This window comes from Coregonus clupeaformis, chromosome 21 (assembly GCF_020615455.1).
Source record: "Coregonus clupeaformis isolate EN_2021a chromosome 21, ASM2061545v1, whole genome shotgun sequence".
NCBI classification, from domain to species: Eukaryota; Metazoa; Chordata; class Actinopteri; order Salmoniformes; family Salmonidae; genus Coregonus; species Coregonus clupeaformis.
The window spans coordinates 41,423,331-41,567,509 of record NC_059212.1 but is presented as its reverse complement, the minus strand read 5'-3'; the positions used below and the strand labels follow the sequence as shown (position 1 = coordinate 41,567,509).

General features: G+C 44.7%; 3 protein-coding genes across 8 annotated transcripts; 2 read left to right on the top strand and 1 right to left on the bottom strand.

The window, feature by feature from the left end:
- The first annotated feature begins 10,115 nt into the window (after window positions 1-10,115).
- Window positions 10,116-12,801, top strand: LOC123481565 (basic proline-rich protein-like). Its single transcript, XM_045206042.1, is given in 5 exon segments — window positions 10,116-10,216; window positions 10,456-10,594; window positions 11,208-11,777; window positions 11,780-12,022; window positions 12,025-12,801. Coding segments are annotated over 5 exon segments (1,830 nt in total).
- Window positions 12,802-34,843: 22,042 nt separating this feature from the next.
- Window positions 34,844-37,025, top strand: LOC121534501 (CUB and zona pellucida-like domain-containing protein 1). Its single transcript, XM_041841089.2, has 6 exons — window positions 34,844-35,002; window positions 35,392-35,789; window positions 35,956-36,055; window positions 36,311-36,521; window positions 36,706-36,791; window positions 36,981-37,025. Exons 1-6 carry the CDS (start codon window positions 34,844-34,846, stop codon window positions 37,023-37,025), a joined length of 999 nt encoding a protein of 332 aa, XP_041697023.2.
- Window positions 37,026-62,304: 25,279 nt separating this feature from the next.
- LOC121535649 (capping protein, Arp2/3 and myosin-I linker protein 3) lies at window positions 62,305-110,070 on the bottom strand. Of its 6 annotated transcripts, none has more exons than XM_041842889.2 (40): window positions 109,666-110,070; window positions 108,000-108,094; window positions 94,562-94,612; window positions 94,333-94,392; window positions 93,965-94,086; window positions 92,332-92,426; window positions 91,948-92,018; window positions 91,297-91,370; window positions 89,170-89,245; window positions 88,932-89,020; window positions 88,630-88,724; window positions 88,117-88,203; window positions 86,963-87,072; window positions 86,794-86,871; window positions 86,118-86,194; window positions 84,450-84,554; window positions 83,960-84,029; window positions 83,182-83,263; window positions 82,982-83,078; window positions 82,843-82,897; window positions 73,935-74,107; window positions 73,604-73,672; window positions 73,156-73,249; window positions 72,871-72,969; window positions 72,657-72,776; window positions 72,446-72,559; window positions 72,044-72,219; window positions 71,847-71,934; window positions 71,562-71,675; window positions 71,412-71,478; window positions 68,315-68,502; window positions 67,529-67,608; window positions 67,287-67,427; window positions 66,874-67,054; window positions 66,247-66,649; window positions 65,958-66,085; window positions 65,716-65,857; window positions 65,489-65,557; window positions 65,015-65,131; window positions 62,305-64,269 (listed from the first exon to the last, which is right to left on the bottom strand). In XM_041842889.2, exons 1-40 carry the CDS (start codon window positions 109,721-109,723, stop codon window positions 64,229-64,231), a joined length of 4,251 nt encoding a protein of 1,416 aa, XP_041698823.2. In that variant the 5' UTR covers window positions 109,724-110,070; the 3' UTR covers window positions 62,305-64,228. The 6 variants fall into 6 exon arrangements, with proteins under 6 accessions (XP_041698823.2, XP_041698824.2, XP_041698825.2 ...); XM_041842890.2 differs by having other exon boundaries at window positions 66,874-67,051; XM_041842891.2 differs by having other exon boundaries at window positions 67,308-67,427.
- Window positions 110,071-144,179: the final 34,109 nt, after the last annotated feature.

Here is a 144,179-nt window from a genome sequence, read left to right as displayed (position 1 = left end):
AGGAGGTTGTTGGCCAAGATCTCACGATACATGGCCCCATCCATCCTCCCCTCAATACGGTGCAGTCGTCCTGTCCCCTTTGCAGAAAAGCATCCCCAAAGAATGATGTTTCCACCTCCATGCTTCACGGTTGGGATGGTGTTCTTGGGGTTGTACTCATCTTTCTTCTTCCTCCAAACACGGCGAGTGGAGTTTAGACCAAAAAGCTCTATTTTTGTCTCATCAGACCACATTACCTTCTCCTATTCCTCCTCTGGATCATCCAGATGGTCATTGGCAAACTTCAGACGGGCCTGGACATGCGCTGGCTTGAGCAGGGGGACCTTGCGTGCGCTGCAGGATTTTAATCCGTGACGGCGTAGTGTGTTACTAATGGTTTTCTTTGAGACTGTGGTCCCAGCTCTCTTCAGGTCATTGACCAGGTCCTGCCGTGTAGTTCTGGGCTGATCCCTCACCTTCCTCATGATCATTGATGACCCACGAGGTGAGATCTTGCATGGAGCCCCAGACCGAGGGTGATTGACCGTCATCTTGAACTTCTTCCATTTTCTAATAATTGCGCCAACAGTTGTTGCCTTCTCACCAAGCTGCTTGCCTATTGTCCTGTAGCCCATCCCAGCCTTGTGCAGGTCTACAATTTTATCCCTGATGTCCTTACACAGCTCTCTGGTCTTGGCCATTGTGGAGAGGTTGGAGTCTGTTTGATTGAGTGTGTGGACAGGTGTCTTTTATACAGGTAACGAGTTCAAACAGGTGCAGTTAATACAGGTAATGAGTGGAGAACAGGAGGGCTTCTTAAAGAAAAACTAACAGGTCTGTGAGAGCCGGAATTCTTACTGGTTGGTAGGTGATCAAATACTTATGTCATGCAATAAAATGCAAATTAATTACTTAAAAATCATACAATGTTATTTTCTGGATTTTTGTTTTAGATTCCGTCTCTCACAGTTTAAGTGTACCTATGATAAAAATTACAGACCTCTACATGCTTTGTAAGTAGGAAAACCTGCAACATCGGCAGTGTATCAAATACTTGTTCTCCCCACTGTATGTGAAAATGTTGTTCATTGACTACAGCGCAGCGTTCAACACCATTGTCCCCTGCAAGCTCGTCACCAAGCTTAAGACCCTGGGACTGAACACCTCCCTCTGCAACTGGATCCTGGACTTCCTGACGGTCCAACCCGATATGGTGAGGGTAGGCAACATCACCTCCGCCACTCTGACCCTCAACATGGGAGCCCCACAGGTGTATGTGCTTAGACCCCTACTGCATTCCCTGTTCACCCACGACTGAATGGCCACGCATTACTCCAACACCATCATCAAGTTAGCTGACGACACAACGGTGGGAGGACTGCTCACCAGTGACGATGAGACAGCCTACAGGAAGGACGTCATTGACCTAGCAGTGTGGTGCCGGGACAACAACCTCTCCCTCAACGTTAGTAAGACCAGTACATCACTGGGGCCGAGCTCCCTGCCATCCAGGACCTTTATATCCAGGCGCTGTGAAAGGAAGGCCCGGAAAATAGTTGAAGACTGCAGCCACCCAAGCCATAGACTGTTCTCTCTGCTTCCGCACGGCAAGTGGTACCGGTGCATCAAGACTGATGCCAACAGGCTCCTGAACAGCTTCTATCCCCAAGCCATAAGACTTCTAAATAACTAACAAATGGCAACACGGACTGAGTTGACCCTTGGATTTTATATTTGCACTTTCTCCATGCACACTCACAGGACTCTACACAATCACGCACAATGACACACCTACATACACTACATAACCAAAAGTATGTGGACACATGCTCGTCGAACATCTCATTTCAAAATCATGGGCATTAATATGGAGTTGGTCCCCCCTTTGCTGCTATAACAGCCTCCACTCTTCTGGGAAGGCTTTCAACTAGATGTTGGAACATTGCTGCGGGGACTTGCTTCCATTCAGCCACAAATGCATTAGTGAGGTCGGGCACTGATGTCGGCATTCCAATTCATCCCAAAGGTGTTCAATGGGGTTGAGGTCAGGGCTCTGTGCAGGCCAGTCAAGTTCTTCCACACCGATCTCGACAAACCATTTCTGTATGGACCTTGCACAGTGGCATTGTCATGCTGAAACGGGAAAGGGCCTTCCCCAAACTGTTGCCACAAAGTTGGAAGCACAGAATAATCTAGAATGTAATTGTAAGCTGTAGCCCGAACCATCAAAAGCAGCCCCGGACCATTATTCCTCCTCCACCAAACTTTACAGTTTGCACTATGCATTGGGGCAGGTAGCGTTTTCCTGGCATCCCCAAATCCAGATTTGTCCGTCAGACTGCCAGATGGTGAAGCGTGATTCATCACTCCAGAGAACGCGTTTCCACTGATCCAGAGTCCAATGGTGTTGAGCTTTACACCACTCTAGCCGACGCATGGCATTGCATGATGATCTTAAGGTTGTGTGCGGATGCTCGGCCATTTTTTCATGAAGCTCCTGACAAACAGTTATTGTGCTGACGTTGCTTCCAGAGGCAGTTTGGAACTCGGTAGTAAGTGTTGCAACCGAGCACAGACGATTATTACGCACTACAAGCTTCAGCGGTCCCATTCTGTGAGCTTGTGTGGCCTACCACTTCACGGCTGAGCTGTTGTTGCTCCTAGACGTTCCCACTTCACAATAACAGCACTTACACTTACACTCTAGCAGGGCAGAAATTTGACGAATGACTTGTGCCACGTTGAAAGTCACTGAGCTCTTCAGTAAGGCCATTGTACTGCCAATGTTTGTCTATGGAGATTGCATGGCTGTGTGCCAGATTTTATACACCTGTCAGCAACGAATCCACTAATTTGAAGGGGGGTCTACATATTTTTGTATATATAGTGTACAGAACATGCACACACATTTATACTGACTACACACACCAGTGGCGGTCAGTGTCGTTTAAGATGAGGGAGGACAATTTTTTTTTCATGAGCATGGCCTTATTTCTATTACAGCATATTGGATGACTCTTTCCAATATACTTTCCCTATACCCATCATGAGGTTGCTTCAACCTACCCTATGAATGAAAGTTTACAACGTAGGTGCACACAGGTCGAGAGACACATTTGAGGCGACAGACAGTGACACATGGACAGACAGTGACATTCAATACTGCCTTGCACACTCTTGCCTGCATCTAGCTGATATAGGGTGTAATCATTAGTCCAACAGTTGCAAACGAGAGTTTCTATTGGACAAATTCAGGTATGTTTATCCCCGTTTTGTTCCGTTTGCTTCCGTTTAAAAAACGTTTTTCAAAAGAATTGGCGGAATGAATACACCCCTGATCACGCGTAAACACAGTTCACTTTCATAGCAGCCACGTTGTATTCCTTCTATGTGCTTTCCTCCTCTCACCTTGTCCCTTCGCTTGTGGACTTCAATGCACAACACATCAGCTATATGTGACCAGGCGAAAAAAACATTCCAAGCCAAACCGCTACACACAGCCTACATCGTTGTCACCATATTAGCTAAAGTAACGTCATAGTCAGCATAGCTAATAGAACTAACGCGTTAGTAAACACGCTACAACAACTGGCCAGTCACAGTCAAATCCGCCAGTCGCGTGGCATTCAAATTATTATATGGTATAATGGCGCCGGAGGGGATGGCTGCCGTTTTAATGGTTCCTAACCAACTGTTCTATTTTGTAAGTTTTTTCGTATTGTAACTTATTTTGTACATAATGTCGCTGCTACCGTCTCTTATGACCGAAAAAAGCTTCAGGACATCAGAACAGCGGTTACTCACCTCGAACTGGACAGAGATTTTTTCTTTAATGAGTCCGACGCGAAGGATATAGTGCTTTCCTGAGACCAGGCCCAAATCCCCGTCATTCGTGTAAAGAAAAGATGGAAATACAGGGGGCGGAGGTCGGGGTGCCTTGTGAGAATTAATCGGCGAGTGGGTAAACCACCTCTACCATCCATTTAATTGGCCAATGTGCAATCACTGGAAAATAAACTGGATGATCTATGATTGAGACTATCATACCATCGGGACATTAAAAACGGTAATATCTTATGTTTCACCGAGTCGTGGCTGAACGACGACACGATTAATATAGAGCTGGCTGTGTTTTTCGTGCATCGGCAGGACAGAGCAGCTACGTCTGGTAAGACGACGGGGGGTCTATTTGTCAATAACAGCTTGTGCAAGATGTCTAATATTAAAGAAGTCTCGAGTTATTGCTCGCCTGAGATAGAGTACCTCATGATAAGCTGTAGACCACACTATCTACGAAGAGAGTTTTCATCTAAATTATTCGTAGCCGTCTATTTACCACCACAAACCGATGCTGGCACTAAGACCGCACTCAACAAGCTGTATAAGGTCATAAGCAAACAAGAAAATGCTCATCCAGAAGCGGAGCTCCTAGTGGCCGGGGACTTTAATGCAGGCAAACTTACATCCGTTTTGCCTAATTTCTACCAGCATGTCACATGTGCAACCAGAGGACAAAAAACGCTCAATACGGATGTGGTCAGATGACGCGGATGCTACGCTACAGGACAGTTTTGCTAGAACAGACTGGAATATGTTCCAGGATTCATCCAATGGCATTGAGGAGTATACAACCTCAGTCACCGGCTTCATCAATAAGTGCATCAACGACGTCGTCCCCACAGTGACTGTACGTACATATCCCAACCAGAAGCCATGGATTACAGGCAACATCCGCACCGAGCTAAAGGCTAGAGCTACTGCTTTCAAAGAGCGGGACACTAATCCGGACGCTTATAAGAAATCCCGCTATGCCCTTAGGCAGGCAGAGAGACAGTCAGAACCGTGCGCACAGGCTATATCTTGGTAATCTGTATCTAGCAATGCCTCTTAAATTCACCAAAAGTATATTCAAGTATGTGTTAGGCTATCAATGAGTATGGCTAAGCTATTCTTCATAGTGCCAGTGAATCGAAGTTGAACATCGTCAAATGCATCAGTTTAATTAGGCCTAAATGTGCAATAAAAAGTATTGGCTATAGCTTATTTAATGAAACCCTGGCTAGCTGTTGATGTCCTAGGTCAAGGCTCTCCAACCCTGTTCCTGGAGAGCTACCTTCCTGTAGGTTTTCGCTCCAACCCCAGTTGTAGCTAACCTGATTCAGTTAATCAACCAGCGAATTATTGAATCAGTTCCGATAGATTAGGGTTTGAGTGAAAACCTACAGGATGATAGCGCTCCACGAACAGGGTTGGAGAGCCCTCTCCGAGGCAATAGATCGCAAAGCAGTATCCCCGCTAAACTTTTTGGAAATGGCAAGTTCACTTTCTCATCTATAAACAAAATCAAGTGCAAACACGGTTCAGCAGCCCAATACCCCACAATGACAAAGCAGTTTCGTTTTTTACATTTTTGCAAATGTATTAAAAATAAAAAACAGAAACCTTATCTACATACAGTACCAGTTAAAAGTTTGGACACACCTACTCATTCAAGGGTTTTTCTTTATTTTTACTATTTTCTACATCATAGAATAATAGTGAAGACATCAGAACTATGAAATAACACATATGGAATCATGTAGTAACCAAAAAAGTGTTAAACAAATCGAAATATATTTTAGATTCTTCAAATAACCACCCTTTGTAGTACATCTGTGTTTTTAAGAATTATTGGTGAGATAGAAACAGTTATTCTGGCAAAGGTCTGATGCCTTTGTTATTTTCCTCAGACCGATAATTTCCCAGCATGTCCTGAGTGGAAGGATATGACACTGATTTAGAAATGTTCATGCTGGTTATCACGTTTCAGGAGAAGACCCAGATGCACACAGTGTTGAAGTAACAAAAGTTAATTACAAAAACAGGGGGCAGGCAAACAACAGGTCAAGGGCAGGCAGAGGTCAGTAATCCAGGGTGGTGTGACAAGGTACAGAACGGCAGGCAGGCTCAGGGCAGGCAGAATGGTCAAAATCGGGAAAACAGGAACTTGAGAAAGAAAGAAGCAAGGGGAAAAACGCTGGTAGGCTTGACGAAAACAAAACGAACTGGCAACAGACAAACAGAGAACACTGGTATAAATACACTGGGGATAAATGGGGAAGATGGGCAACACCTGGAGGGGGGTGGAGACAATCACAAAGACAGGTGAAACAGATCAGGTTGTGACAGTTGCCCCCCCTAGGGGCGCCACCTGGCATCCTGCCTGGGTGCATACCTGGTTAACCAGGGTGCCGGTGTTGAAACTCAGCGATGAGGCCTGGGTCCAGGATGTCCCCAGCACCGTTCCTCCGGGCCATAACCCTCCCCTTCAACCAGGTACTGGAATCCCCTGCCCCGAGGTCGAACCTTCAGAAGACGCCTCGCCATGCACGCCGGTTGGCCGTCGATGAGACTGGGGAGAGGGGTAGGCCTGGAAACAGGAGACAAAGGGCTGTGAGACCAGGGACGGTGAGGAACAGGCAGAGGTTGGAGGAGACCAGCCAGAGCTTGCCGAGGAGTTTTGTTCTGTGCATAGATCGTGCAGGTGGCGACGAACGCAGAGATGTCAGGAACCATGGTAGGCCACCAAAAGCGTTGTCGCACAAAGGCCAGGGTCCGACGGGAGCCCGGATGGCAGGCAAGCCTGGAGGAAGTGGGCCCACTCCAGGACCAAGGAGAGGACAGCGTCAGGAACAAACATCTGGTTATCTGGGCCCCCCCGGGGTTCGGCTGGGAACACTGTGCCTCCCGGACCTGCTTCTCTATTCCCCAACTGAGTGCCATCGCCAAGCATGAGGTGGGAAGGATGGGCTCGGATTCTGGGGGTGTAGCCGTGGGGCTATAGCGGCGTGACAGCGCATCTGGCTTGACATTCTTGGATCCCGGTTGGTATGAGAGGGAGAAGTTGAACCGGGTGAAAAACAGGGCCCACCTAGCTTGCCTGGAATTGAGACGCTTGGCGGTGCGGAGATATTCCAAGTTCTTGTGGTCTGTCCACACAATGAACGGATGTTCCGCCCCCTCCAGCCAGTGCCTTCACCTCCCAACGCCTTCTTCACCGCGAGAAGCTCACATTTTCCCACATCATAATTCCTCTCCGTGGTGTTGAGGCGATGGGAGAAGAAGGCGCAGGGATGTAACTTGAGGTCCAGGGCCGAACGCTGGGATAGGACCGCCCTCCACTCCAACATCCGAAGCATCGGCCTCCACCACAAACTGGCGGGATGGGTCAGGATGAACCAAGATGGGAGCAGTGGTGAAATGGTGTTTGAGGTCCCGGAACGCCCGGTCAGCAGCTGGGGACCATGTGAACTGAACCTTGGAAGAGGTGAGTGCAGACACGGGGAAGCCAGCGTGCTGTAACCCAGGATAAAGCGGCGATAAAAGTTGGCGAATCCAAGGAAACGTTGCAGCTGCACTCTGGACGTAGGCTGGGGCCAATCCACCACCGCTATCACCTTCCCGGGATCCATCTGTACACTCCCTGCTGCAATGATGTAGCCCAGGAAGGGGATGGCGAAGCGATGGAATTTGCATTTCTCCGCTTTCACAAAAACCTGGTTCTCCAGGAGGCGTTGTAGGACCTGTCGGACATGGAGCACGTGTTCTTGGGCGGAGCGGGAGAAGACGAGGATGTCGTCGAGGTACACGAAGATGAACCGGTTCAACATGTCGCAGAGAACATCATTAACAAGGGTCTGGAACACAGCTGGAGCATTGGTAAGGCCAAATGGCATGACCAGATACTCATGGTGACCACTGGCCGTGTTGAAGGCAGTCTTCCACTCGTCCCCCTCCCGTATCCGTACCAGGTGGTAGGCGTTCCGTAGGTCCAGCTTGGAAAACTCGTTGCCCCCCTGGAGCGGCTCGAAGGCCGAGGAGTTGAGTGGTAGCGGGTAGCGGTTCTTCACCATGATGTCGTTGAGGCCCTGGTAGTCGATGCACGGGCGCAGGGCTTTGCTGTGGGTGGTATTGTGAGTGAACCGGCCTATAGAGCACCTGTCCAGCGCTCTAACGTCCATGGGAATGGAGAGGGGATGAGTGGGGATACCCAGCTCGGAGGCCAGGGTATTGTCCATAAAGCTCTCATCGGCCCCAGAGACGATGAGTACAAACTTTAAGCATCAGTTGTCAGAGCAGCTTACCGATCACTGCACCTGTACACAGCCCATCTGTAACCAGCCCACCCAACTACCTCATCCCCATATTGTTATTTATTTTGCTCATTTGCACCCCAGTATCTCTATTTGCACATCATCTTCTGCACATCTATCCCTCCAGTATTAATACTAAATTGTAATTATTTTGCACTATGGCCTATTTATTGCCTTACCTCCATAACTTACTACATTTGCACACACTGTATATAGATTTTCTATTGCGTTATTGACTGTATGTTTTGTTTATCCCATGTGTAACTATGTGGTGTTGTTTTTACCGCACTGCTTTGCTTTATCTTGGCCAGGTCGCAGTTGTAAATGAGAACTTGTTCTCAACAGGCCTACCTGGTTAAATAAAGGTGAAATAAAAATATATAAAAAAGTACCCGGAGAGATTTCGACTGGTTCCCCCACAGCAAGATGGCATGAAAAGGGGTGCGAGTAAGGGGAGAGGAAATGTTATCTGTATGGCCCACCAAAGTACTCGCTCCTACCGGTGAGCCTGGTCTTCTAGTGGACAGGTGGATACAAAATGACCAGTAGTTCCGCAATACAGGCAACTCTTCGTGTGAAGCCTGTATTGCAGTTCGGTTGGAGACAGCCTAGCTTTGCCTAGTTGCATCGGCTCGAGAAGAGGTGGATCGGCAGACTTCGGAGACTCTCGGGGGAATTTGAGTAGCCTCGGGTCTCCGTCGGCTCCGTTGCCGAGAGAACTTCCGGGATGCCTCGGAGGTGAGGTGGAATCGGACTTCATCTCCTTCCTACGTTCCCGTAGTCGCCCATCGATCCGAATGGTCAAGGCGATGAGCGAGTCGAGATCCGTGGGAAGTTCCCGGGATGCAAGCTCGTCCTTTACTTCCTCCGATACTCCGTGCAGGAACGTGTCAAACAGTGCTTCCGGGTTCCAGACACACTCCACTGCCAACATGCGGAAATCCACTGCATAGTCTGCCACACAGCAGGACTCTTGCCGAAGCTGCAGTAACTTCCGGGCAGCCTCTCTCCCGGACAATGGAGCATCGAAAACCTTTGTTACCTCCTGCATGAACTCCTCCAGACTGAAGCATATGGCAGACTGTTGTTCCCACACTGCCGTAGCCCAGGCGAGAGCCCTCCCGGACATCAGCGTGATGAGGTACGTCATGGCCAGTTCGTACTTTTACATTTCAGGAGAAGACCCAGATGCAGACAGTGTCGAAGTAACAAAAGTTTATTACAAACACAGGGGGCAGGCAAACAACAGGTCAAGGGCAGGCAGAGGTCAGTAATCCAGGTCCGAGCCCAAACGGTACAGAACGGCAGGCAGTCTCAGGGTCAGGGCAGGCAGAGGTCAATAATCCAGGGTGGTGTTTCTAAATAAAATGTCAACTCCCCCATCCAGGACATGCTGCTAAGGTGAAAACCGACAAGGTGAAAAATCTGCCGATGTGCCCTTGAGCAAGGCACTTAAACCTAATTTGCTCCAGGGGCGGCATATTACTATGGCTGACCCTGTAAGACAGCACATTTCACTGCACCTAAATGGTGTATGTGACAAAAAAATGTATATTTTGTTTTTGCTATGCAAATCAAAATATATTCTGAAAGAAGCCATAATGCAATTGATTTAATTCTGCCACGTTTCATTGTCACATTACATTTACTTTTCTGTTCCCCAGGTGGACTTTCGCTACAAGAACACCCTTGATGGTTGTGAGTACTACGATACCTATAGCTGTTACTCAGGGAACTGCGGGTATTCAACCAGAAATTTGAGAGTCCCAATTGACAGCAGCACCAATGGGAGGAGTTGGAGGAACACCTGGTGTGAACAGGAAACTGTCATGACCAGAAATGTCCCCAGTGATAGACCTTTTCAATTGAGGTTAGTTAGTCATTCATTTGCGAGTTTGTAGTATTAAAGATTAAACAAATTTGGCAATGTCCCTTTTAATGATGTTATGTGTTTGTCAATGTAACAGTCAGGACAGCTGCTGTTGGATAAGCACAGTAAACAGCATGGGAAGTTGGAGACTACTGACACAGGTGGATCTGGGAACAAGATCTGATACGGGTGGACCCAACAGATCTCCAGTCACAGGCGTTCTTCCTTTCATACGGTAACTAACAACATTCTTACTCCAAATACCTCTTCGATGACTTCAGAAACCACTAACCTCATCTAATCAGGTTGCTCCATGATTGTTATACTTCTGAATAATGCAGAATTATTTAGAAAATATACATTATTTTAGTTCATTTGCTTAGGTTACTTTCCTAACTCACTTGGATGTTTTGTTAGTTTAGATTCTACCTAATTCATATGCTGTATATGTGACTGTTTTCAATGTTATTGTAGTGTTCCCCAGAACTGTCAGAGGTCCTACAACCTCATGGCCTTTGACCCTGATGGTGACCGTGTCAGATGCAGATATGGAGTGGCCAGAGACACTGAGTGTGATATGTGTACCCAGCCCTCAGGCTTCTCCATGGATGAGGTTAGTGTTTGCAACGTCTTGGGCTGTGCTGACCTGTCAATGTGAGACCAACCACAACTAATTTGCATTGAATCTATTTGTGAAGTATTATGTCTTAAAAATAAAATAAAATAAATTGGTCATTTAGCAGACGCTCTTATCCAGAGCGACTTACAGGAGCAATTAGGGTTAAGTGCCTTGCTCAAGGGCACATCGACAGGTTTTTCACCTAGTCGGCTCAGGGATTAGAACCAGCGACCTTTCGGTTACTGGCACAACGCTCTTAACCACTAAGCTACCTGCCGCCCCAATGTCATTGCCGACCCGGCCAATGTCTTAAGGGTCAACCATCTGAAACATTTATGTTATAACTTCTTCGGTCTATAGGGCTCTTGCACTTTACAATACGGCAACACCTCAATGGCTGGTGTCTATGGGTTTGAGCTAGTTGTGGAGGACTTCCCCAACCAACACATCACCCTGTCTTACACTGATGGCTCTAGGTCCTCCAGGGCTCCGTTCTATGCAGGAAGACATCGACGTGCTATCATCTACCAGCCAACCAACACCACCACCCAGCCCACCACCACCACCACTACTACAATCCGGCCCACCACCACCACTACAACCCGGCCAACAACCACCACGCCCACCACCACCACCACCACCACCACTACAACCCGGCCCACCACCACCACTACAACCCGGCCAACCACCACCACCATCACCACCACCCGGCCAACAACCACCACCACCACAACCACCACCACCACCCGGCCCACCACTACCACCCCCTGGCCAACCACCACCCGGCCCACCACCACTCCCACCACCACCACAACCACCACTCCCACTGCCATCACCCCCTGGACAACCAACACCCGGCCCACCACCACCCCCTGGCCAACCACCACCCGGACCACCACCACCACCACCACCACCACCACCACTCGCACCACCACCACCCCCTGGCCAACCACCACCCGGCCCACCACCACCACCACTACCACCACTCCAACAACCACCACCCGGCCCACCACCACCACCACCACTCCCACTACCACCACCCCCTGGCCAACCACCACCCGGCCCACCACCACCACCACCACTCCAACAACCACCACCCGGCCCACCACCACCACCACTACCACCACCCCCTGGACAACCACCACCCGGCCCACCACCACCACCACCCCCCCTGGCCAACCACCACCCGGCCCACCACCACCACCACTCCCACCACCACCCCCTGGCCAACCACCACCCGGCCCACCACCACCACCACCACCACTCGCACCACCACCACCCCCTGGCCAACCACCACCCGGCCCACCACCACCACCACCACTACCACTCCAACAACCACCACCCGGCCCACCACCACCACCACCACCACCACTCCCACTACCACCACCCCCTGGCCAACCACCACCCGGCCCACCACCACCCGGCCACCACCACCACCACCACCACCACCACCACCCCCTGGCCAACCACCACTCGGCCCACCACCACCACCACCACCACACCAACAACCACCACCCGGCCCACCACCACCACCACCACCACCACCACTCCCACTACCACCACCCCCTGGCCAACCACCACCCGGCCTACCACCACCACCACCACCACTCCAACAACCACCACCCGGCCCACCACCACCACCACCACCACTCCCACTACCACCACCCCCTGGCCAACCACCACCCGGCCCACCACCACCACCACCACCACCACCACCACTCCCACTACCACCACCCCCTGGCCAACCAACACCCGGCCCACCACCACCACCACCACCACCACCACTCCAACAACCACCACCCGGCCCACCACCACCACCACTCCCACTACCACCACCCCCTGGCCAACCACCACCTGGCCCACCACCACCCCCTGGCCAACCACCACCCGGCCCACCACTACCACCACCACTCCCACTACCACCACCCCCTGGCCAACCACCACCCGGCCCACCACCACCACCACTCCCACCACCCCCTGGCCAACCACCACCCGGCCCACCACCACTCCCACCACCATCACCCCCTGGCCAACCACCACCCGGCCCACTACCACCACCACCACCACCCGGCCCACCACCACCACTCCCTGGCCAACCACCACCAGGCCCAACACCACTCCCACTACCAACACCCCCTGGCCAACCACCACCCGGCCCACCACCACCACTCCCACTACCACCACCCCCACCCCCTGGCTAACCACTACCACCCGCCAGCCCACAACAGCCAGACCATGGAGTCCCACCTCCCCCCCAGGAAGCCTGTATTCCTCCACTGCTCCCCTCAGCAAACTCCCTCTACAATTCTCATTTCTGGGTAAGAAAGTGACTCCTCTTCCGGTGGTTGAGAATGCATTGGATGGATGAAGGGAGGGAGGAAGAGAGGGATGGATGGAAATATTTATTTTACAACAAGCATGACATTAACTTATTATTATTATTTGAAAAGATTCAGGGGGTAGATCAGCTTTAATATTGCAGATACAGTAGATTGTGGATTCTATCAATATAATTGTCTGCATCATTTCCAATCCCCCATATATTTTTGGGTAAATATATATACACTACCAGTCAAAGGTTTGGACACAGCTACTCATTCATTTCTTTATTTTTACAAAAAAAAATACTTTGTAGAATAATAATGAAGACAAACTATGAAATAACACATATGGAATCATGTGGTAACCAAAAAAGTGTTAAACAAATCAAAATATATTTTATATTTGAGATTCTTCAAATAGCCACCCTTTGCCTTGATGACAACTTTGCAAACTCTTGGCATTCTCTCAACCAGCTTCACCTGGAATGCTTTTCCAACAGTCTTGAAGGAGTTCCCACATATGCTGAGCACTCGTTGGCTGCTTTTCCTTCCCTCTGCGGTCCGACTCATCCAAAACCATCTCAATTGGGTTGAGGTCGGGGGATTGTGGAGGCCAGGTCATCTGATGCAGCACTCCATCACTCTCCTTCTTGGTAAAATAGCTCTTACACAGTCTGGAGGTGTGTTGGGTCATTGTCCTGTTGAAAAACAAATGATAGTCCCACTAAGCCCAAACCAGATGGGATGGCGGATCGCTGCAGAATGCTGTGGTAGCCATGCTGGTTAAGTGTGCTTTGAATCCTAAATAAATCACAGACAGTGTCACCAGAAAGCACCCCCACACCATAACACCTCCTCCTCCATGCTTTACGGTGGGAAATACACATGCGGAGATCATCGGTTCACCCACACCGCATCTCACAAAGACACGGCGGAAAACCAAAAATCTCCACCGGTCTAATGTCCATTGCTCGTGTTTCTTGGCCTAAGCAAGTCTCTTCTTATCATTGGTGTCCTTTAGTAGTGTTTTTTTTGCAGCAATTTGACCATGAAGGCCTGATTCATACAGTCTCCTCTGAACAGTTGATGTTGAGATGTGTCTGTTACTTGAACTCTGTGAAGCATTTATTTGGGCTGCAATTTCTGAGGCTGGTAACTCTAATGAACTTATCCTCTGCAGCAGAGGTAACTCTGGGTCTTCCATTCCTGTGGCGGTCCTCATGAGAGCCAGTTTCATCTTAGCGCTTGATGGTTTTGCGACTGCACTTGAAGAAACTTGAAAAGTTTTTGAAATTTTCGGTACTGACTGACCTTCATGTCTTGGACTGTCGTTTCTCTTTGCTTATTTGAGCTGTTCTTGCCATAATATGGACTTGGTCTTTCACAAAATAGGGCTATCTTCTGTATACCTCCCCTACCTTGTCACAACACAACTGATTGGCTCAAACGCATTAAGAAGGAATGGAATTCCACAAATTAACTTTTAAGAAGGTACACCTGTTAATTGAAATGCATTCCAGGTGACTACCTCATGAAGCTGGTTGAGAGCATGCCAAGAGTGTGCAAAGCTGTCATCAAGGCAAAGGGTGGCTATTTGAAGAATCTCAAATATAACATATTTTGATTTGGTTACTATATGATTCCATATGTGTTATTTCATAGTTTTGATGTCTTCACTATTATTCTACAATATAGACAATAGTAAAAATAAAGAAAAACCCTGGAATGAGTAGGTATGTCCAAACTTTTGATTGGTACTGTGTGTATATATATATTTTTAAATATATTTTCTTTTATTATTTTCCCCTAACCCTAACACCCCTCCCCTAATTGGAATAAATTACTTCCAGTTTATGCATACTAAATGATGTACATTTTACGGAAACAGTATATTTTACAAAATTATCTTTTGTTTGTTTTTAGTCCCATCCTTCAACTATCCTCAACCCCTCCCATCTATCTCTGAAGACCATCCACTTTTGATTTCTATTTGCCATATATTTTTCAGCTGTGTTGTTTCACAAACGTTCTGAACCTATATACATTTTATGGACAGTATTTTACATGACATTTACTTGTGTACGTTTGTATTCTTTTCCAATTTAGTGGACTCTCCTGCACCCTCTTGCAATGAGGGAATGTACTTGCCCATGTTTCTGCAGCCGACACCACGCAATGGAGAGCATCTTAATGCCGAGGTCAACAAGGAGCTGGAGATCAGGGTCAAGGCACAGGCTACACACTCAACGTAAGGGACAATATCCATGAAGTATGTAATACAATATTACATCCATGATTGTATTTCTACGGTGTATGTGTAGCACGTGGGAATGTGTGAAACGTACTCCTCAGCTCGTCACTTGTGTCGCCGAATTGTAAACTTTTCAGTGACACTGACTGGTGAGACTCTTCAGGAGTCACGTGTGCTAGCAAGGAAGAGGTCCTGGGTCTGAGCCTCATTGTGAGCTGAATCATGAGGAGGTGGTACTCGCTAAGCAAGCAGCTTTATGTCATTTACACATGCTGCAAAAGAGTGCATGCTATAAGTAAACTGTACCAATATAGCACTTTGTAACTATTTCAGTAATTTAAATATTCTGCAATCAAGTATACTACATGACCAAAGGTATGTGGACACATGCTCGTCGAACATCTCATTCCAAAATCATGGGCATTAATATGGAGTTGGTCCCCCCCTTTGCTGCTATAAAAGCCTCCACTCTTCTGGGGAGGCTTTCCACTAGGTGTTGGAACATTGCTGTGTAGACTTGCTTCTATTCAGCCACAAGATTATTAGTGAGGTCGGGCACTGATGTTGGGCGTTTAGGCATGGCTCGCAGTCGGCGTTCCAATTCATCCCAAAGGTGTTCGATGGGCTTGAGGTCAGGGCTCAGTGCAGGCCAGTCAAGTTCTTCCACACCGATCTCGACAAACCATTTCTGTATGGACCTCGCTTTGTGCACGGAGGCATTGTCATGCTGAAACAGGAAAGGGCCTTCCCCAAACTGTTGCCACAAAGTTGGGAGCACAGAATCATCTAGAATATAATTGTATGCTGCAGTGTTAAGATTTCCCTTCATTGGAACTAAGGGGCCTAGCCCGAACCATGAAAAACAGCCCCAGACCATTATTCCTCCTCCACCAAACTTTACAGTTGGCACTATGCATTGGGGCAGGTAGCGTTCTCCTGTCATCCGCCAAAACCATATTTGTCTGTCAGACTGCCAGATGGTGAAGCATGATTCATCCCTTCAGAGAAGGCGTTTCCACTGCTCCAGAGTCCAACGGCGGCAGGCTTTACACCACTCTAGCCAACGCTTGGCATTGCGCATGGTGATCTTAGGCTTGTGTGCGGCTGCTCGGCCATGGAAACCCATTTCATGAAGCTTCTGACGAACAGTTATTGTGCTGACGTTGCTTCCAGAGGCAGTTTGGAAATCGGTAGTGAGTGTTGCAAACGAGGACAGACAATTTTTACGTGCTACGCACTTCAGCACTCGGCAGTCCCATTCTGTGAGCTTGTGTGGCCTACCACTTTGCGGCTGAGCCATTGTTGCTCCTAGACATTTCCACTTCACAATAACAGCACTTACAGTTGACCGGGGCAGCTCTAGAAGGGCAGAAATGTTGACATACTGACTTGTTGGAAAGGTTGCTTCGTATGACGGTGCCACGTTGAAAGTCACTGAGCTCTTCAGTAAGGCCATTCTACTGCCAATGTTTTTCTATGGAGATTGCATTGCCGTGTGCTCGATTTTATACACCTGTCAGTATCGGGTGTGGCTGAAATAGCCGAATCCACTAATTTGAAGGGGTGTCCACATACTTTTGTATATATAGTGTATCTGGCCTAAGGCAGCCTACTGTATTGTTTACTGTATAAGATCACCAAAAATCCTACCTTCCTACTGATATCTCTGATTTGGATTTGTGCGATTGTCTGTTTTGCGCCCTTGCTAGGATTACTGATGTCATCATCAGTGGACCTCAGAACATCACCAATCACATGACCACCCAAGGGGAGTTTGTCATTCGGTGGACACCCATTCAGGAAGATCTGGGAGAGCATTTCCCCATTTGCTTCATTGCTGAAGGAGCAGACGGGTGGGTCTCATGGCATCTAATCATGTTTCATGTTGTAGCATCATAACCAGAACTGCTCTGGTGCTTTGAAACTTTCTTCTAATTTCTGCTACTTTCCGGTACTTTCCTCTGGAGCTTAATCTCTGTTTTTGAATCAAATTTTATCTCCCAATCCACCTGACTGAAAGATGTTATTATTAGATGTAGATGTTTAACAACACAGGTAGTACAATGTGCTGTTGTTTACCCTGATCTTAAATCTATTGGTAAGCCGGAAAGGTCCGGTACCAGCAAAATAAATAGTGGGGATACGCCATACCGGAAAACATAAATCTATCACAATTAGTTCAAAACATAAATTCCAAGAACTGTAGGCTACAGGGGTGGATTGGCCATCTGGTGATTGTAGCAAATGTTTTAGTTGGGTGGGCTTGTCGAAATTAACACACCAAAAATATTTGCATATAAAAATGTAACAATAAAAAAGGTGACATGGCCGGCGGCCAAGAGTTTTTTCCCCCCGAGATTTCTCTGTTATACTAATCTATAATGAGCCATTGGCTGATCAGTGGGTAATGGCCGGATGGTTTTCTGCAAGTTATTACCGGCATCAGCATAGAGACCTGCTCTGACTCTGTCATCAGTCAGACAGCCAAGATCATAACCTGGTCTCAGACTAGACGTAACATAGTAAAAGTAAATCCGGGACACTCAAATTTGTATAATATGTTATGTTTGGTATGGTTATATAAGACAGAAGGTTACTTAAGGCAAAAACGAAAGTAGGGTGGTTGGTCGGGGTGGATGGGTAGGCGTATAACGCAAACGTCTAGCACCCCAAAGGTTTCTTGTTCGAATCTCATCACAGGCATTTTGGTAATTAGCAACTTTGCAACTACCTACAACTTTTTAGCTACTTTGAAACTACTTAGCATGTTCGCCAACCCTTCCCCTTTAACCTAAATCCTAGCCTTAACTCTAACCTTAACCCCTAACCCTTAGCCTAGCTAACGTTAGCCACCTAGCTAACATTAGCCTTAACCACCTAGCTAACGTTAGCCACAACAAATTGTTATTCATAACATATCATACGTTTTGCGAATTCGTAACATATGGTACGAATTGCAATTCATAAAATATCATACAAATGTAATTAAGTGATAATGCCAGAGAAACCGGTCTTTGGAGGATATATTGGCACGGGTGTTGTTAGGCCCGAGACGAAGTTGAGGGCTTGTAAACTATGCCAATATATCCTCCAAACACCGGATTCTCAGGCATTATCACTTTTATACAACAGGTTACCAACATATTCAAATAATATCAAAAGAATGTTTGACATGAGTTTATTCATACTAATTCATCCTTCCACGAGATATAGTCTTGATATGCTGATTCGTGATATCGACTGGTTGAGAAAAGCTGCCAGCCTGTCTGTCTCGTCCCGACTCCCGACACGATCATTGCCATAGGACAGCTGGAGATTGAATTCCAATATTGAAACAATGTTGCAAATGTTGGCGAGACAGCAAGGTTATTACAAATCTCTGCTGTTGAAAACCAAATGCTAGTCTAAAAGAAATGGGAGATAATGTCTAGATGCTTTTTACAGGGTAGATCTAGTATACAGTTGAAGTCGGAAGTTTACATACACTTAGGTTGGAGTCATTAAAACTCGTTTTTCAACCACTCCACAAATTTCTTGTTAACAAACTATAGTTTTGGCAAGTCAGTTTCGTTCATCTACTTTGTGCATGACACAAGTCATTTTTCCAACAATTGTTTACAGACAGATTATTTCACTTATAATTCACTGTATCACAATTCCAGTGGGTCAGAAGTTTACATACACTAAGTTGACTGTGTCTTTTAAACAGCTTGGAAAATTTCAGAAAATGATGTGATGGCTTTCGAAGCTTCTGATCAGCTAATTGACATCATTTGAGTCAATTGGAGGTGTACCTGTGGATGTATTTCAAGGCCTACCTTCAAACTCATTGCCTCTTTGCTTGACATCATGGGAAAATCAAAAGAAATCAGCCAAGACCTCAGAAAATAAATTGTAGACCTCCACAAGTCTGGTTCATCCTTGGGAGCAATTTCCAAACGCCTGAAGGTACCACGTTCATCTGTACAAACAATAGTACGCAAGTATAAACACCATGGGACCACGCAGCCGTCATACCGCTCAGGAAGGAGACGCGTTCTGTCTCCTAGAGATTAACGTTCTTTGGTGAGAAAAGTGCAAATCAATCCCAGAACAACAGCAAAGGACCTTGTGAAGATGCTGGAGGAAACAGGTACAAAAGTGTCTATATCCACAGTAAAACGAGTCCTATATCGACATAACCTGAAAGGCCGCTCAGCAAGGAAGAAGCCACTGCTCCAAAACCGCCATAAAACAGCCAGACTACGGTGTGCAACTGCACATGGGGACAAAGATCGTACTTTTTGGAGAAATGTCCTCTGGTCTGATGAAACAGAAATAGAACTGTTTGGCCATTATGCCCATCGTAATGTTTGGAGGAAAAAGGGGGTAGCTTGCAAGCCGAAGAACACCCTCCCAACCGTGAAGCACGGGGGTGGCAGCAACATGCAGTGGTGGTGCTTTGCTGCAGGAGGGACTGGTGCACTTCACAAAATAGATGGCATCATGAGGAAGGAAAATGATGTGGATATATTGAAGCAACATCTCAAGACATCAGTCAGGAAGTTAAAGCTTGGTCGCAAATGGTCTTCCAAATGGACAATGACCCCAAGCATACTTCCAAAGTTGTGGCAAAATGGCTTAAGGACAACAAAGTCAAGGAATTGGAGTGGCCATCACAAATTCCTGACCTCAATCCTATAGAAAATTAGTGGGCAGAACTGAAAAAGCGTGTGCGAGCAAGGAGGCCTACAAACCTGACTCAGTTACACCAGCTCTGTCAGGAGGAATGGATAAAGTAATCCTTCTACTCCCCCCTTACCCCAACCCAAACCCCAACCCCCCAAAAAACAAAAAAACATTGTAAAGTGGTGATCCCACTGGCTATAAGGTGAATGCACCTATTTGTAAGTCGCTCTGGATAAGAGCGTCTGCTAAATGACGTAAATGTAAATGTAAATGAGGAATGGGCCAAAATTCACCCAACTTATTGTGGGAAGCTTGTGGAAGGCTACCCGACACGTTTGACCCAAGTTAAACAATTTAAAGGCAATGCTCCCAAATACTAATTGAGTGTATGTAAACTTCTGTCCCACTGGGAATGTGATGAAATAAATAAAAGCTGAAATAAATCATTCTCTCTACTATTATTCTGACATTTCACATTCTTAAAATAAAGTGGTGATCCTAACTGACCCAAGACAGGGAATTTTTACTGGAATTAAATGTCAGGAATTGTGAAAAACAGAGTTTAAATGTATTTGGCTAAGGTGTATGTAAACTTCTGACTTCAACTGTATATATTGCCTGGCTGAGCTGATGAGACAGTGGATTGCGCAGTCAGATGGAAAAGAGTAAATAAGCATTTCAATGTCATAGATTTTGCCGGTAATAACTTGTGGAAAAAACACTGGCTGGAAAGCAGTTTTAACCAATTGGCATCCAGGATTAGACCAACCCATTGTATAATTTGTACATCCACAAATGCATACATACCATACGAAATGTAACTCATCATACTAACTGGAGTGTCCCGGATGTATGTTTACTATGTTACGTCTACCCCTGAGTCCAGGTAGAAGATCATGGATCTTAAAAATAATTTTCACCTCACTCAAACGTCTTATTATTTGAGGCGGCTAAAACCATGATTTGGTATAACAGTAAAGTGCATTATCCTCATGATTCCTGTAATGACTGTGTCTGCCCTGCCCCGGTGCCTGTGCCATCGATGGGGCCTGCTGCTGTGATGAGCGAGCCAGTATCCTCTCCACCCATGCGCTCGAGAGAAATGCGTTCTGATCATATAACATTTCAAAATGCAATTGCGGGTAAAACACAGCATTGCAAGTGTCAAAGTCGCGTCAATTCAAATCTGGTATTAGGAACAAAAGAGGTCAACACGACTTCTAAGGTATACTAGTTATTTTAATTAATGCAAAAACCTTCAATGGTAAATATGATGTTTCGTATATACGGGCTCTCTGAGATGTCTCGCAGGACACTCCAGAGAACTAAAACATTGTTCCAGAAAACAATACCCAAATACTCTGACAGAGGAAGTTTCCCACTTCTCTGCTGGCCAATTAGAGTAAAGACTTGAGCGTGGTTTAAAGTATCTCAGCCAATCCGTTGATTCAGGGGTTGTTCTCATCTCTTCGGCGCCATTTGTTACACACTTCAGCCAGGCACAAGATTATCATAACAACCTATCATAGTGAGAAGAGCCAGCTCCCTTAGACATCATTCCTAGTCAAAGGAAGACTCATAGATCACAATGAACTATTATAGTCTTGCATTTGAAGACACAATCCTTATCTTCTCTTCACATCAATCACAGCCTTGCCAGGTGTCACAGCCTACATTAGCCCAGTCAAGACTGCATTCTTTCTAAGTTAGTCATCCCATCAGTTTAGGAGAATAATAAATCCCCAATAGTCCCCCTTTTCACACCTCATAAGGTGTGATTCAAAAAATAAGAAAACACAGATTGTCATTCATTAGAATACAATACAAACAAACAATCACACTTTTATTAATAGGCCAAAATGATACTAAAAAATTCAAACCCTCAGTCCATCTACACCCCACTTGCCTATTGTTACCAGTCACCAAGGAACTTCAAACCATCACATAAGAAAAGACAAACATTCACATGGTTAACTTGATTAATAAAGCATAAAACACAGGATTAATAGAACACAAAACATAAGACTATTAAAACATAAAACACAAACAGAGAAGTATATTTTGGCCCCCTTTAGACACCCTCTAGTGTCACTCCACCAAGCCTGGTAGGTCATATCCTCCATTCCTAGGTTGGTGTGACACTCTGGCTCTAGGACTTTTGTTGTGAGCTAGAGTGTATGTTGTTTTGTTGGGGATTTGGGTGTTTTTCTATGTTGGTAGTTCTGTTGGGTGTATTTCTATGTTTGCAGGTCTGTGGGTTGTTTTTCCAGGTGGTTGTATGTTGTCGTCAATGACTCCCAATCGGAGGTAACGAGTGTCAGCTGTCGGCTCGTTATCTCTGATTGGGAGCCATATATATTCTGTGTGTTTTCTCCTTTGTTTTTGTGGGTTATTGTTCCAGTGTTCCATGTTTCTGTCAGTGTTACAGAGGACTTCACTATCGTCATTTGTTGTTTTTCGTGGTTGCTTTATTTAATAAAGTCATCATGTTCACTCCACGCGCTGCGTATTGGTCCGCTTCTTCAGACGATCGTGACAGAATAACCCACCAAAAAAGGACCAAGCAACGCGTCCAGGAGCAAAGGGTCTGGACATGGGAGGAACTGTTGGACGGTAAAGAAATCCTGGACGTGGGAAGAAATCCTGGACGGCATGGATCGCCGTCCATGGAGCGAAACAGAGGAGAGGCGACGGAGAGAGGAGCAACGGCGTCGGCAGAGCCAACGTCGGAAGGACGAGAGGCAACCCCAAGAAATTTTTTTGGGGGGGGCACATGGCTTGGGCGACGGAGCAGCAGGAGGCTGCCACAAGGCAGAGTCAGAGGGCTGCCAGGTTAAGGGGGGCTGACGGAGGCAGAAAAGGGACGGATTCAGTGGGCTACCAGGTCAAGGGGGCTACTGGGTAAAGCAGGGAAGGAAGGTGTTGAGGCACGGCGTGAGGTACTGGGGTGTGTAACCAGTTCGGTCCGGCCCGTTCCTAGTCCCGAGGTGCAGCCAGTAGTGTGTGTTCCCGTACGGTACGGCCTGTTCCGGTCCCTCGCACTCAAGTGTAAGGTGCGCGTCGCCAGCCCGGTTCGGCCTGTTCCTGCCATACGCACCAAGTATGCGGTGCGCGTCGCCAGCTCAGCCCGGCCTGTTCCTACTCCACGCACCAGGGATACGGTGCGCTTCGCCAGCCCAGCCCGGCCTGTTCCTACTCCACGCACCAGGGATACGGTGCGCTTCGCCAGCCCAGCCCGGCCTGTTCCTACTCCACGCACCAGGGATACGGTGCGCTCGCCAGCCCGGCCCGGCCTGTTCCGGCCACTCGCACCAGGGATACGGTGCGCGTCGCCAGCCCCGCCCGGCCTGTTCCTGCTCTCCGCACTAGGCGTGAGGTGAGTCCCCAGGGTCCAGCATGCCCTGTTCCGGCTCCCCGCACTAGGCGTTATGGGAGTCCCCAGGGTCCAGCATGCCCTGTTCCGACTCCCCGCACTAGCCCTGAGATGCGTGTCCTCAGCCCGGTACCTCCAGTTCCGGCACTACGCGCCAGGCCTAAGGTGCGCCTCAGACGGCCAGAGTCTGCCGTCTGCCCAACGGCGCCTGAACTGTCCGTCTGCCCAACGCCGTCTGAACTGCCCGTCTGCCCAACGCCGTCTGAACTGCCCGTCTGCCCAACGGCGCCTGAACTGCCCGTCTGCCCAACGCCGTCTGAACTGCCCGTCTGCCCAACGCCGTCTGAACTGCCCGTCTGCCCAACGGGCGCCTGAACTGCCCGTCTGCCCAACGCCGTCTGAACTGCCCGTCTGCCCAACGCCGTCTGAACTGCCCGTCTGCCCAACGCCGTCCTGAACTGCCCGTCTGTACTGAGCCTGCAAAGCCGCCCCGTCTGCCATGAGCCTTCAGAGCCGTCCGCCAGACCGGAGCCGCTAGAGCTCTCCGCCAGACAGGATCAGCCAGAGCCTTCCGCCAGACAGGATCAGCCAGAGCCTTCCGCCAGACAGGATCAGCCAGAGCCTTCCGCCAGACAGGATCAGCCAGAGCCTTCCGCCAGACAGGATCAGCCAGAGCCTTCCGCCAGACAGGATCAGCCAGTGCCTTCCGCCAGACAGGAGCAGCCAGAGCCTTCCGTCAGACCGGATCAGCCAGAGCCTTCCGCCAGACAGGAGCAGCCAGAGTCTTCCGCCAGACGGGATCAGCCAGAGCCTTCCGCCAGCCATGAGTGGCCAGATCCGTCAGCCAGCCATGAGCAGCCAGATCCGTCAGCCAGCCATGAGCAGCCAGATCCGTCAGCCAGCCATGAGCCGTCCAGCCAGGGTCCGCCAGAGCCGTCCAGCCAGGATCCGCCAGAGCCAGCCAGCCAGGATCCGCCATTTAGCCTGGTACTGCCCCTTAGTCCGGTACTGCCCCTTAGTCCGGTACTGCCCCGTAGCCTGGTGCTGTCCCTTATCCTGGTGCTGTCCCTTATCCTGGTGCTGCCCCTTAGTCCGGTGCTGCCCCTTAGCCTGGTACTGCCCCTTAGTCCGGTACTGCTCCTTAGTCCGGTACTGCCCATTAGTCCGGTGCTGCCCCTTAGTCCGGGCCGCCCCTTAACCCAGTGGGGTTTAGTTGGGGGGGGGTAATGTGGAGGAGGCTAGGGAAGCTGGTGACTAAGGTGGGGTGGGGACCACGACCAGGGGCAGAACCGCCACCGTGGACAGACGCCCACCCAGACCCTCCCCTAGACTGTGGGCTGGTGCGCCCGGAGTTCGCACCTTTAGGGGGGGGTACTGTGACACTCTGGCTCTAGGACTTTTGTTGTGAGCTAGAGTGTATGTTGTTTTGTTGGGGATTTGGGTGTTTTTCTATGTTGGTAGTTCTGTTGGGTGTATTTCTATGTTTGCAGGTCTGTGGGTTGTTTTTCCAGGTGGTTGTATGTTGTCGTCAATGACTCCCAATCGGAGGTAACGAGTGTCAGCTGTCGGCTCGTTATCTCTGATTGGGAGCCATATATATTCTGTGTGTTTTCTCCTTTGTTTTTGTGGGTTATTGTTCCAGTGTTCCATGTTTCTGTCAGTGTTACAGAGGACTTCACTATCGTCATTTGTTGTTTTTCGTGGTTGCTTTATTTAATAAAGTCATCATGTTCACTCCACGCGCTGCGTATTGGTCCGCTTCTTCAGACGATCGTGACAGTTGGAGTCCAGGATTGGGCCTTATCTCACCATCTGTGGGAAATCACCTTCTCCATCTCCTTACTCACCAAACCTCAGACACAGGAAATAAGACAACATCCACAAAGAACAAGTATACCCATAGAGGCTATAACTTCACCCAGAATAGTTACAACAATAGTTTTCCATTTATCAAATATGTTATCAAACCAACCGTTTATGGAGCTATCAATATCAGATCTCTCAGCCAGTTTGTTCGTCAGTGTAGTTACTCCCATGAAGCTCTTTTGTCACTGACCCGTCCGGTGCTATATTGTTTGAGGATGAAAATACAGCACATAGATCCAAACAGAACACAAACTCCGCCCCTCTCAGCCAAAAGCATATCTAAAGCTATTCTATTCTGCCTTGTCATTAAGATAGTTGCCGCTGTCTGCTCATCTAATACCTTTATTGCATAACAAGTGAGGTTTATAAATCTTTGCTGGTTATAGTAAATATAATTTATCCAATCTACGTTTTTATTAATTGTTGACCACCAAAAAATACTTGATTCAAACTCAACTGCGATCTGATTCCTAGCTTTGAATTGTTCTGGAACCTCTCGAGGTACTCCTATCCCATCACAGGATCCTTTCATCAAAGGATCCCGGGAGGAGGTCCTACTTTCTACGTGACAACTCACCAGTCTCTGACACGTTTGATTGTTTACATATGTAGGTGAGTTCACAATCAGTTATCACCACACAACCATCAGATGTCAGCACGGGCCTGGTTTTAGTTCCTACAATCCTCTGGCTGCAACAAAGAGGAGAGATTAGTCATGTTTTCTTTCAGTTGTGATATTCTCTGTGTAGGAGCAGAGCTAAGATGCCCTACTCTGTATCCTATCTTACTAGTCCTAGAATAACAATTAGAATCCCCTGAGACTTCAAACGTAGGCAACCTAGGTCGGAATGACTTTGTTATCGGGGGATACTGATAGTTCAAGTTACTACAAGACTCTTTCACCACATTCCCAGGTGGGTTGTATGGAGGATAAACCTGTTTTTGCGTACTTCAGACATTCAGACAGTACCTACCCTTCTATGGGTCGCACTGCCATTTCTGGTAATTCCCTACCCTCACAACACTACACCTGTCCCCAAACTGTGTATGGAGATCTACATATCCCCCACGCTCTCGATATGAGCAACTACATAGTCCCAGGATGTACACGGCGACACACATACAGTGATGTCCTCCCCTAAAGTCCCTAATCTTCCCCTTTCCCTACGTCTAGCTGTCTCCTATGCCTTCATAGACTGTGCTCAGGTATTATTCTATCAACTTGTTTTAGGTTAACTACTACTTTTGGCTGATCAGAAGGGTTTGAGTGTGTTAGGAATATGGCCCCCACAATCAGACAGCTACCTACCGTCAGGAAACCTGTGAATCCCCACCCTTGCCCTGAGAACATGTCAGACGCCAACCCATTACTTCACCTTCTACCAAACTCACACAGGGATGATCAGACAGGGTAAGGGAATCTTCGTTAAGGAGCCAACCCCCGAGCCCTAATGGTGATCGGATCTTTCTCCTAACTCTGTGTTTGTTCATCAGGTGTAACTGGGTTTACCTTTTTGCAGTGTGTGACATGCACCCAGATGGATCTAATAGGACTTGATAGGGCCCTTCCCAACAGGCCTGCTTCCAGTTTTTATTCTTTTAGGGACTGGATCCACACCCAGTCTCCTGGTGTGATAGAGTGGGTCACCTTCTCCTTTAGTTCACCTGTGGGGCACAAAACCTCTGACATACGGGTGTGGTTAATAAACTATCTTCACACATACATGTTGAGCTCTCAATTTCTATTGTTGTTTTTTATTTTTATTTAATCCTATCATTATTATTTAATCCTATCACTCCCCCTTTTTTGACACATTATTTGCCCATGTGTCAATATTACCACCTTTCTAAACCCTTCCTTATGCAATTTATCATCCAATTGCCATGCCTTTCATTTTTTTTTTAAATTATCTTTTGCTTCTTTATTACTCCTCCCACTTCCTTTGTCTTTTATGGCAGCTAAATTCAACTTTCATCCAGTTCAGAATCAATTAGTAATCCAATCAATCAATCTCTTATCTTGTAAAAACACTTATGTTTAGTTCAAACTCTGTTCTACCCAGGCTCTCCCGGGCTTGACCTGAAGACTAATTGTTGGACATGACAAGTCTATTTCTTAGGTCACCTAAGTCTTCTGTCTAGCAACAAAGAATAAAAATATCTATGTTCATGATTAACCCAGTTATATCTAATAGCCCACCAAAAAACCTCATCATCTTTAAATCACTACCAATGTCATATCCCTCGTTACTCTCTACCATTTGGATAACATCCCTGATGTATGTATGCCTCCTTAGAGTTCCAAATTACTTTACCATGGGCTACCATTGCCTTCCCATAGCTAAGATCACTTAATTTACCCGTATGCAGTACATAATGGAGTACGCAAACTTTACAGCACTTTATCATTAACAAAAAGCTGATCATTTGTTTTTTTGTTTTAACGGTTTTGGCGCTTCAAATATAGCAGTTTTCCTGGATGAATTTAACATTCGCCCCTCCTGTGTTATAGTGTGTCCTAGGTAAATGACCTCGCTCTACCAAAGTTGAAGTTTCTTTTTGCTCACTTTGTGTCCCTGTTCTGCCAGGAAGGTTAACAATTGGATTGTATCCCTCTTACATCCCTCCTGAGTGGGATTAGCCAATAGAATATCATCTACATAAACTAACATTTGCTTCCTTCCCTAGGTTCAAACTTTCCCAAATTTTTAGTTATAGCCTGGGCTAAGATTGTAAGACTTTCTGAAACTAACTGTAAGTCCATGACCATCCTCCAGTCGGCGCTAGGTGCCTCCTTTCTAACAGGAAATATTGGAGAGTTTCATTGTACCTCATCTCCAGGAATTATCACCCCTCCCTTAAGTAAATGCTCAAATGTAGGTGTTATCCCTTTTATTGCTTCTGGTTTCATAGTATATCATTTTTGGTATGGTCTATTATTGAATCGAGGAATCACTTTTACTGGAGCTACCCCCTTTATTAGTCCTACATCTGTTGTCCTTGTGAACATAATTTGAACGGAATTGCTTCTAACTCAGCCTCCTGTTCCTGAGTTAAGAAAATCTCTTCCTGTCATCCGTTAAAACTTATCTCCAGATGGACACTGGGCTGGGTTTTTGCTTTCCAATTTAACTTTCTTCTATATCTCCCAGTGGAGTGGCCATACTGATCCCCATTTGGTGTATTCTGCCAGTCAGTAATGTTTTTCCCCTGTTTTATCCAATTAACTAGTGATAATCATTCCTCTGAATGTTCTTTCACTAGGGCAACATGGGGGCTCCACCTTTCTCTGTACAGCCTCTGGCTCTGTGAACCCATTTTAACCCAATTCGAAAAAAAACAACAATCACAAATAGCCAGGCCTCACTCAATTTGATAGCTCACTTTTATGACCTAAATTCTGCCTAACTGAGATGAGCTAATCTCTTTCTCCTAGTTATAATCTAAAGATGGTAGTACACACAAAACATGATAGATATTCCCAGTCTTAACCCATTAATAATTGTTTGTATCATTCTAATTCCTCCTAACTAATCCATTAAACCACTCAAAATTCCTCGAGTATACAATGATTATTTAATTGATTACCCTAACTCTGCTACATGTGATCTCATCTCAAATGATCCATTTATCAATTATTTATTCAACCCCCTAGAAAAACCTGTCTTCCCTTCTCTTGTTCCTGTCCTCCCTGTAAATGTCATATTTGAGTTTTTAGCCAATACAATCACGGTTACATCAAATGTTCCCTCATTTAATGGTATTTTCTTCCTAATATAACTTCCCTAAATGAGATTAAATCCCCTGTCTTCCTCTACTATCCTTATATCATTACTGGATCAATGATAATAACCGTAACAACTATCAACAACAATTGTAATAACTATTTCACATTAAATTGTGTCTTTTTTTCTGATTATGCTACAATTGTAGCCTATTCTATCGCCCCAGTCCAAAATATAAGTTTATGTAACAAATTCATAACCCACCACAGGCTGGCGCCATTCCCCAGCACAACAGCCAATGCATACTTTCATCCTAACCAAAATAAATTATCGTTTTATAATCGTCCAATTATTTTGTATTTTTCCGCTAACCCATTTCAGTTCGCTATTCAATTTATTTAACTGTTCTCTCTGATTAGGCCCTAATTAATAAAACAAATACTTGCTATCGTTGGTAACATATTTTCATAGACTTTTCTAGAATACTTCTATTTAAGCTATCTAATTCAACCTTTCATATTTCTCATTCCACATAGTAATTTAGGTATATAGCCCCACTGCGAAAGCTTTGTCTACTGTCCCTACCTGTGTTCGAACCAGGGACATCGCCAGTCACTCCACACCATCTGCGATGCTCTCAAAGTAACCACTCCCAGTTCATTCATAGAGCAAGTGACGTCACCAAATGAAAATCGCAGTAGCTTTCACCTCAGCAAAAAACTCTCTCTCCTTTTGATTCCCTATTGTATAAGTTAGTTTTTCTATTTAACCCCTAAACACGCTCGCTACAAATAGTCCATTCAACATTACCAAACCAAATACTCATCGTACCCATTCAATCAACACATCAGCCGTGGAATTTACACTCATAAATGCAGATTGTTACTCCATGCCTTGAAATGATAAATAGATTTCCACCAAAAGTACATTTTAATGATCTCATCTTACCCTCTGACACAAAATGAAGTTCCCTCACTGTACTACGTTAGCTCTACCATGATAATTAGTTCAATTTAACCCTCTATTTGTTTTGTACTATATTATACATTACGTCTAAAACAACATTACTTATGGTCAGTTTATTCCGCCATCATATTATCCAACAACGCCACAATCTTAAACTCATATGGGGCGGCTGGCAGTTTAGTGACCAATAGCGCCGCGCCAACAACCGAGAGGTCGCCGGTTACAATCCCCGAGCCGAACAGGCGAAAATTCTGCCGATGTGCCCTCAAGCAAGGCACTCAACCCCAATTGTTCCCATAAATCGCTCTAGACAAGAGCGTCTGCCAAATTACCAAAAACGCACATGTAAATATTCTCTACTTTCTCACCCAACGCACGTCTACGCTCGGTGAGCAAGTTTAGAACACTCTCTCGTCAGATACCCACATGCGTTCCCAGCCATCTCCCAGTGTTTTCATGGCTCCAAAAGCCACACTTTCGCTCTCTCCAGCCCCTCCCCTCGCAACTCTACCTTTTTGAGGAGCTGTGAGGAGCTGCTTCTCGTCCCAGCGCGCATCCAATATTCCGCCGTTACTCAAAGTACTCCAGTCCATTTATTTAAATCAAATAATTCCCACCTAATTAGTTAAAGTTGGTGCACGTTTATAAACCGAATTATTTCGGTCTAATTGTTTAACCAGTATTTTGCACGGTCAAACATCAAACGTTAAATCAAATAATAAACCAAATAGCCCAAACCAAGCACCTAAAACCAGTATTATTCTACGTCAAACATCAAACCTCAAATCAAATACTAAACCGAATTGTTTCGACACAACTATTCAAAAGCAGTATTATGCTATTTCAAACACCAAACGTTATGTTTCAAATGTATCAGTTCAAACGTTTTAGTTCAGTCACACAATTCATCACTTTAGCTTTATGTTCCCAATTGTTTTTAACGGGTTATATAGTTTAAGCAACCACAAATCCAACAGTTATTCCCAAATTATACCGTTTGGACAGCCACAGACGTCTTATGATTCCCAATTTGTTTTCTATCAAGATATACAGGTTTATCATTCACACTTTCATGCATACGACAACACTCGCACTGTTTAACTTTCTATAGTACCTCCTATGGGTGTCTTTTGTTAACGTTTGCACAATTTAAACCTTATTTCCTATTTGTAATTCTCATTATTTACTGTTTTAAAATATTCTTTGTATTCACAGCCAAAAATGGTACACAGTGAAGCGTAGTATACAGTTATCACACAGCAAAAATAGTACACAGTTATCGCCCTCACTCACAATACACAGTCATAATCCTATCATACAGTCAAATATGTCACACAGTCATCAATGACACCCATGTCACACAGTCATAAATGACACCCATGTTCCACACACAATCTATTTGGGCACACAGCCTCTTCTACTATCTTTATAAAATACTCCGCTGAACCTAGCCATATCCTCGAAGTTATGGACCTTGCCAGTCGCTAGTATTTATCTAAAATTTCCCGAACCTTAGCCGTATCCTCGTAGTTACGGACCTTGCCGGTGTAATTCTTCGAACCTAGTCGTACTGTCGTAGTTACGAACCTTGCTGATAGCAATTACTTAAACCAATTATTCCCTATATCTTCCGAACCTTAGCCGTATGTCGCAATTACGGACCTTGCCGGTAGATGTCAGCATTGTCTCCTGAACCTAGCCGTCTCTTAGCGGACCTTGCCGGTAGAATCAACACTCTCTGGTACCATGGTTTTTTTAAACATCACATTTAGCAAAGGTTTGCATGTCACAATATTGTGCTTGTCTACTCATAATAGTTTCATAATTTAGTTCACTTACATCAGACAGGTGTTTCACAAAATTAATTTGGATAAAGCCAATGTGCAGATCTTTGGTTATTTAACAACAGGTATTCTGCTTACCTTTTTAGAAGCCCGGGCAGTTTGTGAAACACACGGTTCGATTAAAGAGTTGACCAAATGGGCCGGACATTTACCCAGCGAAGTCCCTTCTACCAGATCACGTCGGGGTCACCAATTGTCAAAGTCGCGTCAATTCAAATCTGGTATTAGGAACAAAAGAGGTCAACACGACTTCTAAGGTATACTAGTTATTTTAATTAATGCAAAAACCTTCAATGGTAAATATGATGTTTCGTATATATACGGGCTCTCTGAGATGTCTCGCAGGACACTCCAGAGAACTAAAACATTGTTCCAGAAAACAATACCCAAATACTCTGACAGAGGAAGTTTCCCACTTCTCTGCTGGCCAATTAGAGTAAAGACTTGAGCGTGGTTTAAAGTATCTCAGCCAATCCGTTGATTCAGGGGTTGTTCTCATCTCTTCGGCGCCATTTGTTACACACTTCAGCCAGGCACAAGATTATCATAACAACCTATCATAGTGAGAAGAGCCAGCTCCCTTAGACATCATTCCTAGTCAAAGGAAGACTCATAGATCACAATGAACTATTATAGTCTTGCATTTGAAGACACAATCCTTATCTTCTCTTCACATCAATCACAGCCTTGCCAGGTGTCACAGCCTACATTAGCCCAGTCAAGACTGCATTCTTTCTAAGTTAGTCATCCCATCAGTTTAGGAGAATAATAAATCCCCAATACAAGCTTTGTCCGCTTGTCCCTGCTGAAGAGAGGAGGCTCTCATCTTGCTGTAGTTATTTAAAAAATAATCTAAACTCTCAATATTCAACTCAATAGCAACTTGTTTTACAACCAATATATTTGATATGGCTTTGCGATATGGGGCGACGCGCATGCGAAATAAGCACCGGCATTGTGAGGGCATAGGCCTATAGGTCTCATGGTAGTAGCCTATAACTGTAAAGATTTTTTAGGACATTCAATGTACTGTTGTATGAATACATGGCTACTAGCAGTGGGTATTATATTTAACGTTAGCTATCTAGTTAATGTATTTTGAGTTTCCACTTCCTCAGGTGTTGAACCCCAAATTAATTTGCCTATGATATTAGCAACAAGATCTCATAGTTTCCCTGCGAAATTCGATGTATTATGGATGAACGTCTATTTTTGACGCATTAATTCCGAGTGGTTAAGGAGAAGGCTTAAAACAAAATAATTTTTTAAAAATGACGTGCTAGGTATCATCAGTATTCTCATGGCTTGCTAGAGCATTGTGAACTGCCGTCACGTAGAGGTCTAAACAGCGCACTCCAACTCTGAGCCTCATGAGTTCGCGTCCAGTGCTGGGTGATAGTTTTTCTGTGTGAGTGCCGAGGAAGGCCTATATTGATGTTCTCAGGACCTTTTCAAACGTCCGAAATCGGCGTCTATTTCTAGTGACCAGCCTGCATATTAGTTAGTGCACATAAAGATGTATGTAATTCATCTATATTAAAAAAAAATTACAATAATCTATAGTCAAATAGTCAACCCAAAATTAATGACAATCACTGGATTAGGTTGCACATCAAAATATATTGAATCATACATTCCTGCTCGGACAACTTGAATGTTCTTGAATACCTCAGTAGTCTATTTATCATACCTCTTAATAAAAAATTTGTTTCAGCCTGCCCCTGGTAGGCTATTACACCATTTATCATTACCGCATGTCAGTCCCATAAAAACAAAATGTTTCCCTGTGACAGACGGCTATATCGGTCTTCTAATGCATGACTAGTAAAGGCCCAGGTGCACTACTTTGTGAGAAAGGCTTGTTGTCAGTCATATATATTTTTTTATTCTGATTTATCAGGGTGTGCTGCAGCATCCTCAGCACCCCTACTTCCTACAGCTATGCTAACGTGCCATTTCTTTCAGTGAAATGTCGGTAATTATAAGCAGAAAAATATCTAAATGAGGCTTAAAAAAATTGAATAATCGCACCCCGTCTTTCCGCCGTCCCTGAGTAACGTGCGCAGGTAGCCTATGTGAGCCTTTTGAAGTAGCCTAATTGTTTGACAATCAGATGAAAACATCATGACTGGTTGTGTTTATGCCACATTAAGGCTAATACATTGTACAAATTAAACAACACATCTTTACTATTAGGCCCATAGAGATCCTATTAAATTAATACGGATTCTATAGGCCTATGTAATTTTATGATTAGGCCCATCAAAAAATATATATAAAAAAGCGTGTGCAAACATAGGAGGTCCCTGTACCAGCATGAAATTTCATCTACTTTCACCCCTGCTTAAATCATTTCAGATCTAGCATCTATCAATCTGAGATGAGATGTGTCCTGGTGGAGGTCGGACGCACAAATGGTTGGTATAGATTATTCTATGATCATGAATGATATGTTGCTGTGTGAATGTGCACGTTGATAATGTATAAACCTGTGAATATAAATACCTACTAGTTTTGATATTTATCGAAATAATATCAGTAAAAATGCAACTGATATTGATATCAACTTTCCAGATAGTGCCCATCAGTTTTCAACAGTGGTGTAAAGTACTTAAGTATACAGTACTGCTTGAGTCGTTTTTTGTGGGTATCTGTACTTTACTATTTATATATTTTTACAACTTTTAGTTTTACTTCACTACATTCCTAAAGAAAATAATGTACTTTTTACTCCATATATTTTCCCTGACACACAAAAGTACTCGTTACATTTAGAACGCTTAGCACGAATTCACACACTTATCAAGAGAACATCCCTGGTCATCCCTACTGCCTCTAATCTGGCAGGCTCACTAACCACAAACACTTAGTTTGTAAATTATGTCTGAGTGTTGGAGTGTGCACCTGGCTATCCGTAAATAAAAAAACAAGAACATTGGGCCATCTGGTTTGCTTAATATAAGGAATTTGAAATTATTAATACTTTTACTTTTGATAATTAAGTATACTTTTACTCAAGTGGTATTTTACTGGGTGACTTTCACTTTTACTTGAGTCATTTTCTATTAAGGTATCTTTACTTTTACTCAAGTATGACAGTTGGGTACTTTTTCCACCATTGGTTTTTAATCACATTGTTTTCAATAAGACTGATATGTTTTACAATAACAAGATATCTCCACATTCACCTGTGACAGTCAAAGCCAAAGTGGTTTGCCAAGAGACTACGATGACAGTGGAAGTGGAGAAGTCCTCTATCCCGGGAGTAAATGAGGGCCATCTCCGCCTCAGTGATCCCAGTAACTCTGCCTGCGACCTGCAACGCCTCTCCAACAGCACCCACATCATCGGAGTCATCCCCCTCAATGCCTGTGGGACTCAGTTAGAGGTGAGACCTCTGAAATGTCAAATATTATAGTGTGATGATATGTGGATATCTCTTTGGGTGTGAGACCCATTCACTCCTGGGTGTTTGTCTATGTTATTCATATTGTACCTGGTCTGAGGGCATATTCACCCCAAGGGATGAATTAGGCTGACTGATTTAGAATGGGTTGCATCAGAGAAAGGGTTAAGTTGTAGGGTTTTGGTGAGTGGTGGCTTATGCTCCCCTGTGAGAAACATCAAAAGAAACACCAACATGCTTGCTCATAACCCCAAGAGTTACACAGCAATATAGGAACGACCTACATTTTGGTGTTTTTAAGAGTTCAGTGCTGGCAGTGCCCACAAATGTAGCTGTCTAGATGATTTCCCTCTCCATTTCTCTCAATCCAGGAGGATGACGACAACCTCCTCTTCAAGAACGAAATCACCACCTTTGACAACCCCAATGACATCATCACCAGGCACCACCAGGTGGAGATCCAGTTCTACTGCCAGTATGCCAAACGTGGCAACGTGAGCCTGGGCTTCAGCGCACACAGGGAGAGCATCACGGTCCTGGAGAAAGGTTTCGGCACGTTCACCTACCAGTTTGAGTTCTACCAGACGAGCGAGTTCACCAGTATTGTGGATCCCCGTAACTACCCGTTAGACGTTGTGGTGAAGCAGATGATCTACATGGACATCGAGGCCACAACCACTGTGAACACTGAGCTCTTCGTGGAGTCCTGCAGAGCAGCGCCGTACGACAACCCCAACTACCACCACACCTACCCCATCATAGAAAACGGGTGAGACTCAGAACACAAAGGCATCCATCCATCCATCAACGTCATAATGGCACTTGTAACAGTAATGTTAGAGTATTATTGAAAACGAGATACGCCTTTTAACAGATTTTTCTGACTGAAAGAGACATGACTATTAATGCTGTAATATCATGTTCTATTTTACCAGGTGCAATGTGGATGAGACTGTTCAAATCTTCTCACCCCGTCACGAGATACATTTTCGGTTCGGAATGGAAGCTTTCAAATTCATCGGACTGCACGACCAGGTAAATAGGAACAGTTTGCTGGATCATTCAAGGTTCATATTTACATTTGACATTTTATTCATTTAGCAGACACTTATCCGGAGCTGAAAGTAAGCATTTCGTTGGACAATGTACAGTATACCATGCATATCCCGTACATACGACTAATACAACTTGAAACTTACAGGAGCATTTAGGGTTAGGTGCCTTGCTCAAGGGCACATCGGCAGGGTGACATCATCTCAGTTCAGTGATTTTTGATCTCTCTGGCTGTAGGTGTACATCAGCTGTTCAGTGATTGTGTGTGAGGCTGGGAACCCCAACACCCGGTGCGCCCAGGGGTGCATGAACTCCACCTCACCCCAGTCTGCTGATCACCACCACCGCAAGAGAGATGCCCCCATGCAATCGACCAGGCACCACATCTCCCAGGGTCCTTTGCGCCTGATAAAGACGTCCGAGAGCTCAGGTAACACTAACCCTGAGGGTAACTAGCTCAGGACAAGCAAAAAATTAAATGTTGTACTTTGAGTTGTTGAAGTTACAACAGTTCTTATCCATGATTAATAAAGGACCTCTGCAGTCAAGTCCTCAAGATACATCTCTGGATGGGAAGGTGTTTTGGTGTGTTTTGGTGAAAAAAGTGTTGACTTGTTTTCTTGTCTTTTCAGTGACCAACATGAACATGGTATTCATGGCTGGATGTTTCCTAGCATCCATTGCCATGGTGTGCGGAGTGATCCTCTACAAGGGCAAAGCAACTGGGGGCTGCAGGTAGCTTAGTGGGTAAGAGCGTTGTGCCAGTAACCGAAAGGTCGCTGGTTCTAATCCCCGAGCCGACTAGGCGAAAAATCTGTCGATGTGCCCTTAAGCAAGGCACTTAACCCTAATTGCTCCTGTAAGTCGCTCTGGATAAGAGCGTCTGCTAAATGACTAAAATGTAAATGTAAAAAATGTCAAATATCAGCCCCTGCCAACATTTGAAACGTAGTCAGATGGCAGCTATCCTTTCACATATAGCCTGAAGGATGGCGGGAAACATATCATTTGACACAGAGAAATGTCACCCTCTTGGGAGCAATAAGACATATCCATAAACATACTTAACGGTAACTCCAAGTAACATGTTTTAAGGGTTAAATGCTTGTGTTTTATTAGACTTCTCATCTATATTGGGATTGGCAAAATAATCTGGGGATCTTTCTATACTGGTCAGGGGCTGTTGGTAAATTGTAAGTCAAGACCAGTGATTCATTTTTTTATTACATTACATTTACATTTTAGTTGTGTTACATCAAAATGGGACCCTGGTTGAATCTACTGAAATAAATGCCTTACCACTTTTTGTTTATATTATGTACAGTGCCTTCAGAAAACATTCACACCCCTTGACCTTTTCCACATTTTGTTGTGTTACAGCCTGAATTTAAAATGGATTAAATAGAGATTTTTTTTTTGTCACCGGCCTTCACACAATACCCCATAATGTCAAAGGGGAATAATGCTTTACAATTTTGAATACAAAATGAAATGCTTAAATGTCTTGAGTCAATAACTATTCAACTCCTTTGTTACGGCAAGCCTAAAAAAGTTCAGGAGTAAAAAGTTGCATGGACTCACTCTGTGTGCAATAATAGTGTTTAACATGGGATTTTTGAATGACTACCTCATCTCTTTACACAACACATACAATTATCTGTAAGGTCCCTCAAGTCGAGCAGTGAATTTCATACACAGATTCAACCACAAAGACCAGGGAGGTTTTCCAATGCCTCGTAAAGAAGGGCACCTATTGGTAGATGGGTAAAAAATAAAAAAGCTGACATTGAATATCTCTTTGAGCATGATGAAGTTATTAATTACACTTTCGATGGTGTATCGATACACCCAGTCACTACAAAGTTACAGTTGTCCTTCCTAACTCAGTTACTGGAGAGGAAGGAAACCGCTCAGGGATTTCAGCATGAGGGCAATGATGACTTTAAAACAGTTACAGATTTTAATGGCTGTGATAGGAGAAAAATTAGGATGGATCAACAACATTGTAGTTACTCCACAATACTAACCTAATTGACAGAGTGAAAAGAAAGAAGCTTGTACAGAATAAAAATATTCCAAAACATGCATCATGTTTGCAACAAGGCACTATAGTAATACTGCAAAACATTTGGCAAGGCAATGAACTTTTTGTCCTGAATAGAAAGTATTATGTTTGGGGCAAATCCAATACAACACATTAAGGAGTACCACTCCCCATATTTCCAAGCATAGTGGTGGCTGCATCATGTTATGGGTATGTTTGTAATCAGTGGTGTAAAGATACTTTAAAGTACTTCTTAACCCTCCCGTTGTCCTAGGGTCAAAATGACCCGCCACTGTGTTGAACCAACTTTATTTAATTTTTATATTTTTTGGATCATTTGTGAGAAGGAGGCAGTGATACTTTCTTTAAAGTCTCACTGCCTCCTTCTCACAAATGATCCCCAAAATATAAAAATTAAATAAAGTTGGTTCAACACAGTGGCGGGTCATTTTGACCCTAGGACAACGGGAGGGTTAAGTATATTTTGGACAACTTTTACTTTTACTCCACTACAATAATGTACTTTCTACTCTTTACATTTCCCAGACACCCAAAAGTACTCGTTACATTTTGAATGCTTAGCAGGACAGGTAATTTTTCCAATTAATGCACTTATCAAGAGAAAATCACTGGTCATCCCTACTGCATCTGATCTGGCAGACTCACTAAACACACAGTCTTTGTTTGTAAATGATGTCTGGGTGTTGGAGTGTGCCCCCTGGCTAACTGCAAATTTAAAAAACAAGAAAATTATGCCATCTGGATTGCTTAATATACGGAATTTTAAATGATTTATACTTTTACTTTTGATAATTACAGTGAGGGGAAAAAAGTATTTGATCCCCTTGAAGTGCCATGCTCTACCAATTGAGCTACAGAGGACCACCATGTGCCACGGAATCGGCACATCGAAAATGTATTCCCAACTATTTTGCAACCTGTAGGGGGCAGCTGTCATTTTTCTGGTCATTAAATGGAACTGGTATACTTTTTCATTTCATTTAGCTTCTCCCCCTTCCACTTTCCTCCTCCATTTTTGCGGTAATGCTGCAATCAGTTAGATGTAACTTTAGATAGATCAGACATTTCCATAGATTTTTGTTAGCCGCATATGTGATATAACTCCACCAGTCCTATTTTTGATATAATTAACAAAGATTATACCATTTTTAAACAATTAGTATATTTGAGTTTAACCATAATATTTGTTGTTATATTTGTTCTGTCCTTTCTGGTGGATTAAACTGAAATTGCAACCAGGTTTCTATGGCTTTAATTTTTAAATAACGATATTTTGGAGATTATTTCATTTTCAATTAACTGAAAGTGAGATGTTGTAATCTGTAGTGGAATATTTTTTGCTCATATAATTTAAAAAAAACTAGTCGTTCGGTGTAGGCAGGGCCATAAGTAAATAGGTAAACTGGGATATGACTAAAGAATTAATCAGGGTGATTTTTCCACAAATAAACAGGTATTTACCTTTCGATGGTAGCAAGATCTTATATATTTTTACTAACTTCTATTAAAATTTATTGTAGTGAGATCATTTATTTATTTTGGGATATGAATACCGAATATGTCCACTTTTTTTGCAATCCAATATGTAATATGGTGCACTTATCATAGTTCGGTTGTAATCCAGAGAGGTTAGAAAAATTATCTAGATCCTCTATGAGGCTGTGCAAGGATCCAAATTGCAGATTTAAAAGAAAACATGAGTCATCAGCGTACAATGAAACCTTCATTTTTAACGCCTCGATCACACCAGAAGTACATTAATGTCCAATTGAACGCTGCGTTTGCCTTGCAGCATTGCGGTGCAGAGGCAGTTGCAGTGCGGTCTGTGTGGTGCATACGTTGGATTTATCGAACGTATGTATCAAACTGTATGCGTAGACGGCTTGACAGAAATGGTAACAGAAAGTGAATATTGAACTTTTATTGCACACATATCCAGATGATGCTGCATACCATTTTGTGCAATGACACTGTAGATGTGATCGAGGCATTATCCCTGGATTTCTAGCCCCTTGATATTATTTAGATCTGATTTTAACTAAGGTCGATGTCTGCGCCCCCGTGTAAATGAAATTAGCATAATAAAATAATCTCATTAAATCTGTCAGTTTAAGCTAGACGTATGTTTTTTTGCATTGGATGTGTCTCAATCCCCCGCATTCCGCATCTGCAGTGAAAGGTGACAGAGCTAGAACGGTGTTTGTCAGACCATGAGACGTCCCAAAAATCTCACAAAATCGTCTGTAGCGTCTGAACGGTTTGGCCTAAACACTAATATGAACCCTCTGTGGAAAGGTGAGGCTCTGACGAACACGTACATGTCGGTTGTTTTGCCCACACGCCTCACAAGACTCGTCTGAAGGTCCCCCGGTACCAGTTGAAACATTTATGGAAGTATATAAACCGTATATGTGACATTTTTGAAAAACATGAATCAGGTTTTCATCAAGGATCTCTCTGTACTTTGCTCCGTTCATCTTTCCCTTGATCCAGACTAGTCTCCCAGTCCCTGCCGCTGAATACCATCCCCACAGCATGATGCTGCCACCACCATGCTTCACCGTAGGGATGGTGCCAGGTTTCCTCCAGACGTGACGCTTGGCATTCAGGTCAAAGAGTTTAATCTTGTTTCTCATGGTCTGAGAGTCTTTAGGTGCCTTTTGGCAAACTCCAAGTGGGCTGTCATGTGCCTTTTACTGAGGAGTGGCTTCCGTCTGGCCACTCTTCCATAAAGGCCTGATTGATGGACTGCTGCAGAGATGGTTGTCCTTCTAGAAGGTTCTCCCATCTCCACAGAGCAACTCTGGAGCTCTGTCAGAGTGACCATCGGGTTCTTGGTCACCTCCCTGACCAAGGCCCTTCTCCCCCGATTGCTCAGTTTGACCGGGCAGCCAGCTCTAGGAAGAGTCTTGGCTGTTCCACATTTCTTCCATTTAAGAATGATGGAGGCAATTGTGTTCTTGTGGACCTTCAATGCTGCAGACATTTTTTGGTACCCTTCCCCAGATCTGTGCCTCGACGCAATCCTGTCTCGGAGCTCTACGGACAATTCCTTCGACCTCATGGCTTGGATTTTGCTCTGAGATGCATTGTCAACTGTGGGACCTTCTATAGACAGGTGTGTGCCTTTCCAAATCATTTCAAAATCAATTGAATCTACCACAGGTGGACTCCAATCAAGTTGTAGAAACATCTCAAGGATGATCAATGGAAACAGGATGCACCTGAGCTCAAATTCGAGTCTTATAGCAAAGGGTCTAAATACTTTTGTAAATAAGGTATTTCTGTTTGCAAGAAATGTCAAAAAAACAGTTTTCACTTTGTCATTATGGGGTATTGTGTTTAGATTGATGAGGAATTTTGTTCATTTAATCAATTTTGGGAAAAGTCAAGGAGTCTGAATGCTTTAAAAATGCACTGTGTCTATAGTTTTACTAAAGTATGACAATTGGGTACTTTTTCCACCACTGGCTGTGTATTATGTCTACATTTCTTACTTAAATCAGAATATGCTAATCAGAACACTCTCTTATCCCAATAAGTGCATCCACACATGAAACTTACATGTGAGCCGGATGTGGCTCTTCTGTCTACATTGGGTCCTCTGTATTTTTTTGCTATTCAGATTAACTTAAATTAATTGATGTGCTTTCAGTGGCCTGAGTGCATCCACACTGGGCAGAAATAGGTTCACAATGGGGCCCTGGCCACCTCGTAAATGGATTTGTGTCCATATAACCTATTATAATGACTGTGTTCAAATATTGTTTTTTGCACAAGTTATTCAGGAAAAGTTAGGCCTGCTTAGAGGTCGCACAATCAGGACAATGTAAAGGGTCACAGGCAGAACAGGGACAGCAGGTTAGACCTACTGAGGCTAGGTCTCTGTTAGAGGACAAAAGAGGCAAGCATAGCAATACATAGGCTAATGCATTACTCATTTAAAGTTTTCATACAATGTGATAATCAATCAGTGCACAATAAATAAATAAGTGAATAAATAGATTAATGACAGGTAATGGGTTATTAGGGTTTTCCCTGTCCCCTGCATCTTTTTTACCAACACAATTTCTTTCTTTGATTATTTTGTCTATAGATCATAACTTTATCTCTTATTGTTAGTAATGACTGTTTCTATTTTGCAGGCCACACCGCATACATCTCACTGTGAGAGAGGACATCAAACAAATTATTTTGTCCTTTCCACGACTGTCAAACCATTATTCCAGGATGAGGGGGGGGATGTGGACCGAGAGTACCTCAGTCCAGATCTGAATCTGCTCCACATTTACAGGCTCTACAAAGAGAAGAACCCCATGGTGAAGGCAAAATACCGGGACATTTTCACTCTGCAGAATATCATATTTGGCCAGACAAGGACAGACACTTGCTCTAAATGAGATGGATTCTACAAACTGTCATCAGTAGCCACAGAAGAGGAGAGGACGAAGATGTTGGCAGAGAGTGAGCTGCACCACAGGAAAGCTGAGAAAGCATACTCACAACTCCAAAACGACACAGTTGGCCAAAGCCACAAGTGACTGCCATGTTATATATGTAGATTAGCAGGGCGTGACCTAACCTAACTCACTCCAACATCTACTACCAAAGGCAGCTATCAAACTACAAGTTTGCATTCATGAGTTAGGCACAGAGGAGCCTGCAACTACACTACCGTTCAAAAGTTTGTGGTCACTTAGAAATGTCCTTGTTTTCAAAAGAAAAGCAATTTTTTTGTCCATTAAAATAACATCAAATTAGTCAGAAATACAGTGCAGACATTGTTAATGTTGTAAATGGCTATTGCAGCTAGAAATGGCTGACTTTTAATGGAATATCTACATAGGTGTAAAGAGGCCCATTATCAGCAACCATCAGTCCTGTGTTCCAATGGCACGTTGTGTTTGCTAATCCAAGTTTATGATTTTAAAAGGCTAATTGATCATTAGAAAACCCTTTTGCAATTATTTTAGCACAGCTGAAAACTGTTGTGCTGATTAAAGAAGCAATAAAACTGGCCTTCTTGAGACTAGTTGAGTATCTGGAGCATCAGCAATTGTGGGTTCGATTACAGGCTCAATCTTCTGAAACTCGTCGGTCTATTCTTGTTCTGAGAAATGAAGGCTATTCCATGCGAGAAATTGCCAAGAAACTGAAGATCTCGTACAATGCTGTGTACTACTCCCTACACAGAACAGCGGAAACTGTCTCTAACCAGAATAGAAAGAGGAGTGGGAGGCCCCGGTGCAAACCTGAGCAAGAGGACAAATACATTGCAAAGTAAAAGCCATATCTCAGACTGGCCAATAAAAATAAAATATTTTTGGGCAATCTGAGATATGGCTTTTTCTTTGCAACTCTGCCTAGAAGGTCAGCATCCCAGAGTCGCCTCTTCACTGTTGACATTGAGACTGGTATTTTGCGGGTACTATTTAATGAAGCTGCCAGTTGAGGACCTGTGAGGCGTCTGTTTCTCAAACTAGACACTCTAATGTATTTGTCTTCTTGCTCAGTTGTGCACCGGGGCCTCCCACTCCTCTTTCTATTCTGGTTAGAGCCAGTTTGCGCTGTTCTGTGAAGGGAGTAGTACACAGCGTTGTACGAGATCTTCAGTTTCTTGGCAATTTCTCGCATGGAATAGCCTTCATTTCTCAGAACAAGAGTAGACTGACGAGTTTCAGAAGAAAGTTATTTGTTTCTGGCCCTTTTGAGCCTGTAATCGAACCCACAATTGTTGATGCTCCAGATACTCAACTAGTCTCAAGAAGGCCAGTTTTATTGCTTCTTTAATCAGCACAACAGTTTTCAGCTGTGCTAACATAATTGCAAAAGGGTTTTCTAATGATCAATTAGCCTTTTAAAATGATAAACTTGGATTAGCAAACACAACGTGGCATTGGAACACAGGACTGATGGTTGCTGATAATGGACCTCTGTACGCCTATATAGATATTCCATTAAGAATCAGCCGTTTCCAGCTACAATAGCCATTTACAACATTAACAATGTCTACACTGTATTTCTGATAAATTTGATGTTATTTTAATGGACAAAAAATTAGATTTTCTTTCGAAAACAAGGACATTTCTAAATGACCCCAAACGTTTGAACGGTAGTGTATGTCTGATCATTGTTACTTTCTGGGAATCTTTCTATATTGGTCAGGGGCTGTGAAACATTCAATGTATTTGTTATAATTGTGTTACATTAAAAATAATTGTTTATATGATTTAATGAATTACTGTAAGATGGCCATTTCAATAAATACATGTGTATTAATTTGTAGCCATGTTTTTTTACACATGAAAACAAAATGTAAATGTTAAAATATACAAATGTTTGTATATTTAAACTAGCTAATGCCTCATCTTTACTGATGAATGTGATTGGCCAAGCTCCTGAATGTGTAATACTGTCCTCTGCTCTTCACTCTGTCCAGCTCAGGAGTTTAACAGAAGCTTTTGACGTCAGAGCACAAGCACTTTCTGGTATCTAAGGCCAAATTGTGTGTGTGTGTGTGTGTGTGTGTGTGTGTGTGTGTAAGGAACTCAGTCCGGCTTTCAACTTTCTTTTGAATAGAATGCACAAGGTGTAATTTCGAAATTAGGTAGTGCATCATCAGTTTTCCTCTTGTCATGTCAGTCATTGCATACCTTCGAGAGCTATTTATAACTTGTCAGAAATGTCCAGATCAGTGGCGGCTCCTGAAAAAATTCTCAGGAGGGGCAATTTTTCTGATGATTTAGGTGACCTACACACATTTAAAAAAAGATATGTCCAGCAACAACATGAAGACAGGGGCAGCATATAAGTCAATACCAGAAGCATTTATTGACTGATCTCAAAAGTGTTGGCTTACCAGGGTTGGTGGAGCCCTCAGTTTCATCTTTGCCTCGCAAAGCTAACTCAAACACTCCGCAAAAACTTCACACACTGGATTAGCCGGCTGAGGATGTGGCGGTTCTTGCTAATGTCGTAGTAAATATATTTGTTATAGTGAATATGGAATATGATATGTTGAGTAAAATGTTGTGCTAAGATCTATTTAGGTCAGGAGCTGGTTATAAGTTATGTTCCTATCCAATAACAATGGACAAAAGGGTCCTATCTTGTCAGCCTTGTCAGCAGGTGGCCAAGGACAACACCCACGCCATAGGCCTCTCAGTTCTTCCAACTCACGAGTTCTTGCTCTGAGGACACACACACACACACACACACACATCATCACTGTTAAACACACACACACACACACATCATCACTGTTAAACACACACACACACACACACACACAAAAATCCCCTCTCTTAGGCTGAACATTTGAAGACAGAGAACCCGACTCAGAGCCAATGCAACAGTGACAGTAGCCTGGAGGGGACCTCGCCCAACTCATCAGGACCAATCAGAAGATCAGAACTACTAGATTGAACCTACTTCATTTATTGCATAAAATGTCTGCACACAATGTTTGGGGCTCTCTTCAGATAATAATAATAATAATAATAATAATATGCCATTTAGCAGACGCTTTTATCCAAAGCGACTTACAGTCATGCGTGCATACATTTTTGTGTATGGGTGGTCCCGGGATCGAACCCACTACCTTGGCGTTACAAGCACCATGCTCTACCAGCTGAGCTACAGAAAGTGGATACTCATGGATGCGCATTGCAATTGTAAAATGTCAACACAATTGGAGACACCACGTCATTTTTGGAGACATGTTATTGACAGTAAACTATTGTAGATGCGACTGCTAACTAAATAAAACATTTTAGCTGGCTAGCTAATCATCTTAGCTAAATGTGGGGCAAACAATTCAGTTATTTACCGTTAATTTGAGGGATTGGGGTGAAAGAAATCGAGTTACATAGTGATACTTTACGATATACTGTATTGACAATATCGCAATATTTTAGCGCTAGTTGGCTGTACCTGCACCAAAACACCATTATTGTTCCTTCATAGCTTGTTCTCAATCTTTTCACATTGGGAGCCAATTTGTTTTCAGCACTTTTATTTCCATGACTGATCAAAACTCGTTCTCATGGCTTTCTGATCCCTCTGCAACAGACATATGGTGCGCAATAAAATCACAGTATCGAATCGCAATCACGTATAGAATCATGAGACTCGCAATGCTGATGCATATATCTTATCGTGAGGTTCCTGGCAATTCCCAGCCCAAGTTCATTTGCCACAACAAATCTCTTCGCTAGCAAACGCAATGTGTCTCCAGCAATGTTTACTTTTTTGACGTTCTATGGCATCTCCACTTTCCAAGCATATATGACCACATGTAATATTTTGGTAAGTGATGCAAATAGTGAACTATGTAGGGCCAGGATGTAAAATATATGTAGCTGCAGCAATTTCTCTTATCTGATATGGTAAGTAATGGGGCTTGATTTATAGCTCCTAAGAGTTTGACGAACGGGTCCGTGAACGCGATTGCAGATATCTTTACCTCTGAATAAACTGCCTTATATTATACAATTATCCACCTTGTCCAAAAGTCTCTACTTTTTCTCCGTTCTCCAGTAAACTTGTTTTATCAACAATAGTAAGGTTCAATGACACAGAAAGCAGTTCAATGTCGGGGTACAGTCGCTCTCTTACCAGGATCGCGGTCCGCTCTGACCAGGGTGAAGGTGGCTGGCTCCACCTCTCTGCCAGCAGCGTTTTCATTATTTAGTCCGTTCGTAGCGGTATGTACCACGATCAACAAGATCAGTCCAAAACCGAAGATCAGTCCAAAGCAGAATGTTTGCAGAATGTTTGTAAACTAAGTCTACAAATTAAAAACATAAAATAACGCCACACTGCAGGTCGCAACATAGACGCTGATAGCCGCCATTGTCTTAGTTACGTTTCAACGTTACGTCACGTATGACGAAAGCGCGTAAGTGCATGCACACACGACACCCATAGAGAATGTATTGAAAGCTTTGAAATGTGAAAAAATAGATTTTACATGACAGGCTATGAGAGACTTCTGGGCGATTTTCAACCTGACTGAAATCGCCCAAAAAACGGGCGGGGCCATTTGAAGCACGACTTTAGCCTGATTTGACATTTAGTGGCTGGCAGATCAGACGTGAACACTGATAACTGCTGTTGCCGTGATATAATTTTTTATAAATGTATAAAAAAAAATTATATATATATATATATATTTTTTTTAAATAATTGATTAGAAAAAAAATCCCTTCCTTTTCCCGTTTGGCAGTGCGTCGCCCATATCGCCCTATTGAACAAGCCGTCCCTGGTCCAGATCAATTAGCCCATGTCAGCTAACGTTTTTTAGCTAGGTTTTTTAGCCCATAGACTTTGTAGTGAAGTTCGAGTCACTCATATATCACATGAATACACATCAGACATGGCAAAGTGTATAGAATTGCAAGAAAATGAGCTTTAAACCTGCAAAATGTTCTCTCTGCCAACATGAGGGTTGTGAACAGTTTGTGTCATGAACAGTGCTTGTGCCCATAGAAATAGATGTGGGGCTCGTGATGTTCCCCAATGCTGGAAGGGGGGCCTGAGTGAAAAAATGTGGGAACCCCTGATGTAGAGATACCGGATCCAGCCAAATAGGTTCCAGAACGAAACAGTCCAAAACGTAGAGGTGCCGGATCCTGTTCCGGCAGGATCTGGCTCAAATTAAGCACTGTAGTCAAACAAGCACATGACATAAAGCACAGGCCAACAAGAGCATGAAATGGTTTGAGGAATCCAAGGTCCAGTCAAAAGTTAAAAGTTAAAAGTTAAAAGGTCTTTATTTGTTATGTATAGAGCACAGAAAACACGTTTCAGCATAGAGCCTTGATCAGTGTGTAAGTTATTATGGAAAATAATAAAACGACTGTGCTTAGGTGTGATCTCAAAGGTGAGGTTATCCCAGGTCACCACTGGGGGTACCTAATGGATGAAAATCACATCAATGGAGAAAACAATCAAAGATGATCGTTGTACAGAATAACTTACAATTCTGAACATATTTGAACAATATTCTCAACATTGAGAAATAAAAGATTGCATATAAACAAAATCCACATGGATTACAATGACACTGAATAACAATGGGCTTGTACATCAGTCATTGGCCGACAGACATCAATAAAAAATAAAATAATGATCATAGCCACCCACAGCACCCCTGTTCTGGGGGCAATTTCTTGAAATGTGGCCAGGCTGTTGACAGTTATAACATCTCCATGGTTCCCCTCTTCCTCCTCCACCTCTTCCTCCTCCGAGGACCCTTCCTCCTCTTGCTCTTCCAGCCCCCTTCCTCTTCCTCTGTCTCCCGAGTTCCCTCTGTTCCCTCCCTCATAAAACATCAGCTGGGCACTTGCCAGTTTCTTATCATGGTTGTAAACTGGGTCCACCATTGTGCCCCGCTATGAGAGGGAAGACCCTTCACGATGTCCATCATTTCCCCCATTTCCCAATTCCGCTGAACTAGGAGTTCCCTCGAGGAGGAATTTACCTTAGAATCACAGCGCAGTGAGCCTCTGCCGGCAGTTTACCCTCGGAGCCGCATGAGCCGCAGGTCAACGATACATCAGTCCCATCTGGGGTGCCAAATTGTGGTGGATATATAAAATAAGGATCTGTTGGAGTCCAAGTCAAACCAAGATTCTTTATTTCTGAGCTCAGAAAGAATAACACAGTTACACAGCGCAGTGTAGACAGTCTGAATTCCAAAGCATTTGGTCAGAAGCACATATCTTTATAGTTTCCTGTTCTTGGGAGGGACTTTATCTATACAAGGATGCAGGTGCAAGCTGGTTTGCAACACAGGATGATACTCCCAAGAACAGGAGATGATAATAGGACAGTTTCACATGGTTTCACAAGGTTATTCACATACTCAGTTATGTGGACACATAAAATAACAATTTCCCATTACAGTCTTCACCTCGATTAGCATCGAACTGTTTTTTTATACACATAATCTGAATCTTTGAAGTGGGCACTGCAAACCCTGAATCCGGGGGCAACAAGTGGGCTTTGGCCATTCATAGCCACAAGCCATTGTCGCAACACTGATTGTCGCTTGAGTGGTAGGGCATGTTAGTGGACTGCTTCTGTTCTGTAAAATTCATTACTACAGCCTGGGGCTATACAGTAAGACCCCCCCTTTACACTTCTTTTGAGCTGGTTCTGTTGAAGACATTTTGAGCTAGCTGCTACCTAGAGAAGCTGTCAGCGAGATGTGACCACACATTGTCACTGCTAGCTGTCAGTTAGAAGTGACCATGCAGATGACGTCACCGACGTGACGGTTTCAAGATGGCCACACCCCATTGGTCAGTGAGAAAGTTTACAACGTTTTTATTTACATATGCATGTTTTTGCAATTTTAGGAGTAGGGACATGGTTGGTGATCGTATTAGGTTATTAAAAGGACCCTTACTTCATAAATCGTTTCAGTTCCACTTTAAAATTGGAACCACTAGTGTGCTGACAAAGGATGCTAGCTAGCTAGCTTACCAGCTACCTAGCTAGAGCCAGTACCTGAGTTCAAAGGTTAGATAACTAGCTACTTAGCGTGCTAATTCAAAAAAGCTAGCTAAACAAATTGCATGGAAATTCTGTCATGTCGATGTTAGTTAGCTAGCTGGCAGCTAACGTTTGCTAACTAGCTAGAGAAGATAACTAGCCAGCAAACGTGATCTACTTAGCTAGCTAACTACGTCATGCCAAAGATTATCTCGTGCTAAATCATCTAGCAGAATTTCTGTATTCAAAGACGTATTAGGTTTTACCTAATGCTAGCTAATCTTTCCTAGCTAGGTAGGACAGAGGTGCTTCCAAAAGTTAGTTAGCTTGTTAGCTACTTAAGCCGAAACCACAGAGATACGCTGTCAACGGCATAAAAAATTGTGTGCGAGAGTAGACAGCGTCAATTCACATACACCACAGATAGAACAATGAGGCAGATATTTCACTGGATGTATAAATGTAAAGCATCCGGTTGGCGTTTCCACTCACTACAAAAGATGGTAGTGAGAGGAAGCCCACTGGCGGGCAGTGGGAGAAGATGGAACAAGATGGATTTTGGCCCACATTCTGCAAATGTTCTCATCAATTAAACATTTGATGTCAATACAGTTTTCTGTTTCAAAACCAGAATCTGTTATGAACAGAGTGGACTAAGTTTTGTAGACTTTACCCATTGCAAAAGTTTTTTTTAATCGCGCTGTTTAGGAGTGCAAAGGCCAATTCCCAGAGTAGGCGTTCCCTAGCAGAATTATGCAGATGTATACTAGAACGCGCCAATAGGATATCGCTAGTTCGTACTTGGGCCTGCCCACCTCCTTACTTGTTCTACCCACTATACTAATTTGTTCCCATTGGAAACGATAAGCTGTGGTCTATCTTGGTTTAGTTATAAAAATCTTTGCATACACTGTGTAGCATATGCCAACTTAATTGTCCTGAGAATCCATAATAAACAGTTGTATTTGTTATGTTTGCTATGTAACCCTGAATTATTGTTGCGTGTCCCTTGACTCACCGTACCTGCCTCTGTTATGTTGGCTCTCTAAGGTGAGGAGAGTTGTAGCTAATACTCCCTTGCAGTTTATAAAGAATTTAGCTAGTCTCGTTCTTTATACATAAGAGAATTCTCTCTTGAACAGAGTCCTTCGAGTTTCCCAGCCGGAGCCTGCCTAGGCTATATGCCTGTGCTCGAAATCAACAAAGGTAGGCATAAAGTTATTGTTTTCAAATATTTATTATCAGCAATGGCAGCTAAACTTATCAACACCAAATAGACACTAACTATACATGTCACAATTACAGACGTGACAATGCACAAACAGTCTGTTAATCGGCTCACTTCACCAGCATTGCATTGCCTAGATGCCAGAAAAATAGCCTTGCTTGCTTTCTAATTTGAAGCACATGATGCATTGACGGTGTTGAAGCTCGCGGCCCGTCTGTTCTCTCATTCACTACCATGCATTCAAATTCCAGTGTGTTCACGTGCGTAAACACTTTCAGAGAACGTACCCGCTCTCCTCTGTCAACATTTTTATATTGTGAATGTTTCTTTCTTTCTCTTCTGTCTGGCCATTGCGTACTCACCTCCATCCTGATTCTTCATGACGCACTGTCACATGATGTCAGTGTCAACATACATTTCTGGGCACGTTCCAGGTCGTCTTTATTTCAAGCACGTTTCACAGATGGGCAGATCTCACAAAGTCCCTTACTAAACCAGCGAACGACACCAATAACATGGCTTGAGATCTTCAGATGAGGCCTTAATTCCTGGAATAAATAGCTAAATCGACCAATGCATCATCAGGGTTTCCAACGTGGGGCAAGACACATCATGGGAGTTGCCCATTGTTCTGAAAACCAACCATTTCTGGCTCTCACAGACCTGTAACATCTTCCTTAAGAGGCTCCTCTGTCCTCCACTCATTACCTGTATTAATGGCACCTGTTTGAACTTGTTATCCGTATAAAAGACACCTGTCCACAACCTCAAACAGTCACACTCCAAACTCCACTATGGCCAAGACCAAAGAGCTGTCAAAGGACACCAGAAACAAAATTGTAGACCTGCACCAGGCTGGGAAGACTGAATCTGCAATAGGTAAGCAGCTTGGTTTGAAGAAATCAACTGTGGGAGCAATTATTAGGAAATGGAAGACATACAAGACCACTGATAATCTCCCTCGATCTGGGGCTCCACGCAAGATCTCACCCCGTGGGGTCAAAATGATCACAAGAACGGTGAGCAAAAATCCCAGAACCACACGGGGGGACCTAGTGAATGACCTGCAGAGAGCTGGGACCAAAGTAACAAAGCCTACCATCAGTAACACACTACGCCGCCAGGGACTCAAATCCTGCAGTGCCAGATGTGTCCCCCTGCTTAAGCCAGTACATGTCCAGGCCCATCTGAAGTTTGCTAGAGTGCATTTGGATGATCCAGAAGAGGATTGGGAGAATGTCATATGGTCAGATGAAACCAAAATATAACTTTTTGGTAAAAACTCAACTCGTCGTGTTTGGAGGACAAAGAATGCTGAGTTGCATCCAAAGAACACCATACCTACTATGAAGCATGTGGGTGGAAACATCATGCTTTGGGGCTGTTTTTCTGCAAAGGGACCAGGACGACTGATCCGTGTAAAGGAAAGAATGAATGGGGCCATGTATCGTGAGATTTTGAGTGAAAACCTCCTTCCATCAGCAAGGGCATTGAAGATGAAACGTGGCTGGGTCTTTCAGCATGACAATGATCCCAAACACACCGCCCGGGCAACGAAGGAGTGGCTTTGTAAGAAGCATTTCAAGGTCCTGGAGTGGCCTAGCCAGTCTCCAGATCTCAACCCCATAGAAAATCTTTGGAGGGGAGTTGAAAGTCCGTGTTGCCCAGCGACAGCCCCAAAACATCACTGCTCTAGAGGAGATCTGCATGGAGGAATGGGCCAAAATACCAGCAACAGTGTGTGAAAACCTTGTGAAGACTTACAGAAAACGTTTGACCTGTGTCATTGCCAACAAAGGGTATATAACAAAGTATTGAGAAACTTTTGTTATTGACCAAATACTTATTTTCCACCATAATTTGCAAATAAATTCATTAAAAATCCTACAATGTGATTTTCTGGGAAAAAAATTCTCATTTTGTCTGTCATAGTTGACGTGTACCTATGATGAAAATTACAGGCCTCTCTCATCTTTTTAAGTGGGAGAACTTGCGCAATTGGTGGCTGACTAAATACTTTTTTTCCCCACTGTATGGTGCCCAAACACCATACTCCTTTGTGATCTTTCTCCTAACCTCCCCCCTTGCAACATTACCTAACCCATGTGCTTCCTGAATCATCAGACCTAATAGGTCTAGAGGCACTACTATCAACCCCTCATGGTTTCTCCAAAGACCCATTGCATCTTTGACGGCACCTTGGTCTAGCCATAACTGTTTGTCAATCGTAGAAGCAGCTTCCTGCATCAAAATCACATCCTTAAGCGTAATTTTGTCTTCCAAGTCCACTCCATGAGTGACCAGAAAAACCTTGCCCAATTTGTCCGCTCCTGTGATGGCTTTTGCAGCTTCATCAGCAGCTTTGTTCCCTTGTGTGACTTTTGACTCATCTGTTTTATGAGCTGCACACTTAGCTATCGCTATCTCTTTAGGCTTCATCATAGCATGCATCAGTTTCATTATTTGCGCATGATGTTGTATCGGAGAACCATCCGTTTTCTTAAACCCTCGACCTTTCCACACTGCTCCAAACAAATGACATACACTATGTGCATATGCAGAATCAGTATATATCGTCACTCGCTTTCCTTCTGCTAACAAACCCGCTTCTGTTAGCCCCACAAGTTCAGCAAGTTGTGCGGACGCAGGCTGTGGTATTACTTCAGCCTTTTCAACAACAAATCCAGTTCCTTGGGCTTTAACTACTGCATAGCCAGCACACAATGTATCTCCCACACGATAACAAGACCCATCAGTCCAATACTCCAGGTCTGCCTCACATAATGGAAGGGCTTGCAAATCTGATCTAAGCCTCGAGTATTTCTCTGCTTCTTGAACACAATCATGTGGCTCACCATCCTCTGAAGTTGGCAAATTCTCGGCTGGATTCACCGTATCACACCTCACTAGGGTGACATCTTCTTGCTCTAAGAGCCTATGATAGTCTCTGAGCCTAGGCATAGTCAATGTATATTTTCCATAGTTCAGAAGATTTCTGAGACTATGATGGGTAAGAATTGTTACTGGGTAACCCATCGTAACAGATGATGCTTTGTCAGACATTAAATATACTCCCACCATTGCTCTGTAGCACAGTGGTAGCCCTAGTTCTACTTCTGAATAGGCAGTAGAGTAGTAGGAAATAGGTTGAGGATTCGTCCCTGTACCTGTCGGCTGACAAAGAACTGCACAAGCATATTTACCTCCAGTAGAAGTAGACACAAATAGCAAGAAATTCTTAGAGTAGTCTGGTAGTGTGAGTGCTGGTGCCTCTTGCAACCTCTGTTTGATCGTTTCAAATGCCACAAAGCCTTCCTGTGTCCAGGAAAGATTGCTATGGAGTTGACCATTCCCAGTATCCTTAACCATAGCTCTCAAAGGTCCCGTCAAACTAGCATAGACCTCAACCCAGGCTGAAGAATAACCAGCAATACCAAGAAATGTCATCATCTCTCTGACAGTTCTAGGCTTCGGAGCCTTACGAATAGCTTCCAATTGACTGTCAGAAATGCTTCTGTGTCCATGCATTATTTTCTGACCCAAATAAACGACCTTCTCCTGGCAATATTGCAACTTTTTCTGTGAAACCTTATGCCCCTTTTCTGCCAATACCTGTAGCAATTTAATTGAGTCTTTATGACATGTTTCCTTATTCTGTGAACAGATAATTATTTCATCCACATACTGAGTGACAGTGCTTTGCAATATCTGATCTATCCCTACTAAATCGTCCTTCAGTACTTTATTGAAAATGTGAGGGCTATGCTTGAACCCCTGTGGGAATCGACTGTACTCATAGAACTGTCCATTATATGTGAACCCAAATAAACCCTGACTTTCTACACTAAGTGGAACACAAAAAAATGCACCACATAAGTCTAATACCGTGAAATGTGTCGCATCAGGAGGGATTTGGGCTAACAAGGTATGCGGGTCTGGCACTTCTGCTGGAAAATCAGTCAATACCTCATTCACCGCTCTCAAATCATGAACCACACGATAAGTCTCATCAGGTTTCTTCACAAGCAACAAAGGCGTGTTACTCTGAGGATTTTTTTATTGTCTTCAAAACACCTGCTTTCGAAAGTCCTTCAATTTGTGGTTCGATCCCTTGGATTGCTTCATCTTTCAATGGATACTGATTCTTCCAAGGAGGTCTGGCTCCTAGTCGAAGTTCAACTTTCACCGGTTGGGCTGAAGTCCAATATCGGTACTGTGTTGAGACCACAAACCTTCTGGAACTTCTTGCAACATCTCCTCTTTCATAGGGTCTGAATCCATCTTCACACTGCAAATAGATTCATGTGTCATCCGTACAGCTTGTGGCTGTCCTTGTCCTTGAGCCGAAATCATGATTTTGAGAAATCGCTGATCTTCACTCCTCCAAATCGCCAAATTCTCTTTCATCGGTACAAAAACAGCTTTCTCTGCTTCTGTCATCATTTCTCCTATATGCTTCTGCTCATAGTCTTCAGAAACCAACAAGGTCACATGTGGCACACTCTTCTCAATCTCAAATTCTTTATCCAGATAATCATCTGTGTTTATCTTCATAGCTGCTCCTTGTGGTCCTAAAATTATGCAACATGAGTTGAGTTGAACTTTCTTTGGTTGATGACTCAACCATTCCTCTGAGTTCGATTGGGCGGCATTCTTGAAATACTTGAGCATACAATGAAATGGATATTCAGGAAGCCTCGCATCTGGCATGTTTGCCACAATAAATTTCTCCCATATCTTAACCGGCTTCAAAAAATCTGCACTGAGATTTCCAATCCAAAATACTGAAGAAGAGTCAATCTCTGTCGTCATCAACAATTGGTAAACCTTTTCTTTTGGCACTTCTACCAGACAGCCATCTGGCGTACATTTTATTGTACAATTCAAATCTACACAATGCATCTCTTCCCAACAATGCAATAGGTGTATGTTCCGATACCAGTATGGGTATTGTAGTTTTCTGATTTTTATAGCAGAGCTCAATTGGTTCCGTAAGAGGAATCAGCTGTTTCACTCCCTCAAATCCAATTGTCCGAATCAGTTGATTGGACATAGGGAGATGTGTAACATCTTCAGGCCGAACACAAGTGAAAGCAGCTCCGCTATCCGCCATCACTTCCAATGGTCGGTTGTTTACTTTCACCTCAATTGTTGGATCTTTTTCCGGTCCTGATGCTACCAGCTGACACCCCCCTTTCGGATCTTTTGGGCACCTCTAGAATCCTGGCTCCGGGCCCCTATAAGGGTTCACCGGTCCTCCAAATGATCTTGACTGGCCCCTGTATCTTCCTCTGAAATTTCCTCTGGTGTTTCCTCCTGGCCGTACACTCACGGGCAAAGTGACCAACCTGTCCACAATTATAACACACTTCTGAAGATTGCTGGAAGTATGGATTAAATCTTCCTCCTCTTCCTCTTCCTAAGCCTTCTCGTCCTCTTCCTCTCCAATTCTGTGTCTGTCTGGAAACTGGCTGTGGATATGAAACAACTGGTCCCACTAGTGGTGGCTGGGACAATTGCGGTTGGACCTGGTTCGGTTGAAGCTGTGGCAGTGATTGTTGATTTGATGAACACTGATTCTGCATAACCAAAGCCTGTTTCTTCTCCGTCTTCTTATTCTCCACCAGTTGTATTTGATTTAGTTTTCTGAGATTTTCTTGGTCCTGTTCTTTCTGGTTGTGTTCCTTTTTCCTGTATAGATCCACTTGATGGGCTATATGATCTGTATAGACACCTTTTGCCATGCTTCCAAGTCCAACCACCTCTGCCAGTTTGCTCCTTACTGGTGAGGGCAGCCCCATCTGCAGTTTAGCTCGCAAAATTGACTGCTCTATTTGACTCACATCTGGATCATTTCCGGTAATATTTCTCCACACTTGATGAGCTCTTGACACATAGGCTCTCAGATTTTCTTGTTGTCCTAGTGAGTCAATCAGAATGTTGTCAGGATGCACATTTGTTGGAAACTTATCTTTCAGTGCTCTCCACAGCCTATTTCTACTTGCAGCTAACAACTCAGGATCATTCACCGCAGTCCCCATATATCGATTAAGTCCAGCTCTCTGAAAAATTTCTTCCATACCTGGAATCCCAAGGAGATTAGCCAAAAGTCTCTTAATGTCTCCTATGGCAGACTGTGTTCCCACCGTAATTTCTTCCAACTTTGAAATCCAAGGATATGCTCCATCTTGAAGAGTAGGCAGCTTCTCAAGTATATCTGACATATCGGTATTCTGCAAAGGCTTATACTCCAGGTTCTGTCCTCGAATTATCACTGGCATCATCTTCTTACTTGTGCTCCCTTTTCTTGGCCGCAATGTATACCTCCTCTCCAATTTTTGGGATTCTTTTTTCAGCAGTTTTTCCTTCTGTATCTTCAACTTCTTGAGTTGTTCTTCCAATTCTCTTACTTCTTTTAAATTATTCGCCTTATCCAAGCATGATATGCATCGATCCATATCTCTTTCTATTTCTTCTGTGCTAGTCATTGTAGGATAAAATCCTCTTGAACAAGAAGCACCTTTAATCTCCAAATTTTCATCGCTGTCTCCATCTTCACTTTCATCAGAGGTCCAATCTCTTGTATCCTTCTTCTTCCAACTTCCATCACCCCTTCTTTCCGCTCTAGCCAACCTCCGTCTGATCACAGGGTCATATCCACTCATGATCTCTTCTGAATCACTCTGATCATCATCATCATCATCATCATCTTCAAATTCCATCCTCCTGAACCTCACTCTACCCTTAGTTTCCAGACATGTCGTTTCTTCTTACTTTTGGAGTTTGGATTCATCTTTATGGTCGTTTCTGCTTGTCCTCTCTCTATTATTCGTTCATCTTCATCTCTGATGCAATAATCACCCTCCTGAATGATCACTGGAAGCTGAGGATAGACGTCCTTAAACTCTACTTCTTCCTCGTAAGGTGGGGGTCTTTTTGCTGAATCCTTATGTGAGAAAGGTGTATTGACTTCACCATTAGTTTTTCTGTTACCTTCGCCTCTTTTGCCATTTTCTCTATACCTCTGTCTCTTTTATCTTTTGTATCTTTTATCAGTTTTTGTCCCTCATTTTCAAACAACTTAAGAACACCCAGCTTTCTTTGTCTCTTTTCTTTACGCTGTTCCCCTTTTTTCCCCTTCTTTTGATCTGCCTTATATGTGGACACAAGCACTTGCATTATTTTAATTACGTCTGGGTTAAGAGTCCCTTCCACTGGCCATGGTTGTTCAATGTCAGGCCAACGTTTATGCCATTTTCCAGATAACCTTGCAATACCATTAACTAAAGGATTACTATTTTGTACTACATCAACAGGAGTAATTACTTTCATAGTTTTGATGTCCTTTTCCCGCATTGTAACAACTCTTTTATATTCCTTTATTGTGAATTATTATTATTTTTTATTATTATTTTAAACTAATTAATTTGTAAACCAAAAAATACTTTAAGCTATGTTGCTTATCTTTCCCTCCTATTTTTATAATTTTTATAAATTTATTTATTTAATTTTATTATTATTTTATTTATGTATTTATTTATTTATTCCAAAAAATTATTGATTAGTGGCAATCTTACCACATCCGATAAATAAAAATAAAGGAAACTAGTCAACTTCAGAGCAATCAAAAAAGAAAGACCTGTAATCCAGCAACACTACAGCACCCACAAACCAATTGCTTAATAAGCACCCAATCACCTTAATTTTACAGAATAATCTCAGTGCTGGATTTCTAACACAACTCTAATCAAAACAACCCATGCACAAAAAAACTTCAATGTGCAATTCTCAATTACATCAATTGATCAGTCTGTTGCAAAGTCCCTGCTAAATGTTCACAACATGAAATATTTTAGGCATACACAAACAGATACAGTGGGGAAAAAAAGTATTTAGTCAGCCACCAACTGTGCAAGTTCTCCCACTTAAAAAGATGAGAGAGGCCTGTAATTTTCATCATAGGTACACGTCAACTATGACAGACAAAATGAGGAAAAAAAATCCAGAAAATCACATTGTAGGATTTTTAATGAATTTATTTGCAAATTATGGTGGAAAATAAGTATTTGGTCAATAACAAAAGTTTCTCAATACTTTGTTATATACCCTTTGTTGGCAATGACACAGGTCAAACGTTTTCTGTAAGTCTTCACAAGGTTTTCACACACTGTTGCTGGTATTTTGGCCCATTCCTCCATGCAGATCTTCTCTAGAGCAGTGATGTTTTGGGGCTGTCGCTGGGCAACACGGACTTTCAACTCCCTCCAAAGATTTTCTATGGGGTTGAGATCTGGAGACTGGCTAGGCCACTCCAGGACCTTGAAATGCTTCTTACGAAGCCACTCCTTCATTGCCCGGGCGGTGTGTTTGGGATCATTGTCATGCTGAAAGACCCAGCCACGTTTCATCTTCAATGCCCTTGCTGATGGAAGGAGGTTTTCACTCAAAATCTCACGATACATGGCCCCATTCATTCTTTCCTTTACACGGATCAGTCGTCCTGGTCCCTTTGCAGAAAAACAGCCCCAAAGCATGATGTTTCCACCCACATGCTTCATAGTAGGTATGGTGTTCTTTGGATGCAACTCAGCATTCTTTGTCCTCCAAACACGACGAGTTGAGTTTTTACCAAAAAGTTCTATTTTGGTTTCATCTGACCATATGACATTCTCCCAATCCTCTTCTGGATCATCCAAATGCACTCTAGCAAACTTCAGATGGGCCTGGACATGTACTGGCTTAAGCAGGGGGACACGTCTGGCACTGCAGGATTTGAGTCCCTGGCGGCGTAGTGTGTTACTGATGGTAGGCTTTGTTACTTTGGTCCCAGCTCTCTGCAGGTCATTCACTAGGTCCCCCCGTGTGGTTCTGGGATTTTTGCTCACCGTTCTTGTGATCATTTTGATCCCACGGGGTGAGATCTTGCGTGGAGCCCCAGATCGAGGGATTATCAGTGGTCTTGTATGTCTTCCATTTCCTAATAATTGCTCTTCAAACCAAGCTGCTTACCTATTGCAGATTCAGTCTTCCCAGCCTGGTGCAGGTCTACAATTTTGTTTCTGGTGTCCTTTGACAGCTCTTTGGTCTTGGCCATAGTGGAGTTTGGAGTGTGACTGTTTGAGGTTGTGGACAGGTGTCTTTTATACTGATAACAAGTTCAAACAGGTGCCATTAATACAGGTAACGAGTGGAGGACAGAGGAGCCTCTTAAAGAAGAAGTTACAGGTCTGTGAGAGCCAGAAATCTTGCTTGTTTGTAGGTGACCAAATACTTATTTTCCACCATAATTTGCAAATAAATTCATTAGAAATCCTACAATGTGATTTTCTGGATTTTTTTTCCTCAATTTGTCTGTCATAGTTGACGTGTACCTATGATGAAAACTACAGGCCTCTCTCATCTTTTTAAGTGGGAGAACTTGCACAATTGGTGGCTGACTAAATACTTTTTTTCCACACTGTAAATGCCCTTCATCTATAATATCCTGTAAGGGAAAGTAAGTTTGTGGATAGAACAGTACTGGCCTTAATTGGACTGGATCTGGGACAGCACATGCTATCGCGTGACGCACTAGTCAGCACCTCCTCTCTCTCTGTCTCCTCCTTCTCATCTCTCACACCACAGGAGAACAAAAGAAACAGACAACAATTTAGTATTTTATGTACTCACTGGGTTATTTCAACCATACAATACAGATATTAAACTATTGGAATAATCATCATATATGTTTTTCTTAGTCAAGCAACAGCCGCTTAACAGACAGAATACTTTATTTGTGTATACTCAAATCTCCCCCTTTCTTTTTTCAGCTATAAGTTTGCGTGTCACAGCAGCTCAGTGCAGGCAGGGGAGTGGCATATTCGCTCTGTTTAACTGCAAAATCCTAGAACTCCACACGTGTGTCTTCAGAGTGAGATGAGTGCTCCCGCAAGCAATTTTTCTCTAAGTCAAACAGCAGACAGACCAGCTGTCTCTCCGTTCTTTCCAACAAACCACATTTACCTCACAGACAACAGTAACACTGAACAAAACGCACAAACCAACACAAAACATAGAACACAAATCCTACTTCGAAGTTTCTTAACGTAACTGTAGTCTATTATCGCTCTCTTCTTTCTTCACTTATTTTACTCTAATCTGTAGAGTTATACTTATTTTCTTATCCATTACAAATCCTCTCTATACAATCATAACGTCCTCCCGGGGGCTCATAGATTTTAACAAATGTGAAAACGTTCTCTCAAATGGAGACTCATAAGATTTTAACCGTAATTAACAGATTTCCTTACAAAAAAACTAAAACCCCTGTTCTCAACCAAAACATATATATGTATATATATCTAACATAAAATCTTATCATAGCATGAGTCGAGCATATAACTCTCTGCACAATCCACACAGCTCAAACACAGCAGAGACATCTTTATTTGCACACACACACACTCTCTTTCTCTCACACACACCTGAAAACTATTCAATCAACAAGAATGCATCCATTCATACAATTCCAAAAGCATGCTTCCGTCGCTCCTATTCCTTGATTTTCCTTCCTAAATTTGTGCTACCTTGAGTTGCAGATATTCAATGAGAGGCTACTTCAGACATATACCTCGTCAACTATATACCGAGAGGTAACATACAATTGAATGTGTATTCTACAAACTCACAGTCCCTTGGAACTGACCCGAAAATCCACCTAGTGACTTCACAGGATTTGTGGCCCATCTAATGATCGCCTCATTTGAGGGCTTCCGTAGATCAGCGACGTCCTAATTAGTATACCTTTTTCCTTAGTTCCTTGTCTTATTCCTTTATTTGATTCCTTTTCCCTTTAATTTTATTCAAGCCAAATTTCCCTGGGCCCAGTGTTATCAATTCCTTTTTTTCCTTTGATCCTGTATTATATACACACTCCCCCCTGTTTGCTTTGTTTCCAACGCAAACAAATGTAGAAATTTAGAACGGAATCTCATCACACAGCAATAACAGCACAACTCACACAGGTTGTTCACGGTGCATCCCCCCAACGCACACACAGCTACACGAACTGACCAGCGCCCAAAATTGTGAGAAAGCTCACCCTTATCTGCCGGACTCTGGAGCGAGAGTCAGCTCGGAGCCCATGATGTAACGTTGAAACAGACGCAACACGTCCCAATTTCTGTGGTGGCCGAACAACGATGCTGCAATGCTGTGTTAAGAAATCTGCTGACACTGTACTTGATTATAACTTTTATTATATCAAAGATTTTAGCATCAATTTACAGACTTCTGCAGAATCTGGAGAGCAACAAACCCAATCTCAAATATGATCGCTCTCCCCGTCCCTTTGTTCAAACATGGTATATATCCTATGTAACATAAGATGGCGTGTTTTGAATAGACCAATCCCTGGCCTCCACATATCCCAATGTCCACTGTTTTAGGGGGCCCCTATAGTAATACTTTCCAGATGTTTCAGCAAAGCAAAGTAGAGTTCATTTAACCAACAATATGAAAACCTCAGCCAAAGCTATAAATGTTCAGACACTACAAAACCCTTTATAAACCCTTTACAAATGAAACCTTATTGTAAAGTGTTACCGATTAATGAATATAGTCTTTTTACAGAGCCAATTTAATCCTTGCCTAATTCATTGATTAATTTCTTCTTGGCCTGTCTTTCAGTTGAAGGCTACCTCAAGCAAATGGACACTACCAATTCTATTAAAAATACTTTTCACAGACACTCCTCATGTATAGTTTGTGTGGCTAACACTTCAGCTCCACTATAAGCGTCCCGTGCATCATGTCAATGTGACATTCTACCTTCAACACGGAGAGCAGAGGGGAAGAGCATCTTTATTCTATTTTCCCCTACTGTACTGTACCATATTTATAGATTATGCGTAAGTACAATAGCTTTGGTTCAATTTTTAACAAGTACTATCAAATTGTTGCTAGTGGTTATACTAAATGATCCTCTAAATTACACATGCTGCTTTTCTTTACATTGTGAACATAGTCAATGTGGCTAGCTAGCTACAGTTTCTGCTAGCTAGTCGCTTATTGACTTCATAGATCTTAGTAAAATAACCAGCGGTGTCTAGTGGAGGCCATTTGTAACTTTATTTCTCATTATTTCAATTCACAAGATAGAATGAACATAAGCATCAGCCGTCAAATTGAACCTCTGCGATTCTTGAGCTTGGATGCGAGTGCAACACGGCCTGCATAGCAGCTTTCATTGATTTCAAAGGAAGCATCCCCTCAACGACTTATGTCTGACGGCAACGCCGGACGCCCAATGGCTGTAGTGTAGAAGGGCAGTTAGGCTGTGTTTACACAGGCAGCCCAATTCTGTTATTTTGACCAATCACATCAGCTCTGAAAAAGATCAGAATTGGACTACTTGTCTAAACTCAGCCTTACTAATTTGTCTCATCCAAGTAATGGCTTCATCTCTAAACTCAAAGTATTTGGCTCCCTCTACCTGGCACTACATAGTACTGCTCCAAAACCCATGGATGCAATTTTCATAGTGGGCCAAATCCTAATCTCACACCAAAAAAATAAAAGAGTTCCTGATGCAGAAGTCAGGTTAGGGTGGTTTTGTTTGTCCCCAAGAGAGTGCATCATCAGTTTGGTTCCTTTGGTAAAAATCAATTTTTATTGATCGTTTAATTATATGGATTTTTTGAAAATATACTTATTTCAGTCCTGTAAAATGTAATTAAAACAGATTAAAACAAACTGCCATCATGTTCCATTGATAAACTACTAGATTACTGTAATATGATAAACAATACACGTCATCGTCTCAATCTTCACTTATCATATGCCATAGGAAAAACATCCTTACAACATCATATTCATCATAACCTTATTGTAAATAAAAACATGAAGTTACCTGTTACCATGTAATGACTTAGTAATAACAATGGTTAGTGTAGTTTGTTCACTTATTGAATATTTACATAATACTGGTTTAGAATAAATACCAACTCATTCTTACAGTAGCAGTGTCACAAATTGTCAATGACAGAAAGACCAGGGAGAATGAGAAATATGATCAAAGATGTTTGTACAACAAGAAGTGCAAGAAATAACAGGGCATGAGAATACCAGAGCGCCCTCAGACACCAGTGTGTGTGTTTCCTCTGTAAAGGAATGAAAGCAAGTGCAACTGAGTATGAAAGGAAAAAAGCAGAGCATACATGCATGTTCAGCCAATATGAGAGAAATGACTACTGTATATGAGGATAACGACAGTTGGGTCTATGGTGACCAAGTTCCTAACTTCCCTTCTCTATCTATCTCTCTTCACTCTCCTCATCTCCCGACAGTTGTCCTGAACATTGTCTTTGCCTCCTGTCGGTTGTTGTCATGACGTCTCACCGGTGCCGGGATCTGGACTTTCAGGACCTAGACAGAGTTGAATGTCAGGGTCCTTGTTTGGCCTCATTTAATCTGCCATTAAAGGGATAATTCAACATTTTGGCAAATAAGCGTTTTTTTTTCTACTTAGCTGCTCCTGTAGACTTCCAATCATTGCGCTAACGTTAGTTAGCAATGGCTCCAGAAATGACCTTTAACTTTCTTCATCTGACTCTGGGTAAGTAGAAAAAAGGGCTCAATTGCCAAAATGTCAACATTTTAGTCATTTAGCAAACGTTCTTATCCAGAGCGATTTACAGGAGCTATTAGGGTTAAGTGCCTTGCTCAAGGGGCACAGACAGATTTTTCTCCTAGTCAGTTCGGAGATTTGAACCAGCGACCTTTCGGTTACTTGCCGAACACTCTTAACCGCTAGGTTATCTGCAGCCAACTATCCCTTTAAGAATTAGAAAGAGCACCTCTCACCCATCTCCCCAAACACTCATCCTGTCTGGAATTTTCCAGCTAGATTTTAATGGCCCAGTGTCAAGGACACAGTCAACAAGATGTTAATGGCCCAGTGTTTTCTGACCATGTGACACAGTGGGTTAGGGTAAGACTGTCATGACTGTCAACATGCCAATGTCAGGTCAATTCTCAGGTCAACCACTGACTCATGAAAAGAAGGCTTTGAACAGGCTCGCACACACACGCAAAACAAACTACAGTATGAACATTCAGACATGCACATACAGTATGGCACAGAGCATGGTCCAGAGATACAGATACATACACCCAGTCCTGGGGTCCAGAGATCTGTTTCTGTTCTGGGGGAGTCTGGGTTTTTTCACAGGGGATTCGCGATCTGAGATCCCCCTCTCCAGATCGTTGGGACTGTCCCGTTCCATGCCTGAAGGAAAATGATATGAGACACACACACAGGGCCACACAGATGGTGACTGGGTCACAAAGGGGCAGGTTGCAGGAATGTAGCAGTCATGATAAACATCCTAAGAGATCTACTGGAATGTCCATGGCAGAGGGATGGACCGAGTATATAATAGAGACTATGAGACAGCATTCAATGACTGAAATAGCAAGAAAATAAATGCATTAAATCAGAAATCTGAATTGAAAAGATATCGTAAAACAAGCACATGCATGCAGACATCTATAGAGACAAACCTGTATGTACAGACGTACAGCACACATTCACACATGCAGTGAACCCGCTCACACACACACACACACACACTCACACACATACCTGTGTCACATGAGTTTGCTTTCCTGTTGCGATGTGCCTTCAGTGGATAACCATTTGTTCCTCCCTCATCTGATTGAATTTTCAAAATGTCAACCTTAGCCATCGCCATCATCAACAACATTTTCATAGCCATGAATGATTTGTTGGTCAGGAAAGGAACCAATTATCATTACAATTAATAATAATTTCTTAAAACCATCTTCAATGATATTTCATCACAGTGATACCTTGACAACCAGCAGGATAGGAAGATTCAAACACCGGCTTGGTAGACGCAGGTGGCACAGGAGGCGGGGTTTTCTCATTGGCTCTTTCCTCAGGTGGAGTGACAGCAGGCGGTGTCTTTGGAGAAGTATTATTTTTACCAGGCTGTGGAGAGAGATTGCATACAGTTAGAGACTGAGACACAGATACAGACTACCGTACACAAACAACGATACAAGAAATTAGAGGACACACGCACACCCACCTTTTCAGGAATGGGAGGACGCTGTCCTTCTGCCCCTCTGTCTTTCTGCACATCCTGACGTCTCCTTCCAGTCTTCTCCTCTTCTACCCCGTCTCCATCTATCCATCCTACATCATCTGTTGATTTCTCTTAAAAGGAAGAAAGTGTGAAACAGAAGTTCAATTGTAATTTTGGGTGTGCTCCAGCTCATGCTTTTTATTAGACAATTGTAATTTTGTAACAACTCTACGTCCATGGCACATGCAGCACCCAGAGCTATGAAAGCGTCTAGATATTTATGTTGCAGTACCGGAGCTCCCCTGCAGATGTCTCTGTCTCATGCTGGCCAGACTGGGTTTGCTGCTCTGAGAAAGGGGTTCTGGTTTCTGTCCACAGGGGGCGCCCTCCTGCCTGTCCAACGAGACTGTCCCCGTTGTCCCTCTGTCCACCTCCTCCTGTGTGTCTGTCTGAGCGCTGGGCATCGACAGGTCCTGACTGACTAGATCTGTCTGTCTGTCAGGCAGTCTGTCAGGCAGTCTGTCAGTCAGAGAAGTGGAGGACATTGCATGTCCATTGGCACGGGTCTCTGTCTGGGTGTCTGATGCAATCGGTCTGTCAGTGTCTCTGTCCACTGGTCTGGTCTCAAAGCTACTGTCTGAGTCCTTGTCTTCTGCTCCGATACAACTGTACACCATGCTGACCAGGTCTGAAGGCTGGAAGGTGGGAGAGAGAAGGAGAGAGAGAGAGAAAATTGTAAGGCTTACACTGTGTCGTATGCAATAGATTACATAGAAAGTAAAAGCATACATGCTGTACTATGACATCTTATGATAATGAGTGGGATAGACCAGGAGATGACTAGTCAGGTCAAGTAGTCATGTAAAACTCTTGGCCCTATTCATGAGCTAGGGACAGACCTACAGTGGTACGTTCCTACCTGTCTCTGTGTGAGACAGTGGGGGCTGGGGCTGGCCCCCCTCATCCCAGGCAGTGGTACGCTCTGGATGGGCCTGAGGGACGGCATCATCCTCCCATTGGCCCCCACCTCAATGATGGCCTCCACCTTCCCAGGATCCTTAGGGTGCTGAATCATAGAGTACACATTCTCTGAGCCACTACTGAGAGAGAGAGAGAGAGAGAGAGAGAGAGAGAGAGAGAGAGAGAGAGAGAGAGAGAGAGAGAGAGAGAGAGAGAGAGAGAGAGAAAGTCAGTTACAATTATGTCAGCAAGTTTGAGAGTCTTATTATAAAAATTATCAGTTTAAAAAAAAATAGTTGTTGGTAACAATTAATGAACCATTTATAACAAGGACCTGTAACCATATTTGAATCAATAAAATGTGTGCATGACTTTTCATGACTCCCTCCGTACTCCGTTTCCTGATTGGAGATGGTGGAGTTGCGATTTTTGCGGAACCCGGAGAAGATTGACAGCACACTGCGTCTCTTCTTCCTCCTCAGGGACTGAGCTTGATGAAGTGATGACAGCTGACTGGTGGGGAGAGATAAAGATATGGGATCGGGTCAGTGAGAGCGCCAGCGAGAGCGCTAGTGTGTGTGTGTGTGTGTGTGTGTATCGTGAGGAAATCCTACCTGTCAATCAGGACTCTCTTGGTGTAGAAATCAGGCAGTCCATCCTCCAGCAGGTTGACTCCTCCGTTCTCTGAACAGTGCTGAGAGGACAGAGATAACAGGCTTACAATACAACCAAACACACACACACACACACACACACACACGACAGCCACCAACACAATGTTTCGGTCTCACTGAAACTACTGCAGTGCTGACACAGCCAATTATCATTTACAATGACTGGCTGTAGGACTATTCCTTATATAGAGGACTACTTTTGACTAGGGCCCATAAGCCTCTGGGTCAAAAGAAGTGCAATATTTAGAAAAAAGGGTGCCATTTGGGATGCAGCTGAGGAATCTGACAGCCTGCCAATAGAGAGATCTTCTATTCAGAGCTCAACATGATTCCTCATTACCAGCTCACTAACTTGGTTTGTACCGATTTAGAAATGCTTCTAACTACTAAACAAAACAAAGACAAACGTTGCCTCAGTGCATTGCAGATTGGAGAATGTCATAAACAATGCAACAGATTCACAGTCATAAAGGAACTTATTTTTGGAATGCCACTGTCATGAAAAAAAACAGGATGACAAATTTGAGAATAAAAGGAAAGTGGATTTTAACTGTGAGGTAAATAGACAATAATGTAAACCCTGTTTGACTCAGATGCTAGGTCCAGCATTCACCCCTCGCCCATACCCCCTAGGCACTTGTGAAGATATGAGAAGGTTGGACAGGTATTGCATAAACGATATGGTGGAAAGTCCTAGAGGTTGCTATGAGCCAAAAAGGGACTCACTGTGTCCAGAGGGACTTGTCCTCGGCTGTGCCTTCGAGGGGGCCGCGGCCTGGCGTTCGTCACGTGGCGCAGTGGTGCACCATGGGTAGGCAGTGTGGATAGACACTCCCATGATGCTGAGCGGGACAGGGGGGCAGAATGAGACAGGGCTGAGGGAGGAGGGGAGGAGGTGGGATCATCACCCAGACCTGAGAGAGGGAAAGAGAGTTGGGTCAAATCAAATTGTATTTGTCTCATGCGCCGAATACAACAGGTGTAGACTTAACCGTGAAATGCTTACGTACAAGCCTTTTCCCAACAATGCATAGTTAAAAAGTACGAAAAATGTACGAAATAAAAAAGGAAATAGTAACACAATAAAATAACAATAGCGAGGCTATATACAAGGAGTACCAGTACCGAGTCAATGTGCAGGGGTACGAGGTAGTTGAGGTAATATTTTCATGTATGTAGGGGAAAAAGTGACTAGGCAATCAGGATAGATAATAAACAGAGTATCAGCAGCGTATGTGAAGGGTGTGAAAGTGTGTGTGTCAATATACATGTATGTGTGTTTTGTGTGTGTGAGCGTATGTAATGTGAGTAAATAGTCGGGGTAGCGACTGTTCAGCAGTATTGTGACTTGGGGGTAGAAGCTGTTCAGGAGCCTTTTTGTCCCAGACTTGGTGCTCCGGTACCGCTTGCAATGCACTAGCAGAGAGAACAGTCTAAGACTTGGGTGGCTGGAGTCTTTGACAATTTTTAGGGCCTTCCTCTGACACCACCTGGTATAGAGGTCCTGGGTGGCACGCACTATTCTCTGTAGCACCTTGTAGTCAGATAACAAGCAGTTGCTATACCAAGCGGTGATGCAGCCAGTCAAGATGCTTTCAATGGTAGACCCGTACAATCCTTTCAGCCTCCTGAGGGGGACGAGGCGTTTACATGCCCTCTTCACAACTGTGTTGGTTCGTTTGGACCATGATAGGTCCTTAGTGATGTGGACACCGAGGAACTTGAAGCGCTCGACCCGCTCCACTACAGTCCCGTTGATGTGAATGGTGGGCATGCTCGGCCCTTCCGTTTTCTGTAGTCTACGATCAGTTCCTTTCTCTTGCTGACGTTGAGGGAGAGGCTGCCAGGTCTCTGACCTCTTCCCTATAGGCTGTCTCATCGTTGTCGGTGATCAAGCTTACCACCGTTTTATCGTCGCCAAACTTAATGATGGTGTTGGAGTTGTGTGCGGCCACGCAGTTGTGGGTGAACAGGGAGTACAGAAGGGGACTAAGCACGCACCCCTGAGGGGCCCCCATGTTGAGGGCCAGCGTGTGTTGTTGTCTACCCTCACCACCTGGGGGTGGCCCGTTAGGAAGTCCAGGATCCAGTTGCAGAGGGAGGTGTTCAGTCCCAGGATCCTTAGCTTAGTGATGAGCTTGGAGGGCACTATGGTGTTGAATGCTGAGCTGTAGTCAATGAACAGCATTCTCACGTAGGTGTTACTTTTGTCCAGGTGGGAAAGGGCAGTGTGGAGTGCAATATAGATTTCGTCATCTGTGGATCTGTTGGGGCGGTATGCGAATTGGAGTGGGTCCAGTGTGTCTGGGATGATGGTGTTGATGGGAGCCATGACCAGCCTTTTAAAGCATTTCATGGCTACAGATGTGAGTGCCACGAGGCTGTTGTCATTTAGACAGGTTACCTTGGCATTCTTGGGCACAGGGACTATGGTGGTCTGCTTGAAACCTGTAGGTATTACAGACTGGATCAGGGAGAGGTTGAAAATGTCAGTGAAGACACATGCCAGCTGGTCAGCGCACGCTCTGAGTAGGCATCCTGGTAATCCGTCTGGCCCCGCGGCTTTGTTAATGTTAACCTGTTTAAAGGTCTTACTGACATCGGCTATGGAGTGCGTGATCACAGTCGTCCGGAACGGCTGGTGCTCCCATGCAAGATTCGGTGTTGCTTGCCTCGAAGCGAGCATAGAATTGCATTTAGCTCATCTGGTAGGCTTGCGTCACTCGGCAGCCTGCGGCTGGGTTTCCCTTTGTAATTTGTGATAGTTTGCAAGTGAAGTAGGATTCTATCGTAGTCCTGTTTTGACGCTTTTCTTGTTTGATGGTTCGTCGGATGGCGTATAAGGATTTATTATAAGCGTACGAATGAGTGTCCGCTCCTTCAAAGCGGCAGCTCCAGCCTTTAGTTCAGTGCGGATGTTGCCTGTAATCCATGGCTTCTGGTTGAGATATGTACGTATGGTCACTGAGGGGACGACGTCATCGATGCACTTACTAATGAAGCCGGTGACTGATGTGGTAAACTCCTCAATACCATCGGATGAATCCCGGAACATATTCCAGTCTGTGCTAGCGAAACAGTCCTGTAGCTTAGCATCCGTGTCGTCGGACCACTTCCATATTGAGCGAGTCACTGGTACTTCCTGTTTGAGTTTTTGCTTGTAAGCAGGAATCAGAAGGATAGAGTTATGGTCATATTTGCCAAATGGAGGGCGAGGGAGAGCTTTGTATGTATCTCTGTGTGTGGAGTAAAAGTGATTTTTTGCCTCTAGTTGCACAAGTGACATTCAGGTAGAAATTAGGTGCAACGGATTTCAGATTTCCTGCATTAAAATCACCGACCACTAGGAGCGCCGCCTCTGGGCATTTTCTTGTTTGCTTATGGCCCTATACAGCTGGTTCAGTGCGGTCTTAGTGGCAGCATCAGTTTGTGATGGTAAATAGACCGTTACAAAAAATATAGATAAACTCTCTTGATAAATAGTATGGTCTACAGCTTATCATGAGGTATTCTAACTCGGGTGAGCAGAACCTCAAGACTTCCTTAATATTAGAGATTAGAGACAAACCACCACCCTTGAGTTTGCCCGACGCTGCCGTTCTGTCCTGCCAATGTATAGAAAAAACTGCTAGATTTATATTTTCCATGTCCTTGTTCAGATACGTCTCGGAGAAACATAGTATATTACAGTTCTTCAGATCATGTTGATAGGATAGTCTCGAATGGAGCTCGTCCAGTTTATTCTCTGGTGATTGCACGTTCACCAATAGAACAGAGGGTAGAAGCGGTTTATCCATTGATTTAGTTAATCAGGTGAGCTTACTCAGTCTGGTGGACACTGGCCGAATCCTTCGGGTTCTGGCGCTGCGCTTCTTGATGGCAATAGTGTCCTAGTAAGACACAGAAAGGAAAGGCAACGTGATAGAGCAATGGAAAAATGCACTCATACACGTACAACCACCCACACACTTACGATGTTCATGCCCAGACCTTCCTCATCAGGGAAGTCCAGTGAGTCTGTGATTCTGATGGTGTGTCTGCCTGTTCCTCCATCATCCCAACGCTTCACCTGGGACACCTGACGAAGCTGAGAAAACAAAGCCATCTACTTGTTAAGACTACATGAACTGGTGTGAGAAAAAGAGTAGACAAAACTGAGACTGCACTAAGTCACTGTTATAGATACATTTGCATAATTCTCAGCCAGATAAAGACTCTCAGAGACACAGATGGAGAGAGATAGTGTGTGTGTTAGTACCAGGGTTTTGTGAGTGGTGTAGAGCTCCTGAAGGATCTGATCCACTATGGAGTTGGTCAGATAGGAGACCACAGACAGCTTCACCTCCCTGAGAGAGAGAGAGAGAGAGAGAGAGAGAATATTCTTCCTTCAAATTCCTTCTTCTTTAGTCTAGACACTTTTCATCCCCTCTTGCTTTTTTTCCCTCCCACACTTACTCCAGGGCTCTGTTGATGTCCTGTGCTGCTCTTTCCATCAGGGCGGTGCGGATGGTGGAGCGAGGGATGGAGACGCGTTCTGAGATGGAGGAGAGCGGAGGGTTGAGTCTCTCTGCTGCAGAGGAGGACATGGGACACAGCTCCTGACACAGAGACACCATGGAGTCCACTATCACCTGGGAATAAAAGGAAGTCAGTCAATATAGCAATCAATGTGTTAGTCCCTCATTCAATAAGTCCTGTCTCTGATAAGAATCACAGTACCCGTATTTCCTTATCAGCAACCTTGACCAGATTTCCTGGAAGAGAATGCATCTATCCATCTACAGTATCTGTTTCTGAATTAATTCATCATAGTCCAACTCCAACCATGCAGGGGGAGAGGAGTGTTGAGTAGTCTACCTGTAGTTCCTTATCAGCAGCCTTGGTCAGCTCTCCTGCCAGAAAGTCCAATTTCTGTCTGACAGGCCCGTCCACTGAGAGAACATGAACCAGTTCACACAGAGACGGGTATAGCTGAGAAGGAGAGAGAGGAGCTTAGAATATATAAACACACACACACAGTATAGCTGAGAGAGAGTGGTTTATAATACACACTAACACACATACTTACCGCACGGGAGTTTCTGGCCTCCTTCAGGACCTGTCTGGCAGCCTGCAGCTCCTTTCCTTCCTCTAAGCCTCGGAGAACACACACCTGCTGGTGCACACGCACACACAGCCGCTCCATCACCTGACACACACACATACACACTTCCATCAGTCTGTGGAGTTTTGCCTCAAAGATTGTCTTCTCGTAAAGATCACAGTGCACACAGTATTTGTACCTGTTCAGCAGTGCTGGTCACCAGGCCCTGGTGTAGACGCAGAGCCTGTTTCTGAGAGAACCTCTGGGTCTGGTTGTTCCTCAGCAGAGCACGCTGGATCTGACAGACAGAGGGAGATGAAAGACGAAGTGTGAAAGAGAGAAGAAATGGTTTTACAAAGTAAAATGAACAGAGGAGAAATAAGAACATATGAGAGATGGATATGAGACATAAGCTGTTGACAACAGTCATGATGTCATGGTGTGATTAGGTCATGGGGTGATATCACACCCCCAGGTGACCAACCTTGGTCAGTGCTTGGTCAATCTTCTCAGGTGCGCTTCGGTATGCCTGTGTGACATCACTGAGGGGGATGGGCATGTACTGCAGGGTGAAGTTACTGTAAAGAGAGAGTGAGAAAGGGATAAAAGAAGAATCATTAAAAATCCATACCTTTGATATGAATAATTACAGCTACCTTGCCTTTAACTAGTACAGAATGGAAAAGCTTGAGGCAGTAGTGGATATCGCTCTAATATATTGGCCTCTTTATGTGAATCCTTGTCACTAGAACTCACACAGGCAGCCCTGCCGCACAAACAGATCAGAGTGCTGATGAAATGCTGTGCAATGACAAACACTTGACTGCAAGGCAAGCTCAAAGATACATCTGTCTTTGGAATTTTATGACAGTCTCTCGTGTTCAAGTTTGTTTGAGTGAGTGGAAGAGAGGGTCTGTGTGTCTGTGTCTTACTGTTCCAGGGCCCGAGCCACATCTTGGAATCCTGTAGCCGTTGTGTTATTGCGATCCCACGTCACACTCCTTAGTAGGATCAAATGGGGACAGAATTAGATCAATAATTGACTTAAGAACTACGTCTACAGCTCACATACACGACACCCGTCAAATTACAAATTCAGAATTGCAAAACATGAATAACCTTAGAAGTGCTAATACGTGTGTTCACTACAGATAGTACTGCACAGCCATAACACAAACCGTCTCATTACATTATCACTGCATTACCTACAGCATAGCAACTGTATAATGAGCTCCCCTATCTCCCTCCCTCCCCCTCTCTTACCTGAGTGTAGCATTGATTTGCAGGGCTTTGCTGAGCATCTTAGCTCCCGCATCCTCCAGGCTGTTCCCGCTCAGGTCCACCTTGCGCAGGCAAGCATTGCTTCCCAGAGCATTCACCAGCACTGTGCCCCGAGAGCGCAGGCGCGAGTCAGCCAGAGAGAGGGACTGCAGGGCCTGAGAAAAGAGGGATGGATAGAGGGATGGAGAAAAGGAGAGAGGGAGAGCGAGAAGGGGCAAGAGAGGTTAAGGGCCTAGGCTCTCAAAGTGAAGGATATGTGTATGTACAATAACAGTCAAAAGTTTGGAGACACCTACTCATTCAAGGATTTTTCTTTCTTTTTACTATTTTTTACATTATATATATATATATATATAATAGTGAAGAAAGGTGTGCCTTCTTAAAAGTTAATTTGTGGAATTTCTTTCCTTAATGCATTTGATCCAATCAGTTGTGTTGTGACAAGGTAGGGGGGGTACACAGAAGATAGCCCTATTTGGTAAAAGACCAAGTCCATATTATGGCAAGAACAGCTCAAATAAGCAAAGAGAAACGACAGTCCATCATTACTTTAAGACATGAAGGTCAGTCAATACGGAAAATATCAAGAACTTTTAAAGTTTCTTCAAGTGCAGTCGCAAAAACCATCAAGCACTATGATGAAACTGGCTCTCATGAGGATTGCCACAGGAATGGAAGACCCAGAGTTACCTCTGCTGCAGAGGATAAGTTCTTTAGAGAGTTACCAGCCTCAGAAATGGCAGCCCAAATAAATGCTTCACAGAGTTCAAGTAACTGACACATCTCAACATCAACTGTTTAGAGGAGACTGTGTGAATCAGGCCTTCATGGTCAAATTGCTGCAAAGAAACCACTACTAAAAGGACACCAATAAGAAGAAGAGGCTTGCTTGGGCCAAGAAACACGAGCAATGGACATTAGACCGGTAGAAATGTGTCCTTTGGTCTGGAGTCCAAATTGGAGATTTTTGTTTCCAACCGCTGTGTCTTTGTGAGATGTGGTGTGGGTGAACGGATGATCTCCGCATGTGTATTTCCCACCGTAAAGCATGGAGGTGGAAGTGTTATGGTGTGGGGGTGCTTTGCTGGTGACACTGTCTGTGATTTATTTAGAATTCAAGGCACACTTAACCAGCATGGCTACCATACGATACGCCATCCCTTCTGGTTTGGGCTTAGTGGGACAATCATTTTTTTTTCAACAGGACAATGACCCAACACACCTCCAGGCTGTGTAAGGGCTATTTTACCAAGAAGGAGAGTGAGGGAGTGCTGCATCAGATGACCTGGCCTCCACAATCCCCCAACCTCAACCCAATTGAGATGGTTTGGGATGAGTCGGCCCGAAGTGAAGGAAAAGCAGCCAACAAGTGCTCAGCATATGTGGGAACTCCTTCAAGACTGTTGGAAAAGCATTCCAGGTGAGGCTGGTTGAGAGAATGCCAAGCGTGTGCAAAGCTGTTATCAAGGCAAAGGGTGGCTATTTGAAGAATCTCAAAGAAAAAAATATTTTGGATTTGGTTACTACATGATTCCATGTGTTATTTCATCGTTTTTATGTCTTCACTACTGTTCCACAATGTAGAAAATAGTAAAAATAAAGAAAAACCCTTGAATGGGTAGGTGTGTCCAAACTTTTGACTGGTACTGTATGTATGTGTGAGTGCGTGAGGCGCGGGTTGACTCAAAACCCGCAGTCACCACGGTTATATCTGCAGGGCGGTCGGGTTTAGGGTCATGAAATAGTGTGTATGAATGGAGGTGGCGGGTTGAATAAAGAGAAAACAACCGCTAAAAAAATCCATGAATGTATAATTCTTGTGCAATAACGTGCATTCGGAAAGTATTCAGACCCCTTTACTTTTTCCACATTTTGTTACGTTACAGCCTTATTCTAAAAATCATTAAATTGATTTCCTCAATCTACACACAATACCACATAATGACAGAGAAAACAGGTGTTTAGACATTTCTGCAAATGTTTTAAAAATAAAAAACCAAAATACCTTAAGTATTCAGACCCTTTGCTATGAGACTCGAAATTGAGCGCAGGTGCATCCTGTTTCCATTGATCATCCAAAAAATGTCTGCTGCATTGAAGGTCCCCAAGAACACAGTGGCCTCCATCATTTTTAAATGGAAGAAGTTTGGAACCACCAAGACTCTTCCGAGAGCTGGCCGCCTGGCAAAACTGAGCAATTGGGGGAGAAGGGCCTTGGTCAGGGAGGTGACCAAGAACCCGATGGTCACTCTGACAGAGCTCCAGAGTTCCTCCGTGGAGATGAGAAAACCTTCCAGAAGGACAACCATCTCTGCAGCACTCCACCAATCAGGCCTTTATGGTAGAGTATCCAGACGGAAGCCACTCCTCAGTAAAAGGCACATGACAGCCTGCTTGGAGTTTGCCAAAAGGCACCTATAGACTCAGACCATGAGAAACAAGTTTCTCTGGTCTGATGAAACCAAGATGGAACTCTTTGGCCTGAATGCCAAGCATCACATCTGGAGGAAACCTGGCATAATCTCTAAGGTGAAGCATGGTGGTGGCAGCATCATGCTGTGGGGATGTTGCTCAGCGGCAGGGACTGGGAGAATAGTCAGGATCGAGGGAAAGATGAACAGAGCAAAGTACAGAGAAATCCTTTATGAAAACCTGTTCCTGAGAGCTCAGGACCTCAGACTGGGGTGAAGGTTCACCTTACAACAGGACAACGACCCTAAGCACACAGCCAAGACGACACAGGAGTGGCTTCGGGACAAGTCTCTGAATGTCCTTGAGTGGCCCAGCCAGAGCCCGGACTTGAACCCGATCGAACATCTTTGGAGAGACCTGAAAATAGCTTTGCAGCGACGCTCCCCATCCAACCTGACAGAGCTTGAGAGGATCTGCAGAGAAGAATGGGAGAAACTCCCCAAATACAGGTGTGCCAAGCTTGTAGCGTCATACCCAAGAAGACTCAAGGCTGTAATTGCTGCCAAAGGTTCTTCAACAAAGTACTAAGTAAAGGGTCTGAATACTTATGTAAATGTTATATTTCCTTTTTTTGGGAACTTGGGCTGAAAAAGTTAACGTTGAGACAAAATTAAATGAATTTACAGTGAGGGAAAAAAGTATTTGATCCCCTGTTAATTTTGTACGTTTGCCCACTGACAAAGACATAAATCAGTCTATAATTTTAATGATAGGTTTATTTGAACAGTGAGAGACAGAATAACAACAAACAAATCCAGAAAAACGCATGTCAAAAATGTTATAAATTGATTTGCATTTTAAATGAGGGAAATAAGTATTTGACCCCTCTGCAAAACATGACTTAGTACTTGGTGGCAAAACCCTTGTTGGCAATCACAGAGGTCAGACGTTTCTTGTAGTTGGCCACCAGGTTTGCACACATCTCAGGATGGATTTTGTCCCACTCCTCTTTGCAGATCTTCTCCAAGTCATTAAGGTTTCGAGGCTGACGTTTGGCAACTCGAACCTTCAGCTCCCCTCCACAGATTTTCTATGGGATTAAGGTCTGGAGACTGGCTAGGCCACTCCAGGACCTTAATGTGCTTCTTCTTGAGCCACTCCTTTGTTGCCTTGTGCCGTGTGTTTTGGGTCATTGTCATGCTGGAATACCCATCCACAACCCATTTTCAATGCCCTGGCTGAGGGAAGGAGGTTCTCACCCAAGATTTGACGGTACATGTCCCCGTCCATCGTCCCTTTGATGCGGTGAAGTTGTCCTGTCCCCTTAGCAGAAAAACACCCCCAAAGCATAATGTTTCCACCTCCATGTTTGACGGTGGGGATGGTGTTCTTGGGGTCATAGGCAGCATTCCTCCTCCTCCAAACACGGCGAGTTGAGTTGATGCCAAAGAGCTCGATTTTGGTCTCATCTGACCACAACACTTTCACCCAGTTCTCCTCTGAATCATTTGGATGTTCATTGGCAAACTTCAGACGGGCCTGTACAGTTGGGAAAACAATTATTTAAATCAGCCACCAATTGTGCAAGTTCTCCCACTTAAAAAGATGAGAGGGGCCTGTAATTTTCATCATAGGTACACGTCAACTATGACAGACAAATTGAGAAAAAAAATCCAGAAAATCACATTGTAGGATTTTTTATGAATTTATTTGCAAATTATGGTGGAAAATAAGTATTTGGTCACCTACAAACAAGCAAGATTTCTGGCTCTCACAGACCTGTAACTTCTTCTTTAAGAGGCTCCTCTGTCCTCCACTCGTTACCTGTATTAATGGCACCTGTTTGAACTTGTTATCAGTATAAAAGACACCTGTCCACAACCTCAAACAGTCACACTCCAAACTCCACTATGGCCAAGACCAAAGAGCTGTCAAAGGACACCAGAAACAAAATTGTAGACCTGCACCAGGCTGGGAAGACTGAATCTGCAATAGGTAAGCAGCTTGGTTTGAAGAAATCAACTGTGGGAGCAATTATTAGGAAATGGAAGACATACAAGACCACTGATATTCTTCCTCAATCTGGGGCTCCACACAAGATCTCACCCCGTGGGGTCAAAATGATCACAAGAACGGTGAGCAAAAATCCCAGAACCACACGGGGGGACCTAGTGAATGACCTGCAGAGAGCTGGGACCAAAGTAACAAAGCCTACCATCAGTAACACACTACGTTGCCAGGGACTCAAATCCTGCAGTGCCAGACGTGTCCCCCTGCTTAAGCCAGTACATGTCCAGGCCCGTCTGAAGTTTGCTAGAGTGCATTTGGATGATCCAGAAGAGGATTGGGAGAATGTCATATGGTCAGATGAAACCAAAATAGATTTTTTTGGTAAAAACTCAACTCGTTGTGTTGGGAGGACAAAGAATGCCGAGTTGCATCCAAAGAACACCATACCTACTGTGAAGCATGGGGGTGGAAACATCATGCTTTGGGGCTGTTTTTCTGCAAAGGGACCAGGACGACTGATCCGTGTAAAGGAAAGAATGAATGGGGCCATGTATCGTGAGATTTTGAGTGAAAACCTCCTTCCATCAGCAAGGGCATTGAAGATGAAACGTGGCTGGGTCTTTCTGCATGACAATGATCCCAAACACACCGCCCCGGGCAACGAAGGAGTGGCTTCGTAAGAAGCATTTCAAGGTCCTGGAGTGGCCTAGCCAGTCTCCAGATCTCAACCCCATAGAACATCTTTGGAGGGAGTTGAAAGTCTGTGTTGCCCAGCGACAGCCCCAAAACATCACTGCTCTAGAGGAGATCTGCATGGAGGAATGGGCCAAAATACCAGCAACAGTGTGTGAAAACCTTGTGAAGACTTACAGAAAACGTTTGACCTGTGTCATTGCCAACAAAGGGTATGTAACAAAGTATTGAGAAACTTTTGTTATTGACCAAATACTTATTTTCGACCATAATTTGCAAATAAATTCATTCAAAATCCTACAATGTGATTTCCTGGATTTTTTTTCTCATTTTGTCTGTCATAGTTGACGTGTACCTATGATGAAAATTACAGGCCTCTCTCATCTTTTTAAGTGGGAGAACTTGCACAATTGGTGGCTGACTAAATACTTTTTCCCCCCACTGTATATGTGCTTTCTTGAATAGGGGGACCTTGCGGGCGCTGCAAGATTTCAGTCCTTCACAGCGTAGTGTGTTACCAATTGTTTTCTTGGTGACTATGGTCCCAGCTGCCTTGAGATCATTGACAAGATCCTCCCGTGTAGTTCTGGGCTGATTCCTCACCGTTCTCATGATCATTGTAACTCCACGAGGTGAGATCTTGCATGGAGCCCCAGGCCGAGGGAGATTTACAGTTCTTTTGTGTTTCTTCCATTTGCGAATAATCGCACCAACTGTTGTCACCTTCTCCCAAGCTGCTTGCCGATGGTCTTGTAGCCCATTCAAGCCTTGTGTAGGTCTACAATCTTGTCCCTGACATCCTTGGAGAGCTCTTTGGTCTTGGCCATGGTGGAGAGTTTGGAATCTGATTGATTGCTTCTGTGGAGAGGTTTCTTTTATACAGGTAACAAGCTGAAATCTGGACACTGACTGTAGGTCTATAACCTCTCACATAGCCTAATATAATATTAACTCCTGCAGAATTAAGCATTTCTTGCAGAAAAAAATGATACACCAAATGCACATTTTGACTTGGGAACAGGAGTGGAGAAATATTATTTATTTATTTATTTCAGCATCTTGAGAGAATGAATGCACGGTTAGGGACCGTCTGTAAAGGTGGCTGTGCAGTCTTTATCAGCATCATAAAAGCTGATAGTATTTCAACCACATAAAATATGCATCCAAGCAGAACAGAAATCAAAACATGTTGGGTGGTTATAACAGCTTTTAATTTCCTTAAAACCGGTCATACTTACAGTGCATTTGGAAAGTATTCAGACTTTTTGCACATTTTGCTACGTTACAGACTTATTCTAAAATTGATAAACTGTTTTTTCCCCTCATTAATCTACACACAATACTCTATAATGACAAAGCAAAAACAGATGTTTAGACATTTTTGCAAATGTATAATAAAAATAAAAAATGAATTATAACATTTACATAAGTATTCAGACCCTTTAAACAGTACTTTGTTGAAGCACCTTTGGCAGCGATTTTAGCCTCAAGTGTTCTTGGGTATGACGCTACAAGCTTGGCACACCTGTATTTGGGGAGTTTCTCCCATTCTTCTCTGCAGATCCTCTCAAGCTCTGTCAGGTTGGATGGGGAGCGTCGCTGCAAAGCTATTTTTCAGGTCTCTCCAGAGATGTTCGATCGGGTTCAAGTCTGGGCTCTGGCCAGGCCACTCAAGGACATTCAGAGACTTGTCCCGAAGCCACTCCTGCGTTGTCTTGGGTGTGTGCTTAGGGTCGTTGTCCTGTTGTAAGGTGAACTTTCACCCCAGTCGGAGGTCCTGAGCTCTCTGGAGCAGGTTTTCATCAAGGATCTCTGTACTTTGCTCCGTTTATCTTTGCCTCGATCCTGACTAGTCTCCCAGTCCCTGCCACTGAGAAACATCCCCACAGCATGATGCTGCCACCACCATGCTTCACCATAGGGATGGTGCCAGGTTTCCTCCAGACGTGACGTTTGGCATTCAGGCCAAGGAGTTAAATATTGGTTTCATCAGACCAGAGAATCTTGTTTCTCATGGTCAGAGTACTTTAGGTGCCTTTTGGCAAACTCCAAGCAGGCTGTCATGTGCCTTCTACTGAGGAGTGGCTTCCGTCTGGCCACTCTACCATAAAGGCCTTATTGGTGGAGTGCTGCAGAGATAGTTGTCCTTCTGGAAGGTTCTCCCATCTCCACAGAGGAACTCTGGAGCTCTGTCAGAGTGACCATCGGGTTATTGGTCACGTCCCTGACCAAGGAATCTCCCCTGTTTGCTCAGTTTGGCCGGGTGGTCAGCTCTAGGAAGAGTCTTGGTGGTTCCAAACTTCTTCCATTTAAGAACGATGGAGGCCACTGTGTTCTTGGGGACCTTCAATACTGCAGACATTTTTTGGTACCCTTCCCCAGATCTGTGCCTCGTCACAATCCTGTCTCGGAGCTCTACGGACATTTCCTTCGACCTCATCGCTTGGTTTTTGCTCTGACATGCACTGTCAACTGTGGGACCTTATCTAGACAGGTGTGTGCCTTTCCAAATCATGTCCAATTAATTGAATTAAAATGGATTTGACCCCAACCCTGTTAGACATATTATCTGAATTATGTCAAATATGAAGACGTGCAATGGAGTGGCCTTTAGAGGCTTTATAGTTGTAGAAACATCAAGGATGATCAATGGAAACAGGAGGCACCTGAGCTCAATGTCGAGTATCATAGCAAATGGTCTGAATACTTATGTAAATAAGGTATTTATGTTTTTATTTTTAATAAATGTGCCAACATTTCTACAAAGCTTTTTTTGTTCTCTCATTATCGGGTATTGTGTGTAGATTGATGAGGAAAAAATGTATTTAATCAATTTTAGAATAAGGCTCTAACGTAACAAAATAAATGTGGAAAATATAAGGGGTCTGAATACTCTCAGAATGCACTGAACAAAAATATAAATGCAATATGTAAAGTGTTGGTCCCATGTTGGTCCTACTTCTTTTTTTTTTAGGTATCTGTGACCAACAGATGCATATCTGTATTGCCAGGCATGTGAAATCCATAGATTAGACTTAATGAATTAATTTCAATTGACCGATTTCCTTTTATGAACTATAAGTCAGTAAAATCTTTGAAATTGTTGCATGTTGCGTTTATATTTTTGTTCAGTGTATTTATATTCCTGACTCTGACATTGCTCGTCCTGATATTTCTTAATTCCTTTATTTAAATTTTTGGGATGTGTGTGTATTGTTTTGTATTCTTAGGTATTACTGCACTGATGGAGCTAGAAATACAAGCATTTCACTGCACCTGCGATAACATCTGCTAAATATGTGTATGCGACCAATACAAATTAAATTTGATCTAAAAAGGACAGTAAAAAAAAAAAACACTGCCATCTCTGACTGTACAACGCATTTTTTTATATTTGCGGGTTAGGGTCGGGTGCAGGCCTTAGATTTTCACGTATAGTCGGGCGGTTGCGAATAGGTTATTAGCAATTGCGGGTGGGTGAACAAACAGCTGACCAGCACATCGCTAGTGTGTGTGTGTATGTGTTCATGTGTGTTCATGTGTGCGTGTATGTGTGTGTCTTTGAGTGCTGTATGTTTGTGTTACATTTGTGAGTTATCAGCATCAACAGCAGTAAATAATGGCGTTAGTCCATCATCATACTAGGGTATGACAGTGTGGGTGAGAAGGTTAAACATGCGAGTACATAAATATAGCTGTATCGTACGTGTATGGAGTGCGAAGGAGAGTTTGTGTGTCTCAGTGGGTGTGCGTTCAAATGCATTATAAAACTCACACACTCTTCCTCTTGCACTAGCTGAACTAGTTTCTGCAGAATTTCATGTAGTACCCTGCAGACAAAGAATTGGCAGTGTTAGACAAAATCTTCCCAGTGCGTGTTTGAGTGCCTGTGGCGGATGGATTACTGTCCCTACCTGCCCTTGATGTTGAAGTTCTTGCCCAACAGCAGGTGTTTGAGGGAGGGGTGTCTGGAGAAGGCTGGGATGACCCCCAGCAGGTCACTATCCAACCCTGAGATCCAAGACAAAAACACAGAATAATCTATATGAACTGCCATATGTTAGCCCTGAAAAGGCCCATAAGACTGTTGCATGCATAAGGGTCACTCTCTCACCGTTGTCTGATATGTCGAGAGTTCCGATGCAGGCCACTCTAGGAAACAGCTCCTGGAGCACCCCGGCACCTGCAGACCTCAGCTGAGAGAGAGAGAAAATGAGAGAGCGAGAGAAAAGGAGAGAGAGAAAAGGAGAGAGAGAAAAAAGGAGAGAGAAAAGGAGAGAGAGAGAGAGAAAACAGGAGAGAGAGAAAAAGGAGAGCGCGAGAGCGGGGGGAAAGGAGAGAGAAAAGGAGAGAGAAAAGGGGAGAGAGAGCAAGAGCGCGAGAGAAAGAAAAGGAGAGAAAAAAATGAGAAAATGAGAGAGCGAGAGAGAGCGCGAAAGAAAAGGAGAGCGAGAGAAAAAAGGAGAGGAGAGAGAAAAGGAGAGCGAGAGAGAGGAAATGAGAGAGAGAGAGGAAAGGAGAGAGAGAGAAAGGGGGGGAAATGAGAGAGAGAGAGAAAGGGGGGAAGGAGAGAGAGAAAGGGGGGAAGGAGAGAGAGAGAGAGAGAGAGGGGGGAAGAGAGAGAGAGGAGAGAGAGAAAATAGAGAGAGAGAGAGAGAGAAAAGGAGAGAGAGAGAAAAGGAGAGAGAGAGAAGAAAGGAGAGAGAGAGAGAGAGAGAGAGAGAGAGAGAGAGAGAGAGAGAGAGAGAGAGAGAGAGAGAGAGAGAGAGAGAGAGAGAGAGAGAGAGAGAGAGAGAGAGAGAGAGAGAGGAAAGGAGAGAGAAGACTAAATCAATCAAACAGAGAGGCAAGAAGGCAAGGTAATTTCACACTGTAGCAGATGGGCACTTCACCTCACAGCCGCTGATGTCCAAGTGTAAATCAGTGATGTGAGGATTGGAAGACAGGCCCAGGAAGAGAGCTCTGAAAAATGGAAGGAGGGAGAGAGAAGCGATCAAGAAAGGTCAATGCATAGCAAACTAATTTCATATATTTATTTCTTAATTACTGTGACTGATTTTCAATAGATTTTCCTAAAATGAAACCATGTGGCTTTTCTATTCACACACTGAGTGGTTCTGCAGCTGTCTGAAAGGATTTTGGAGATAAGGAGCTTAGAGATTACTAAAACTACTTCGCCAAGGACCAGTAAGTGCTTAAAGTGAAATGCACGGGCCTGGTAAAAAAATTTATAAAAATCTAAACTGGATAGGAAGTTTAGATTTACCAACAAACATGTTAAAGAATTCATGTAGGGTAGGTAAATAAATTATAGACTGAGGTAGCTGGTCCTGAGTGAGTCCGTCATTTTGGCAGTTGGCAAGAGCGGAGTCCATATCTCACCTCAGGGTGTCTAGAGGAATCTTCATAGAAGACAGGTTGATGTGTGTGAGACTGAAGGCTGAGCTGAAGAACTGCCTGAAGACAGGAAGAGTCTCCCTCACTTTCCTGAAAGAGAAAGAGACAGGGAGAGAGGTAGAGAGGGGGAGAGAGAGATTAAGAAGTGAGAAGAATAGACATTAAGGCTAGGTCACCATTATTTCACAGTCAACTGCAGTAAACGGCAAGCCTTCAAATAACTACTATGATGTCAGAGAATGTGAACAACACGAAACAGTTTAACTTACAAAAATTGTTTTGTATCAAACCATCTGCTAACAACTAGGCGTGAAATATTTTCCTTGTGGACCCAGACACACACTTCAGCGGCCCAGATGTGGTTGTACACCAGATGAAGAATAAACTAATTCTGAGCATGTCGAGAAAAGTCCTCTGAGCCATTGCAGATAACAGAAGCATCCAGGCATTTAATTGTAATACAGGGGACGGTATGTTCCTAAATTGTAGAACAGCATAACTAACACCCATTTTAGCCTGACCATTCAAATAATTAAACAGAGGGGGGAGCGGAAGTGAAGAGGCAGAAAGAGAAAGAAAGAGCAACAGAGAGAGAAAGTGATAGTGGACAAGGGGTTTATGGGGGCTCATGTCAGAGCATGACATTATGATAACAGGTCTGTGTTTCCAACATGTGCTATCCGACCTATGGGCTCATCAGCATAAATCCTGTCAGACGGGGCTGCAGGCAGGGGACTTCGGCTGGCTTTAGTCACACAGAGATGAGCAACAGATACACACAGCACAGAAGGGCCAGGGTAAACACTGAACACTGTTACAGTCAATGCTCTGGAGGAAAGAGAGAAAGAGAGAGAGCGAGAATAGCGCTGGCTGTTCATATTCATGAGTCTTTCTCTCTTATCAGCTCAAAAAGATTTATGTCCCGTTTCATGTGGCACGATCAGAGCTCAGGCAGAACCACCACGGCTCCAGTGACTGCTGCCACACATACAGCTGATTACCATGACCTAGTGAAGGACAGACACACAGAGAGGGAGGGAGAGCGAGTGAGCGAGAAAACAAGCAAGAGAGAGATACAATAGAGAAAGAGAGGCATGAGAGGATGGAGAGGAGGGTGAGATAGAGATTTATATTAATAGTAGAATGAGAGAGAGAGAAATAGTAGAGAAAAGAGAGCTGGAGCGAGGGAGGTGAGTGGGTGAGCGAGAAAATGCTGGCGCGATAGCCTGGGGATTTGAACAATAATTCCCTTCTAAAATTAGTCTCATTTTTCAGAAACTTTTCCATAATGGAGTAATCTGCGGAGCGGAGATGGGGTTGCTGCTCTGCCAGTCCTGAGGGAGGCCAGATGAGAGATGATCTGCTGCTCCAGCTTGCTCTGATCCACACTAGTTAAACACTGGCCCAGAGACAGAATAGATAGATGAGGGGGCAACTTGTACAGTTGTACTAATTTCTATCTAATTCGGTCTAGGTGGTAGGTACAGGAGTAAATGCCCATCTGTGATAGAATGTCTTGTGCTACATGGATACTTTCCTCAGGGATGATAAGCTGTCATGTAGGCTTACTGGTGGTGGCCCCTCAGGGATAAATAAAGTTAAGTGAATAGAATTGGATTAAGGTCCATTCAAGGGGATAGACAGACACCTCACCTCTGAGAGAAGCAGTTCTTGGAGAGATTCAGGTAAGAGAGATCAGCACAACATCCCCTCAACAGAGCGCCAAATAACTGTTATGGAGAGAAACCAATATATTGTCATTAGTAAATCACATTGTGTTTACACAACAACAAATACATACAAATATCAATCATGTAAATAAGCTTGGCAGTTTCATTATCATTTTGCTAACAGTCAAGACTACAATCTGTTAGCAAAAATGCAAATGTTCTGACAAATCTATTAACAATAAAATAAAATAAAATGTAAATTTAACAAAGTCCACCAGACTCTCGACAGGGGAGATTAGACTGGAGAAAACAAGATATGAAACCAAGTGAGTGAGTTGGGAACGAGTAATGACAGAACAGAAGCTTTCTAATATTCTATACAAAATTCATGCTCAACATTAGAGGCATATTCTTCCTGTTTTTAGGGCAGAATGTTCCTCCCAAAGTTATACAGATGAAATTTCATGCTCATACGTTTGTAGAACCACAGAACTGTTATATAGCCCAATTAGCACATCCACACTTCCACTTCAATTACTACAAAGTCCACTTCATTATGCGTGTTAGTTAGACTATCCTGATCATGGATCAGACAGCGTATGTAAGAGTCTAACTGTATGATCAAAGCATGAAGCACTCAGAATGGAGACACTACTAACCGAGTCCACAGTGCAGTCGGTCCCAGAGAGGTCCAGATGAACCAGGCAATTTGTCTGGGCTAGGAACATGTACATGTTCTGGAGAGTGATAAACAGAGAGACAGTCAAAGTGTGTTTGTGTGTGTTGCATGCGTGTACTGTACATGTGGTGTTTATGTGTGGGTCTCACCGTGGCATCCTCCCCAGACAGAATCCCAGGGTTCTTACTCAGGTCCAGGTGAAGCAGAGAGTTGGTGTAGTCATCACTGGAGCAGAGGGCTTGGGAGAGAGACACCACAGCTGAGAGAGATGGAAGGAGTGAATTAAAAAATAGTCTGTTGACATAGAGAAATACAGTAACTGCAGCAGGGGAGGGAAAGAGTACCAGATCAGCACTATTAACCAGACAACTATCAGAGCCAACCACTAATCACATAAAACTCTCCATCTGAAACCAAAACACAAATATGCCTATCGGCCCATTACATTAGAGCAGCCCATTAAAATCTATTTTTAAATCTCTTCCCTGCAGAAAATACAGTTTCTTCTTAAGAGAAACAAAATAGTAACAAGAGCAGGTTTAGTAAGAAAGTGAACTCAATAAATCCTAATTAATAACGTTTGGCGAAGATGACAGCAGACTTGCAGTACAAGACTTTGTACTTTCATGTTGGCTTTGAAGCCTGGAACGAAAGGCTACAGTTAGAGCAATGGAGCAAAGACTGTTAGTAACTCAGCCCTGTGCTATACCAAACTGTTAGTAACTTAGCCCTGTGCTATAACAAACTGTTAGGAACCAACATACAGTGGCAGAACTAACTCTGCTCTACCAAACTACTACCACCACATAGTAGATTATGTTCATCCCTAATTCACCCAGATTAAAGAGGAAATTAGCACACAGCAGACAGGCATGTGGCACACTGAGGAGGCAATCCTCTACCCATCAATGTGCTACCTCATGTTCACATTTTATGACTGTCTTTTTGATGAGTCTTCTGTAAATCTATCTAGTTTCAACGTTTATTTGTCACGTGCACGGTGTAAAACAGTACAGTGAAATGTTTACTTGCAAGCTCTTTCCCAACAATGCAGTATTCACTATCAAGGTGAGAGGAAATATATATAAATAGATTTGGATCATAAATGTTCTCTTCATAAACATAAGAGAACATAAACCATAGGACCCTGTATGGCTCATGAATCCCATGAGTAGGGCCCAGAGTCTTATTTTCTCTCCTGAAAACCCCAGGCCCTATATGAGGTCATGAGGTTTCGAGAGCAGTGGAGCGGTGACCACCACACGGGGGCACTGTGGCCCAGGGGACAGAGGGAGGAACACACCCTTAGAGGAGAGGGACGTCTTGGAGAGGTTGAGCAGACGAAGACCTTTGTTGAGGCGACACACCAGCTGGATGAGGTTGGACACTCCTGGAGAGAAACACATATGGGAGTAAGTGTCAGAGTGAAAGAAACACACACACACACACGGACATGCACAGATCAGAGAAAACACACACCCTTGACAACACCATATACATGGTCAGCAAAATCAACACATACACATATGTGCATAATCTACACAGACAAAAAACTAATGTAGTACATGGTGTCTACAGGCACACAGACAGTGATGTGAGTGGGAGTGACATGTGTCAGAAAGGCACATTCTGATGTACTAATGAGAGTTCTTGGCACGCAGATGACCCTGACTCACAATGGAGGACACACACACACACACACAATCTGCAGAGTAAACAGCAAACACTGAGAGATGCACCCAGACTGGCATTCACACACATTACGTATTCTGAAAAAGAGTGAGTGAGTGACAGAGTGCCTCTGAGGCTCCAGTACCTTGGTTGTCCAGGGGGTTGTGGGCCAGGTTGAGCGAGTGGATCACAGAGGCAGGGTTTTCAGACAGAGCTGTCGCCATTTTCTGAGGGAAATCTCTAAAATAGTAAATATAGAGAGAAGATGGATTAAATATTGTTTTGATGCTTCCTGTGATGCATTCTACATCAGAGTATATCTGAGTCATGGTAGAGAAAACATCTATACTCAGGAGTGAAGTCGGAATGGCAAGAGAAGAATAAGACTGATAAAAGAGGAGATGAAAGGGAGAGAAATGACAGATCAGGAGGATGGGTGAGACTCACGATTTGAGGCCAGCGTTCTCCAGAGTGAGTTCTTCCAGACTGCTGGACTTACTGATGGTGTGAAGGACCTGCTCCACCACCTCTGACCCCTGGGGAGACACAGAGAGAGACTGTTACATGAACAGGACCAGCTCCTGTTCTAACCAACTAGGAAATAATTAAACCCTGGTAGCCTTGTCTAAACGCAGACAGACAACTAGATAACACATGCAATCAGTAATGTAAAGTGAATAGTTACAATGCGCATGTCTTTGCAGTAGAGCTTGGTGAACCAAGTGTTGTACGCCATGGAAGCCACAATCACCGCCAGGTCCCTGAAATAGACACACACACACAATTTCAGCTTAGATTTAAAAACAATAGAGCCGTATCAACTCAAAATACTAATTAAAAACTTAATAATACATTCCTACAGCCAAACAAAATGTTTTTCTCCAGCAAAACAACTTCAGAGAGAGCCGTAGGGATGGATTGAGAAATTATGTATGATTCTGCAGCACACTCTCCCTGTTGGGGGGAGGGAAAGAGTGAGAGAGAGCGAGAGTGATAACGAGAGAGCCCGAGGAAGGAGAGAGGGCAGAGAGGAGGATCGATGGGCTGACTGAGGGAGGCCAGGTCAGTGGATTACTACAGTGTGAGGATCCACAGAGCCATGTTTTGATCCTGGCCAATGGCCTAAAACTGTTTTATCCTGCCCAACACACCATGTGTCCAGTAGGAGGGAGAGACAGAGGGACGGAGGGAGAGAGACAGCGGGACGGAGGGAGAGAGACAGGGGGGCGGAGGGAGAGAGACAGGGGGGCGGAGGGAGAGAGACAGGGGGGCGGAGGGAGAGAGACAGGGGGGCGGAGGGAGAGAGACAGGGGGGCGGAGGGAGAGAGACAGGGGGGCGGAGGGAGAGAGACAGGGGGGCGGAGGGAGAGAGACAGGGGGCGGAGGGAGAGAGACAGGGGGGCGGAGGGAGAGAGACAGGGGGGCGGAGGGAGAGAGACAGGGGGGCGGAGGGAGAGAGACAGGGGGGCGGAGGGAGAGAGACAGGGGGACGGAGGGAGAGAGACAGGGGGACGGAGGGAGAGAGACAGGGGGACGGAGGGAGAGAGACAGGGGGCGGAGGGGAGAGAGACAGGGGGCGGAGGGAGAGAGACAGGGGGGCGGAGGGAGAGAGACAGGGGGGCGGAGGGAGAGAGACAGGGGGACGGAGGGAGAGAGACAGGGGGACGGAGGGAGAGAGACAGGGGGACGGAAAGAGAGAGACAGAGGGAAAGAGGCAGAGAGCGAGAGAGAAAGAGGCAGAGAGAGGAAGCAACGAACAGAGAGACCAATAGAGAGAAAGTGCAACAGATTAAGAGAGATCAAGCTCTTAAAGGGGAATGTCCTCCATTACATTAGGGCCCAGTCCAGTGTATGGCTGAGGGCTGTGTTCTCATTTCACATGCCATCATGGAGAGGACTTCACTCTGGCTGGCCAAAGGGTGTGTGTGGTGTGCGTGTGTGTACATTCCACAACCTCTGCCAGTGTTCCCCACCAGCCAACAGCAGCCCCCTCATACACTGGATTACTGTCACGATTTCCCTGAATCAACAATTCCATTAAAAGGTTGAGCTTCTCTTCTAGCCCATGTGTAGAAGAGAACTGTCTACGAGCGCTATCGGTCCCCTTGGGGCCTGTAGAGCACTAGAGCATGACAGAGTGCCAGCTATACTCCAGAGACACACACACACACACACACAGGAACCAGGTTTAGCTCGCTGTGGGAGTGAAGTGTGAACCTGCTGGGTTATTCCTGCAGGTAGAGAAAGGTGTCCACAGGAATAATTAAATTAAATGAAATAGAAGAGCACAGCAGTCGGCAGAAAAAGCATGCTGTCAGAGGCTGTAACTGTAGAAGGCAGAAATCAGAAGGGATTGGGGGAATGTGAAATGACGACCCAGAGTGACGCACCACAAATGCCTCCTGGTAGGGAGACAGGGGAGTCGGACAGTCAGAGGGCCAGCCTACAGCACGTGCTGGAACTAGAGCACCTCACACGGGTGAAGTACCATGAAAACCTTTACACTGTATCCCTGACAGTCACTTCATAGGACTACAGTCAACCCGCTGTCCAGGTGGCTGAAGTCCAGCAGGTTAGGGTCAGAACAGAACAGGTGATTTATCTGCTGTCCAGGGTTAGGGTTACAGAACAGATGGTGTACCTGCTGTCCAGGGTTAGGGTTACAGAACAGAACAGATGGTGTACCTGCTGTCCAGGGTTAGGGTTACAGAACATAACAGATGGTGTACCTGCTGTCCAGGGTTATGGTTACAGAACAGAACAGGTGGTGTACATGCTGTCCAGGGTTAGGGTTACAGAACAGATGGTGTACCTGCTGTCCAGGTGGCTGAAGTCCAGCAGGTTGAACTCCCTGTTGTCCTGAGAGTGATAGATAGTGTCCACATCCTGAGAGAGAGTCAGGTTACAAATATGATGATACCAGCAACAGCATAATATAACTCAATTCATTGAGTACTACATCAGGTGTATGTATTGTGATGTGGTACAATTTAATTTTTTATTGTTGTAGTTTTTAGCCCCTTTTTCTCCACAATTTTGTGATTCCGATCTTGTCTCATCGCTGAAACTCCCCAACAAGCTCGGGAGAGGCGAAGGTCGAGTCATGCGTCCTCTGAAACATGACCCAATAAGCCGCGCTTCTTAACACCCACTCGCTTAAACCGGAAGCCAGCTGCACCAATGTGTTGGAGGAAACACAGTTCAACTGACGACCGAAGTCAGCCTGCAGATGCCCATCCCGCCGCAAGTCACTAGAGCGCGATTAGCCAAGTAAAGCCCCCCCCGGCCAAACCCTCCCCTAACCCAGATGACGCTGGGACAATTGTGCGCCGCCCTATGGGACTCTCGGTCACAGCCGGTTGTGACACAGCCTGGGATCGAACCCCAGGCTGTAGTGATGCCGCAACACTGCTATGCAGCGCTTTAGGAGCCACTCGGGAGGCCCACAGAGTGGTATTCTTACCCACTGCACTTCCTCCTTACAGCCGATGCCATTATAGTCACACAGAGCTGCGTATGTCTCAGAGAAACCACCTGAGAGAGGGATAGTGAAGAGAGGAAAAGGAGAAAAGGGTCAGAGATGAAAGAGAAACAGAGCAAGGGGGGGGGGGGTAAATATAGAGGTGAGATAAAAGACAACAGCATGAAAGAACTTAAATTAAAAGAGATTAAAATGATAACTGATCAGATACAGTCATAGATTCATTACTTTTAAAGATAATAATTTTATGCTCCAGGTGAATTTAAATGTGTCACTGACTAAACAGAGTTTTATCTAGAAGATTGAGTGACTGATTGACTAACAGAGTGACTACTGACTGACTAACTGACTGAGTAGGCAGCTCACCACAGGTTCTCTGAGTCTCTACAGATGATTCAGAGTTTGGTGAAAACGTTTGGACTCCATCAGAGACGTCCCCCTCTGCCCGACAGATGGCCGGACTGAGAGAGAGAGAAATAAAGATATTAACAACTCAGTCAGTGAAAATATGGATATAGTACTTATTATGCATGTTTGTGGCGTGACTGTACTACTACATTAAATACACAGTGTCCTTAATCAAGTTGTATAGTAGATCCAACCCTACTACCCTACTGTGTGGCGTAATCTCTGACCCTGATCATCCTTAGCTCAATAACCATAACTAACCTTTAATCCATTACTTTAACCTAGTCTAGCTCCTTTAACTTCAGTCTCTCTGGATCCTGTTGAATTATCTGATCTGCTGGAAAACAGTCCTTTTGGAAGATGATATACCTGTAGCTCAGTTGGTAGAGCATGGCGCTTGCAACGCCAGGGTTGTGGGTTCGATTCCCACGGGGGGCCAGTATGAAAAATGTATGCACTCACTAACTGTAAGTCGCTCTGGATAAGAGCATCTGCTAAATGACTAAAATGTAATGTACTTTGGATGAGCCTCTCAGAGGTCAATACCAAGAACACATTTTTTTGTGACTAACTGTTGTTGTTTTCTTTGTGGTTTTTTTCCTCAGGGGTTCAGATCACAGACCAGCAATAATATTCAAAAAGTACATACATAAAGAAACGAAAAACTGTAGAAAAAATAAAATAAGCATTATTTGTCCTGTCTGTCCCATCTCCCCTCGCCCTTTCTCATTCCTATTCCCCCCTCCTCCCTCGGGCTCATGTTGTGGACATATCTATGTATAAAACAAAACATCATGGGTAACTCATCTTATGTTTGTAAAATTGTTTGTGGGACCAAGGCTCACATCAATAGAATCAGCCTGCATACATCGATATTCGATACAGATATTCAAAATATAATTTATAAATTCAAACAGGATTACATTACATTAACTCATAATAAACGTTTGACCTTTTCGACTGCTTTATTGAACATATCTAATGTTTCCTTGGCGCTGTTCACACGAGCTATGGGCTTTAGTGAAAGAATGTCAAGGAAGTTTTGTAGCCATTGAGTTATGCTGAGCTTATGTGGAGGCTTCCATCTGGTCACTAACATAATTTTTGCCGCAGAGAGTCAGTGAAGAGTCATCGTTCAACAATAATATAAAATGGGTAGATGGGGCATGGCAGCACAGACAATTTGCGAAAGGAGCAAGTTTAAATTGGCAGCGTTTCCGCGGAGTCAAATAAAATCGCTGAATTCATTTGTAGTGTATTAGTTGATGATTATAACATTTCGGAGGACATTGGGACATTGTTCCAGACTCTTTTCCATTCTGTATTTTGTTTGTAGTCTTTAACATCTGTATTCCATACCGTAGCTATTCCCATTGGTTTACGGAGGACTTCTACAGACTGAACACAGGAAATCCTGATGATATTAAGCTGCAGCCATGCTCTCTTCTTCCAGACAACATAGCAAAGTTGGTAGCAGTAGGGGATAGTAAGTTATAAGTAGGACCTAGAGTTTCTTCTTTTCAGGTCGCATGGTCTAGAAAAACTCTTGGCCCTTGCTATGAGTAATATGAATAAAACAAGGGAGACTTACGCATACATTGAGTTGTTGAATATTCTTGAGAGGGCATAGTTGACATGGTTCATCATTTGATCAAGGTGGTCTTGTGACTGCAGTCTCAAGGAGTGGGTCGACTTGTCTGTGTCTATTACAACCTGAAAGGGAGGGTTGACATCATTGAGATGAGACTTCAGAGATCAGACACTCAAGCAGAGTAAAGGAAATGATCATTTCAGAAGTTGGTTGTCAGTTGACAAAAATCAGCATAGCTGAAACTGATTTATCCTGATTAACAAACATTCTTGGGAATATAAATGTGACTGATTCCCTTGAAGAATTTTTAAACAAATATTTATGGGAAAAGTGAAATGTTTGGTTGAGGGAATACAATAGTTTCTCACCTGATGCTCTGGATAAGTGTTCATTGCCCGAATCTCCAGGAAGTTGAAAGTAACCTCCATCTGAAATCCGATTGATAGTTATTATGGTGATCATGACCAAGTCTTCTCTTTACTGACAAATTATGATAATCTTCCTCACAAGCATCATCATTCTCATCATCATCATCATCATCCTCATTATAATCAATTACAACACTATTAGTCTATTAAAAGTCAAATGGTGAAATACCTTGGAGGGGACTTTGACAGCAAATAGATAGAGTCGCCATGTTGCCAGAACCTGGAAGGAAAATAAGATTTATTTTGCTGTCAGCCAGAAAGAAATACAAAATAATAATCACAACAAATAAAGCACAAACACCAATACAGAGGACCAATCATCATTTGATCATTCAAACATCACATTACTCTGTCATGTCTAGACGTTACTTCCTAGCATTTATTTTTAAGACATTGTGATGGTGACATTTCATTACTTAAGGTAGCTATTTTCAAATGGATTTTACTGTCAATGTGTCATAGCTTAAATTGATTTAGGAGTAGGGAGTTGAGGAGACATAGGGGGAAACAGGAGAAAAAGGTGAAAGAATCCAGTTTATCCAGAGCAGGAGATTATCATTTAGTGGTTGGCGGGAGTGAAAGACTGCATATATTCAAAGTCCCGTCTGCAGAAGTAATTAATCTCATTCATAATTCAAACTACTAATTAGCATACTCCATCCATGCCTTTATTACACACACCCTGCATCCCTCCCTCCATCCCTAAGTCTATACTTCTTTGCCCACTCCTTCCCAAGTCTTAACCCAATTCCAGTCGGTTCTCCTTTTCTTTAACACCTCTCCTCTCTCGCCCCCTCTCATCCCTCCATTTATTTCTCCATGGAAATATGTTCAGTATTCCATCAGACTATCTTCTTAATCTTCCCATCTCACCATCCACCTTTCTGTGCATTGTGCCCTCCCTCCCTCCCTCCCTGGCCCCTCCCTCCCTCCCTGGCCCCTCCGACCCCCGCTCTCTCCCCTTTCTTATTCGCTTGGAGTTCTCCATTCTTTTTCTGCTCTGTCGCTTTCAATTCCTCAAGGCCTCTCTGTGCTGAATCGTTAATGGCACCCCACCGCGTGGCGTAAAGTGAGAAAGAGATGGTGGCACCAGATTTCCCATTAATAAAGTCCTCAGATTGAACATCTCTTCACCCTATTCTTAGCTAAATTAGCACGTTGGCGGTGGATCAAGCTGTATCTGATGAGACGGCCAGGCAGCCAGGAAGCAGACGCTGAGGTCTGTCAGAGGAGAGACAGGCAGCCTCACCAAACCCCCTTTGAAACGAGGCCTTCTGAGAGCCCCTATTACAGAGATTGTTACTCAAGTCAGAATGCCCTGACAAGTTGGAAAACTCTGTTATATAAACCTGATCAGAGAACAGCGGAGGAGGAGAGAATACTGTGATGATGGCTGAACTGCTCAGCAGGAGAGGGACCGAGGGAGAAAAAGAGAGAGATGCAGATCTCTCATCAAAGCCTTTGTCAGACACAAAATATCAGCGCGTAAACACAGGCATCAATAATGTAGGCCTTATGGTGGGCTTTGATTTTAATGACTGGGAGATTTAACACAGCCTTACATGGGGTTTCGCCTCCTCACATATTCAACATCTATTGAGATATCATTATTAAATCAAATCAATGGATTGGTTTTGGTGTGTTAGAAAATATGTCAATCAAGATCAGGGTAAACATTTTGGATATTAGATTCAATGTTCCCTCTAAGCTGCACACTTCCTCCAGTACTGCAGTGCAGAAGAAATGCCATTCCACGCAGAGACTCAAGAGATTGAACTTCACTGAGTTCGACCCATTAGTTTGCTCTATATAGATCAACGTTTTTTCTGTGATAGAGTCAACATTATACCAGCCTCTTTTCAATGCAACAAACCAAAACAAATCTAAATTTGCAAGATTGAGTTGTAGGCAGAGCCAGAGCGCAACGGAGTAGAATTCTATTGGCTCTGGTTGCCCACTAGGGGTCTTTTAATCACACGCAAGTGAATGCGCTTTTCAGATCAGTTCAGATCAGAGCGCAGAGCCGCGCGTGTGCACATTTGTTGATATTCTTTGCTATTTAGCGAGTTATTAGCCCAGTTATAGATAAGTATAGTAATGGGGAGTTACTGCTTCCTACAAGAGCACAAAACATGTAGGCTACATTTCAAGCTGTCTTTGAAAAGCCAGTCAGGTAAAAAGCTTGTGTCTTAATTAAAGGGGCAGTGTTGTATTTTGAGACAGGCTTGAATATGCAAATAAGCCAATAGGCAGAGGGGTAGCCTACATTGTCTAATTCTCTGTATGGTAATAATAATGTATTTTATTAAATGGTTTCTTGCATCATACAACACAATTTACATTAACCTATTTGGCCCATGGTGTTACAGACCAAGTAAAAAAATAATGAATTAATGTCAAGCCCTTCATAATGTAAAAGAGTTTTTAAAAGTCTCATGCAATGTAGGCCTGCATTGAACACCACATACAGGCTACTGTAGACTATATCATATCAAAAGCTATTTCAATGTGAAAATGTTATGGGATTTACTCCATTGGTTTTGTTGGTAGGCCTACATTATGCTCAAATAGCCACAATAATTGGCTATTGTCTAAAACTGTAAGGGTAGTACCTCAGTGTTCACTGTAAACACGCGCCGGAAGTTGCACAAAATTCTCACAATGTTCAAGTTTCCGCTCACAAGACCTAAAAATGTGCTCAGTGCCCCACAAAATTTGAGGGAACATTGATTAGAATTGAATATGAGCATTAAAAAAATAATGTAAAAATAAATCCTCAAAATATTAAATAGTAGGCCAACTGTTGTAACCTATCCACTGAGGCTTGGGATGGAATAGTCACTTCTGATTCTGTGACCCAAGTGTGTGGAATTTGCACTTGATTTAGGATCCCCACACCATACGCCGAATGAACAACTCATTTGTTTCGTACTTTCAAGGTATGCCGAATTGAAAATCTAGGTTAGCGGACCTAATCAGAGACAGCGGTCAGAGCAGGTTAAGACTTTAGGAAACTGTCCAATCACAACCTTGAAGAGGGGGAAAATATAACTTTGTCCCACTGCCTGTGAAATCTCATCAGACCCCTCAGACATATAGAGGACTCTCCTAGCTGCTCGGAGATGACCAATCAGAATCCTAATAGCCGAGAGGAGAGGATGCTGTTTGCACCCCTTACCAGGTCCAGCAATCACCCATAACCCACCTCACCATTGCAGGCCAGAACATCCCTTTCTCATCCTCAGACTCTAATCTGGGTGTTAAGCTGAACTCCTCTCTGACCTTTGTTGATCACATCAAACATCTGTGCAAAGCATCATCCTTTCACCTTAAAAGGAAAATTCCACCCAAAAACTATTTTGGCATTTGTTTCATTAGTCCATTGTTGATATAGTCTCAAAATATGTTTTGTATGCCTTTGTCTCCTCTAGGCTGGACTACTGCAATGCACTCTTCATCAGGATCCCTGGCAGGATCCAGTAAAGATCCAGTACATTCAGAACGGCGCTGCCAGGATCCTGATTACATTTGTTCATTTTAGTCATTTAGCAAACACTCTTATCCAGAGCAAGTTAGAGGAACAATCTTGGTTAAGTGCCTTGCTCAAGGGCACAGCGACAGATTTTTCACCAAGTCGGCTTGAACCAACAACCTTTCGGTTACTAGGTAGGCTACCTAGCTTAGTGGTTAAGAGTGTTGTGCCAGTAACCGAAAGGTCGCTTTTTCTAATCCCCGAGCCAACTAGGTGAAAAATCTGTCTGTGCCCTTGAGCAAGGCACTTAACCCTAATTGCTCCTTTAAGTCGCTCTGGATAAGAACGTCTGCTAAAAATGACTAAAATGTAAAAAAAATAAAAAAAATACCAACAAATCACCCCCATCTTGCAATCTCTGCACTGGCTCCCAGTCTCAGAATCGAGTTCAAAACCCTCCTGCTGACATTCCAGTGCATCCATTTCAGTGCACCCATTCCCCACCCGCAACCTCAGATTGAGCGATAGCCTGCTCCTCCACGCCCCCAGGACCATGCTTTGAAAAAATTAATAAAATAAACACCCACCACTTCTGGAATGCACTCCCTGACCACCTGAATGCACCACAGACCCTAGGATCCTTTAGAAATTGCCTAAAAACCCTCCTCTTTAGGGCTCCCGAGTGGCACAGCGGTCTAAGGCACTGCATCTCAGTGCTTGAGGCGTCACTACAGACCCCCTGGTTCGATTCCAGGCTGTATCACAACCGGCCGTGATTGGGAGTCCCATAGGGCGGTGCACAATTGGCCCAGCGTCGTCCGGGTTTGGCCGGTGTAGGCCGTCATTGTAAATAAGAATTTGTTCTTAATCAATTAACTTCTGGGCCACATCCTGACTGATGGCAGCCCATTCTTGCATAATCAATGCTTGGAGTTTGTCAGAATTTGTGGGTTTTTGTTTGTCCACCCGCCTCTTGAGGATCGACCACAAGTTCTCAAATGGGATTAAGGTCTGGGGAGTTTCCTGGCCATGGACCCAAAATGTCCATGTTTTGTTCCCCAAGCCACTTAGTTATCACTTTTGCCTTATGGCAAGGTGCTCCATCATGCTGGAAAAGGCATTGGTCGTCACCAAACTGTTGTTGGATGGTTGGGAGAAGTTGCTCTCGGAGGATGTGTTGGTACCATTCTTTATTCATGGCTATGTTCTTAGGCAAAATTGTGAGTGAGCCCACTCTCTTGGCTGAGAAGCAACCCCACACATGAATGGTCTCAGGATGCTTTACTGTTGGCATGACACAGGACTGATGGTAGCGCTCACCTTGTCTTCTCTGGACAAGGTGTTTTCCAGATGGCCCAAACAATCGGAAAGGGGATTCATCAGAGAAAATGACTTTACCCCAGTCCTCAGCAGTCCAATCCCTGTACCTTTTGCAGAATATCAGTCTGTCCCTGATGTTTTTCCTGGAGAGAAGTGGCTTCCTCGCTGCCCTTCTTGACACCAGGCCATCCTCCAAAAGTATTCGCCTCACTGTGCGTGCAGATGCACTCACACCTGCCTGCTGCCATTCCTGAGCAAGCTCTGCACTGGTGGTGCCCCAATCCCGCAGCTGAATCAACTTTAGGAGACGGTCCTGGCGCTTGCTGGATTTTCTTGGGCACCCTGACGCCTTCTTCACAACAATTGAACCTCTCTCCTTGAAGTTCTTGATGATCCGATAAATGGTTGATTTAGGTGCAATCTTCTAGCAGCAATATCCTTGCCTGTGAAGCCCTTTTTGTGCAAAGCAATGATGATGGCACGTGTTTCCTTGCAGGTAACCATGGTTAACAGAGGAAGAACAATGATTTCAAGCACCACCCTCCTTTTAAAGCTTCCAGTCTTTTATTCTAACTCAATCAGCATGACAGAGTGATCTCCAGCCTTGTCCTCGTCAACACTCTCACCTGTGTTAACGAGACAATCACTGACATGATGGCAGCTGGTCCTTTTGTGGCAGGGCTGAAATGCAGTGGAAAAGTTTTTTGGGGATTAAGTTCATTTTCATGGCTAAGGAATCATCAAAATTGAGGCAGCAGACTTTGAAAATTAGTATTTGTGTCATTCTCAAAACTGTACCACGACTGTACATGATTCCATGTGTTATTTCATAGTTTTGATGTCTTCACTATTATTCTACAATCTAGAATTAGGTAAATTTAGTCTGACCTGTTCAAACTTCAATACAGTGCCTTCAGAAAGTATTCACACCCCTTTGTTGTGTTACAAAGTGGGATTGTAGTAGTAGTAGTACCCCAAACATAACACTTTGTATTCAGGACAAAAACTTAAATGCTTTGCCACATTTTATGCAGTATTACTTTCGTGCCTTGTTGCAAACAGGATGCATGTTTTGGAATATTTGTATTCTGTACAGGCTCCTTCTTTTCACTATGTAAATTAATGTTAGTATTGTGGCATAACTACAATGTTGTTGATCCATCCTCTGTTTTCTCCAATCACAGCCATTAAACTCTAACTGTTTTTTTTTTTTTATAATTGAATGGTATTAGTACAGTGGGGAAAAAAGTATTTAGTCAGCCACCAATTGTGCAAGTTCTCCCACTTAAAAAGATGAGAGGCCTGTAATTTTCATCATAGGTACACGTCAACTATGACAGACAAATTGAGAAGAAAAAAAATCCAGAAAATCACATTGCAGGATTTTTCATGAATTTATTTGCAAATTATGGTGGAAAATAAGTATTTGGTCAATAACAAAAGTTTCTCAATACTTTGTTATATACCCTTTGTTGGCAATGACACAGGTCAAACGTTTTCTGTAAGTCTTCACAAGGTTTTCACACACTGTTGCTGGTATTTTGGCTCATTCCTCCATGCAGATCTCCTCTAGAGCAGTGATGTTTTGGGGCTGTCGCTGGGCAACAGACTTTCAACTCCCTCCAAAGATTTTCTATGGGGTTGAGATCTGGAGACTGGCTAGGCCACTCCAGGACCTTGAAATGCTTCTTACGAAGCCACAACTTCGTTGCCCGGGCGGTGTGTTTGGGATCATTGTCATGCTGAAAGACCCAGCCACGTTTCATCTTCAATGCCCTTGCTGATGGAAGGAGGTTTTCACTCAAAATCTCACGATACATGGCCCCATTCATTCTTTCCTTTACCGGATCAGTCGTCCTGGTCCCTTTGCAGAAAAACAGCCCCAAAGCATGATGTTTCCACCCCCATGCTTCACAGTAGGTATGGTGTTCTTTGGATGCAACTCAGCATTCGTTGTCCTCCAAACACAACGAGTTGAGTTTTTACCAAAAAGTTATATTTTGGTTTCATCTGACCATATGACATTCTCCCAATCCTCTTCTGGATCATCCAAATGCACTCTAGCAAACTTCAGACGGGCCTGGACATGTACTGGCTTAAGCAGGGGGACACGTCTGGCACTGCAGGATTTGAGTCCCTGGCAGCGTAGTGTGTTACTGATGGTAGGCTTTGTTACTTTGGTCCCAGCTCTCTGCAGGTCATTCACTAGGTCCCCCCCGTGTGGTTCTGGGATTTTTGCTCACCGTTCTTGTGATCATTTTGACCCAACGGGGTGAGATCTTGCGTGGAGCCCCAGATCGAGGGAGATTATCAGTGGTATTGTATGTCTTCCATTTCCTAATAATTGCTCCCACAGTTGATTTCTTCAAACCAAGCTGCTTACCTATTGCAGATTCAGTCTTCCCAGCCTGGCGCAGGTCTACAATTTTGTTTCTGGTGTCCTTTGACAGCTCTTTGGTCTTGGCCATAGTGGAGTTTGGAGTGTGACTGTTTGAGGTTGTGGACAGGTGTCTTTTATACTGATAACAAGTTCAAACAGGTGCCATTAATATAGGTAATGAGTGGAGGACAGAGGAGCCTCTTAAAGAAGAAGTTACAGGTCTGTGAGAGCCAGAAATCTTGCTTGTTTGTAGGTGACCAAATACTTATTTTCCACCATAATTTGCAAATAAATATCATAAAAAATCCTACAATGTGATTTTCTGGATTTTTTTTTCTCAATTTGTCTGTCATAGTTGACGTGTACCTATGATGAAAATTACAGGCCTCTCTCATCTTTTTAAGTGGGAGAACTTGCACAATTGGTGGCTGACTAAATACTTTTTTCCCCCCACTGTATATGGGGAGGGAGAAACCCTGTATATTCTGCACCAGGATCAGGGAACTCCTGTTGTATACGGGACACCACAGGTAGCCCTATTAACACCAGACAAAATGTTGATAGACACAGTATCTGTGAATTATATAGTATTTGCCCTGATGTTTTCCATTTAAATGATGTTTCATCACCTGCAGCTTATGTACATTATTATTGACTATTTATTGATTTTTTAAAAACATTTTATAATTTTTACATGGCCAACATCAACTGAGTGTTGAATGCTTCATATCCAAAGGCTGTTAAACTAAGTCTGAAATGCCCGTCAGCCAGCTATAGGGGCCTCCTGTAGCTCAGTTGGTAGAGCATGGCGCTTGCAACGCCAGGGTTGTGGGTTCGATTCCCACGGGGGGGCCAGTATGAAAAATGTATGCACTCACTAACTAAGTCGCTCTGGATAAGAGCGTCTGCTAAATGATTAAAATGTAAATGTAATGACAATGAAAGATTGAAGGTGCACATTGTTATATTAGCAGAACACTGTTATATGGTATTATGTAAAGGGTTGTTTATTCTACATGAACCTGTTACTACATTTGAAAGTTATCAAAACACTTAGTTTAGAATATCTACATAAATTCAGCAATTGCATTCTTCTCATCTAGGCTACCAACCTATTCAAAGCTTCCTCCGGCATCTCGCCATACATTTGCCTGTAGTCAGGGGCGGTGTGTTCATTAGGGCGATATGGGCGACGCACTGCCAAACGGGAAAAGGAAGGGATTTTTTTTCTAATCAATTATATCACGGCAACAGTAGTTATCAGTGTTCTAATCTAGACGTCTGATCTGCCACTAAATGTCCAATCAGGCTAAAGTCGTGCTTCAAATGGCCCTCGCCCTTTTGGGGCGATTTCAGTTAGGTTGAAAATTGCCCAGAAGTCTCTCTATAGACTCTCATGTAAAATCTATTTTTTTCAAATATCAGAGCTTTCAATACAATCTCTATGGGTTCCGGGAGGGCTTGCACTTACGCCGCTTTCGTCATACGTAACATAACCATGAACGTAACTAAGAAAAGAGCGGGTAGCAGCGTCAATCAATTCACGTACTACTGTCAAGATGGCTAGCGTTCAGTGCAACTCGATTGTCTCTTTGAAAGAAGTTCCTTTTTGTCGGCGAACAAATCAAGATAAATTGGCAACAAAACAATTAGGACCTCCCAGACCAAATTTAATAATTCAACAGGTTTCTACTAAAGGGGGAAAGTCCTACACCGAGGATTTTCCAAAAATTGGTACGAACGAAAAACCTGGCTAGCAGGCTGCGATGTAGCTAATGCAGTCTTCTGCTACCCCTGCTTACTCTTTCACCCTGAAGGCGGCACGGCAGACAGCACCGCTTGGACAGCGACTGGTGTAACGGACATGCACCATCTTTCAGAAAAGATTAAGAAACATGAGCTGTCAAAGACCCACATGGATAGCTGTTTGAGATTGTCTGCTATGGGGAGAGTGAACATTGCCACTCAACTGGATGAGGGATACAGGCTAGCTGTCCGCCGCCACAACGATGAGGTTAGCAAGAACCGCCACATCCTCAGCCGGCTAATCCAGTGTGTGAAGTTTTGCGGAGTGTTTGAGTTAGCTTTGCGAGGCAAAGATGAAACTGAGGGCTCCACCAACCCTGGTATTTTTCTTGGACTTGTCAACTTTGTGGCACAATTAGATGAGGTGTTTTATGGAAATGCATATTGTTTATGCAGTGTTGAGGAATGTGAAAGAACACCCTTGATTATTCTTACTGTGATAACTTATTTTGCTTTTGTAAGCCAACACTTTTGAGATCAGTCAATAAATGCTTCCTGTATTGACTTATATGCTGCCCCTGTCTTCATGTTGTTGCTGGACATATCTTTTTTAAAATGTGTGTAGGTCACCTAAATCATCAGAAAAATTGCCCCCCCTGAGAATTTTTTCAGGAGCCGCCACTGCCTGTAGTTATTGAACTCAACCTGCAGGAGGTTTGTTTGCTGTGATTGAGTTGGGGAAACCGCTGTGGGCAAGGTTCTGACAGATGGGTGTGTCTTGGTGGTGGCAGGGACACACCCAAATCAAACCACACCCCCAAGCCAATTTACGTTTGGCAGCTGTCATGGCCGCCAGCATTTCTTGAGGAGCAAGCCAAAAAAACTAGGCCAAATCAGCAGGTGCAGTTCCCCTTTAAAGGTAGTTTTAGTGTAGCTTAACGTCTTCCAGTGAGAAGTAATTGGTAGCTTGGTAAACTTTTCAGAGTAGCTTCGCCAACACTGCTTATAAATGCCTCATGAGCTTAGTTCAACCGTCGTACCCCATCAGAACCCAAAATAGAAGCTCGTAAATGTTTGTAAACAATGTAAATGTAAACAAACTGTATAACCTCACAAGGTAGTTAAAACTATATTTGAGGAATGAGTTACACTTCTCCAGGCCCATCCCTCAGCTTTTTAACAAAACTGAGGTGGGGTAACCGCTTTGTTATTGTTTCAATTAAGGATCTAGCTTTAACCTGGCTGTCTGAGACATACAGGGAGAATCTTAAGAGTCGAGTCTTAAAGAGAATCTTCAGTGACGTGAGTGTCTGTGATGGGGTCTGCAGAGGAGCCCTTCCAGCCATGATGGCACAAAGTAAAGTGCTCTCAGTTCAAAGAGCCAGAGCTAGGCAGAGCCAGAGTGGGTCTGTGTGGAGGGAGCAAGGCTGGGAGGGATGGAGGGAGCTTATATGAATCATAAGCCGTCAAGCTCTGGGCCTGCACTTCAAAACGAGACCCGCCATTCAAAAGGTGTCTCTGGGAGGCAACGAGTCACAGCTCTGCCTCCGGGAGACGGAGAAGCCACGGAGTGTGCGAGATCTGGCAATTCTGATCTGGGATCTCATCTCTCTGGCTCTGCCGAAGATGTCTTTTAAAGACATGTGCACCTGCACTCACAAATGCGTGCTCCCGCCCATACACACACACACACATGCGCGCACGTACTCACGGGGACGGGCACACACACAATCCCCAAGAGACACTAGGGACATTCTGCTTTCACCCAGGTGAACCCAGTATCAAAAGGACACAACCCTTCCATCTTCCTTGGCAGAGAGCCTGACAGAGTGAGGGCACAGCTGCCCCAGGTCCTGCTCTATAAGCAGCCTTTAAATAGCGAGTGAGCAAGAAAGAGATAGATAGGAGAGAGGAAGCAAATGAGGGAGAAAATGCACAGCTTAAAGAACACATCTTGGTGCAGATTTTGCTCACACAAGAGGCTGCACAACTCTAAATCAAAGAAACGTGCAACCGAGCCCTGTGGAACCTCGAAGGGCTCTGGCAGAGTGGAGGGGGAGAGAGAGTGGGAGGCAGGGAGAAAGAGGATGAGGGCTGCTGTCAGAACAGAAGCCCTCCAGATAAGAGCACTCTCATACAAATCTTAGCCAGTTGTACCCTAAGGGAGAACAGAGAGAAGGTCAACAGTCACAATACATATGCCTTCCAAAAGGGTATAGAGACTAACACATCCCTCTCTGTAGACAGAGTCATATCCCTGTAATAACATATCTATCATCAAATAAACAGATCAATCATACCACCATTAGATGCCTGCCGTCTACAGACATCGAACCATTACGGCATACCTCAACAGGTACTCGAACAATGATGTGGATCTGTCAACCCCTTTAGCTGAACCCAGAACTCACTCAGTCAAAAACATGACAACTGACCTTGATTCAATTCATTATGATGTGCTAATACAAATTGGAGCAAGGTATTCTGTTGTGTTTAAGATAAACAGTTATCTTTCTCTCCTGCCGTTGAATTTCTCTACAAGTAGCCTAAGCTGTCATGGAAGTGGACAGATCCCTCCTTGTAGCTTGTAGTTCCAGGAGAAGAGAGACATCTAATCTCATGATGAAGACTGAAAAGGAATGTGGAGATCTAGGTGGAGAGGAGGGCCAAAACATCCCAATGTGTTGGAGTGTCACACTAGCAATCACAGCCCAGAATTAGGGCCATTATTAGTGTGGAGTGAGGGAGCGGAGAACCAATGGAGGGTGAAATGGAGCGTCAGATGAAGATAAATAATGGACGCCAACGGGGCGACAAAAATGCAGCAATTGGGGCATCAAAACATCAGACTTCTTCCTTCAGTTCCATCGTCTCCTTTCTCCCTCTCCTCCGCTGCTCTGAGCTCTCATCCCCCCCTTTTCTCCTTGTGCCCCCCTCAACTCGCACTACCCCTCCTCCTCTGCCCCTCCCTCCTCTCAGTCTTTGAAGATGTTTTGTTCTCTGTGTGTGTGTGTGTGTGTGTGTGTGTGTTCCAGTTTGTATGTGCATGTCAGGGTGTGTTTGTGGGTGTGTGTGTGTCTGGGAGCATGTTGGTCCTCTTCTTAACATTGCCCTCGGCACAGTAAGGATGTCTTGCTGAGCATACCATGTCTCTGTCTGAATGAAACGCACTAGGAGGGTGAGACTGTTTGTGTGTGTTTGTGTCTGAGGCACAGCATGACGGCTGGTACAGTAGACGCACACAGACAGCTGGATACCAGAGAGAGAAAGGGCAGAAAGAGAGCGAAACAGTGAGAAAGACCGGGAAGGCGGGACAAACAGAGTAGATTCTCTGTAGTACATATTCAACAACCAGCTTACTACATGCATGCCTCTGTGTGTGTTTTATATACAGTACACTTTGTTCCAAAAACTCTGTCCATTAACAAACGTTTACATATGCACAATACACATGTAGGCCTGTCCCTGGTTGTACTGTATTTTACTTGCCATCATGTCATGTCACGCCGTAAGTATTTTGAGAAGTTGTATCAGCAAAACCCATTTAGACTAACATTCTCGTAAGGCCTAATTAAGTTCTGACATGTATAGGAGGGAGCAGAATGGTTCAATACAGCTTTATGTGTTGAGATAAAGATGGAGGAGGAGAGGAGGGAGAGAAGCGAGAGAGCAGGGAGGGGGAGGGCTGACGGGAGCGTAATAGAGGTGGACAGATACAGAGGAGAAAGGGAAACAAAGACTAGTCAAACAAAAATAGAGGAGGGGGGAGTGGTAATGACAGCTAGAGAGAAAGAAAGAAAGGCCAACCGCACAAATGAGAGAGGGGATGAGGGGTACAGAAAGAGGGGGAGAACAAGAATGACAGAGAGAAAGAAAGACAGAAAATAGTCAGAGTCCCGTCCATTCTGAACTCCCTTGTGTGCCATCTCTCCAGCACCAGTTAACACTCAGCAGGCAAAGGAAATGAGCTCATGTCCTCTTCTCACTCCTCTACCACCCTGGTGCCCAGTGTGTGTCATTAGTAACTGATATGGGTGACTAATTGAAGATGTCTCAATAGCAGCAGTGTGTATTGGCTTGGCTTGCACAAGCTGCTGGGACACCTCTCAGTACGCCTACACACCCAGTGGCATGAGCTCGCACACACACACACACACACACACACACACACACACACACACACACACACACACACACCTCTGGCATTGGAGGCACACTGCCACCTTAATAAAAGGTTGAAAGGATGGACTCAATTACCCATGGTGTCCAGCTGGCTCCTTACGCCTTGATCACATCGACAGAATCATTGCGCAAAAATGGTATGCAGCATCATCTGGATGTGTGCAACAAAAGTTAAATATTCCCCTTCTGCTACCATTTCTGTCAAGCCATCTACGCATACAGTTTGACGCATACGTATGTACCACACAGAATGCACTGCAACTGCCTCTGCAATGCAATGCTGCAAGGCAAACGCAGCATTCCATTGGAAATTAATGTATTTCTGGCGTACCAAAATGCAATGACGCTGTCGGTGTGATCGAGGTATTAGGGAGTGTGTGGAGCCACATTTTTTTTTATATTTAAAAATGGATTGAAATGTAATTGAAAGTTCAAAATGCACTGCATTTACTTGAGGTATAAAGTACAGAATTCTGCCAATAGAGTTTGATTGTGAAGGGGCCTCACCAGTATCCGGTCCTCTGATTTGCCGTTCTTGGTGTCCTGCTTCACAGCTCGCACAAACTTGATGGATTGTTTATCAATGAGCCTCCTGATGCTCTCTGTGGATAGAAGGCATCAAAGAAAAGTCAATGCTGCAGGTAAACTATTCTCACAAAAACTCTTACAAACAACATTACAAACACACCACCACCCTGTCACACACACACACAAAACAAGGGGAAACTGATTTTATATTTAGCCCCAGAGAGGAAACTGATATGATTCTGAATAGTGGAGGTACGGTATGAGACAAAAGAGAGAGCGACGTGTCAGATATTAACAAAATGTAATATGAAAGAAGTCTTATCAAAGATTGATCAAACAGTTGATATATCATCATATAACTGTCATATCCACAAGAAACCCTAAGCATTCAAACACTAAGACACACACATCCTTCTCAAACCCAGTCACTATCTACCCAGTCTCTCACTGGATAGATATATTCTTCATTCTCACTTGTCACATTCAATCAAATTCATGAACCTGGCTCTTCCCAATCCTCACATACCCTGAGAGCTTTACGAGCAGAGAAGAGGGGGATGGGGACAGAGGGCGAGACAAGGAAGGATCACAGAAAGACCAGCAGAGAGTTAATGCAGCTGTAATCGACGTTAATCTCTGTAAAACCCAATCACTTAAAGCCCTTAACACTGGGCATTCCCACAGACGGCCCGGCCACAGCATATGCTGCACCACCATTAGAGAGAGAAGGAGGGAATGGGAGAGAGAGATGGGAGAGGAGAGGATGAGTTAAAACTCTGCCTTGATTGTCTAATGGACCTGCTCAACACACAAACCTTCCTTCCGCACTCCCTGTACTTATAGCTGTGACTGGTCATTACAACAGACAGATGCAGGTGGAGGGGGGACAGAAACAGACAAGGGATTCATTTGCCGTCACGATAATTAACAGTGAGACACCCTTCTAACACCCTTCTGTCCAATTGTGTCAGTCAGTGTGTGTGTTTGTGTGTGTCAGCCAATTCCATTGTGTTGGCATGTGTGACCAATGTGAGTGTGATTGTGGTTGTCACAAGTGTGTATAAATATAACTATCCCTCTTGCTCTGTCTGTCTGTCTGTCTGTCTGTCTGTGTTATGAGCAGTGGTGTTCTGAGCGCTGCACACCCTCAATGCAGAAACTCATGCCTGCATGCTTCACACAAAATGCTTATTCGCACAGAACTCCCCCCCACACACACAAACTAATATTTAAGCCACATCAAAGCACCCAGAGACGCACCCACATAGGCCTTACCCACAAAGCGCAAGCAAGCATTTGCAGTAAGGCACACAAACCAACTCGCTGCTGAACGAAATGGGAATCAAAGAACCGTTTACAGTATGATTGTTTATCGTATCAGGTTATCATTATCGATGTAGGCTTACACAGCCATTAGCCTGCCCTGGGAGCGCATGTCATTTGCATGCGGCAGCGGCACTAACATCACACAAGCGCAAATAGATGCCAAAGAGTGAAATGTTCAATAAAATAACCATTGGAATTCATAAGAGCGATAAGCTGCGTAACATGCGTACTAAATACACTCAGCCGAATAAATGCGGTCTTTCGGCTACAGCAGTGTCGAGCTTGACAGTGATTTTTAAAAGAACAGTTTTGCGCTTACCTGTATTTTCCCTGCTGACGTTAATGAAGCCTGCAGCGGTGGTCTCTTTAGAGGCCATTGTGCGCTCTGACTCCCCCCCTCTCTTCTCTTCTCTTCTTCTCTTCTCTTCTCTTCTCTTCTCTTCTCTTCTCTTCTCTTCTCTCACTCCCTCTCTCTCCGCTTCTTATAATCAAGGGAGAGAGCTGCTAATGCGTTTCCAATGGCAATCCGAGCGTAGCGCGGCCGACTCCAGAGAGAGAGAGATGCGTCAGTTATTTTTTAAAGGTCCAATGCAGCCATTTTTATCTCAATATGAAATCATTTCTGGGTAACAATTATTACCTTACTGTGATTGTTTTAAATTAAAATGGTAAACAAATATACAAAAATCGTTTTTTTATCAAAGAGCAATTTCTCAAGCAAGAATTTGGCTAGTACTGTCTGGGAGTGGTCTAAGTGGGGATGGGAAAACTGAAAACTTATTGGCAAAGAGGTTTGGCTTCACTTTCTTATTGGTCTGTTAACTAATTTACCGCCTAGTGATGTCAGGCCAAAACTCCATCCCACCAAAACAGGCTGAAATTTCAGACAGTCTTTTCAAACAGCTCTTACACTAAAAGGGCATTATCATATTTTTCACAATTTCACAGTATTATTCCAACCTCATAGTGTGGAAATATTTATAAAACACAGGAAAATCACGTTTTTGACTGCACTGGGCCTTTATTAAAGAAAAAGATAATGATGGTAATCTCAAGTCTCCACAATCTCAATACTAATACTAATGACTTTGATACAATGTTAATTATAATATTTATTACCTTAATTACTAATGACTTTTGCTTCATTAGACCAAGAACTATTGGCTTATTTTATTAATATAAAGAAATAGCCTTCAGTAGACATAGGCCTACCGCCCATGGTCACCCTTGGCCATGAAGCCTGTTTCTTCTATGTGAGCTGGATGATTGCCAACAAGTAAGCTATTATACCATATGGTAATACGTTTAGAGGTGAAAACTGGAGAGGCATTGAGGAAAATATGTTGAGACTGTTTCAAGGGCAATCCAGGTTCTGGCCATTTAGTTATCTGTATTGGAATCAATATTTTTGAAGATGTAGATGCCTTCACGTAAGATAACAACATATTACATTGCATCAATCTTCACAGTATGGTACAGACATGAGTTTTGTTAAGTACAAATCCATTCAGTTTGCAGACACTACCCCCTCCCTTTGTACTCTTGATAGGATTGGTAAAGAGGAGTACAAAGGGCTCGAGAGGCCAGGTTGGATCAAGCAGCAAATAAATCCCAAAGCAGAAAGAGGATCATTCCCCCCATCGCTTGTCAAAGCCATTTCAAATGCAATTTCTGTGATTGTTTCACTGCATAGTGTGTACCTCCCTCTCATGCCTTTCACTCATTCTACACTTAGAGTAGCGAGTGCATACATGTTCTTATTAGTTCCTACTGGTCCCCCGTGGGAATCAAACCTACAACCTTGGCGTTGCAAGTGCCATGTTCTACCAACTCAGCCACACAGCACTCCGCAGACTGAAGTGGACAATGAACCCATGCGTGTGAGCATGCATCATGTACAGTGCCTTCAGAAAGTATTCACACCCCTTGACTTTTTCCACATTTTGTTGTGTTACAAAGTGGGATTAAAATGGATGTAAGTGTCATTTTGTTGTCGACGACCTACATAAAATACTCTGTAATGTCAAAGTGAAAAATTCTAACATTTGTAAAAAATAAAAATAAACACTACTAAATTATATCATGATTAGATAAGTATTCAACCCCCTGGGTGAATACATGTTAGAATTACATTTGCCAGCGATTACAGCTGTGAGTCTTTCTGGGTAAGTCACTAAGAGCATTCCACACCTGGATTGTGCAACATTTGCCCATTATGCTTTTCAAAAATCTTTAAGCTCTGTCAAATTGATTGTTGATCATTGGTAGACAACCATTTTCAGGTCTTGCCATAGATTGTCAAGCAGATTTAAGTAAAAACTGTAACTCGGCCACTCAAAAACATTCACTGTGTTCTTAGTAAGCAACTCCAGTGTAGATTTGGCCTTGTGTTTTAGGTTATTGTCCTGCTGAAATGTGAATTCATCTACCAGTGTCTGGTGGAAAGCAGACTGAACCAGGTTTTCCTCTATGATTTTGCCTGTGCTTAGCTCCATTCCATTTCTTATTTATCCAGAAAAACTCCCCAGTCCTTAACTATTACAAGCATACCCATAACATGATGCAGCCACCACTATTCTTCTATGGAGAGTGGTACTCAGTAATGTGTTGTATTGGATTTGCCCAATACAATTTGAACGTAACACTTTGTATTCAGGACAAAAAGTTCATTGCTTTGCCAATTTTTTTGCAGTATTACTTTAGTGCCTTGTTTTGGATGCATGTTTTGGAATACATTCTGAACAGGCTTCCTTCTATGCACTCTGTCAATTAGGTTAGTATTGTGGAGTAACTACAATGTTGTTGATCCATCCTCAGTTTTCTCCTATCACAGCCATTCAACTCTGTAACTGTTTTAAAGTCACCATTGGCCTCATGGTAAAATCCCTGAGAGGTTTCCTTCCTCTCTGGCAACTGAGTTAGGAAGGACGCCTGTATCTTTGTAGTGACTGGGTGTATTAATACACCATCCAAAGTGTAATTAATAACGTCACCATGCTCAAAGGGATATGCAACGTTTTTTATTACCCATCTACCAATAGGTGCCCTTCTTTGCGAGGCATTGGAAAACCTCCCTGGTCTTTGTGGTTGAATCTGTGTTTGACATTCTGTCCACGCAACTTATTATGTGACTTGTAAAGCTAATTTTTACTTGCCATAACAAAGGGGTTGACTCAAGACATTTCAGCTTTTTATTTTTAATTAATTTGTCAAAAAGATTGAAAAACATAATTCCACTTTGACATTATGGGGTATTATGTGTAGGCCAGTGACAAACATCTCAAATTCAGTCTGTAACACAACAAAAATGTGGAAAAAGTCAAGGGGTGTGAATACCTTCTGAAGGCACTGTACGTACACACACAGTTCAGGGTTAGCTTGTGTGTGTGAGGGGTTGAGTGTGTGTTTTCTTGTGTGTGTGGAGGGCACAGACGCAGCTGGCTCTGGTGTCATTCCGAACACTGACCCTGAAGGGGACCCATGGCCACATAAACATGTGTGTGTGTCTGTGTGTGCATGTGTGAGAAGAGACCTTTGTGTCTGTGTCTCTCAAATATGTCACTGGAGTAAAAGACCCCAGTGGGGAGTGTAACAGCAGAGTGAGAAGGGGAGGGACAGAGGAGGAGGAGGAGGAGGAGGAGGAGGAGGAGGAGGAGAGAGGGACAGTGAAAACTGGCAGTCTATTAAAAGGTTTAGGGTCTTTTAATAGTCTAAGTGTCTCCATCCCCTTGTCTCCTCTCCTTCTGGAGTTTCTTTCCCTGTCCAGTTGTTCAACACTAGTGCAGATGGTAAGGAGGCAAGGAGAGGAAGCCACTGTTTACTATTGAGATGGACCCTTAAGAGGTTAACTGAAGTGACAGACAGGCCGGCATGGGGTCCAGGTTTCACATGGTTAAAGACTTCAGCTCTTCACACAGACTTGAAAGTAAGATCTCAACCATCCAAGATGGCGTAGAAGTGCGGTCGTGTACTCTGTAGTGTGTCCGTGTAAATAGCCTGTTTTTTGTTTTTTGTCTCTTTCGTATATATTTCTCAATCACACTTTTCATCCTTCAACTAAATATACTTTCCTGCAACCTGCCTCACCCAATGTGGAACGGATTATATTATTTATTTTACCTTTTTATCCAGAACCTCCAGTTGAAACTAGCCAGCTAGCCAGCTAACTAGCTACTTGCTATTAGCCACCGTTAGCAGTTTTCACCATTGTCCGTGGCCTGCACTACCTACCAGCCAGCTCTAGCCTGGACTATTATCGGCCAGTCTGCACTGTCTGCACAGCGCGCTATCGACCAAGAACATATCGGATTTTCTGCCGGAATCACTGAATCACTGGACCTTAACACCGGATCATCGCAACTAGTTAGCTGCAACCGAATGGATGTTGTTGGCTAATCACCACTACCCCCGAAGCAAGCACCAGTTAGCCTTGAGCTAGCCTCGAGCCAGGCCCATCACCCGGCTATCTACCTCTCTGTCAACCGGACGGGACCTCCTAGTGTCGACACAGAGCCCTGCCGATCCATCACGACTGGTCTGCCGATGTAATCGTCTGATGTGGTTTCAACAGGCTTCCCTTTGCGACGACCACGAAGAGCCATCTGCTAGCCCCGGCCTGCTAGCACACGCAATCAACAGCCGTGCTTCTTGCTTGCCTGTGCTGTAGCAGCCATTCGAACTGCTCCCGGTCTCACCTATTGCTGTCCATTGGACCTTATGATCATTCAGCTGCACAGCTGATGCCTGCTGGACTGTTCCTTTATACGGTACCCCATCCTGTTTATCTGTTTAGCCTCAGCCCAAACATCGCCATTACCAGTTGTTGTCTTAGCTCTCTCGAATAACACCTGTGATTGCTTTATGCCTTTTTCCCAAGTCAATATGCCTTGCCTATTGCTGTTCCGGTTAGTTCTTATTATACAATTTCACTGTAGACCCCCCCAGTACCGCTCAACCAGCCTCAGAGAGCTCCTTTGTCCCACCCCCCATACACGCGGAGACCGGCTCTCTTTTCTCTTTCATCGTTACCCAATGCTTAGGTTTACCTCCACTGTACTCATATCCTTCCATATCCTTGTCTGTACATAATGCCCTGAATCTATTCTACAACGCCCGGAAATCTGCCCCTTTTATTCTCTGTACCCAACGCACTAGAAGACCAGTTCTTAAAGCCTTTAGCCATATCCTTATTCTACTCCTCCTCTGTTCCTCTGGTGATGTAGAGGTTAACCCAGGCCCTGTAGCCCCCAGGTATCACTCCTACTCCCCAGGCGCTATCATTTGTTGACTTCTGTAACCGTAAAAGTCTTGTTTTTTTGCATGTTAACATCAGAAGCCTCCTCCCTAAGTTTGAGTTACTCACTGCGTTAGCACACTCCGCCAACCCTGATGTTCTAGCAGTGTCTGAATCCTGTCTTAGGAAGACCACCAAAAACTCTGAAATGTCCATCCCCAACTACAACATTTTCCGTCTAGATAGAACTGCCAAAGGGGGCGGAGTTGCAATCTACTGTAGAGATAGCCTGCAGAGCTCTGTCATACTATCCAGGTCTGTGCCCAAACAGTTTGAGCTTCTACTTCAAAAAATCCCCCTCTCCAGAAATAAGTATATCACTGTTGCCGCTTGCTACAGACCCCCCTCAGCCCCCAACTGTGCCCTGGACACCATATGTGAATTGATTGCCCCCCATCTATCATCAGAGTTCGTACTGCTTGGTGACCTAAACTGGGATATGCTTAACACCCCGGCCGTCCTACAATCTAAACTAGATGCCCTCAATCTCACACAAATTATCAAGGAACCTACCAGGTACAACCCTAAAGCCGTAAACATGGGCACCCTCATAGATATCATCCTGACTAATTTACCCTCTAAATACACCTCCGCTGTCTTCAACCAGGATCTCAGCAATCACTGCCTCATTGCCTGCGTCCGTAATGGGTCCGCGGTCAAACGACCACCCTCATCACTGTCAAACGCTCCCTAAAACACTTCAGCGTGCAGGCCTTTCTAATTGACATGGCCCGGGTATCCTGGATGGATATTGTGTCACAGTTCCCTCAGCCAGAACCCAAAAGCAGACCAGGACAAGGAGAGTTGAACGAAAGTGAGGGTTTATTCGGATACAAACAAAAGGTGCAGAATATTCCAGGGACAGAGCGGGCGGCGTGGATGAGTAGTTGGGGGGTGCAGTGCAAGGTCAGTGATGGCTCGGCAGCCGCCGACCCTCAGGCAGAGGTGGGGTGAAGGTTCCGGACGTGTGACTGCAGGTGAAACAAAACGGAGGTAAGGACACAAAAACTCAACAAAGTACAAAACAACAAAAACTCACGCTAGATACTCTAACTGATACGCAGATACACCTACTGTTCATGGCTAACGATCCGGCAGGAACTGGATGTTGGGCCAGAGCCTAAGAAAGGTGCTGATTAGGCCCAGGTGTGCAGATTGCTAATGGGAAGCAGGTGCGGAAAACCAGAGCGCTCCCCGGAGCGTTCCCGAACCCTCGGGAAACTGGAGATTACGACCAGGACCCGACTCAGACAGCCGGGATCGTACAGTACCCCTCCGACGAACGCCACCGGGCGGACTCCCGGAGCGCCAGGATGGAGGCGGTAAAGTCCCTGATGAGATCCGCATCTAGGACCTGTCGCCGCGGAATCCAACTCCTCTCTTCAGGACCATACCCCCTCCCAGTCCACGAGATACTGGAAACCCCGGCCCCGCCGTCTGGAATCCATAATGCGACGCACCGTGTAGGCAGGACCACCTCCATCATCCGAGGAGGAGGAGGAGGAGGCGGAGGAGGCAACAGAGGACTGAGGAAGACAGGCTTGAGGCAGGGAGACATGAAAGGTGGGATGGACTCTGAGCGTCCTCGGTAGTTTGAGTCGCACTGCCACTGGATTGATCACCTTCTCCACCACAAACGGACCAATAAACTTCGGCAACTTCCTAGACTCCAGTCCGTAACGAAGATCCCGTGTGGCCAACCAAACCCTATCTCCGATGGTATAGGTGGGAGCGGGGGTCCGGCGACGATTCGCCTGGAGCTGATACCGTCCGAACCTCTAAGGAGTGCCTTTCTGGCCCGATGCCAGGTCCGGTGGCAACGACGAATATGGGCCTGAACAGAAGGCACAGAGAGCTCCTTCTCCTGAGAGGGGAACAGGGGAGGTTGGTAGCCATACAGGCACTGGAAGGGAGACATCCCAGTGGCAGATGTAGGGAGAGTATTGTGGGCATACTCAACCCAAGGCAACTGAGAGGCCCAGGAGGTGGGGTTGGAAGAGACCAGACAGCGTAGCGTGGATTCCATCTTCTGGTTAGCTCTCTCCGCCTGACCATTGGATTGGGGGTGAAAACCAGATGTGAGACTGACTGTAGCTCCAATGGCCAAACAGAAGGACTTCCAGACAGCAGAGGTAAACTGAGGGCCACGGTCGGAAACGATATCACTGGGCAAACCGTGGACCCTGAAAACCTCCCTGACCAGGATCTCGACGTCTCCGAGGCAGAGGGAAGCTTGGCAATAGGCACAAAGTGGGCGAACTTGCTGAACCTGTCCACGATAGTCAGAACGACCGTGTTCCCCCTCAGAAGCGGGCAACCCCGTGACGAAGTCCAGGGCCAGATGCGACCATGGACGCTGGGGGAATAGGAAGGGGGGTGAAGTAGTCCAGAGCTGGGCCGATTGGTACTCTTATTCTGCGCACACACTGGACAGGCAGCAACAAAACCCCGAGTATCCTCGGCCATGGCAGGCCACCAAAACGTCTGCGAAGAAAACGCCATTGTCCGAGCCACGCCAGGGTGACAAGCCATCTTACTGGCGTGGGACCATTTGAGAACAGCAGGACGAACCGACTCAGGCACAAACAACCGACCGGGTGGACCGTTACGGGTCGGGCTGAGTCCGAAGGGCCGCCAGCACCTCCTCCTCAATCTTCCACATAACTGCTCCCACGACGCAGTTCCGGGGGAGAATTGTCTCGGTCTTGGACCCACTCTCCTCCGTCTTGGAGAACATCCGGGACAAGGCGTCCGCCTTGCCGTTCTTAGATCCAGGTCGGAACGTCAGGACAAACTTGAATCGATCCGAAAAACAACGCCCACCTGGCCTGGACGGGAGTTGAGCCGTTTAGCCGATTGCACGTAAGCAAGATTCTTGTGGTCAGTCCAGACAATAAACGGTTGCTCCGCCCCTCCAACCAGTGGCGCCACTCCTCCAAGGCAAGTTTCACCGCGAGAAGCTCCCGGTTACCCACATCGTAATTCCTCTCCGCAGGCGAAAGGCGACGAGAGTAGTAGGCGCAGGGATGGAGTTTACTGTCCGTGGAGCATCGCTGCGACAGGATGGCGCCAACTCCCACATCAGACGCTGTCCACTTCAACGACGAACTGACGGGCCGTGTCCGGTTGAGAGAGAATCGGTGCGTTGGTGAATCGCTTCTTCAAATCCAGAACGCCTCGATCCGCCTCCGGATTCCACTTGAAGGTCCTGATGCTGGAAGTCAAGGCAGTTAATGGAGCGGCCACACGGCTGTAATCCCGGATGAATCTGCGGTAGAAATTCGCAAACCCCAAAAATCTCTGGAGCTGCAATCTCGTACCGGGCTGGGCCCATTCCAGAACCGCTCTAACCTTCTCCTGGTCCATCCTAATCTCACCCCTGGAGATGATGTACCCGAAAAGGATGTCGTGTGGGCGTGGAAACTCGCACTTCTCGGCCTTCACGAACAGGCGATTCTCCAATAATCGCTGCAGAACCTGCCGGACATGCTGGACGTGGTCGGAAGGTTCCTTCGAGAAGATCAGAATGTCATCCAGGTAAACAAACACGAAGAGACCCGATCATATCTCTCAGGACGTCGTTCACCATACTCTGGAATACCGCTGGAGCATTGGTCAGTCCAAAACGGCATCACCTGATACTCGAAGTGCCCCATCGGTGTATTGAAACCCGTCAACCACTCGTCCCCCTCTCTGATCCGGACCAGGTGATACGCATTGCGTGAGGTCTAACTTGGTGAACACCGTAGCACCCTGTAAGGAGTCGAAGGCAGAACTCATCAAGGGCAGGGGATACTTGTTCTTGACCGTGATGTCATTCAACCCCGATAGTCAATACATGGTCGAAGAGAGCCATCCTTCTTACCCACAAAGAAGAATCCTACCCCCAGGGGTGATGACGAGGGACGAACGAGACCAGCAGCTAGGGACTCCTTGATGTAGGTCTCCAACGCCTCACGTTCAGGTCGGGAGATACTGTATAACCTTCCCTTGGGGTAGACAGCTCCAGGGACCAGGTTGATGGCACAATCATATGGTCGGTGGGGAGGGAGTGACAGAGCCTTCTGCTTACTGAAAACCTCCCCCAAATCGTGATATGTCTCGGGGAACCAGGGACAAATCTGGAGGTTTAGCCTCAATCACCTGACTGGGAACCGAATGGGGGCAGGCGGTCTTGAGACAGTTAGCATGACAATCCAGGCTCCAACTCGTTACCTTGCCCGTCACCCAATCGAACGTGGGATTGTGTTCCTTCAGCCAGGGGTATCCAAGGACCAGAGGAACATGGGAAGACGGCAGAATGAAAAATGAAATCATCTCAGAATGATTCCCTGACAACCGCATCTTAACCGGTTCAGTCCTCATCGTGATACGTGCCAGACTACTGCCGTTCAGAGTGGTCGCTTCAATGGCTTCCGGCAATTGCTCCTTGGAAAGCCCCAGCTGTTCCACCAACTCGGCATCAAGAAAGCTTCCGCCGGCACCTGAATCGATAAAAGCGTTAAGCGCTAAGCTCTGATTCCTGTTCACAAGGGTAGCCGGGAAGCGGGGTCTGACAGAGGTACTGAGAGGTTGAAACTGGCTCGCTAAAAGTCCTCCCAACTTTAGCGAGCCGGGCAGTTTGACGACCGCAGGGAGCAAGTGGAGAATGTAATGTCCCGAGCGACCACAGTAGAGGCAGCAGTTGGTCCCTACGTCTCTGTTGACGCTCCTCCTTGGTTAACCCGTGCCGCCCCACTTGCCTGGGTTCAGAATCGGGAGAGGTCCTCTCCACTAATCCTTCGTGGTGGAGAATGATCGACGTGTTCTGGTTCACCACCCGACCCGACTGGGAACTGAGAAGCTGATCGATTGGAAGGACCCCATTGCTTCTCCCTCCTTCGCTCTCGGACTCGATTATCCACCCGAATAGACAAGGCTACCAGCTGTCCAGGTCACTAGGCTCCGGATAGGAGATCAACTCATCCTTGAGCTGCTCCGACAGACCCTGGTAAAAAGCCGCTTGCAAAGACTCCTCGTTCCACCCACTCTCCACAGCCAACGTCTTGAACTCGATCACGAAATCGGCCACGCTGCGAGTTCCTTGGTGAAGAGAAAACAGGCGCCTAGCTGCGTCCCTCCCTCGGACGGAATGGTCGAAGAGCTTCCTCATCTCGGCCGTGAACCCCTGGTATGAAGCCATGCAGGGATCCTGTCGTTCCCAAACGGCTGAAGCCCACTCCAGCGCTCGACCACGCAGCAACTCAATCACAAAGGCTATCCTAGCCTTGTCTGTGGCATAAGAGTAGGGCTGTAGATCGAACACTAATCCACACTGCATAAGGAAGGAACGGCATCCTCCCAGCTCCCCCTCATATTTATCCGGCGTCGGAACCTTGGGCTCACGGAGGGACACAACTTCAGAAGCGGCAGGCGAGATGGGTGAAACCGGTAGTGGGTCCTCCACCGGACACTGGCGTTGGTTTTGGACCTCCATCAGGCCGGTAGAAAGGTTCCGAACTGACAACGCGATCTCCTGTAGTACCGTGCTATGATGGCCCAACATCTTCTCCTGCTGGGTAATGGCATGGCGAACTGAGTCCAGGTCCGCTGGGTTCATAATTGGCCGGATCGTTCTGTCACAGTTCCCTCAGCCAGAACCCAAAAGCAGACCAGGACAAGGAGAGTTGAACGAAAGTGAGGGTTTATTCGGATACAAACAAAAGGTGCAGAATATTCCAGGGACAGAGCGGGCGGCGTGGATGAGTAGTTGGGGGTGCAGTGCAAGGTCCAGTGATGGCTCGGCAGCCGCCGACCCTCAGGCAGAGGTGGGGTGAAGGTTCCGGACGTGTGACTGCAGGTGAAACAAAAACGGAGGTAAGGACACAAAAACTCAACAAAGTACAAAACAACAAAAACTCACGCTAGATACTCTAACTGATACGCAGATACACCTACTGTTCATGGCTAACGATCCGGCAGGAACTGGATGTTGGGCCAGAGCCTAAGAAAGGTGCTGATTAGGCCCAGGTGTGCAGATTGCTAATGGGAAGCAGGTGCGGAAACCAGAGCGCTCCCTGGAGATTACGACCAGGACCCGACTCAGACAGCCGGGATCGTTACATATTGACCTCATTCCGTCAGTAGAGGATGCCTTGTTGTTCTTTAAAAGTGCTTTCCTCTCCATTTTAAATAAGCATGCCCCATTCAAAAAATTCCTAACTAAGAACAGATTCACCCCAGACTTGACTGCCCTTGACCAGCACAAAAACATCCTGTGGCGTACTGCATTAGCATCGAACAGCCCCCGCGATATGCAACTTTTCAGGGAAGTCAGGAACCAATATACACAATCAGTTAGGAAAGCAAAGGCTAGCTTTTTCAAACAGAAATGTGCATCCTGTAGCACTAATTCCCAAAAGTTTTTTTCCTCCCAGCTGCCCACTGCACTGAGGCTAGGAAACACCGTCACCACTGATAAATCTACGATAATCGAGAATTTCAATAAGCATTTTGCTACGGCTGGCCATGCTTTCCACCTGGCTACCCCTACCCCGGCCACCAGCTCTCTCCTTCACCCAAATTCAGATAGCTGATGTTGTGAAAGAGCTGCAAATTCTGGACCCCTACAAATCAGCTGGGCTAGACAATCTGGACCCTTTCTTTCTAAAATTAGCTGCCGAAATTGTAGCAACCCCTATTACTAGCCTGTTCAACCTCTCTTTCGTATAATCTGAGATCCCCAGAGATTGGAAAGCTGCCGCGGTCATCCCCCTCTTCAAAGGGGGTGACACTCTAGATCCAAACTGTTACAGACCTATATCCATCCTGCCCTGCCTTTCGAAAGTATTTGAAAGCCAAGTTAACAAACAGATCACCGTCCATTTCGAATCCCACCGTACCTTCTCCGCTATGCAATCTGGTTTCCGAGCTGGTCATGGGTGCACCTCAGCCACGCTAAAGGTCCTAAACAATATTATAACCGCGATCGATAAAAGACAGTACTGTGCAGCTGTCTTCATCGACCTGGCCAAGGCTTTCGACTCTGTCAATCACCGCATTCTTATTGGCAGACTAAATAGCCTTGGTTTCTCAAATGACTGCCTCGCCTGGTTCACTTCTCAGATAGAGTTCAATGTGTCAAATCGGAGGGCCTGTTGTCTGGACCTCTGGCAGTCTCTATGGGGGTGCCACAGGGTTCAATTCTCAGGCCGACTCTATTCTCTGTGTATATCAATGATGTCGCTCTTGCTGCTGGTGACTCTCAGATCCACCTCTATGCAGACGACACCATTTTGTATACATCTGGCCCTTCATTGGACACTGTGTTAACAAACCTCCAAACAAGCTTCAATGACATACAACACTCCAACTGCTCTTAAACGCTAGTAAAACTAAATGCATGCTCTTCAATCGAACGCTGCTTGAACCCGCCTGCCCGACTAGAATCACTACTCTCGGCGGGTCTGACTTAGAATATGTGGACAACTACAAATACCTAGGTGTCTGGTTAGACCGTAAACTCTCCTTCCAGACTCACATTAAGCATCTCCAATCCAAAGTTAAATCTAGATTCGGCTTCCTATTTCGCAACAAAGCCTCCTTCACTCATCCTGCCAAACATGCCCTCGTAAAACTGACTATCCTACCGATCCTTGACTTCGGCGATGTCATTTACAAAATAGCCTCCAACACTCTACTCAGCAAATTGGATGTAGTCTATCACAGTGCCATTCGTTTTGTCACCAAAGCCCCATATACTACCCACCATTGTGACCTGTACGCTCTCGTTGGCTGGCCCTCACTACATATTCGTCGCCAAACCCACTGGCTTCAGGTCATCTATAAATCACTGCTAGGCAAATCCCCGCCTTATCTTAGCTCATTGGTCACCATAGCAACACCCACCCGTAGTATGCGCTCCAGCAGGTATATCTCACTGGTCATCCCCAAAGCCAACAACTCCTTTGGCCGCCATTCCTTCCAGTTCTCTGCTGCTATTGACTGGAACTAACTGCAACAATCTCTGAAGCTGGAGACTCTTATATCCCTCACTAACTTTAAGCATCAGTTGTCAGAGCAGCTTACCGATCACTGCACCTGTACACGGCCCATCTGTAATTAGCCCACCCAACTACCTCATCCCCATATTGATATTTATTTTGCTCATTTGCACCCCAGTATCTCTTTTTGCACATCATCTTCTGCACATCTATCACTCCAGTGTTAATACTAAATTGTAATTATTTTGCACTATGGCCTATTTATTGCCTTACCTCCATAACTTACTACATTTGCACACACTGTATATATATTTTATATTGTGTTATTGACTGTATGTTTTCTTTTATCCCATGTGTAACTGTGTTGTTGTTGTTTTTATCGCACTGCTTTGCTTTATCTTGGCCAGGTCGCAGTTGTAAATGAGAACTTGTTCTCAACTGGCTTACCTGGTTAAATAAAGGTTAAATAAATAAATAAATAAATAATTCATGAATATAGCATCTCAAAGATAAGAGCAGATAGGTCCTTAGTGTACTCTCAACTACTTCTCTGTCTGTACAGATCTATGAATTTATGACGTTTCCCAGTAAAATGACTCAGACATGGCATTTCCACTCAAAAAATGTACAGTTGACTGTTCTTTTGACTGTCATGCATGGTCTTACAGATTGTATAAGTACAGTCAGAATGCGAGAGGCATAAAATTCTCAATCAGCGCATTTTCAATTACACAGTGGTGCTTAGCTAAAGAAGGTTTACGAACTGTATCAATTTCATCATTTTGTGGCTTGATCTTTTCCTTACTGTCTACACCAGGATGTGTGAAAGTATGATAAGGCAAGTAATGCTTCATATAATAATAGGCCTACCAGTGCTTATGGTGTGCTGCCCTCCTCTGGTGAGACAGGGTAAAATCACATTCTATTTCTTCTCTATTCCTTAGCACATAGATGAAAGTTGGCTGATACTGACATGAAGAAGAGAGTGTTGCATATAGTCAATTATATAATTATGTTCACTGTGCTGTACACATTCTTTACCATGGAAAGCCCGGTTTGTCATTGCGTTTGAGTGCACGTCAAAGCAAATCCAATCAAAGTTTATTTGTCGCGTACACTGATTAGCAGATGTTAAAGCAGGTGCAGCGAAATGCTTATTAGCAAAATACTGCAAAGTTGGCTAGGAGCTAGAAACAGGGGGACCGTGTCTGTCGGCACCATCTTGTTATTTAAAGTCAGTGATGAGGGGGCCTCTGGGGGCTTACACCATTATAAAACCACCCCAGGCAACATGGGCTAGGGCCCAAATACTCTTCAGCTGGCTGAGGGGTCTACATGGGGGACCTTCACAGCAAGGTTCATGTTGTGACCCGACAGATGCACAGCAGAACATGCAGCCTGGCAGTCATACAAGCCCACAGAGAATTAGATGTGTGTGTAGACTAGCCTAAACACTCCGAATGTCAGACAATGGGAGAGATCAAGAATACGCAAGGAAACAAGGATGTAGGCCTATTAATAATGCAATCCTATGTTCCCAAAGAGTCTGTGTTTATTTGTGCATCATACTATTGAGACTGCATAAGTCTTGATGATAAATGTTGATGATCTGTAAGAAAAGTGTCAAGGGTGATTGTAAAAATGCAATTGTAAAGCAACTACGGTAGGTTTATTACCGATAAATGTCTTTATGGTGATATAGCCTTTTAGCCTGGTGAAACCAGCCTGACCTCTGCGTTCACCATTGTTTGAAGTGAAATAGAATGGTCCTCGCAGAGATCAGGCTGGGTCCACCAGGCTAATTCATGGTGCCTGCAACGCCAGGTTTGTTGGTTCGATTCCCACATGGGACCAGAACAAAAAAAAGTACACAAATGTATGCACTCACTACTGTAAGTCACTCTAGATAAGAGCGTCTGCTAAATGATTAAAATATAAAAAGGCTTAGGAGAAACTAAGGTTTGTACATTACAATCAATCAATTACAGAAAAGTTACAGATAGCTTTTATTCACCCAGTCAAGTTCCAATTCTACCCACAGTTGTTGCTTTCACAAGAAGAAAGAAACCGCATAATAAACATTCAACGTTAAGGTAGTTCATCTTGAAAAACAAGAGAGCATACCGGTAGGTCACAGAATGTCTAAATATTCAGCAACAAAAGAAGAGGCCACTTAACAGAACACAGAGATTCAAACTAGCACAGGAATAACACGTATTGGGCTTGATCAGCAAAAGAAAAATGCAAAAGACAGCTCTCAACTGAGCTCTCAGAGAATATTGACATATCACAGTAGGATAAACACACTTATAAAGCCATTTGCTGTTAGCTCTTTGGGTACATGAGCCTTTCATCTTTTGTGGCACACAAGGAAAGGGCAAGATGGCATCAATGTTTCACTTCTTTCCACAGCACCTGGGGGAGCTCGTCAAAGCGGTGGGCTGGGGCTCCTTGCAGGGTTTAACTGAACTGTTGTCTTCTGTCAGGAGGTTGTAGTTGGCCGTGTTGGGGTCAAGGGTCAGGGTGGTGGCATCTGGAGGTTAAAAGAGAGGACAAAATAATGGCTTTATTATCCCCATGGGGATAACAACCAACTTGATTAGGTGACAGTTTCACAGTCACAGCTGCATCAAGGTCAGACTCTGGGGTTTGACATGAGGTCAAGTAATAACAAATGAGATCTTTTTTTATCAGCTTGTGTGATAGACAATTCATTTGGAAATCCAAGTAAAAAACGTACAACACAAGAAATCCACTCTGGTTGTTGGCACAAACATCAGCTCTTCTGTTTCCTTTGCTGTAGGAAGGAAGGGGTCCAAAAGAGGGGAATAAATAATGAAACTAACAAAGGGTTATAAAGCAAATATGCTATTCCATCACAATCCCCATAAAAATAGATTTTACTTAATTCCAAACTCAAGTCCTGTGAATGCAGTTTGCTTTGCAAAAGAGAGCACCTATCCTTACACCCACCTCTTTCAGAGAAGCGATCCATCTCCTTCTTGCAGTCATCATCCAGTGTCTCGTGAAGAGACTGGACTGACTTCATAGCAGAACTGAAGCTTGAGTTGTGACTGCCATTGCATGCAGTCTGGAAGGCCTATGGACAGACAGACAATGTGATTGTGTTTTAATCACTAATACATATTAAGTAATGCATCAATAAAGCAAGGTCATGTTATTAACCCATATACATAATTTCCATTCACAAACAATATCCCTGTCAAACTCTGTGGCACTACTAAGACACGTTAGCTATGTAGCTTGGCAAACCCACTGTTTCATTTCACCATAGTAAACATGCCATGATGGGAACGACAACATTCTATAAAACCAACTACCCAACAACAGTGGCTCTGGCATTACCTGGAAGAAATGGACATGGTCCTCTGTGTATGCAAGCTGCCTCAGTTCATCATCCCTACTAGCTCTTCATCCTCATGAGCCTGGACTCCGTCATCTTCACTTAAAGCGTTGCTCTCCTTCGGCTTCAGCCGTTCCTCCATCTTCGTTTGCCGCTCTCTCATCGCAACCATTAAAGCGGTGGTGGTTTTCTTGCTGTTCTCCACAACTTATTTTATGACACAAAGAAAATACAGGAATACACGTCACAGAGCTGCCAACTCTAACGCATTGGCCGTGATACACGCATTTGACTCTCTTCTCACACCTCATATCTCACGCATTGAAAAGTACTACTTTTATTTGTCTAATTAGTACATTGTATAGTCTGCGATTTAACTTTTCAACTGTGCTCCAAATCATTTGTGAAATGCGCCTGCAATTTAACACCACGATCTGAACCTCTATCATTGTCCTGTCTTGCCACAGCACTGACCCGTGGCACATTGTAGCATATGATTGGTCTAGTTACGTAAGGGATAAAGGGGATTGGATGCATGTTTTAAAGAAACGCCCCTCAAGATTAGAGTGGAGCTGAATGGAGCTAGAGGACGTTCTATATCGTGGAGCTCCGCCCCATAGGGGAGCTCTGCTCCTAGTGGTTTACCCTCTGCCCTAAGGCAGCAACAGCCTGAAGCAAAATTATGCACACACCTGCAGCCAATGGGAGCACAGGTGTCCCTATAAGAGGGGACGCCTCCCCTCAATCAGCCTCCCATTATCTTCAGCGACTGGACGACTAGACTGAAGAAGCCAAGAAGTAAGAAGTAAGAAGATTCAGGAAGAAATCGCCGTCTTCTAAAATGAGCACGCCAGGAGATTTTCCACCCCCAAAAGCCCTTTTCAGGGCTCAGTGCCGATGCTCCTCCATGGCATCTGCGGACCCCCACAACCTTTGTTTCGTGTGTTTGGGGCCGCAGCATGCCAAGAAGGGACCGGCAATCCCCTAATTGCGCCTCCTGCGCCCTCCTTCCTATGAAGGAGAGGAAGCAGCGTTGGCGTTTTTTAGGGAGGATATCCCCCTAGAGGATGTACTGTCTCTTCTCGCCTCTGCTTCAGAGGCGTCGTCGGACAGTGCTGGCTCAGGGGATGACAAGGAGAGAGACGCAGAGATGGATGTTCCAATGGAACAATCCGACCCTCTGGCGCCAACCTTCAAGACCCCCTTCCCTATGGGGAGTGTGAGATCTGAAGGCTCCTTGTGCGATGACGACACAGGCTCTGTTACGTCAGCAGCCCTGTCCTTCGCAGCGGCCTCTCTGCGTGCGGACTTTCCCGAACTCATTGAGAGAGCCGCCAATCGACTCGAGATAGCGCTGCCCCCTGCTCCCCCCCCGTGGAGGTCGACATGATGGAGGGCGGCCCCTACTCTAGACCGAGGAAGGCAGCTGAGCCGATGGCTCCTGCTATGCCTTCCCTCTGAAAATATGTCGAGGGCTCGTGGGATACACCCCTGGCGGCGCGTTCACCGGCCAAAGTGTACACCCCATTCACGAGAGTGGCTGGACGTGAGTGGGCTGCTAAGGGAATCCCTAGGCTCGAGAGCGCCATGGCGGCGTATCTAGTGCCGGGTTCGAGTCCCTGGGCGGCCTCCAAGAAAGCCACCTTGCCAGCACAAAAGGACAGACTCACAGCACAGCTGGCTGAGAAGTCCTTTACGCTGGGAGCCCAGGCTGTGTCAGCGGCTAACAACATTGCCCTCCTCGCAGCCTCCCTATCCCGTCTAACAACGGGTAGGTCTGAGTTGACCAGCGAGGAGATTGACGAGGCGTCCAGGATTTCTGGCGCTATTCTTCATTTGACACAGGCGTCAGCGATATGCGCAGGCCGGTCCATGGCCACCTCGGTGGTCATGGAACGTCACCTCTGGTTGTCAATGACAGCCATGAAGGAGACGGACAGAGCCTCGCTGCTAACGCTCCCGTCTCTAGCGAGGGCCTCTTTGGGGGTCGCCGTTAAGGAGGCGACGGAACGTTTTGGTAAGCTTGACGAAAGAGAAAGCACCTGGCTAAACACCTGCCATTGGTAGGCAAGTTTAGCAGGGCCTCAACTAACCCGTCAACCTCTAACGCCCCCCAGTAGAACTACAGGGAGGCGATGGGCCAGGCGACAGGCGCCTACCACCGACAGCAGGCGAGCGGGCTCGGCCCCTCCAGCGACGACGGTGGTGGCGACGATTCCGCCGGCGAGAGAGGTCGTCACAAAACCGTCCTGGCAACACCAGAAGGTCAGCCAGAAACGACGCGTCAATGACGGGACGAGGGGGAGAGGACGGATGACGGCTCGGCGCTGTACGCGACAGAGCTCACTGTTCCCCCCCACACTACTGTTCAGGGCATGGAGGGAAATGTTTATTGTTGTTATGTGAATAAAGAGCTGGCTCTCACTGACATTGTCACAAAAGAGCCTTTCTTCCATGACACATTGCAGAGTACTTCACGTCCTATGAATTTCTCTCACCATCCTGAGTGTAGCTCAACCCACCGAGGGTGCGTAGTTGAACACACTCAGGAGAGGAAAGAGAAAAAGGTAGCAAGGCGTAGCCTTAGCTCACCTAATAAATATATTTTACTACAGACTCCTAGGAGCTCTGTAGTAAAGGTCTCACATAGCAGGCAGCTGTCTCAGTCTAAATATGACATGAAGACGCAGCCGCTAGCTGGGAATGACGCCTTGCTTCAGGCTAACGCCTCAGCCAGCGCAGTTCAGACCCGTGCGACGTTCACAGAGGGCCGGAATACTAGAGTTACAGGTGTAACCAATGTATGGGCGCCCCCGGTTAATTCAGAACGTAACAATGCCCACTACTCTGAGTGCAGCTCACACACCTAGAGTGTGCTGTTGAGCAGCCTCATGAGACCAGTGAAAAAGAGGTATTGTGGCGCCACCTTGTGGTACCAGTTAGAGACCACACTTTCCAGACTCTGTTGAGTACTGCAGTGGACGGATCTCATGACAAGCAGCAGTCTCAGTCAGACAATGACATGATGACGCAATTGCTATCCGTGGAGGGCGCTCTGTCTCAGGTTAATACCTCAGTCAGTGCAGCTCAAAACCGTGCTGCGTTCACGGAGGGCCGGAATACTAGAGTTACAGACGTAACTAACGTATCAAGGCCTCCGATTCTCTCAGAACGAGCTGATGTTTCCTCTCCCCTTTCGAGGGGGGCCCGCCTTGGGCTATTCCACCAACCCAGTGCTGGGGAATAGCGGCGGCGAGGGCCATAGACGAATACAGGTCCTTCCTACTGGATGCACCACAGCTTCGTGCGCGCCCGCTTTCTCTGCATTGCTGGCAGTGGCAACGAAGCTGTACCCTCTCACGCTGGCTAGAACAGACGTTGCAGAAGGGTTATGCCCTCCAATTCCATCGAACCCCACCCCCGTTCAGGGGAGTGGTGGAGACGGTGATGAAAACACCGGACAAAGTGGCCGCTCTGATGTCAGAGATTACGGAACTTTTGGCGAAGGAGGCGGTCACAGTAGTTCCCCGGGAGCAGAGGAACAAAGGGCTATATTCGCCTTATTTCCTAGTGCCCAAAAAGACGGGGGGAGTGAGGCCGATTTTGGATTTACGCACTCTCAGCGAGAGCATAACCAAACGACCCTTCCGAATGCTGACGACAAAACGTCTACTGGAATGTGTCCAGAAAGGAGACTTTTGTACAAGCATAGACCTAAAGGACGCGTACTTCCATGTGCCGATACAATCGCGTCACAGGAAGTTTCTGCGGTTCGCCTTTCAAGGGGTGGCGTACGAGTTCACGAGGATGCCATTCGGGTACGCCCTGGCACCTCGAACGTTTTCCAAATGTGTGGAGGCGGCATTGGAGCCGCTGCGTCGTCAAGGGATAAGGCTATTAGCCTACCTAGACGACCTGCTGGTTCTCGCCCCGTCAGCAGAGCTGGCGTTCACTCACACAACACAGACAGTGATTCATCTCACGCGTCTGGGGTTCGCTGTGAATTGGAAAAGAGCGCACCCTGGCCCAGTCATCAGATTGTCTACCTGGGGCTACAGCTAGACACTGTAATGATGAGGGCTCGAATTTCGGACCCTCGAAGGGTAGCATTGTTGCTAGCCCTGAGGAAGTGTCGTCCGAATCACACAGTGACGGCGTTGTCGATCATGTCACTTTTGGGTCTCATGTCGTCAGCCCACTCTGTGGTCCCGCTGGGACTCCTGCACATGCGCAGAATACAGCGATGGTTCGCCCAACTAAGACTAGACCCAGTGCGTCAACGTCATCGGTTGGTGGTGGTTCCTCTCTCGCTAAGAGCAGACCTGGACTATTGGAGGAATCCGAGCGTTCTCACGCACGGAGTCCCGATGGGCAAGGTGTCATCCTACATTCCAGTATTTACAGATGCTTCTCTGACTGGATGGGGAGGGACATGTCAGACTCAAGCGATAGGAGGTGTATGGCCTCAATCAGGTCGTCACATAAACCTCTTGGAGTTGGAAACGGTTTGACTGGTTCTGACCCACTTCGCGCCTACCCTTCGGGTCGCGATGTGCTGGTCTGGTCAGACAACCGGACCACAGTAGCTCACATAAATCGCCAGGGAGGGGTCAGGTCACCTGCCCTCCACAGGGCGGCAGAGGAATTGTGGCTGTGGGCTCACAAGCACCTTCGCTCGTTGAGAGCAGCACACATTCCGGGCTACTTGAACGTAGGAGCAGACCTCATGTCAAGAGGGGGTCCTCGAGACGACGAGTGGTGTCTGCATCCGGACATTGTTCTCCGAATTTGGGAACAGTTCGGGAGAGCCGAGGTGGATCTGTTCGCGTCACGCGTGAACGCGCAATGTCCCCTATGGTTCTCTCTGAGGGAACAGGACGAGCCACCACTGGGAAGAGACGCATTCGCGCACTACCCGTGGCCGAAAGTTCTCCTGTATGCATTCCCTCCGCTGTCTTGCATTCTCCCACTGCTAGCCAGGGTGAGGTCAGAGGGGCTGTCAGTGATACTGATAGCGCCCGATCGCCCGGGGGCTCCGTGGTTTGCGGAGATGAGTCAGATGTTGATTGCGCCACCTTGGCCAATTCCACATCGACGGGACGCGTTGACCTAGGCGGGAGGCTCGATAGGGCAGTGGCCCATAATCGGCCAACCACTGAAGGCTTGGTTCCTGAATGGGACAGGTTGAGGCGCCGTGGGTTATCTGATGCAGTGATCAGAACCATACAAGGTGCACGAGCCAGTTCCACTTCTAGGATGTATACCAGCAGATGGAACGTTTTTTCACGATGGTGTGACACACAAGGTGTGGACCCCATGAACTGTCAGGTTGAGAGTGTGCTCTCTTTTCTGCAGTTTATGTTTGATAAGCAGAAATCACCCTCCACCATTAGAGTGTTTGCAGCGGCAATTTCAGCTGGTCATGAGGGGTTTGGCGGAACGAACGTGTTCAGCCATCCTTTAGTGAAACGTTTCTTATTGGGAACGCGGCGGCTTAGGCCAATGCCTAGAGCCACGCTGCCCCCAGTGGGATTTGGCCTTGGTACTCGAGCGCTATGTAAGTCGCCGTTCGAGCCATTGAATCAAATACCCCTCAAGATGCTGTCTATCAAGACGGCACTGTTGCTCGCCTTGACTACCGCTAAGCGTGTCAGTGATTTGTGTGCCCTGTCGACGAGACCCGACTGCCTTGCCATTAATGGCGATCTGAGCAGAGCGGTGTTACGTCCCTAACCCGGCGTTTGTGCCGAAGGTTATTAGCAGTGCATATAGATCACAGACCGTGGAGTTGTGGGCTTTTTCTCCCCCCTCCTCATGGGGAGAGGAGTGAGGAAAAGCTTCATTGTCTGTGCCCAGTGCGCGCTTTGGCGTGTTACGTTGAGCGCACAGCAGCGATTAGGTCATCGCCTCAGCTGTTTGTGTGTCACGCGTGCGGCTGCATTAGGTAGACCACTTTCAAAACAGCGATTGTCTCATTGGCTTTGTGAAGGTATTGAGACAGCTTACGAGGCAGCGGGCGACAACTGCCTCAGGGTATCAGAGCTCACTCCACTCGTGGAGTAGCAGCTTCTACTGCCCTCTTCAGAGGAACAGGGGTAGAGGATATTTGTAGAGCAGCGTCATGGTCGACACCGTCTCCATTTATCCGTTTCTATCTTCTAACGCTTTGGCTCGATCTGTACTCAGCGTGGCTGAAGGGAGATCTTGAGCAAGAAAGAGAGGAAAAAAGCAGGACTGTGGACATGGGTGTCCATCAGGTCCGCTTTGGTTAGGAAGACATATTCTGTTTCTATCTATGAGATATGCCTTCTAACTCTTTGGCTCGATCTGTACTCAGCGTGGCTGAAAGGAGATCTTGAGCAAGAAAGAGAGGAAAAAAGCAGGACTGTGGACATGGATGTTCATCAGGTCCGCTTTGGTTAGGAAGACATATTCTGGACAGATATGTTTTCTAACTCTTTGGCTCGGTCTGTACTCAGCAAAGCTGAAAGGAGATTTTGAGCCAGGAAGAGAGGATAAAGCAGGACTATGGGCAGGTTCCCATCAGGTCCGCTTTGGTTAGGAAAACATGTTTTTGTGATAGATAGGCTTTCTATCTCTCTGGCTCGATTGTACTCAGCATAGCTGAAGGGGAATCTTGAGCTAGAAGAGAGAAAAGCAGGACGATGGACACAGGTTTCTATCAGGTCCGCTTTGGATGGAAAGCATATCTTGTGGCATGTCTCTTGACTGACAGGGTCAGTATAGTAGAGACATGTATTGAATTGACAGAATGTGAGGTCATCTATCTGATTGTTCAGTTTAGTATGACTTATATTTTGTTCCTGCCTACTAATCTCTGGGATTCCATTGAGTGAGTGAGGTGGTCTACTGTGCACATAATGTAGAGTGACACTTGGTGTCATTCCATTAGTGGTCGGTGGTGTTTTCACAGGATATTGAGGCACATCTATCTGCTAGTACAGATTAGTGTAGCTTCTATTCTGGTGATCTGCCCACTAGTCATTGGCATTGCCATTGAACTAGGTGGGGCGGGTCCTTAACCGATGACGCGGTATATTGTGACGCCCGTAGGGGTTTTTAGTTGCAGTACTGCGGGAATTGGTTGCGGCCATTGCTAGGCTTGACCTTTTCATTTTTTAATGGGAAGTGTTAGGCTCGGCAGGGAGTACATTTTGGAGCGCTACGCTCCGCCTTAAACCACTAGGAGCAGAGCTCCCCTATGGGGCGGAGCTCCACGATATAGAACGATTAGTTACCGGAGTGTAACTCCAGTTCTATGAGTGGAGCGGAGCCCCATAGGACTTAAGGCCCTGCCGACCCTCTCTAGTCTCGCTGAAGATAATATCTCGGGAGGCTGATTGAGGGGAGGCGTCCCCTCTTATAGGGACACCTGTGCTCCCATTGGCTGCAGGTGTGTGCATAATTTTGCTTCAGGCTGTTGCTGCCTTAGGGCAGAGGGTAAACCACTAGGAGCAGAGCTCCCCTATGGGGCTCCGCTCCACTCATAGAACTGGAGTTACACTCCGGTAACTAATCGTTCTCTGTTTATAAAACTCTAAAAAGAGTAGCACGGTAGCAGTGTTACCAATTTAGCGACTTTGTCGCTATATTTAGCGAGTTTTCAGACCCCACTAGCGACACATTTTCAAAAAAGCGACTAGCGACAAATCTAGCGACTTTTTCTGGTGTTATTGAAGACTTTTGGAGACTCTGACGTGAAAGCACGTATCGTTCTTACTCTTCTCAAGAGCAGCGGGTACTGCCATGCAGTCCCAAAGCACTTACAGGTGGCCCAGTCCTCGCGCAGCAGTCCCTCCCAGCTGCAGTCAGAGCAGGAGATGTTCACCCCTCCGCATCCAGACTGCAAATGAATCCCACATGTGGGAAGCCACCACTGGCTGATCCCGTCCTGGCTTACATTCAGGGCGGGATGTAAATGTAGGGTGTTTTTTACTCACTTTTTGTCTCTCCCACGACGTTATTCCTCTCTCCTACAGCGTCTATCACAATTACATGCACATGGCCAATTATGCAAATTGGGTGATTACATAATTTAGCGACTTCTAGCGACTTGTTGGCAACACTGCATAGTGCTGTTTTATGTACAATGTTGTCAACAAAATTAGGTTGCTGTTACTCCAGTCCCAATTGCAGAATGCAGCCTTTTGACAGCATGTACTAAAGTCTACTTAATCCACACTTGTATTAGTCCCCTCTGTTTGGAGATTGGTATTAGGCCATGACAACGAAAATGCAGCAGACAGACCTACAGTATGTTTTAGCAGGGAGGTTTGGTAGGTTGACCTGATTTTGTCGAACAGATTGTAAACCCAAAAGTGTACATTTTATTCTAGACAAAAAATAATTTGGTTAGGGTGTAGGGGCAGATATATGTAATCTTTTCTTCAGGAGATTTTATTATTTATGTACATTATTTAGTCTGATCAGTGGAAGAATTTTCATTCTTAACAATGAGATAAAATATAGGGTAATTTGTGTGTTTGTCCGCAAGAACACTTCTATTATTCCCCACACTTATTTACTATCCCACCTCTTTCCAATTTTGCCAGTGTCATCTCATTTGAAATCTGATATCCCTACTTGTATCTTTTAAAATGAATTATACAAAATGAGTTATATGAGGCTATGTATTTTTGCTGCCATTCATGGATAGTTTTGAATAAGTCATACAAATAAGCATTGGATATTAAATGCTCCAGGAATCAAATATAATTATTAACATTTTAGTACTGTGCCCATGCTAGGCAGAATACGTAGAATTGCAGGAAATTAGCTTCGTTATAATGATTTGTGATACAAGATTCATTAATGTATGTAAAACTCATAAGCTGCATGTAGGAGAGAGGACAAGGACACGCCATGTGTTATAGAGGTCATGAGTGAGGAACATAAGTTCTGCGTGCCAAGATAGATTGCGGGCCACTTGTGCTAATCTTAGAAGGTGTATGTGATGGAATGGCCTGGCTAGGATGACACAATACCAAGTATGGGGATGCTATTGTGGTTGATGAGTGACACTCAATGATGGTTGGCAGATGTTGGAAGAAGCAGCTCGGAGAGCATTATATAAACTGAGAGATTTTGTATGGAAGTCATTCAGATGGCAGGAGGCTACGTCCGTACCGCCTGTCATTGAATCCATTATTGTAACCATTAAATAATATCTGAATAAACTCTCCATCTGTGTCCCATATTCTCTTACATACTGAACCTCTCGATACCAGAAACTCATCATAACAAGCTTTAAAACAGTAACATTTTCCATCTAGGGGATGTGCCAGGGGGCAATGAAATTCACATAGTAAATCTCACTCCAAGCTTTCTTCAAAAATTGGCAGCCCTGATGTCATCTGGTTTTAGAATACAATACAGAAGTGAAACCTAGTTGAGGATTGACATGATAGTGCCCGCAATGGTGAAACACTCCTTATCTGAACACAAGAACGTCAGATTTCCCCCATATGATGGCAGAGATACCCCACGGACATCTTACTAGCCAACTGTCCCCACCTTTAGTCCATCCAAACTCCCCTTGATAGCTTCCATTGATTGTCTGAGCTTCTTCACCTATCCTTGTTTCTCCACTATTCTTTGGTGGGGGGTTCACTTGCTGCTGCAGAGGGAATGGAATTCCGTTAACTTACAGGTTATTTGACAAACACATCACTGTGTTCCCTAGGCCTAGACAGAAAGCTAATGATGGGATTGTGCGGTATTAAGTTAGGCCTAAATGTAAAAGAGAGAGAAGTAAACGTCCATACAAAACTGAACTGATAACTAGCTAAGTAGCTATATGTTTTCAGTGAAAATAGCTAACCGTCATGGGCCAGAGTGCCTCTCTGTTTCTGCTGGGACAGTCTCGTGTCCTTTAGGGTCGCCTGTGAGACACGCGTAGCAGATACACACTTTATAAGTGTGACAGTACAACTCTTCCACCTTGTCGTGTTGTGGACAAACTATGTCTTGAAGACATCCCATGGCCATCACCAGCTTGTGCTTCTGGAAGGCTGGGGAATCAATGTGCCGCTGGTGGAGGTGCGTTTCACAGTATGAGACAAGGCATACCAAACATGACTTTGTAGCTTTCAATTTTCTTTCTCTCCGCTCTGCCGCAATCACAATGATTTCAAACTTCCTAGATCTTTTCTCCACCTTGGCAGTGCCATTTATCACCATTGCGATAAAGGCCACAAAGTCCACCTTTTTAACCTTTAAAATGTCAGGATCCTCTTGGTGTAAGACAACCCCTGCAGCCTGCAGTGAAGGCCTATCCACTATGGACTCTTCTGGTGCAACATTCAAACCCTCAACCCTTTTCACAGCTTCTGCATATGAAATGCTCTGTATAACCCTGACTTTGGCCACCTCATTCTCATATAGCCTTGTGGGGCATTCAGAAGACGTGGCTTTATGAATCCCACCGCAATTACAACATGTCACATTTTCTTCACTTTTATGTCACATAATATGATATTTTCCACATCTTGTGCATCTCGGCTTCTCCCTTCTACAAACACTTTCTACATTACCAAAAGCTTTACAATGTTCATACTGCATTGTTCTTGGGATAAATGCTCTAACTCTGTAGTTAATATACCCTAACCGCACTTCATTAGGGAGAGACTCCATTTCAAAAAACAAAAGAACAGATAAACTCTTCACATTTTCCCCATTCACCACTTGATTCATCTGACGTGCTTCAATCACTCCAGGAATATTTTTCATCTCTTCCAAATCAACTTCCCACGAAACGCCAGATATAACCCCCTTAAGGGGTGCCCTGTTCCGAAGCGACACACACAACACTTCAAACTTATCAAATCGATTAAGACACAACGCACGTTCCTTCTGTTCCGCAGAATCACAAAAAATCTAAACAAGCCATCCTCTCGTGATCCTCACATCCTTCACTTTACACAGAACTCTCTCCACCAGTTTGGATAACTCAAATGGTTTCTTCAAGATTGGTACTCTGCTCAGCTGTTCCTTATTAACAAACCATACTCCTACTAGAATCGAAGGGTCATTCTCATCACTGTACCCTACTTTGCTCCGTTATCCATTCTTTTGAACAATACTCCAATTCTCCTTGATTCTACCACCATTGTATTCAGATTCCACATCATCCGCTTCCGCCATCTTCCGTGAAGCTGTCAAAAAAAACTCCTCTTCTCCCAAAGCTAGGCATTCTTCTTCTTCTTCTTTGGGATTTGGTTACACTTTTAGGTGCATACACCACCACCTACTGTAATGGTGTGTGAGGCCATTCACGGCCTACCTACATTATATTCTTTGATACAATAATACAAAATTGGGAAAAAGGAAAAGTGAATTTGTCCTACCACCTATTAGCCCTCTCAAAAAAAAAGAAAAGGAAAAAAAAGAAATGATTTAACCCTATTGATATAACGTTTTGTCATAGTGTTGTGGGAACAAAGTTAAATCTGTTAGATAGGTAACTCTTGGTGCCACAGAGTCTGAATGCCAAGGATTCCAGTACGTCTAGGGAGCTTACTGGTGTTTATCTTAGAATTATTGTTAGATGGAATATACTGACTTGGGTACAAGCTGGTACTATCAGGGTGGGGAGTGTCCACTGATGGTTACCAGATGTTGTTGAAGAAACGTGTAACATGAAGTATATAAACTGAGAGACTTCCTTTGTCCAGGGTTCGAATGACAAGAGGCAACGCCTGTGCCATTTTTTATGCGAAACCGGTACCGTATCTATTAAATACTTTGCATCAACTCTCCATATAATTGTTTAAGTATATTCTTGTATGCTGAATTACTTGATACCAGAGAAACTCATCATAACACCTATCTAGTCATACTCCAGACCAACGGTCTAAGAGGACATATCACTAACATTCAACACCCCCTGCAGCTGTTCTGCTGTAAATCCTCGCAATCCCAATTACTTCTCTGCCGCTGCCACCACAACCTCTATTTTCTGTGACTTTCGATCAATTTCTGCAGTACAATTAACAACCATGGCTATAAATGCTAAAAATCCCACTTTACTGAAGCACATATTCTTCCCATCACTGTCTCTTGATCTCTGTCTACTCACAGGAATCCTCTCAGGATCCCTCACCCTGTACCCATCTTCCTCTACCACTCTTCACTGCTTCGGCATATGACAATTTCTGTACCCGTCTAATCCTGGCAACCTCAATCTGCCTTTCTCAAACCGGACACCTCCAATCTCCAGCCCCATGATCACCCCCACAACTAACACACACAACTTTCTCCACCAATTCTTTGTTTCATGCCCTCCTGCACACTTCTCACATCTAGGCATCTCCCTCCTACACACTGCTGCAATTTGCCCATAACCTTGACACAGAAAACACCGTAATATTTTCGGAACATAAACTCTCAAGGGATAACTGACACTTCCTACTTTGACTTTATCTGGTAAAGACTCTGCATCAAAACTCAGCATGACAGATAATGTCTTCTCTGTTTCCCCACCGTATCTACGTTTCACCGAACGGCTGGTGTCACAGACATCGGGAATCTTCATTTTCAACTGCTTCTCCTCAACACTTAATGCCATCCCCGTTATCACTCCTTTCAATGGTGCCCTGCTCCAGAGTGTAAAACGTCACAATTCTTGTCCCTAATCTTGTAATCCGGAGCGCCCACTCCCTCTGGACTGAGGAAACACAAAACATTATCACAAGTCCACTCTGAGTTACCTTCACCAACTCAACAGTCCCCAACCTCTCCTCCACCCAACCTAACACCACATATGGATCAACCAAAAAGCACGGATCCATTCTCTCTACAAATCTCACTTCCACTGGGCCAAAATCATCCTTATCATCCTTGGGACGAGGCCCGAACTCGGCGTTCCTCGCCGCAGCTACTTCACCCTCACCCCAGACAATTGCGGTAAACAGCGCCACACTCAGGCAGAAAACGGAATGTTCTATTCTCAGCAATTATATCTCTATTTGAGCAAAATACGTAGTTTTGTTGTGATCACAAGAACATCCTAATAATTCTGGTAACGAGCCCCACAGTCAGGCAGACAAATCTGAATGTTCTATCACAAAGTGAGAACAATCAATTTCCCTGTCTGATATGGCTTCTACTTAGCAATACTATAAGAGTAAATGAATAGATTATATTCACTGCTATACACCTGTCTCCAATATAATCGCATAATTTACACAAACCCACCTCTGACTTTCGTGTGAAAAGGTGTTCCATGGTCTGTTTTGTCAACGAGGTCAATGTATTCCAAAGATTTGTGGTAACCAGATCATCCCAATAATTTAGGTAGCCTAGTAAACGTTATCTCATCACACCGGCATAAAATGACTAAAGAAACCGTGGGCTGCTCCGTTTTGATTTTCTCTATGATTTCACCTAACAGGCCATTGTTGTCTTAAGAAGGCCTGGGGCTAAACAACTTTCTACACTGAGGACATTGACAGACGTCAACGTCCCAGAAGCCTGCGATGCATTGCATGCAACAATTGTTTGCACACGGAGTAGTCGTTGTATTTTTCAGTACATTGAGACATATCTAGCATTTAAAAATGTCCAGACGTTGTCAGCCATTCTCTTTTGTAAACTGGTTAGCTAGCAGCAAAGTGAACTCAGAGATGTTTGGCTAAATTATCTAGCTAGCTACAGCAGCTAGCTGCCTGTCAAAGTAATTGACAGACTAGACACTGTTTTGCGTATATCGGGTGCAACATTTGGAAAGTATTCAAACCCCTTCCCTTTTTCCACATTTTATTACATTACAGCCAGTGGCGGTCAGTGCCGTTTAAAATGAGGGAGGATTATTATTTTTTTCATGAGCATGGCCTCATTTCTATTACATCATATTGGATGACTGTCATTTATATTCCATTTACCCAGTTCAATTTAACAGCGATAGGTTTAGGCTACTAAATTTTCCCTATACCCATCATGAGGTTGCTACAACCTAGCTTATAAATGAAAGTTTACAACGTAGGTGCACACAGGTCAAGAGACAAATTTGAGGTGACAGACAGTAATCATTAGTCCAACAGTTGCAAACGAGAGTTTCTATTGGACAAATTTAGGTATGTTTATCCCCGTTGTGTTCCGTTTGCTTCCGTTTAAGAAATGTTTTTCAACAGAATCGGCGGAATGATTACACAACTGATCACCACTGATCACATGCTTCTACATCTGCATTGCTTGCTGTTTGGGGTTTTAGGCTGGGTTTCTGTATAGCACTTTGTGACATCTGCTGATGTAAAAAGGGCTTTTTAAATAACATTTGATTGATTGATTGATTGAGTTCACTTTCATAGCAGCCACGTTGTATTCTTTCTCGCATCTATGCACTCTCCTCCTCTCACCTTTGCTTGTGGACTTCAATGCACAACACATCAGCTGTTTGTGTTCAGGCAAAAAAAAACGTTCCAAGCCAAACCGCTATACACAGCCTACATCGTTGTCACCATATTAGCTAAAGTAACGTCATAGTCAGCCTAGCTAATAGAACTAATGCGTTAGCAAACCCGCTACAGTCATGAAGTAATGTTACAGTCTACAGTCAGTAAGCAGTTACACCGGCGAGCCCCGGTGGCAATATATTAGTAAAACCAAAAGCTTACCTTGACTTGGAAAAGTTCCAGTGTTGTGTTGGATAGTCATAGCCAGCTAGCTAACATAGCTTCCCTCTGTTTGAGCAGGGTGTTTCAGTAGTCTAAGCTAGCTAGCTGCATTTGCTAGCTAAGTAAGTGAAACTGAAAAAAAAAATTGAAATCTCTCTCTCTATTTCTCTCTTGCTTCTCCTTCATTTTGGAAGAAATGAATTTGTTCAAAACTGTTCAACTATTGTCTTTCTCTCTCTTTGAGTCAACTGCTCACCACATTTTATGCAAGGTAGTGCTAGCTAGCTGTAGTTTATGCTTTCAGCACTAAATTATTTATCTGATCCTTTGATTGGGTGGACAACATGTCAGTTCATGCTGCAAGAGCTCTGATAAGTTGGAGGACATCCTCCAGAAGTTGTCATAATTACTGTGTAAGTCTATGGAAGGGGGTGGGAACCATGAGCCTCGTAAGTGTTGTATTGAAGTCAATGTACCCAGAGGAGGACAGAAGCTAGCTGTCCTCCAGCTACACCATGGTGCTACCCTAGAGTGCTGTTGAGGCTACTGTAGACCTTCTTTGCAAAATAGTGTGTTTTAATCAATTATTTGGTGACGTGAATATATGTAGTATAGTTTTATCTAAAAATGATGACTTTTTAAATGTTTAAAAATATATATTTTAATGAAATTCACTGAGGAGGATGGTCCTCCACTTCCTCCTCTGAGGAGCCTCCACTGGTTACAGCCTTATTCTAAAATGGATTAAATAAATAAAAATCCTCATCAATCTACAGACAATACCCCATAATGACAAAGAAATACCTTATTTACATAAGTATTCAGACCCTTTGCGATGAGACTCGAAATTGAGCTCAGGTGCATCCTGTTTCCATTGATCATCCTTGAGATGTTTCTACAACTTGATTGGAGTCCAAATGTGGTTAATTAAATTGATTGGACATGATTTGGAAAGGCACACACCTATCTATATAAGGTCCCACAGTTGACTGTGCATGTCAGAGCAAAAACCATCCGTGATGTCGAAGGAATTGTCTGTAGAGCTCCAAGACAGGATTGTGTCGGGGCACAGATCTGAGGAAGGATACCAAAACATTTCTGCAGCATTGAAGGTCCCCAAGAACACAGTGGCCTCCATCATACTTAAATAGAAGAAAGTTTGGAACATTACATTTGACATTTTAGTCATTTAGCAGACGCTCTTATCCAGAGCGACTTACAGTTAGTGAGTGCATACATTTTTCATGAACCACCAAGACTCTTCCTAGAGCTGGCAGCCCGGCCAAACTGAGCAATTGGGGGAGAAGGTCCTTGGTCAGGGAAGTGACCAAGAACCCAATGGTCACTCTGACAGAGCTCAGAACCAAGATTGAACTCTTTGGCCTGAATGCCAAACGTCACGCCTGGAGGAAACCTGGCACCATCCCTACGGTGAAGCATGGTGGTGGCAGCATCATGCTGTGGGAATGTTTTTCAGCGGCAGGGACTGGGAGACTAGTCAGGATCAAGGGCAAGATGAACGGAGCAAAGTACAGAGATATCTTTGATGAAAACCTGCTCAGAGCGCTCAGGACCTCAGACTGGGGCGAAGGTTCACCTTCCAACAGGACAACGACCCTAAGCACACAGCCAAGACAACGCAGGAGTGGCTTCGGGACAAGTCTCTGAATGTCGGAGTGGCCCAGCCAGAGCCTGGACTTGAACCCGATCGAACATCTCTGGAGAGACCTGAAAATAGCTGTGCAGCGACGCTCCCCATCCACCCTGACAGAGCTTGAGAGGATCTGCAGAGAAGAATGGTGTGCCAAATACAGGTGTGCTAAGATTGTAGCGCCATACCCAATAAAACCTGAGGCTGTAATCGCTGCCTAAGGTGCTTCAACAAAGTACTGAGTAAAGGGTCTGAATACTTATGTAAATGTGGTATTTCATTTTTATGTTTTTTATAAATTGCTAAAAATTCTAAAACCCTGTTTTTGCTTTGTCATTATGGGGTATTGTGTGTCCATTGATGACGAAAAAATACAATTTAATCCATTTTAAAATAAGGCTGTAACGTAACAAAATGTGGGATAAGTCAAGGGGTCTGAATACTTTCCAAATGCACTGCCTTTGTTAGGTCGGACTGGGGAATGCACATTTGGGTCATTAAAAAAAGGGGAACGGGAAAACCTAAACTGCACCACCATCTAACCCTGCACCTATACACTATCCCCCCAAAAACCCACCACCCCATCCCACTACTTTGGCCCTACACAATCCTACACCAGGTTGGCCTGGGAGGATGGAACCCCTTCTCTCAAAACATCCTTTGTATCTTCTGCACTAAAGTCTCTCACACCAAAATATTTCTCTGCTGCTGCAACTACCACATCTATCTTCTGTGATTTCCGCTCCATCAGTGCAGTGCAGTTGATCACCATGGCTATAAATGCAAGAAATCCAACCTTACTAAAATTAATCCTCTCTGGATCTCGCTCTTCAGGCCTACTCACAGTCGACTCACCAAACGGCGGGCGTCACAAACACCAGGAATATTATGTTTCATTTGATCCACCTCTATACTCAACGCTATCCCTTTGAGCGGCGGCCTGCTCCAGAGAGAAAGCACGACACAGGTTGAGGTGCGTGACTCGAAGCGCCCGCTTTCTGTGGACGGCGGATACACAATTAATCTAAACAATTCCACTTCTCAACACTTTCATAGATGTAACCATTCCCAGTTTGTCCTTTACCCAGCTTGTCATAACGTATGAGTCAGCCAAAAAGCAGGAATCCACTCTTTCCAAAGATCTCACGCCTACCGGTCCAAAATCATCTCTGGTTGGATTCTCAGCGCAAACGTTAGAAGTCTCTACTACACCTGTCGCAACAGGTAGACCTACTTCATTCTGGTCTTGCTCAACCTCAGAGTGCTCACCACTGCCGACCAACTCCATTTCGAGATCCTCAAGATTCTCATGAGAGCAAGAAGACCTAAAGGTAAGATTACTTGGTTTGTATTCATGAGTCAAATCTTAGCAGCGCCATTCTTACGCTTTCGCGTAAGGGCGTGGTTAGAAACCATAGCGAGCTTTTCACTGGATTAATTTGAAAGATATTGCAACTGTAATAACTGGGAAGCGCTAGCTACTTTCAAACATAAAACTCAGGACAGTATGAACAAATTTGAAGCATCATAAAATTGTCCTTTTGAATTTGTTTGTAAGATTTTGACAAAAAAATAAAAATAAATAAACAATCAAAAGATGTCAAAATGATGTTTGCATCTTGTTTCCAAAGCAAAGTTCCACCAGGTGACAGCAGTCAGTAGGCATACAAACAGATGATTGTAACAGAAGACAACGTAATCATTGACACCCCAGTCACACAAAACATATTGATGAAAATGCATTATGAACAGTACACACACGATAATAATTTAGCAAGGTGTCGTATCGGGTGAATGGTGGCAATTATTGCTGATGAACAAAGGAGTCCGCTCATACTGAACTTGGATCATAAGGTTTATTCATATCACAAGCTTCAGCATAAGTGACAGATGTCATGACATCCGGAGAA

Excerpts from the sequence above, each read along its gene's own strand:
- LOC121534501 (XM_041841089.2), top strand. The coding sequence starts at position 34,844 with ATGACAGTGGAAGTGGAGAAGTCCTCTATCCCGGGAGTAAATGAGGGC. Across the intron at positions 35,003-35,391 it reads CCTGTGGGACTCAGTTAGAG|GAGGATGACGACAACCTCCT; the intron begins GTGAGACCTCTG and ends CTCTCAATCCAG. Across the intron at positions 36,522-36,705 it reads AGGTAACACTAACCCTGAGG|TGACCAACATGAACATGGTA; the intron begins GTAACTAGCTCA and ends TTGTCTTTTCAG.
- LOC121535649 (XM_041842889.2), bottom strand. The coding sequence starts at position 109,723 with ATGGCCTCTAAAGAGACCACCGCTGCAGGCTTCATTAACGTCAGCAGG. Across the intron at positions 89,246-91,296 it reads TTCAGCCACCTGGACAGCAG|GGACCTGGCGGTGATTGTGG; the intron begins GTACACCATCTG and ends TGTCTATTTCAG. Across the intron at positions 64,270-65,014 it reads TCTGGACCCCAGGACTGGGT|GTCCTGAAAGTCCAGATCCC; the intron begins GTATGTATCTGT and ends AACTCTGTCTAG.